Genomic DNA, 144,179 nt, shown 5'->3' with positions numbered 1-144,179 from the left:
GGCAGCTTTTTGGGGGTTACACGCATAACCCTTTGAAATTCTGCCCCATTCTGTGCAAGATTTTCATGGTTGTTAATTTCAAAATTCGATAACTAAAAATTAAAAAAAAATAGCTCTAAACCAAATAAGCTGGAAATAAACTTGTTTAATAATATACAATGCTGGGCTGAGCAGGACAGCAGCTGCTACACTATTTATTCCACTGCCTTAGGCTGATATAATTCAGGCTGTCCCCTTCCAAAAAGTGGATTCTTTTCCTATCAAACCGACAGCACGACAATGGTGAGTTAAATATATTTAAGGATAACACACAAACATTGTAAAGCCGCTTTTTATGACCTGAGTTAGTATGGCATAGGCAGTAGCATTGGCAGATGGAGTCAAGTTATGAAATTCTTCAGAAGCATTGCTCGCATTTTGGCCGCTTTTTACTGTAACCTTCAGCAGTCTGTGAGAGCTGGAAGGAGTTTCTGCATCAGACTCCTTTCCCTCCAATGTCCTAGGGATAATGGTGACTCTTCGACTGCATGACGATTAGGTAGATCTTCAGGGGGACATAAATGAACAGAAGGCAAAGCCCCAGTCCCAGAGCCCACATATTCATCTTCCTAGCCATCAGTGAATTCCTCTGGGCTGCAAACGTTTCTCCGTGCTTATTGCATTCCCGAGTCTATGAAACAAAAAGAGAAACAAGGAAGAGGATCAGAGCAGGTCTTCGTTCATATCTAGTGCCAGGAAAATGTGTTCGATCCACCTCTTATTTTGCTAAAGATACAAACGCCCTATGTTTAACACTTATCCCTCTCAGCTAAGGCACTGCAGTCCATGCTGGGTGCCAACATATAGGATTACTCAAGATAAGAACTGCCATGCTAGGTCAGACCAAGGCCACAGGTATCCAGTAGACCTCGTTCTTCTTACTCCTAGGGAGAGCAATGGCTTTCTTTAGTCTACCTGGTAATGTTGTAAGGACGTTTCCTCCAGGATCTTGTCCAAACCTCTTTTAACCCTATGCTAGTCGCCTTGACCAGGTCCTCTGGCAACAGATTCCACAGCTTGATGGACTGGTAAACTAAGAGTGCTTTCTACTGTTTCTTTAAAAATCTGTTTTGGTATTTGAAAGGGAAAATAAATGGTGAGATTACTTACCTGATAATCTCGTTTTCCTTAGTGTAGGCAGATGGACTCATAATGAATGGGTATAGTGTGCTCGTGCTAGCAGTTGGAGACGGATCTGAAGTCAGCACGTAGTACATATACCCCCGCAGGAAGTGCAGAAGCTCAGTAATCTTCCTTGCAAAAGCATTATGGATATATGTGTGACTGACCGATTGATTAACTGAACATGATTAACCTGACCGATTGACAGTAGCTGGAGACCGCCAGTGTTCTCAACCGGAAGGCTTCGACACCCGGCAGGGTGGATGCCCTATGTAAGGAAGCATGGCTTACCTTGAAACGGTGAATCCCCATATATATTGGCAGCCGGGCGGGATGCTGAGTCCATCTGCCTACACTAAGGAAAACGAGATTATCAGGTAAGTAATCTCACCATTTCCTAGCGTGTAGCAGATGGACTCATAACGAACATATACATGGTTACTGTGACTCCAACATCACTCTAAGCTTCAACAGCAAGAGGAAATATGGAAAAAAGGATTTGCACTCACAAAGAGGGGAGTAGCTGGCTTGTTACGGCAGTTACTACCCCAAACCAAATGTGCCTGATACTTCACTTTCGATGCATATCCAGCATAGCTCCCTGCTTCAGCAGCAGGGGAGAAGAAAAACAACCAATAAGGGCTGTATAACATAATCTGGGTAAAAACAAATAAGCATGGGTGTAGCTTGCTTATTGCGGCGGTTACTACCCCTAACTAATCAAGCTAGATATTTCACTTGGATGCAGCTCCATCACTGCTCTCTACATTAAAGGTGGGGGTGGAAGGGAAATAGAACCAAGAGCTAAGAGAAACAGATAAGTATGAGAGAAAAAATGTGTGAGGCTTGCTGGGCAGACTGGATGGGCTGTTTGGTCTTCTTCTGCCGTCATTTCTATGTTTCTATGTTGGGATGTACAAAAGCTACTCCCGGACTGGGTGGGAGGCTGCCCGAGGTACGTTTAGGATTGCCCTTGCAAATGCTGTGTCCTCCCTGGCCTGGACGTCCAGACGGTAGAATCTGGAGAAGGTATGGATGGAGGACCACGTCGCCGCTCTACATATCTCTGCAGGCGACAGCATCCTAGTTTCTGCCCAGGAGGCCGCCAGCGCTCTGGTAGAGTGAGCCTTGACTCGTAGAGGTGGTGGCTTTCCCGCTTCTACGTAGGCCGCCTTGATAACTTCTTTGATCCAGCGAGCAATAGTCTCCCGTGAGGCCACTTCTCCTTGCCTCTTCCCACTGTGAAGGACGAACAGGTGGTCCTTCTTTCGTACTGTTTCCGACATTTCCAGGTATCTGGACAGCAGCCTGCCGATGTCGAGATGACGCAGTATTCGACTTGCTTCAGATTTCTTCAACCCTTCCATGGTTGGCAAGGATATGGTTTGGTTGAGGTGGAAGTGTGAGACAGGTAAGAAGGAAGGAACCGTGCGAAGATGGATAGCCTCTGGAGTGATTCTGAGAAACAGATCATGGCAGGACAGCGCTTGTAACTCTGAGATGCGGCGTGCTGAGCATACGGCCAGCAAGAACACCACCTTCAAGGTTAACAAACGAAGGGACAGGCCTCGGAGGGGTCTGAAGGTGGGTCCAGCTAGGAATTCAAAAACTAGGTTGAGGTTCCACAGGGGCACCGGCCATTTCAGTGGCGGGCGAATGTGTTTGACTCCTTTCAGGAAACGTGAAACGTCTGGGTGTGTGGCAATGCTGTTACCGTCACACCTGGGGCCGTAGCAGGATAGCACTGCCACCTGAACCTTGATTGAATTGAGGGACAGACCCTTCTGAAGCCCATCTTGCAGGAAATCCAAAATGATGGGGATTTTAGCGGCATGTGGACTGGTGCTGTGAGTGTCGCACCAGGCTTCAAATACTCTCCAGATCCTTATACAAGTTAGTGATGTGGAGAACTTGCGTGCTCGGAGAAGTGTATCTATTACTGACCCCGAGTATCCCCTTTTCTTCAGTCGAGCCCTCTCAATGGCCAGACCGTAAGAGAGAATTGAGCTGGATTTTCGTGGAGAATGGGACCTTGTCACAGCAGGTCCCTGTGAGGGGGCAGGGGTAGAGGATCCCCTGCCAGTAGTCTTCTCATGTCTGCGTACCAGGGTCTTCTTGGCCAGTCCGGGGCCACCAGAAGAACTAGGCCTCTGTGCCGCTGAATCTTGTGTATAATGGCGCCCAGCAGGGGCCATGGCGGAAAGGCATATAGCAGGATCCCCTGAGGCCATGGCTGCACCCGGGCGTCGATCCCATGGGATAGAGGATCTTGCCTGCGACTGAAGTATCTGGGTACTTGAGCGTTGGACCTGTCCGCTAGTAGGTCCATGCCCGGAGTCCCCCACTGATCCACAATCATCTGGAAGGCCGTGGATGACAGCTGCCATTCCCCCGGGTTTAGGCTTTCTCTGCTGAGGAAGTCTGCCGTGGTGTTGTCCTTCCCGGCGATGTGGACGGCGGAGATGTCCTGGAGATTTGCTTCCGCCCAAGCCATCAGAGGGGCTATTTCTAAGGATACCTGTCGGCTTCTGGTTCCGCCCTGTTGGTTGATGTATGCCACCGTGGTGGCATTGTCCGACATCACTCTGACTGCTCTGTTTCGAAGTCTGTGGGCAAATCGCAGGCAGGCTAACCTGACTGCCCGTGCCTCTAGTCGGTTGATGTTCCACCCTGACTCTTCTCTGTTCCACCGCCCTTGGGCAGTTAGTTCTTCGCAGTGTGCTCCCCAGCCGCTCAGGCTGGCATCTGTAGTGAGCAGGGTCCAGGTTGGGGAGGACATTTTTGACCCCCAGCTCGTGTGGCCGGGCTGCAGCCACCACCGTAACTGATTCCGTACTTTGGCCTGTAGAGGTAGATGCACGGTGTAGTTCTGTAATCGTGGGCTCCACCGAGATAGGAGGGCGCATTTTAACGGTCTCATATGAGCCCGTGCCCATGGTACCACTTCCAGAGTGGACGCCATTAGGCCGAGGACCTGTAGGTAATCCCAAGCTGTGGACCGGGTGGTGCTCAGCAGAGTCTGTAAACGATTCCGGAGTTTTGATCTCCTCTTGGAGGTCAGGCTGACTGTCTCCTTGGGTGTCGAATCGGACTCAGAGGTATTCCAGCGACTGCGAAGGCTGTAGGGAACTCATTTGTGTTGACTACCCATCCTAGGCTTTCCAGAAGAGATATAACTCTGTTGGTTGCCCGGTGGCTCTCCTCCAGTGACTTTGCCCTGATCAGCCAATCGTCTAGGTAGGGATGGACGAGAATTCCTTCCTTCCTGAGTGACGCCGCCGCCACCACTACTATTACCTTGGTAAAGGTCCGGGGCGCGGTGGCTAACCCGAAGGGTAAAGCCCGGAACTGAAAGTGATGCTTCAGGACTTTGAAGCGTAAGTAGCGCTGGTGATCCCGATGAATTGGGATATGCAAGTAGGCCTCTGACAGATCCAGGGATGTGAGATACTCCCCTGGCTGTATTGCACTTCGGACCACAGAGTTTCCATGCGAAATCCTGGGACCCTTAAGTGCCGGTTGACTGACTTGAGGTCCAGGACGGGTCTGAAGGTGCCCCCCTTCTTGGGTACGATGAAATAAATGGAGTAATGCCCAGAATTTATCTCCCATGCAGGCACTGGGATTATGGCTTTTAGGGACAGGAGCCTCCACAAGGTAGCTTCCAGTGCCGCCCTCTTGAGGGGTGGACACGGAGATTCCACAAACTTGTCCGGAGGGGGATGAAGGAAGTTCAGGTAATACCCTTCTCGTATAATGGCGAGGATCCACTGGTCCGAAGTAATCTCGACCCATCTGCGGTAGAATAGGGTTAGCCTGCCCCCTATGGCTTCTTCCCCCAGACGGGTTGGCTGATTCTCATTGTGGGGTGCGGCCGGGACCCGAACCCGAGCTGGTTCCCCTCTTGTTGTGCCTGGTCCGAAAGGACTGGTTCCTGGTCTGAGAACGAGGTGCTTGGTAGCTAGTCCTGTAGGGGTTGAAGCGTTGAGAGCTTCTACCTCTGGATGGCCTAGGAAAAGGGCGCTGGTTCCTCCTTGACTTGTCCTCTGGTAGACAGGGCAATGGAGAGGCGCCCCATTTGTTAGCCAGTTTCTCGAGGTCGCTGCCGAACAGGAGGAATCCCTTAAAGGGCATTCTTGTAAGGCACGTCTTGGAGGAGGAGTCGGCCGACCAATTTCGTAGCCAGAGCTGTCTCCTGGCTGCCACTGAGGATGACACTCCCTTGGCTACCGTACGAACTAAGTTGGAGGCAGCGTCAGTGAGGAATGAGAGAGCTGATTCCATTTCTTCTCCCGGGGTGTTGTTCCTGGCTTGTGATAAACAGGAACGTGTCACCACGGTGCAGCAGGTCGCGATTCGTAGGGACAGGGCTGCCACCTCGAAGGCTTGTTTCAGAATGGCGTCCAGGCGCCTGTCATGTGAATCTTTGAAGGCCGCCCCTCCCTCCACTGGAATGGTGGTGCGCTTCACAATTGCGCAAACTATGGCGTCTACCTTGGGGCACGCCAGCAGCTCCTTGGTTGCCGGGTCCAGGGGGTACATGCTAGACAAGGCCCGACCCCCTTTGAATGAGGCCTCCGGCGCATTCCACTCCAGATCGATTAGCTGCTGTGCTGCTTGAAGGAGGGGAAAATGGTGAGCCGTTTGACGAAGGCCCTCTAGCAGGGGGTTCATTCTAGGTTCCCCTGGGGTGCCCTGGCCCGGGATAGCCAGCTCCGACAGGCATTGAGAGACCAGGTCTGGGAGATCCTCCTTAAGAAAGAAGAGTCTCATGGTTCGATACGGCTCTATCCCCGAGGGAAGTTCTCCCTGCTCGGGGAGCTCGCCTTCTTCCTCAGAGCAATCTGAATCATCATAAGTGGGGCTTCCGGGTGGTGGGTGGCCGTGCCTAGGTCTAGAGGGTCCAGGGGCAGGGTCATCCGGTATGTATGGGTCCGTTCGGGGATCAGACTGCATTTTGACAAAGGCGTGAATCCCCTTGAATAATTCCACCCAGGAGAGCGAAGCAGAGTCTAGCCTTAGGGGCACCAGGTCTCTAGGGTTCCCCGGCTGCTCACCTCAGCCTGCTAGGTCCGGGGTGTTCCCTGAGGAACTGGCAATTAATCTGGGCTGGGACCGGCCCTGGCCTGGAACTCCCAGGGCCTCCTCACATTGGGCACATAGGTGTCATAGTGGATAACACATTGAAATCGTCGGTACAGTGTGCTGCGGCAGTCAAAAAAGCAAACAGAATGTTGGGAATTATTAGAAAGGGAATGGTGAATAAAACGGAAAATGTCATAATGCCTCTATCGCTCCATGGTGAGACCGCACCTTGAATACTGTGTACAATTCTGGTCGCTGCATCTCAAAAAAGATATAATTGCGATGGAGAAGGTACAGAGAAGGGCTACCAAAATGATAAGGGGAATGGAACAACTCCCCTATGAGGAAAGACTAAAGAGGTTAGGACTTTTCAGCTTGGAGAAGAGACGACTGAGGGGGGATATGATAGAGGTGTTTAAAATCATGAGAGGTCTAGATGTGGGTAGATGTGAATCGGTTATTTACTTTTTCGGATAGTAGAAAGACTAGGGGGCACATTTAAAACTAATCGGAGAAAGTTGTTTTTTACTCAACGCACAATTAAACTCTGGAATTTGTTGCCAGAGGATGTGGTTAGTGCAGTTGATATAGCTGTGTTTAAAAAAGGATTGGATAAGTTCTTGGAGGAGAAGTCCAGTACCTGCTATTACGTTCACTTAGAGAATAGCCACTGCCATTAGCAATGGTAACATGGAATAGACTTAGTTTTTGGGTACTTGCCAGGTTCTTATGGCCTGGATTGGCCACTGTTGGAAACAGGATGCTGGGCTTGATGGACCCTTGGTCTGACCCAGTATGGCATGTTCTTATGCCCCTTTGAAATCTTTCACTGTTTTGCTTTTCACCATCTCCTCTGGAATGGCATTCCAGGCATCCACCACCCTCTCCGTGAAGAAATATTTTCTGATGTTGGTTCTAAGACGTCCTCCCTGAAGTTTCATTTCTTGACCCCTAGTTCTACTGATTTCATTCCAATGGAAAGGTTTGATGTTTGTACATCATTAAAATCTTTCAGGTATCTGAAGGTCTGTATCAAATCATGCCTGCGCCTCCTCTCTTCCATGGTATACATATTCATATCCTTCAGTCTCTCTGAATAGGTTTTCTGATACTGACCCCACACCATTTTAAGTAGCCCTTCTCTGGACTGCCTCCTTCTGTCTCTATCCCTTTTGAGAAAAGGGCTCCAGAACGGAACGCAGTACTCTAGGGAAGGCCTCATCAAGGACCTATACAAGGGTATCACCACCTCCATTCTCTTACTGGTTATTCCTCTCTCTATGCAGCCCAGCATTCTTCTGGCTTTGCCTATCGCCTTGTCACATTGCTTCGCCATCTTCAGATCGCCAGAGGCTATCACCCCAAGATCCCACTCTTGTTCCACTTACATCAGCCTTTCCCTCCCTCCCTCAATCACATACAACTCTTTTGGATTACCACACCCCAGATGAATGACTGCTCTTTCTGGCATCAAATCCCATCTGCCAAATCTTCACTCTTCAAGCTTTTGTAAATCCCTTTTCATACTTTCTACTCCTTCAGGCGTGTCCACTCTGTTTCAGATCTTAGTATCATCCACAAATAAACTTTACCTTCTATCTGTTGCGTCCGGTCGCAGACGGCTGTGACCGCTCTGCCTTACCTCTTTTTCTCCTCTTTCACTCTCTTTGGGCAAGATGGCTGCCTCTGAGGCAGAGTGTCTCGGCACTTCCAAACTAGCATGGGCGTCCCCATCCGCCATGCTCACTCCCGTGGCCTCCTAGGGCACGAGCGAGCACATCTCCTACGCTCAAATACACGTCATGGCGGGATCCTCAGAGGGCAGCCCCACCGCATGACGTCAGTACTTCCGGGTATATCTAGCCTCCGCTTCCGCTACCACCTTGAGTTAGCAAGGACTTCGGTTTTAGCTACTCTGACCACTCTAAGCTGCACGCTTAAGAAGCTGCTTCATTCCAAGGGCCTCGCTCCTGTAGAAGCTCTAGATACCCACTCCTCGGGGGTCTCTCGCTTCCAACTATCCTTCGGGGTCCTCTCTAACTAAGACAACTGCTCCTCGGGGGTCTTTCTCTCTCTTCTACATTTCAGGATATCGGACCATTGGGTACTCGCTCCTCGAGGGCCTACCAGCACCACGGACCTTTGGTCCTAACTTTCCACCATCAGGAAAACGCCATCATTCCTGTGAGTACTTCTACGATCCGGTGCTCCAGCTCCACTCACCAGCCATGTTACCCGCACTGCGGGCTCCCGCCTATCGTGAACATCTGGGGTGAGACTTCACATCTGAGCCTGTTGAACGTACTGGCACTTCTTGGATCAGTGCCTTACCTTCCTGCTTTCACCATCCATCTACAGCAGTACAATAAAGGCTGTATCCATACTGTGTCTGCTGAGTTCAGCTTATCGCAGTGGTTCCCCATGGGGCCCCTCCCCGTGGGTGGAGTCATCTCCACTGCAACCAAGGGTCCACTATGCCACAAACACAACACTATCCCTTCTGCAATAACACTCACAAAGATATTGAACAGAACCGGTCCCAATACCAATCCATGTGGCATTCCACTTAACATGCCTCTGTCGTCAGAGTAGGTTCCATTTACCATTACACACTGTTTCCTATCAGCCAACTAGCTTGTAATCCACTCTACCACTTTGGAGCTCACTCCGAAGCTTCTCATTTTGTTCACAAGCCTCCTATGTGGGACAGTATTAAAAGCTTTGCTGAAATCCAAGTACATAACATTGAGTGCTCTTCCTTGATCCAATTCTCTAATCACCCAATCATAAAAAATGAATCAGATTTGACTGACAGGACCTTCCTCTTATGAATCTATGCTGCCTCGGGTCCAGCAACTTACTGGATTGTAGATAGTTCAGTATTCTTTCTTTCAGCTGCTTCTCCATTAATTTTCCCACCACCAAGTGAGGCTAACTGGCCTGTAGTTTCCAGCCTCCTCTCTGCTCCCACTCTTGTGAAGCGGGACCACCACTGCTCTTCTCCTATCTTGCGGCACTGCTCCCATCTGCAGGGATCAACTGAATAGGTCATTCAGTGGACCCGCCAGAACATCTCTGAATTCTTGTAGCATCCTGGGACGTACCTAATCTGGCACCTATGGATTTGTTCACATTCAGTTTTCCTAACTCTTCCCACACACACTCTTCTGTAAAGGGAGTTGTGCTGAGCCCATTCCCATCTACGGTCTTGTCAACCAGGGTCTTCTTTCATGAACACCAAACTGAAGTATTTGTTTAATATTTCCGCCAGTTCCTTGTTTGTCTCAACACCTTTCAGTTTCACTATTACCACTTTGGGCTTTCCTTCTCTCTCTTATGTATCTGAAAAATGTTTTGTTACCTCATTTTCACCAGGTATTGTTCCTCTTTTTGGGATCCTTTACACTTCCTGAATGCTGATCTTTTTGCCTTTAGTTTTGCAGCCACCTCCTTTGAGAACCAAATTGGTTTCTTTTTCCTTGAACCTTTGTTTTCTAACTTAGAAATGAGCTGCCTTTGTAATAGCTCCTTTTAATGTAGCCCACTGTTGTTCCACCTTTTCCTTTTTTCTCCCAGTCTGCGAGTTCTTTCTCCAGGTACATCCCCATTTTGTCAAAGTCCGTATATTTGAAATTCAAAATTCGGGTCTTCGTGCGACTTCTTTGTAATATCAAACCATACAGTCTGATGATCACTTGTACTCAGGTGGGAACCTGTCTGGACAGAGACATTATCCCCATTTGTGAGCACTAGGTCAAAGATTACACCCTCCCTTTTGGGATCCGTTACCATTTGTTTGAACGGAGCCCCCTGCAGGGCACCCACTATCTCTCTACTTCTCGTAGATTTCGCAGAAGGGAGCTCCAGTCTACATCTGGCAGATTCAAATCTCCTCTCCCTCTCTCTCATCTTTTCGATGTCTTCGATCAGATCTCTGTCCGGCTCTTCTGTCTGAATTGGAGGCCTATAGACCACACCAATGTAAATGGAAGCACCATCATCTTTTTTTTTTAAGGCTTCCACTCTCTCGGGATAAGGGTGAAAGGGGGTAGACTCGGGAGTAATCTAAGGAAATATTTCTTTACAGAGAGGGCGGTGGCTGCATAAAATAGCTTCCTGTGCAGGTGGTGGAGACAAGGACAGCATCTGAATTCCAGAAAGCATGGGGTAAACAAAGGGGATCTCCGAGGGACTGGTAGGGTTTATAGAGCTGAATAGCTGGTGTGCATGGGCAGATTGCATAGGCCATCAGGTCTTTTTCTGCCATCATGTTTCTCTGTTATTACATCAAGTATTTGAACTCTGCACCTCCCTCCTTCCTCATCACGATCCCCTGCCACTGAATTTGCATTTACGCTGCTTTTGCCAGGAAATGTTGTTAAATTGGCATCGGTTTTAGACTTGTTACAGCTTGATGCTGGCTTTTCATTTGAGTTGGAGATAAAGTCTTGGCCCCTTTCCCCTTGCGATATTCAGTTAAGCAGGAAAAGCCAAACAAAGTCTTCATAATCCCACTTTATTACATTCTTGGAAAAGATTATTCTCAAAGAATGTTAGCACAGTTCTTGCTCAGTGGGCACCAGAGATGCAAGAGATCACAAGCCAAGGAAGCTAAATAAAGCCCTCAGCCATCGTGAGAGAAGGGAGCACCTCTTATGCATGCAGCTCTGCTCCTAAGGAGAAGAGATTCAAAACTGCCAGTCAGCAAACCAAGTGTCTCACAAAATTAGAAGTCCACCAGCTAACACGGACACCAGATTAAGTGTTGCCCTATGCCCCCGAGACCTGGTTTTCAGGACCAACATCCCTGGCTATTGTAGAATGTGGGAAGTATTTGCTTCTTGTACCACTACAGGCACCAAACTGCATCAGGAGGGGGTGTCAAAGCCAGGACTGACCCAAGCTCATTCCCTTTTCGGAAATGGGGTTACTTGGGAGCTGTGCAGATGTGAATACTGGAAACAGACGCATCCCCCACACCAGGGGACCACATGGTGGAGAGTGAGGGCCACGAGCCCAGTGCACAGCAAGGTATCTGTGACAGTCGGCTTCCTCTTACTGCCCCAAACCATCTGCTTCTTACCTTCAGCTCTGTGCTGCCAGGACGGGCTCTCCCCGCTCTGTCAGTGAGCCAGTCCATTTCTCCATAGACCATGTTAAGAGGGGCTCCTGGAAGCCCCCCTCCAGCACTCCTGCATGATCACCTCCCAGCCACATGAAATCACTAATGGCCTTCATCCTCCTCCTCCATGATTTATACTGCCAGCCAGTTGGCACTTGGCCAAGCTTTCATTATACGAGGCAGACACTGGCACAACATTCAGACCTGCACTGTGCCTGGTACTAGTTTTTCTGATTTTGACAGGACCGGAAGACAACATCCTTCCCTCCCTCTGCCAGATTTTCAGGGTAGGTGGGTACTGCCACAGTCCCTGCTCAGGGTCCCACTCTAGCCACTCTGCCCTGGCATGGGTGGGGTGGCAGGATGTGGCGTGGCACCTCGGTGAGGGCTCTCTTTTTTGGCTGGCATGGAGAGGGAATGGTGTGGACTGACACCACAGTGTAGGACCACATTGGGGGGTGGGGGGGGGGGGGCTCTCTTTTTTGGGTGGCAGAGAGAAGGGGCAGTGTGGGATGGCACCATGGTGTGAGATTCTCTCTTTTTTTTTTGGGTGGGTGGGTTGCAGTGAGAAAGCTCTCTCTGACAGGTAGAAGGGATGGTGTGGAGTGGCATCAAAACGGGGGCTTCCTCTGATTTGGATGGCAGGGAGAAGGGACGGTATGGACTGGTGGGGGGTTTTTCACTCTTTATTGGGCAAGTGGGAGGAGAAGGTGGAGGGGCACTCTCTCTATGTTTGTATGGCAGAGAGAGAAAGGGGTGGGGTTCTCTTTTTTAGGTGGGTGGGAGAGGGGAAGGCACCACAGTGAGGGGGCTCTCTCTGGCAGGTAGTGGCATCACAATGGGTACTCTCTGTTTTGGACGGCAGGTAGAAGGGACAGTATGGACTGGCACCGTGGTGGTGGTGGTGGAGGGGGGGAGGGTTCTCTCTCTGTTTTGGACGGCAGGTAGAAGGGACAGTATGGACTGGCACCGTGGTGGTGGTGGTGGAGGGGGGGAGGGTTCTCTCTCTGTTTTGGGTGGCAGGGAGAAGGGACAGTATGGACTGGCACCATGGTGGTGGTGGTGGAGGGGGGGGGAGGGTTCTCTCTCTGTTTTGGGTGGCAGGGAGAAGGGACAGTATGGACTGGCACCGTGGTGGTGGTGGAGGGGGGGGAGGGTTCTCTCTCTGTTTTGGATGGCAGGGAGAGGGGACAGGATGGACTGGCACCGTGGTGGTGGTGGAGGGGGGGGGAGGGTTCTCTCGCTGTTTTGGGTGGCAGGGAGAGGGGAAGGTATGGACTGGCACCGTGGTGGTGGTGGAGGGGGGGGGGGGTTCTCTCTGTTTTGGGTGGCAGGGAGAGGGGACAGGATGGACTGGCACCGTGGTGGTGGTGGAGGGGGGGAGGGTTCTCTCTGTTTTGGGTGGCAGGGAGAGGGGACAGGATGGACTGGCACCGTGGTGGTGGTGGAGGGGGGGAGGGTTCTCTCTGTTTGGGTGGCAGGGAGAGGGGAAGGTATGGACTGGCACCGTGGTGGTGGTGGAGGGGGGGGAGGGTTCTCTCTGTTTTGGGTGGCAGGGAGAGGGGACAGGATGGACTGGCACCGTGGTGGTGGTGGAGGGGGGGAGGGTTCTCTCTGTTTTGGGTGGCAGGGAGAGGGGACAGGATGGACTGGCACCGTGGTGGTGGTGGAGGGGGGGGAGGGTTCTCTCTGTTTTGGGTGGCAGGGAGAGGGGACAGGATGGACTGGCACCGTGGTGGTGGTGGAGGGGGGGAGGGTTCTCTCTGTTTTGGGTGGCAGGGAGAGGGGACAGGATGGACTGGCACCGTGGTGGTGGAGGGGGGGGGGGGGGGTTCTCTCTCTGTTTTGGGTGGCAGGGAGAGGGGAAGGTATGGACTGGCACCGTGGTGGTGGTGGAGGGGGGGGAGGGTTCTCTCTGTTTTGGGTGGCAGGGAGAAGGGACAGGATGGACTGGCACCGTGGTGGTGGTGGAGGGGGGGGGGGTTCTCTCTCTGTTTTGGGTGGCAGGGAGAGGGGACAGGATGGACTGGCACCGTGGTGGTGGTGGAGGGGGGGGGAGGGTTCTCTCTGTTTTGGGTGGCAGGGAGAGGGGACAGGATGGACTGGCACCGTGGTGGTGGTGGAGGGGGGGGGAGGGTTCTCTCTCTGTTTTGGGTGGCAGGGAGAGGGGACAGGATGGACTGGCACCGTGGTGGTGGTGGAGGGGGGGGGGAGGGTTCTCTCTCTGTTTTGGGTGGCAGGGAGAGGGGAAGGTATGGAGTGGCGGAAGTGCATGCACGTGGTCGGTCGGTCTCGGTCCCCCCCCCCTCAGTCCCGTGCCCTACCTTCACGGAGTAGACGAGGGCGGCGATGCCCAGGGGCAGGCAGCAGCAGAGCAGGGTGAAGACGGACAGGCCCAGGTAGTCGGGCTGGGCCGGGGCCGGGTCGCCCTCCTGGCTCTCGTTCTGCAGGGCGGCGTAGCCCTGCACCCGGGGCCCGAGCGGGGGCTGCAGGAAGCTGCCCGGGCTGGGCGTGTAGGGGGGCGGCGGGGGCAGCGGCTGGAAGCCCACGGCCGGGGCGGCCTGGAAGGGGGGCGGCGGCGGCGGCGGATCCGGGCCGCCGGGCTCCTTGGGCGCGGGCAGCTCCTCATTGCCGGGCTCCTCCGGGCAGTAGGCGGGCGGCGGCGCTGACTTCTCCATGGGCGCCGCGTTCTCCTCCTGCCCGGGCTGGGATCCTGCTTCCGGGTGGAGGGGGAGGGGCGGCGGGGAGAGTTGCTCTCCCCCTCCCCCTGAGCTTCCGGTTCCACCTGCCGGCCCCGGCGCCGCCTCTGCCCGAGCCACTTCCCTGCTGATCCCTTCGGTACAGGAGAGGCAGAGTCCCTGCTCTCTGGCGCTCTTTATATTTTATTATACGACTTAGCCCTTAAGCCCCTAACAACGGCTACATTTAAAAAAAATGTTTCCTTCCCACTCCCTCCCCCTCATTCTCCCTCTCCCCTCTATTCTCCCTCCCTCTCACCTTCCCCCCTCTCCTCCCTCCCCCTCCTCGCTCACTCTCTCCTCCCTCCCCCTCATTCTCCCTCTCCCCTCTATTCTCCCTCCCTCTCACCTTCCCCCCCCTCCTCCCTCTCCCCCTCCTCAGCTCACTCTCTCCTCCCTCCCCCTCTATTCTCCCTCTCCCCTCTATTCTCCCCCCTCCCCCTCTCCTTACTCTCTCCTCCCCTCCCCCTCACTCTCTCCTCCCCTCAGCTCCCTCTCCCCTCACGCTCACTCTCTCTCTCCCCCTCCCTTAATCTCTCCTCACCCTCCACCGCACTCTCTCCCATCAGCTCCACTCTCTCCTCCTCCCCCTATCTCTCCTCCCCTCACTACACTCTCCTCCTCCTCCCCTCCCTCATCTCTCCCCCCCCTCTCTCCCCCCTCCCCTTACTCTCTCCTCCCCTCCCCCTCACTCTCTCCCCTCAGCTCACTCTCTCCTCCCTCCCCCTCACTCTCTCCCGCAGCTCACATCGTCTCGCTCTCCAACCTCCCCCTCATCTCTCAGCGCCTCTCCCCTCCTCACGCGCTCCTCCCTCCCCCTCCCCCCTCACTCATCGCCCTCCCCCTCCCCTCACTCTCTCCTCCCCTCAGCTCACTCCTCCCCTCAACGCCCCTCCTCCTCCCTCTCCCCCCCTCACTCTCTCCTCCCCTCCCCCTCCTCACTCTCTCCTCCCCTCAGCTCACTCTCTCCTCCCTCCCCCTCTCTCATTCCCCTCCCCTTTCAGCTCATCCACAACCAATAACGGGGGGGGGGCTGTCCCTCCCTCGCGCACGCCGCCGCTCCTGCTCGTCGTCGCCGCTGCTCCTAGCGACCCAGCGCCATTTTTGTTTTTCGGGCATTCTGGCCGACGTGCTCGCCCGCGCATGTGCGGTAGAGCTGCTCTCTACTGCGCATTTGCAGCACATTGGTCAGGGCTCCCTTATCTAGTAGATATATTGAAAAGCACCGGTCCAAGTACAGATCCCTGAGGCACGCCACTGCCCACTCCCTTCCACTGAGAAAATTGACCATTTAATCCTACCGTTTCTTTCCTGTCTTTTAACCGGTTTGTAATCCACGAAAGGACATCGCCTCCTATCCCAGTTCAGAGAATGCTACCCTAGAGGTTCTAGATTTAAGCTTTTTACCTAAGTGCCTAAATTTGGCTTCCAGAACCTCCCTCCCACATCATGATGCAGCAGGAAATGATCCTGTAGCAAGGACCTGCTCTCTAGGTGATGCATTGTCCTTTCGCACTGAGGATATCTCCCCAAGGCCTACTGCCCAGGAGGGAAGGGTTAGGTCGGCCGTCATAGTTGGTGATTCGATTATTAGGAATGTAGATAACAGTGGCTGGTGGGCGTGAGGATCACCTGGTAACATGCCTACCTGGTGCGAAGGTGGCGGACCTCACGCGTCACCTAGATAGGATTTTAGACAGTGCTGGGGAGGAGCCGGCTGTCGTGGTACATGGGGGTACCAATGACATAGGAAAATGTGGGAGGGATGTTCTGGAAGCCACATGTAGGCTCTTAGGTAGAAAGCTTAAATCCAGAACCTCCAGGGTGGCATTCTCTGAAATGCTCCCTGTTCCACGCGCAGGTCCCCAGAGGCAGGCAGAGCTCCGGAGTCTCAATGCGTGGATGAGACGATGGTGCAAGGAAGAGGGATTCAGTTTTGTAAGGAATTGTGGAACCTTTTGGGAAAGGGGGGGTCTTTTCCGAAGAGATGGGCTCCACCTTAACCAGGATGGAACCAGGCTGCTGGCGCTAACCTTTAAAAAGGAGATAGAGCAGCTTTTAAACTAAATCAACCGGGAAAGCCGCTCAGCAGTTCATAATTAGGAGGGAGATATCTTCAAAGGATACTAATGGAGCATTAGAGTTAGGGCGTCCCAACAGAATATTAGGACTTATTAGGAAGGAAATGGTTAATAAAACGGAAAATGTCATAATGCCTGTGCATCGCTCAATGGTGAGACCGCACCTTGAATACTGTGTACAATTCTGGTTGCCATATCTTAAAAAAGATATAGTTGCGATGGAGAAGGTACAGAAAAGGGCAACCAAAATGATAAAGGGGATGGAACAGCTCCACTATGAGGAAAGGCTGAAGAGGTTAGGACTTTTCAGCCTGGAGAAGAGACGGCTGAGGGGGGATATGATAGAGGTCTTTAAGATCCCTCCCCACTGCGCTACCCTCCCCTCCTTTCCCTCCCCCACCTCTCTCCTTTTACCCCCCCCCCCATCTCATTTCAAATTCTGCCCAATTTTATATTTTATGTTATCTCTTCATAATGTACATAATGTATATATTTGCAAATCTTGTTTATAATATTTAGTGCTATTCTCCCCCTTATATCTCCCCCCCCTCAACTACTCTCATGTTAACATGTTATAATTGTTCGATGTAAAACGCTCCCCAGGCGTCTGTTTGCGTTACACTGTGAACCGATGTGATATCATTCATGAATGTCGGTATATAAAAATTTTAAATAAATAAATAAAATAAATAAATGAGAGGTCTAGAATGGGTAGATGTGAATTGGTTATTTACTCTTTCAGATAATAGAAGAACTAGGGGGCATTCCATGAAGTTAGCAAGTAGCATATTTAAGACTAATCAGAGAAAATTATTTTTCACTCAACGCACAATTAAGCTCTGGAATTTGATGCCAGAGGATGTGATTAGTGCAGTTGGTGTAACGGGGTTTAAAAAAGGTTTGGATAAGATACTAGAGGAAAAATCCTCTAGTATCTTATCCAATTAATAAGCAATAGTAGTTTGTGACTTATCTAATGTTTAGGTACTTGCCAGGTATTTGTGACTTGGATTGGCCACTGTTGGAAACAGGATGCTGGGGTTGATGGACCCTTGGTCTGACCCAGTATGGCATGTTCTTATGTTCTTATGTACCCCTGAAGGAGTAGAGAGAATGAGAAGAGATGTAAGCAAGCTCAAGGTGTGATAGAAGATTTGGCAGCTGGAATTCAGTACCAGGAAGTGCAGTCATGCACCTAGCAAGCAGAAATAGGAGGCACTATAGGCAGGGCTTAATTTATGGGGAAACAACCTGGAATGCAGTTCTGGCACTTCTTGTCAAGTTTATGAGGCCAGAGCAGCAGGGGTGTTCCTCTCCAGCCCCTCCCTTCCAGGCAGCTTGCAGGGAAGAGAATGGGGCTGGAGCGTAAATCTGGAGCAGACAGAGAAGAGAGCAGCCTAATCCAGCCCCACCCTTCTGTTATCCTTTCCTCCACCTCTTCTGTATTGCTGGGAAGAGAAGGGGAAGGGGTGATGCTGAAGAAGACACTACAGAGCAAAGAACAGACACAAAAAATGCTTTGAATTGGCTCCCTTTTGAAACTTGTGAGCAGCAGTAATATCAATTGTCATGCCTTCAACCCCGACCTTGACGAATGCCACTTCTGCTCACAACTTTCAGTCTCTTTTTGTGTCCATTACCAAGGGCTTAATTTCTGGCAGAACAGTCCAGAATGGTGTTCTGCCACCTATATTAGATAGGGACCAACAATGTGAAAAATCTCGTTGTTAGGGGGGCCAGTTAGACCCCCAAAGAGCTGAATCACTGACTGAGCTGTATATATATATTTAGGATTTGTTAAGCCTTTTGGCTGCTGTTTTCTTTTAAACTGTCTTTTCTTTTGAAAACTAAACCACTGATGCTGGTGATGAGTCTCTGACCCTCAGGAAATGTGCATTACTGAGCTACCTGTAGTTCACATTCTGCTGACCTTTTCGAACCAACATCTGGCAGGGCTCCTCTGCCCTAGGGCTGCAATGCATGGGAAAGGGAAGGGACACAGCGTGATTTATGACTGAGTACTGGCAGGAAAAATCAGACAAGGAGCGAGATTTTTAAATTAATTAATTTTATTTTATGTATTTTAATAAAATTTTACATACTGCTTGTAAATCAATTTATTTATTTATTTATTTAAAAACATTTTTATACTGGCATTAGTGGGTACATCATACCGGTTCACATCCGAACCAAAGGTGGCAAATACATAAAACAGGGACAGGGGCAGGGACAGGAGAGAAAAGAGGAGGCCGAAAGAAAGTACACAGAGCAACAAATAATATATAGATAACAGGATAAATATAAAAAATCAACAGTATAAATAACAGGAGAACAGTATCAATGACTATATACATGGGTTCAGGTCAAATGCTGACGCAGCTTCCGGTTAAAGTGATAGGGAACTAATCAGGGTAAGCCTGCTTAAAGAGCCACATCTTTCATTTCTTTTTGAATTTGGTGGTGCAAGGTTCGAGTCGGAGATTTGTCGGTAATGAGTTCCAACGTGTGGGACCAGCAATGGAGATGGCACGATCCCTCGTAGAGGAGAGGTGTGCCTTTTTGCGGGAGGGCACATAGAGGGTTCCTTTATTGTTTGCTCTGGTGGGGCGGTCGGAGCAAGTAAGGCAGAAAGGGTCATCGAGCCAGTTGGAATTGTGCCTGTATATGGATTTATGGATGATGGTAAGGGTTTTATATAGAATACATGAAGGAATGGGGAGCCAATGTAGGTCTTTAAGGATAGGAGTGATGTGGGCTGATTTACGGGCATTTGTAATAGTCCTTGCTACCGCATTCTGGAGCGGTTTTATGGTGGAGTAGGGGAGCCCTAGGAGGAGGGAGTTACAGTAATCCATTTTAGAAGATAGGGTGGCTTGGATGACAGTGCAGAAATCGTAGGTATGGAGTAAGGGTTTTCATTTTTTTACAACATTGAGCTTAAAGAAGCCCTCTTTGAGGATTGTATTGATGCATTTCTTTAAGTTGAACTGCTGATCGATGAAGACCCCGAGGTCTCTTACAAATGGTTGAGCAGAAATGGAGATGAATGCTGGGTCATTTGCCAGGGAGGGTTTAGGAGTTTGGTGTTGGAAGATGAAGAGCAGTTCTGTTTTAGTGGTGTTTAGGGCAAGGTGGAGGTTTGAGAGCAAAGTGTTAATGGAAGAGAGACATGTTTCCCAGAACTTTAGGGAATCAGAGATAGCGTCATGGACAGGTAGGATGATTTGGACATCATCAGCATAAAAGTAGAACTTTAAGCCAAGGTCTGAGAGAAGCTGGCAGAGAGGTGTAAGGTAGATGTTAAATAGGGTGGAGGAGAGGGAGGAACCTTGTGGGACCCTTGTGAGAGGGAGTAAGGGGTAGATTCAGCATTACCTATTTTGACAGAGAATTTTCTATTAGACAAGTAGGATTTGAACCACAGGAGGGCTAAGCCAGAGATGCCAATGTCAGCGAGACGGGAGAGGAGATGGTTGTGGCTTATAGTGTCAAATGCAGAGGAGATGTCAAGGAGGGCTAGGAGGTAGCTGTGGCCTTGGTCCATTCCTCTGATGAGGTGGTCAGAGAGGGTGAGTAGGAGGGTTTCCGTGTTAAAGTGCTTGCGAAAGCTGAATTGTGTAGGGTGAAGAATATTGTTGTTTTCAAGGTAATCCATGAGTTGTGAGTTGACTACCTTTTCCATAATTTTGGAGATAAATGGGAGGTTTGAGATAGGACAGAAGTTAGATGGATCGTTAGGGTCTAACGATGGTTTTTTGAGTAGGGGTTTGACCACTGCCTGCTTGAGTGTGTCTGGGACTATGCCGGAGGAGAGGGAGCAGTTAATGATGTCAGCTAGCGGTTTGGCAATGGAGTTGGGGATAGATAGGAGTGCTTTGGTGGGGATGGTGTCTGTGGGATGGGTGGCAGGTTTAATCTTTTTAAGAATTGATTCAACTTCCTTAGATGAAGTGAGGTCAAGGGTGGCGGTGGCTGGGCCAGTACCGGGTGGGATGGAATATGGAGTGTTGGGGAATCTCAGGAGGATATTCGCTATTTTTCTGTGGAAATAGAGTGCCAGTTCTTCACATTTAGTGGAGGCTTCAGAGTCAGGGATGGTGGGTGGAGCAGATTTGGTGAGATCCGCAACATAGGAAAATAGGGCTTTGTGGTTGTACATATATTCGTGTATTTTTGAGGCGTAAAAGTCGCCTGGATATTATTTTTGACATAAAGTGCTACTCCTCCCCCTTTTTTGTCCTTTCTGTCATTCTTTAGCAAGTAATAGCCCGGTATGGCGGTATCCCAGTCATGAGAATCCATGAACCAGGTCTCCGTGACAGCAACAACGTCCAAGTCCGCCTCCACCATTAGGGCCTGCAGGTCTGGGATTTTATTGCCCAGACTATGAGCATTTGTAGCCCCAGCTTTCCAATTTTTCTCCCTTGCTATGTTGCACTTCCTAGGAACATTTTCTGTTTTTTTGAGCTGAATGATTTTGTTATTTTCACTTCACATGTCCTGAAGTGTTTGTATTGCTTGGGGGTGACACGACAATTTCAAGGGCCATCTCCTGCCACCCCCATACTTTAGTTTAAATGTCTGTTAACGTAAGATCTGAATTTCTCACTTAGCATCCTTCTTCCTGCTGCAGACAAATGTAGGCCATCCTTTCCATATAGCCTTTTATTGCTCCATACACGACCCCAGCCTCCAATGTATGCAAAACCATTTTCTGTACACCAAGGTTTGAGCCAGGTATTGAACTTATTTACATGGCAAAGCCTCCTATTCCATGAACAGGTAATATTTCTGAAAATGCAGTAGCCTTTGCTATGTTTCTTATCTTCATGCCTAGATTATGGAAATCTTTTTGAACTTTATGGGTACCATTTCTTTTGAGGTCAACGGTCCCCAGATGGATGATAACACTGATATCAAAATTCCTACTTTCTTCTTCAATGACTTGGACGATCTGGTTTGCAGTTCTACTGGCTGAGGATGCTGGAAGGCATTTAACTACAGTGTCACCGTCAAAGTGTGCTCTCAGATTGGTTCCTCTGATTATTGAGTCTCCCGGCAGAAGCAGTTTTCTTTTAAATTTGATTCTGTTGCAGGGCTTTAGGGTGCAATAGGTGACTTCCCTTTTAGAAACCACATCAAAATCTATTGCTGAGGTTTCTTTTATCTCCATTGTAGAAAAAGCATTATGTAGGGGTAACATTTTGGAAAGTGGGTGACGGTTCTTCACTGGTCTTATTCTGCCAGAGCCTACTGTTATCCAATTGATTTTGGGTTTTTGAATCCTGGATGTCTGTGGGAATGGGGGTTGAGGTATAGGTTGCTGTAAACATGGGAAGGTGGGTGCCTGCTTGTCACATGTCTAGTTCTACCAGAGCCCACTGTAAACCATTTTGTCCTGGGATCCTGTAACCCCTGTGGGAGATGGGTGACAGATGATGGATGTTTTAAGGAAGGGGAGGTTAATTTAAACCTGGCCAATTGCTCCCTTAGATGGATCAGCTCAATTTTAATTTTAGACAGCTGACAGGCCTCGGGACATAAGCACCACACTTGTTGCATTGAATTAAAGCCATTCTCTCTAATAAATGAAACACCTAAATATAAGGTAAGGTATGGTTGGTCCCTAGCAAAGATTTTTAATAGGTATTTGAAGAAAGAACTAAAAGTATTAGCGTTATCCAGTAAAGATTAATAGGTAGAATATGCAAACTGATTTTTGCAAGCAATGAAAGTATAAGTTATTAATATCTAGGCTGTAAGGAACTACTATGTAATTGGGAATGAAGAAATTGAAGGTAATTATCTAGGAGACCAGGGAAGAGTATATATGAAAGTAAAGCCAGGGGTGGGTGGGGAGAGGGGCAGGGGAAGGAGGGAAATAAACAATGGCTAGAAGGCTGGCTATCCTTTTTTAATTCTTAGCCCCAGAAAGCAGACAAAATAGCTCTTTCAGGAATCAATTTCAAATCTGCCCCTTTCTAACAGAAAAGGCACAATCTTTTGCTAATATAAAGCCCTATAACATTAAGCACAGGTAAATTTAAAAAAGAATCCATTTAGCAGTTTCAGCAAGGCTCCATCTGCAAGACCAATGTTCCCCAAACGATTTATAAGTAAAGACGGATTGGCATCAAAAGCTGAACTCATATCCATAATACAGTGATTGAAGCATCACCTAATTCAGAATGAAGTCTAATATCATTACTTAATGAGAGCAAAGCAGACCCCATACTATGAGTAGATGGAAAACCAGACTGATTGGGATGTAACACATTTCTCTTAACAACAATGATTCATTTCTCAATGATTTTAGACATCATTGGTAAATTGGAAATTGGTCTGTAGTTGGCCAAAATGCTTGGGTCTAGGGAATCTTTTTTTTAGAATCTGTTAAACTCTTGCAACTTTCAACTGATTAGGAAAACAAACTACTAGACAGTGATTTATTAATAATTTGAGAAATCGGCTCAAAGAAAGAGATGCTTCCACCAATAACTTGGAAGGAAAGGGATCTGAATTTGATGTAGTGAGATGAAGAGTCTTCAAAAGGAGACTAGTACCCATGCTATTAATTTTATTAAATGAAGAAAATCTTGAAGCAGCAGAACAACTGGAAACAACTGATAGAGAATTATTACAGAGAGAATTACAGATATTCTCCACTTTTTCGGAGAAAAATAAAGAAAATGAATTTGCTGAAAGATTAGAATTTGCAGAGAGAGCTAAAGATGGTTGATTTGCTAATTTATTTACTACTTTATATAACTGGATGATTTTCAGCAGAATGAATACTATTAGAAAAAATATATTTTTTTTGGGCACAAGAACCTCTGAAAAGTAATGCTACTAGCTTTTGACCATTTCCTTTTGTTGTCTAAAGCCATATTTTTCCACTGTATCTGTTCATAATGGTGTACTTGTCTTTTTAGCATTCTCAGACCTGGATGATACCATGGGTGAGATGGTACATTACAAATAATTTGCTGTGTAAGAGGAGCAGTATTATCATTTGCAGTTAACAGAATGTTGCGTCCGTCGGTCTCAGACGGCTTTGACCCTTGTGCCTCACCTTTTTCTCTGCTCTCCCCGCTGGCCTTGGGAAGATGGCTACCGCCGCGTCTGCAAGCCCCACTCTCTGGCGTCCCTGGAACGGCTATGGCATTGCCTCCCGCCATGTTTCTCCCAAGGGCTACCCACATCTTTATTCCAGCTATGGCGCGAACCTCGGGGGCGTCCCCCTCAAGTGACATCACGCCATCCAGGTATATGGCCTGAACTTGTTTGCTAGCTCATCGAGTTAGCAAGGATTGGATTCCTCCAGTCTGTCTCATCTACAGCATTGCCTTGCTGGGAAACCTACACTGGAATTCCCCTATAATCAATGTGGTGAGGCCCCGAGACCTCTGGATCACCTCACTACTGCCACCTCTGGTGGTACACATCAAGCTGTACAATAAAAGATCTAATTCTGTGTTTGTGCGTCCTGAGCCTATCCCAGTACTGTGGCTCCTCACGGGGCTCCTCCCTGTGGGCGTGGTCATCTGCCACAGTACCCACGAATCCACCCAAACACCGCTAAACCATAACACAGAACACTATTCCAAATATCAACTTGTTCATTAGGAGATAAAGAAATGAAGTTATCAAGAAAAGAATCTCGATTATGAGCTAATAAATCCACATCAAGATTTTTAAGGTCTACATATAGGGGCAGATTTTCAAAGGGGTACGCGCATAAGATATGCGCGTACCCCCCAAAAACCTGCCCCAAGCTCCCTCTGCGCGCACCGAGCCTACGTTGCATAGGCTGCCGGCGCGCGCAAAGCCCCGGGACACGCGTAAATCCCGGGGCTTTCCTGAAGGGGGCATGTGTGGGGAGGGGGGCGTGTTGAGGCCGGCATGTCATCGGAGACATTCCGGGGGCGGGGCCGCAGCTGTGGTTCCGGCCCAGGGACGTTCCGGGGGCGTGGCCACAGCCTCCGGATCAGCCCCCGGACCAGAACATGGTGTGCCGGCCTGGTGCGCAAGTTACACCTGCCTTGGGTAGCTCAGTAATGCACATTTCCTGAGGGTCAGAGACTCGTCACTAGCATCAGGGAGAAAAGGTTAGAGATCACAGAAAGAGGAAGACAGGAAAAATATCTGGAAAAGCTAAGAGAAGCTGGGAAAACATAAATGCAAAGAAGCAAATGGAATTAAAAATGGCAAATACGGTAGAAACAGGGGACAAAACTTTTTTTTTAAAGATATGTTAGTGATAGGAGGATATGCAAAAGTGGCATTGTGAGAGGAGAAGAGGAATATAGAGAGAGACTTAAAGATCTAATCATGTATACCCAGTGCCAGCGCAAGGGTGTCCAGACTCCCTAGGCAGTGATGTCACCGCATCACAGGATATTCTCACTTTCAGCCCGATCCCAACCTTGCACAGCTCGCACCTCCATCTCGCACATGTGATCTGTCCAAGCGCCGCATCTCCGTTGCGCGCGACTCTCCTTCCCTTTCAAAAACTGTCACCCTGATATCAGACAACTCCCCACCCTACCCACTTCCGGCACCCTCGGTGTCCACTTAATGCTTCCCACCGACTCTATGTATCTCCTAGAAGAGGAAAGGCAAGATTGGAAAGGAGGCTCTAGAACGAGGGGTCTTGGGATGAGAGAGAAAGAGGCAGACTCAGGAGTAATTTAAGGAAATATTTCTTTACCGAGGGTATTGGATGCATGGAACAGCCTCCTTGTGGAGATGGTGGAGACAAGGACAGGATCTGAACGCCAGAAAGCATGGGATAAACACAGGGGATCTCTGAGGTAGGGACGGTAAAGATCCAAAGTTGGTGTGGATGGGCCATTTGGCTTTTTCTGCCATCACATTTCTATGAATCCTAATTCAGAGTTACAGCCAATCTTTCCTCTGCCCTGAAGTATCTGAAGGTGGCCTCTCGTGTTATTATTACATTAATAACACATGGGAATCTAACACGGACAGCTGCAGAGTCAATCTTCATTGGTCCCATGTAAAACATGAATATAGCATGGGCAGCGGAAGGGCAGATCTTAAGTATCTTCATCTGGAGATGTCACATTGATACATAAAATCATGAATACAGCAGAGACAGCTGAAGAGTCAAGGCTGGAAATTCTTGTACACAGATGATGTGGCCAGAGTAAAAATCTCATGACTTTTATTCTACTCCCATCCCCCAAAGTGTTAAAATGTGGTTGAGATCCAGCTGTTACGAGGAATCAGATCAGCATTTGAGAACTCTCAAACTGGGTCAGACCAAACTTGCATCCTGTTTGACAGCAGCAGGCAACGGGTGGGGGTGGGAGGTTGCAGGGTTGTGTATAAGAAACAGGATTTGTTTATTGGGTACAGTAAAAATGAGTTGAGTTTGCATTCTAAATCTGGCAGAGATGTATTTTTGGCTCGAACATCCCCTTTGGATTTTCCCATCCACTATAACTTGACTCAAGTTTGACCTGCTATTTTTCTAAGCAATCAGAATCTTGATTTGACCGGAATTTGCTTGGGTTTGTAGGGCATTGTTCTACAGAAGAGCATTTCTTAATAGTTTATTATTTTACATTGTTACCGTACTATGATGGCACACGAGTAATTTGTAATCTGTACCACCCATATTTCTCTTTATCGTGCCCTTCTGTAGACCGTTGTGATGGTATTTAACTTAACGACGGTATAGAAAAATTTTTAAATAAATAAATAAATAGTTCTCTTGCATCTCACCTGTGACTTCTGGGAAGGCCTTCAGCACAACAAGACATTGCATGAGTGTCTGAGTCAGAACTGCCTCCAGATGCTGGCAACATAAATTACAAGTTGATTTGCCATTGCCTTAAATTTCAGAAAGAGCATTTTATCATCATTTATCTCTGTCTCATCAAATCAACCCCTCCCGCCATGTGATCTGGCTCATCTGTCCCTATACAAACTGAGAGCAGCCTCCATCCATTTCTCCTTACTGCAATACTGCAGACTTTACTTGGTCTCTTCTGTGAAGTGGTATGCTATGGTAGAGAGTTGTTATGAAATGGTAAGCGCTAGTGTGGTTCTAGTGTGTTTTGGCTATGGTACTAGTAGGTGTCTCCAGATGGGGGTTAATTTTGCACATACCATGACAGGAAGGAACCTCATACATTATCTGGGGTATGTTGGGAATGATCTTAAACTCCATTTGTGTTATAGGCCTTAGAGGCCTTCGCAATCTGTTATGCGCACACAGGCTTTGGCTGGATGTAGCAAGAGATGCCATGAGCAGTTGCTGCGCGAGAATAGGAGATGTGTGCCTTTGGACCTCGGTGAACCCAGAGAGGAGCTCCGGGGAAACACCGAGGCTGGTGAGATAAATCCGTGTCTGGGTTGAGACCAAGTCCAGGCCCCTGCCGACCTGCATACCTCGGTGAGACCAGCCACCCTTGGATGGTCTCTGAGTGGTCCTCCGACTTCTCCAAGCCCTTTTGGACCTGCCGCTGGAACGTCAGGACAGGAGACGAGGGCAGACGAAGGCTCTGGAATATGAAGACTGAGACAGGAGACTTGGGGCGTGCAGACTCAGACGAGAAGCTTGGGATGTGAAGACTCAGACGAGAAGTTTGAGCACGAAGACTCAGGATCAAGGTTTAGGAACAAGTACTGGTTTGAGGCTGCCACGCAGAGTGCCCTACACAGCCCACCGACACGGGCAGACCCCATGGGCTGGTCACGGACCACGCTTGAGAGCGAAGCAGACTCCAGACGAATACATGGTAATTGAAGCTGGAACATGGCGAGGATTCAGTAGAAGCCTGTACCAAGACGCGCCCTACACAGCCGCCCTTGGCTGGTCACGGACCATGCTGGAATGGCACAGGATCAGTCAGAGTCTTAGGCATGGACAGAGTAGCTACCAGCACATCCGAGGGCCGAGACAATTTCCAGAGTAAGGGACCAAGACAAGACTTGGCTTTAGGCATGAAATATAGGACCAAGACGAGACTTGGCTTCAAGTGAAGATGACCCTCCGGAGACTAGTGCTGCGAAACGAGAAGGCAGGCCCATGCCACGAGGTGACGAGACACGCCGTGACACATCAGAGAAGGTAGCTATGAGGAACCAAGGGTCCAGGAAGCAGAAGCGGAGATGAGGCATCAGGAAGTAACATCAGGAAGACCACAAAACATCAGGAAGAGACCAGGAACATGAAGAACGATGAGGGATCCCACAAAGAACAGGAAATACCAGCAGGAGCGAAGGCGAGAAGTCCTTGAGACGAACCAACTCCTTGCGAAGGCAACAAAGGACTGGAAGCTGGGCCCTTATATAGGGCAGAAGATCAGGAGACGCCCTGGGAAGAGTCCAGGTGGTGCTAGGAGGCTGGTCCTTTAAATCAGATAAGGAGGCACGGCCCGCGCCCTAGGAAACAGGAAGCAGGAAGTTATGCAGAACCATGGCCAGCAGCCATGCTGCAGGAGCAGTGCAGGGAGAAGCCGGGCCTCTGCACAGGCCCCAATGTCAGCAGCAGGCACGGAGGGAGGCTCCAACCGCCAGGAAAGCCCGGGGACTGTGGCCTCCAGGCCGCGAAGTGATGATAACGTCGGCGGCGGCGGCTCCGGCCGCATTGAAGTCCTGAAGTCCACGGCTCCCTGCCACGGTGAAGAGAGGAAACAGCTGACTGCAGCTCCTGCTGCGAAGAACGTCGGCGGCTCCGTGCCGCGTTGGTAAGTGCAGAGTCATAACAATTTGCTGCTAGCACTCACCTCAATACTTTCATTGTATCAGAGAGAACATCCTTCTGGAATGCATAAAGATGCTATATAAATAGGGTTTTATTGTGCACCACCTTGCTGTGTTAAGGGAAGGGCGGTCTCTGAAATTGTACAAATAAATGAATATGTAAGGCAACGTAGCAAGGGGCGCTTGGAAGGTTTTTGTAATCAGGCTGGTGGCATTCAGTACAATTGGGACAATTTCTATATCTTCCTGCCACATGTTCTTGGTCTTTGACTGCATCTCTAAATACTTGAGGGTCTTCTCTCTCTCTATATATATGTGGTCTACGTCCCAATTCTGGTCCATATGCCACAAATATGTTCACACTTTAACCTCCACATAATTTGCACTTAACCTCTACCTGCAGGAGGTAATGGGCTGCACTGTTTTCAGTGATAATGGTGTAGAATGGTAATTGTATCTGCCTGGGTGATGCACAGGCCCCTGCTCTCCTGTGATCCTATGGCTGTGGGAAATCCAGCCCGTCCATTGAATTCCATTACTATTACTACTAAACATTTCTCTAGTGCTTATGACATACGCAGCACTGTACAAACACACAAAAAAGACAGTCCCTGCTCAATAGAGCTTACAATCTAATAAGACAAACATATGGACAACAGACTTGGGCATTTCATAAAGCAAGGCCATGGTTAAAAAACAAAAGAGTTAGTTAATGAGGCTAAAAGCAGATAATCAGGCCTAAGATTTAAAAGCAGCTTAAAAAAATTCCTTCTTTGTGAATTTTCTGCAGAAGACCAGGGTTAGGACACTGTAAGCAACAATTAACAAGCAGCAGCAGTGTCTGCCACATCTTTACTACCTTTACCCCTCCCTACCTAACTCACCTGCATCGACCCCAGTTTTCTTAAAGCTGCCTCTAGCAGCGGCTGTGCAGTGCCTTGGACCTGCTTCCTCTTCCTGTGCAGCCCGGAGCTTCATTCTTTGACCTGTGCTGCCTATGGCAGGCATCACGGTTCAAAGTACAACACTCCAGGAATGCACGAGGATGCGAGTGAGTGAAAGAATTGTGAGGGAGGCAAGAGAGAGAGAGAGGATCAAGGTGTGAATGAGAAGATATAAGGGGTGTACGGAGAGGCAGTGAGTGAGAGGATTGGAGGGGGTATAGGGTGTGAATAAAGGTATTAAAGGGAGAGTGAGTGAGAGGGAAGATTGATATGGGGGGGGGGGGGGGGGGGAGGGGCAGTGGCATGAATGGATCATCCCTTCCTCGCCTCATCCCAGATCTCCCCTTTCTATTCCCCCATTCCTGATCTCTTCTCCTAGCCTTCTCTTCCCTTTGTGCTTCTATTTTCCTACCCCTCCTATCCTTCTTCTATCTCTTCTCCTTCCTCTGTGCCTCTACTGCCTGAGATTCCTTCTTCATTTTCCTCCTCAGATCCTATTCCCAGATCCTCTTCCCTCCTTCCTTCCCAGCACTAATCACTAAGATCCCTTTTTGCTCTAATAAAGTACCAAGTGAATTAGACATAGAAATGTCAGAAAACCGCTTTATTTTTCTAGTCGATTTCTAATATGCAAATATATGTAAAATAATGCAAATTTGCCACAGTTGCTGCAGAATCTGGAAGAATGTTCTGCAGGAAACCAGAGGCTCTAGTCATAGAGTGACATCTACCGGAAGAGAGAAAGAGAGAGAGAGACCTGGAAGGAGTGGGGGGTCTCTCTGGGATTTTGCTCAGCCTGTGTACTATGTTTAATACTCCTTGGTGAAGAAACCCAGGATGGGGGGATACTTTTTCCTTAATGGAGAAAGTAAATTTTATGCTCTGCTCTTAAGCCTAAGGTCTGGCTTCTTTTGGAAGAGCTTGGGCACTGGTGAGCACCAACGAAGATGGCCTCTTGAATATTCAGCTCTTCGGAACTCCATCAACAACTACATGAACTGTTGCTGATTTCTCCTTCTGACCACCTGTAACTCACTTTAGAAGCAACAGAAATATGTCTGGATCTAATCCTGGTAAAATCGAGGCGGCGGGTGCCAAACAATCGAAGCTCTCCCTACGCTGGAGAAGTTCCTGGCGGCTAAACCGCCAATCGTGGACCTGATTCTTAGAACTTCAGCAGTTTCAGAATCATCCATTTGGAATAAATGGATGATTCTGAAACTGCTGTCATTGAAATTTGAGCCGCGTCAGAGAAAATGGCCTCTCTTCAACGTGACTTGGAGGACCTATCTAACCAAAATAGATGCAATAACCTCTGTATTTTGGGCATTCCAGAGGGCAAAGAAGGATCAGACATGCATTCTTCTTTGTGGCAGTTTATACTGGCCTGTCTTGAATTACATTTTGAATTGCCTCTGGAAATAGTATGTGCCCACCAGGTCCTGCCCAGGTCCATACTGCCTGCAAAATATAGAAACATAGAAATGACGGCAGAAGAAGACCAAATGGCCCATCCAGTCTGCCCAGCAAGCTTCACACATTTTTTCTCTCATACTTATCTGTTTCTCTTAGCTCTTTGTTCTATTTCCCTTCCACCCCTACCATTAATGTAGAGAGCAGTGATGGAGCTGCATCCAAGTGAAATATCTAGCTTGATTAGTTTGGGGTAGTAGCCGCCGCAATAAGCAAGCTACACCCATGCTTATTTGTTTTACCCAGCCTATGTTATACAGCCCTTATTGGTTGTTTTTCTTCTCCCATGCTGTTGAAGCAGAGAGCCATGCTGGATATGCATCGAAAGTGAAGTATCAGGCACATTTGGTTTGGGGTAGTAACCGCCGTAACAAGCCAGCTACTCCCCGCTTTGTGAGTGCAAACCCTCTTTTCTTCTCCCCTGCCGTTGAAGCAGAGAACTATGCTGTATATGCATTGAAAGTGAAGATTGAAAGTGAAAGTGAAGTATCAGGCTTATTTGATTTGGGGTAGTAACCGCCATAACAAGCCAGCTACTCCCCTCTTTGTGAGTGTGAGTCCTTTTTTCCACATTTCCTCTTGCTGTTGAAGCTTAGAGCGATGTTGGAGTCACAGTAAGCATGTGTATGTTTATTTAATAAGGATATTGTCTCCAGGCAGTAGCCATCATTCTGGCGAGTCACCCACTCTTCATTGGCGGCCTCTTGACTTTATGGATCCACAGTGTTTATCCCACGCCCCTTTGAAGTCCTTCACAGTTCTGGTCCTCACCACATCCTCCGGAAGGGCATTCCAGGCATCCACCACCCTCTCCGTGAAGAAATACTTCCTGACATTGGTTCTGAATCTTCCTCCCTGGAGCTTCAAATCGTGACCCCTGGTTCTGCTGATTTTTTTCCTACGGAAAAGGTTTGTCGTTGTCTTTGGATCATTAACACCTTTCAAGTATCTGAAAGTCTGTATCATATCACCTCTGCTCCTCCTTTCCTCCAGGGTGTACATATTTAGATTCTTCAATCTCTCCTCGTACGTCATCCGATGAAGATCCTCCACCTTCCTGGTCGCCCTTCTCTGTACCGCCTCCATCTTGTCTTTGTCCTTTTGAAGATACGGTCTCCAGAACTGAACACAGTACTCCAGGTGAGGCCTCACCAAGGACCTGTATAAGGGAATAATCACTTCCCTTTTCTTACTCGATATTCCTCTCTCTATGCAGCCCAGCATTCTTCTGGCTTTAGCTATCGTCTTGTCAAATTGTTTCGCCGACTTCAGATCATTAGACACTATCACCCCAATATCCTCACGCTATAAGCCTTTGTTCGTCCTGGATTTGGCCAAAACAGCTGCCTACTTTAACCCAGCCTGGATGCCTGTTACTCACAACAATGCTACTAACACTTATGATTCTCCCAAAGAGCTTAAAAAATAATTGGTCTGAAAATCTCTTCACCTATGATCACATGAAGTTCTTCTTGGTGTTTCGTGTGCTTCTATAGATCCTATATGGACCTCCACCTTTATCAATGGCTGTGGCAATGAGATTGGCTTTTGTTGTTCCTGTCCTTGTGATGATAACATTTTGCATGATTTATGGATCTTATGTTTTCTTAGCAGCTTAATTTCTTCCTTGTGCTTCACGACTCAACTATTTTTTCCTTCTGCTGATTGTACAGTGATTTGACTATACCAAATGGTTAACTGTTTTATTTTTAATGATAATACTATTAATGTGCTATGATCAGCTGGAGAACTGAGTGGCTTGTTCTTTGCTTCATCAGACCCTACCTATGTTTCTTAACTCTTCAGAATATTGGTGCTGGCTTTTTCATATTACTGCACATTTTTGTTTTATTCTTGTTTTTGGTTCTTTCTTGGTCTCTCTATTCATGGGCTTCAATCTGTTGCGAGCGCGGCCTATGGTTGATGTTGAGAGCATGGAAGCGCGGTCGCTAGCTCATAGGAGAGCGTGAGCCCCTGAACTACGGCACGACTAAGGGAGGAGCCCCATGGCACACCGTGGGAAGTGAGGGCATGCAAGCACGGGCGAAACAGGAACAAGGCAGGACTCGAACTAAGGCAAGGAACTTCAAAACAGGAACAAGGCAGGGTCAGCCCTCCGCTGGACCTACACGCACCAATGAGACCCAGCAATGCAATGCTGGTCTCAGGAGTAGCCCTCCGGCCACTTGGTAGCCCTTCTGGACCCGCTGCTTGGGAACGATGAGTGCATGAAGCCAGATGGAGGCTGAGGGCAGGAACAAGCCAAGACAGGAACTTGGAAGACTCAGACGAAGACTTGGAACTGGAAGACTCAGATGAAGACTCATGGAACTTGAAAGACTCAGATGAAGACTCATGGAACTTGAAAGATTCAGACGAGGACTTGGAACTTGGAAGGTTCAGGTGAGCACTGTCCCTCAGGGCACCCTACACAGCTCCCCATGGGCTGGTCACAGACCACCCTGACCCATTGTGTGCCCTACACAACCTGAGAAGGCTGGTCGCGGACCACGTGGAAGCAGGACAAGCGCCGGAAGGGGATCCAACCAAAACGAGGCTCCAATGACCGGAGACAGGAACCGGATCAATACGGATTTACCCTCAGTGTGGTCATCTGGAGGACTCGAGGAGCTGGGAAGACTCGGAACTTGGAAGACTTCAGGAACATCAGAACTTCAGGAAACGGAGCAATGGGACCTCTGGAACATCAGGACTTCTGAACATCAGGACCAAGGAATATCTGGAACATCAGGACATCTGGAACAAGGAAAAGGCAACGAAGGAGCTCCGACGAGGAACGAGACCAGGAACATCAAAATCATGGAACGAAGAGCCGTCAAGACACTAGAAGACCATGGAGGACCTTGACTGGCAAAGAAGAACATGGATGATCATGGGATCTGATACGAAGGCCCCGAGGAACAGGAACTGAGCTCTTCTATAGGGTTGAAGCAGGAAACAGGATGCTGACGGCTTCCGGTGGGGCCACGGGCTTTTCCTGCTGCTGACCCTTTAAATTAGTTGAAGAGGCGCGGCCGCATGCCTAGAGAAGGACCTGGGGAGTGAGGCAGCACCAAGGTCAACGGCGTCCTTGCTGCGAAGATGGAGCAGGCAGAGGCATCAGAGGTGGCCTTTGGGCCGCAAGATGGCATCAGCAGGCAAGAGCAGCAGCAAGAGCAGAGAGGCATCCTGATTGCGGCACAGGCTGTGAAGAGGATCCCTGGCAGTGGCATCCGGGCCGCAGAAGAGGCACTAGGCCGCGACGAGGAAGACAATGGCGGCTCCTCCCGCCCGAGAAGACAGTAGCGGTAACTAGGCCGCAAAGACTGAAGACGACGGCGGCAGCAGCTTCCCCTGCCATGAAGGAGAGGGCGTCCCGGCCGCGGAGATGAAATGTCCCGGGGTGATGCTAGGGCTGTGAAAATCAAGGCAGAGGTGGCAGCAGCTCCTCTGCTGCGGAGGGCAGCGTCGCGGCGAGGTAAGGTGGAGGGCCTGCTCACGGGATGGGGGTTGCGAGCAGGGACGCAAAACAATCCCATTATTTTCTCATATGCATTACCGTTTGCTATTTGTAAGTTTTTCAAGTTATTGTGTGATGATTTCTTTATTTTTGAGAATTCTATTTCATAACATTCTCAGTATGGCTACCAACATAAAAGTTTTTTCACTGAATGTTAATGGTTTAAACCATTGTATTAAGTGGAAAAAGGTATTGGAACACTTTAAACCTCTACATCCTGATTTAGGTTTTGTTTTTTTTACAGGAAACCCATTCTATCTTATGTGGAATCCCTCAAACTCAAGGAAGAGTGGCTTGGCCAAGTAATATTTGCACCTGCAATTTGTAAAAAAAAAAAAAAAAAAAAAGAAGTGTTGCCATCTTAGTATTTAAGTCTCTACTATTGCATATTATAAATCAGGAAGCGGATCCAGATGGCAGTGCGGTGGTCAAGACAAAATGTGATTCTGCTTAATCTTTGTTCATCTAATTCCGATGTTGCTTCCTTTTTCCAGGATGTTTTGATGATGCTGTTTAAACATGCAGACCTTCTAATACTGATTGGTGGTAATTTCAATCAACCTATAGATCTGGTTATAGACTGGCAATCTTCTAGCCCTGGTAGAACATCTTTCTCTCATAAGACCATCTCTAACCTCATCTCTACTCATGGACTGGAGAACACTGCATACAACAGAGAAGGACTTTACCTTCTACTTCTGTTGCATGTCCCCATCACGGCAGGCCCGCGACCGGGCCTACTCACTTCCGGTGCCTGGCTCCTGGACCTGGCCCGTACTCCCTGGCGGCAGTGGCTCGCTGGTTGTGATCCTGCACCTCCGCCGCCTCCTCGGCCTCTCTCCATCCATCTGCGGGCTCCTCTGGCTCTCCCTGTACTTCCACAGACTCCTCCAGTTCCCGGTGGGTCTCTTCATGTGTGCCGCGGGAAGGTGCCGCCGTCCAGCAGCCTGCTTCCTCTTATGCCCACTCGTGCTTCTTCCTCTTTTAAAGGAGCCACAACGGGAATCCTACCCGCGGCCCCGGATGATGACATAATTGGGCCCTGCTACTTAAGGCAGGGCCCGCACTCGTTCCTTGTCTTGGCAACAGGTCTCCACACTTGTGGTGTGCTCATTGCTCGTCCCAGTTCCTGTCTTCGTTCCTGGTTCCTGTTCCTATCTTCATTCCTGACTTTTTATTATTATTTTAAAGTTTTTTTATACCGACATTCATTTGCATATCACATCGGTTTACATGGAACAATTTTAACAACTCACACATACAGAAGCAACCACCTCTCCACTAATTACTCACACCAAAAGTGACCAACTTTAGAGAGGGAAATAGTAATATACTATTCACTCATGCACAAACTTACAACCAACAAAGAAATTGATTGATCAGTGTTTTAGAATATGTGACATAGTCTACTGTATACATAGCTACATTGTATGTAGGAGAGTCTTACGGTGAAGACATTGGGACGCATTGTGATCTGGGAAGTGTAGTTGGTTGTGTAACATTGGACTACCAAGCTTCCGGTGACGTGGGCGATCACCGGGCTTTAAATTCTTTAATGATAACGGCTAGAATGCTAAAGGCGTTCAGACGCCATGGTGAGGTCTTGAGAGATGTGTGATTCGTCCCGGTAAGTTCATTTATTTGTGAGAACCCGTTTGCGTTGGAAGCTAGATTTACAATTAGTTACCGAGGTACAATATTTTGATTATGGTGATAGTAAGCTTTAATATGATTCTTTCGGGTGTGTGTGTTTTTAATGTTTTTTAGGATCTCTAAACAAGTTGTTCCGGCATTTACAGAATATTGAACTTAAGTGTTTCCCCTGAAGAAGACTTATTGCTAGTCGAAACATGGCCCATGTCGGGTTGGGCATTTGAATGACCTTATGGCTAAGTATATTTCATTCATTAAAGTTCAACATTAAGCTGGTAAGCCGGTAGGGTAGTAAGATACCCTTTAGTAGATGCTAGATAAAAATTAAAAAATAGTTTTTGGAATTTAAATAATATTATATAAAAAAAATATTAAAAAATTCACAATAGAGACATAGAGACAATAAATTATTAAAATACCGATACTCTGAAGGCTGACTACTGCCTGGGGCCCTGTAAGGGCGAGAGACAGCAGATTAAATCTTTCATTGAGTATGTACCTATGATATTGTCTCGAATCTGGTTGTAAGTTTGTGCATGAGTGAATAGTATATTACTATTTCCCTCTCTAAAGTTGGTCACTTTTGGTGTGAACAATTTTAACAACAACATATGAGATTTACATGGAACAGTTTTAACAGCACTCAAAAAACCACAGTCACCTACAAGAAACTAATAGCAGGTGGGCATGCAGGTAGATCTGTGAAAATCTATAAACCAGATACCTAAACGTCCAAAGATCTCATATTTATAGCTGAATGAACCAAAATCAATTTTACCCTCATAATAGGCTTCATCGTTTAGTCATTAATATAACTTTATGACTGCGCCTTATATATAATCATAGGGCTGCCTATATTTTTTAGATTTTTCATTTCCATATAATGGTGCGATTAAACTGTGCTGTGTGCATCAAATTGCTACAAAAATTCACTTATCTTCAAAGTGTGATGCTGCGCTGAGTGGTGAGTGGTGGAGGGAGGGGGTAGAAAGTTTGTGATTTTCCCAGAATTTGCCACGGTCTCACCCGAATGAAGCAGTCAAACTGGGCCTGGGTCCGTCTTCTCCTTATCCCTTGCTTTTTTCACTTCTCCATCCTTTCATTTTCTCTTCTCTTCCCCATCTTTTCTTTTTCCTTCCTCCTTTCTTTCCCTTCCGTTACTCCTCTTCCCTCTTCCCTCTCCCCTCACTCTTCTGATCTTCTCTCCCCCCCCCTACCTTGCTCTTAGCAGGGTGAGAGCAGGGCTTTCAGTGTGTGCGGCCCTCCTTCCAGCCTGCGTGAGTGAACTCTTCACTTCAGCCTGCCGTCTGGCCCATGTCCGTGAACCTTAAGCAGCGCAGCTCGTCACCTCCCTCTTCAGACCATGCCAGCAGTGCTCCTTTCTTCGGCCAGCGCAAGCTGCTACTCCCTACTGCTCCTTCTGATGGGGAACTGAAGTCTTTGATTGCATTAAGACCACAGTTGCTGTGGCTGCAAAATGTTGTGGCCATCAGAAGGATCACGAGATACCTAGGAACTTTGGGTACCCATGTGGGAAAAGGAGGTGGGAGGTTCCCCTATGCACATATGAGAGGTAAGGGTTAGGACCCCCCTCTAAAGGTACAGAAGTGGGGCTTGAATGTCATGTAGCCCTCTCTCCAATGTTGCTGAGTGGCCTCCCAATCAGCTGAGTGGCAGCATCCCTTAAAGGTGACGGGCTGGTGGCATTTGGGGCAATCACAAATAGATTTGGAGCCTGTGCCTTGTTGACATCCCTAGTGGCCACATTTAAGAATTGATGTTCTAGCAGAATCCAATCCATTACCACGGTCAAGCCTGCAGAACATCGGCAGAGTCACAAAATGCCGACAGAAGTGACCACAAGTTAGAAATCAGAAATATGCAGGCACAAACCGATATGAAAAGCCCAGAAAGCCAGAGTCAGCAAGCAGTGGAGCACTGGAGAAATAAAAACAGAAAAACATTTCCTTCTGCATTGTGCAGAATGAAAAGATATAAGCTGAAACTCACAAAAGATTTGCAGTCACATTATTTATTTATTGGTTTTATAAACCGTCATTCAGTATTCTATCACAACGGTTAATGAAATAGAAAACAAAACACAAAACATGATACAGATGAAATAAAATTATAAATATCATGAACATAAAAATCAAAAACAATAATTCAGTACAAAACAGGTTAACAGAATAAGATCATTAATTATAAAATTAAATAAAATAGAGAGTAAAACAAGAATATAAGAACTGGACAGATAAAAACCTCACTAGTATTAATGCTTTCCTCATCAAAGTTTGCTTCCTAGTTGTTGAATCCTCTCAATGGCAATAATTTGAATCTCCTTAGTGCTATTTTATTCTTGCTCCTTATCCTGATAGGCTTTCATAAATAGCCATGTTTTTAATTCTTTCTTAAAGGTTTTTAAATTGTTTTGTAATCATAGTTCAGCTGGTAATGAATGCCATACTTTCAGGCCTGCTATCAATATTGCCCTGGCTCTAACCTCACTTAAATATGCGGTGCGTATTGATGGAATCATTAATAACCCCTTATTTGATGATCTAAGGTTACATTTGTTGTGACGGGGGCGCTACGGAGCGATCCCCGTCGGGGTTTTAGTGTGCCCTTGGGCCTTAGCCCGACCCCAGACGGATCCAGGACCGAACCGAGGGTTGATGGCGTGCTCCAGCATGGCTGACAGTCTGACCCTCCACCAGGCCTGCAAGCTCCCATGGCCAACAACAGAGGATGTTGGAAGTTGAATGGTCCTCCGACCATTCCGAGCCCTTTCGGACCTGCTGCGTGGAACAGCATGGAGCAGCAGGCCTGGCCTGAGGTTGAGGGCAGACGGAGGCCTTGACACGTAGACAGGACTATGATCGATGTGACAGCATCACGGACGGCACTTGGGTTGATGCAACGGCATCAGCGACGAGACTTGGGTTGATGCAACGGCGTCACAGATGAAGACACTTGGGTTAAGGCAACGGCATCACAGACGAAGACACTTGGGTTGATGCAACGGCATCACAGGCAATGACACTTGGGTTAAGGCAACGGCATCACAGACGAAGACACTTGGGTTGATGCAACAGTATCAGAGATGAGATTAGGAACTTGATAACAGCTGGGAGGAAGGGCATTTGCACTGTCTCTCAGGACGTCCTACTCAGCCCACCCGCAGGACTGAGTCTCGGACCACCCTGTCCCACTGCGTGCCCTACACAGCCCTAGGAGGCTGGTCACGGACCACGAGGAGAGCGGGACAAGCGCAGGGAAGATCCAGGCGAGGAGGAACTCAGATGATGGAGCCGATGTCATCCGAAGCTCCACCTATGGCTGGCGGGAACAGAAGCTCTGGAGCACAGGGACAAATCCCTCCTGCAGGCCACTCCATTCTCGGGCACTACATCATCCGAGAACCACAGCTCTACAGGATCAGAAGGTTCAAGAGCACCAGACGAAGACGCAGGGAAGAACATCCGGACAGGCAGGCACATCAGGACGTGGAAGATCATGACGGGACATCAGGACATGGAAGATCATGATAGAACACCAGGACATGGACAGGGACCTCAGGCAAGACATCAAGACACGAAGACGTGGTATGAAGGCAAACGAGATGAGACGAGGAGCTCCACGAAGAACAGGAGACCTTACAAGGCTCTGACAGGCAGGAGCCTCCAGAGAGATGTCACTCTGATGCAAGGCAAAGACGTACTGTGAAGACAGCCCTTAAATAGGGCTAGGCAGGAAATCAGTACATAGGTAGGGTCAGCCACACTTCCTGTGACTGGCCCTTTAAATCCAGCAAAGAGACGCGCGCCGGCACCTAAGAAGCAAGCAGGAAGTTGTGCAGGACCGTGGACAGCGGCCTGCACCGACGTCAGCACAGGAATAGGCAGGGCTGAGCCTGGACGCAGCCTCTGACATCGGCAGTGGCTCCTGCCGCTGCAGGGAGCCCCGAGGGCGGCTCCAGCTGCCAGGAGAGTCCCAGGGCTTGCGGCCTACACCACGGGGAAGGTGGAAGTCGGCGGCGGCTCTCAGCCGCGAAGATGATGAAGTGAAGTCCGTGGCTCCTGCCGTGGCGAAGAAGGACATCCGGGGCAGCCTCCGGGCCATGTGGGCGATCACAGTCTGCGGCTCTGGCCGCGAAGGCGCGTCGGCTGAAGAAAGGCAGCATGGTGAGTGAGCCTGCTCGCGGGGGAAGCCCGCGGGCAGAGGATTCACAACAACATTGAGGCATATGTAAGTGGATTGCTGCATTTAACCATTCTGTTTGGTCTCCATATATCGTTTTATGTAAAAGGCAAAGTACCTAGTAATCGATATATTTTACGAGTAGCCAATGTAATGATATTAATATTGGAGTTAAGTGGTCAAACTTTTTAGCCCCTGTTAATATTCTTGCACCCGCATTCTAAAGTATTTGTAATGGTCGTATAGTGTTATTAGGAAGTCTGAGCAATAAAAAATTACAGTAGTCAATATTTGGAAATATTAAAAGTTGAAGCACTGTACGAGAGTCATCTTGAGTTAAGAGAGGTTTCAGTTGTCTAAGAGTAATTTAAAGTATCCTTCTCTTAATTTTGTATTCCAGCATTCCTCTTTCTCCTAAACTACCATCTCCCTCCTCCTTCACCCTTCTCTACTTCCCTTCCCCTCTCTTCCCCTTCTTTCCAATTTCTCTCTTTTTTCCCCCTCACCCTTTATTACTCCCTCAGTTCTCTGTTCATCACTTCCCTACCTACACTTTTCTCACCTGTTGCCATCAATGCAAATGCAGTCAGTTTCCTCTGCCAATGCAGCTTTGAATTGTGTCTGTGCCACCTCCTGCCTCGCTGAATGGTCTGATAGCCCTCTGTCGAGCCCAGTGAAGAGCTGGGCACCATGTTCACACCTATGTTTTCCCTCTTGTAGATGCGTGTTTCCTGGAGAGACAGACACTTGGTATTATTTTATAGGATAGGAGATGCACCGTTCCCAAAAATGACAGACTTTCCAACAAAGAATGAGCAGGAAAAACTCTGTATAGAAGCACGATGGCAGACAAAGATCGTACGACCTATCTAGTGTGCCCATCCACACCAACTGCTCAGCTCTACGATCCCTGCCACTCCCTCAGAGATCCCCTGTGCTTGCCCCAGGCTTTCCTGAATTCAGATACTGTCATTGTCTCCACCATTCCCACTGGGATAATCCTCGGGTCAACAGGAGAAGCAGCAGCCGCCAAACTAGAAAGGTAATCTAACCAGTGACAATACCGATCAGCACCAGAACCTGGGCGTCGTCTTTTTATTTTCTTCTGCACTTTGTAATTCTTTCCTTTTTGGCAACAGATGTACAAATTATCTTGCCAAGAACATTACTTGCGTCTTGGAAGAAAACGAGGAATAAAATAAACAGAGACACAGACATACAAATAAAGACGGTAAAAGAGAGAGGCAACAGAACATAGGAAAATATGAACGACAGGAAATGCGAGAGAGTGAAACTTTATGAGGCCAGTCATCATTGTCTGGCTAGACAGTGCCAAGAACCAAAGACCATGAAGATCCCCTTCCAGCACATTTAGACAGGAGATTTTACTCTATTACAGTAATAGCTCCTTCATCCAGCACTTTACCATTCTGAATTTTCTGTTAATCTGCATCTCGCTAAGGATGGGATTTCGTTTTGTTTTAATTTGAAACAAATGAATTGTCATTCGTTTTTCATTTCATGCTAGCAGCTGCTACCATAAAGAAAAAATCAGCTGCCATTTTTATGTATGAACTTTTTTTATTGGAATAAATGAAAGCATAGACAAACCACTGTACAAGTGCTGCTTATACATTCTTGTCATGAATACGTGTACAACATAGACATATTCATTTTTCTCTCTCCAAGTCAAACATATGCTATGAAACTGCCGCAAGATAACATCAACCCAACCCCAAGGCACATTTGTTCCTTGTGCTCCCCAGGATCAAGGAGCAAGACCTAAGACCCTCATCCTAGCGTCACCTATCTTACTCCCCTCCTAATACCCCTTCCCCCTCCCAATTGTCAAAGAAATGCATCAGCATGCATCTGGTATGTGCTATGCAAATGATAATAATAATGATTAATAAATAATTTCAAACACGCCCAAAGTGGTAGTTTCATGAGGTCTGACGTTTTTCATTTGCAAGGAAAACCAAAGAATCTATAGGCTGCTCCATGCACTCTTTGAATGGACACAGTTCACAGAAGCTGTGCTGAGCAAGGGGTTTCAAGTTCAGTTTCGCGACCAAGAACAGATGCCTCATCTTACTCCCACTCCAGATAAGGTTCCTCATGGGAAAGGTAAGGATTCTGAAAGAAACGGCTTCTCCCAAACTGCCAGAAGTCGTAGCTGTAACCCCATCACTCTCCAGTGCAAGCTTTGAGAGTTGTTCGCTTTTACTCCCACTTCCAGGCCATAGAGATCAGACACTCTGACCAGAAGAACTGCATAGCCTTCTCAGGAGCTCGGGGCATCCCCAGGAGAACGGCTTCCATGCTGTGGCCATCTTTTCTGGAAGTGCCTGCAGCTCCTCTCTCACACAGTTTCACACACTTGCTGTCAGCTCAGTCTTCTCTTTTCTTCTGCACACAGTCGCTCTGGAGCAGGAGGCTCTCAAGCCACTCCTCGAGACACATCCAGCCACTTGGGTTTGCAGGCTATCTGCAATGAATATGCATGAGATAGATTTGCATACAGTGGAGACAAGGCATGCAAATTATGCCGTGCGTGTTCATCGTGGATATTCTGAAAATCTGACTGGGCTGGTGTCTCCGAAGGACTGGGCTGCAATGCATTAATAATATACCGAACGTACATTCTCGGGAATCAAAATCAGAAAGTCCATGAAGATAAAAAGCCACAAGTCAAATAAACTATAACGCAATAACAAATTTAATTATAATCTAAAATATTAGTTTGAACCAAGGCATGATATAATCACGGAACCAAGGGAGTAGTTCATAGAATGGCTGCAAACCCCATTTTCAAAGGGAAATCAGACTGTAAGCATACAGCGGGCACTTAGTATCCTGGCAAATTTGCTTTGAAGCCCTGTGCCTACTATCCCTTCCCTGACCTAAGCCCACTCCTTTTTTGTTTTTTGCCTGCACCGTCAACATCGTGGGCACGTTTATCCCAAATTGCTCTGAAAATGCATAAATTGATATCAGAACTCCATCAGCCTAATGGCAAACCACAGTGGGTAAGATTTGGATCCCAATGAACTGAAGGGTGGAAGGGAGGTTCCGGTTAGCTTGGTAGACCCTGACTACCTTGTAGGTCTGATCTGGATTGAACTGGAGAAGGCTGAAGACTAGAACAGCAATGATGTGGCCAGAGAATATTACAGAATAAAAAAAGGTCGATTTTCAAAAAAAAAGCCTCATGTGGCTCAGGTATCCAGGCACATCTTCAAACACGTGAGGAAGAGGGGGCGGCGTGGCTTTGCTTGAAGTCATTTTGGATTTGACATGGCCAGAGCAGGAGGGACCTAGTCTCTTTCCTGCCGACTGGCCTCATTGTGGTAACCTTTGGAGGGTTAGGGGTGGATCAGTGGGGGAAGGGGGACAGAGGTGTCACAAAGCCTGGAAGGCAGGGAGTCACAGCCCACTGACCTCTAGGCTTTCTGGAAGGGAGGGAGGGTCTATTCTATGATTGGGGGTGAAGGGAAGCATAGATTTGCAGTTTCTCAAGGAACATGCGTACTGTGTATGTCCATCAGGAAAATCAAATGTATGTGCATAGCTTTCTGTCCCATGCCCCAAGGAACGCCCAGTTTTTGAGTGGAGAAATTGCAATTATATTTAGCTGCTCTTTCCAGAGCAAATTTCGAACCCAGAGACCTAGGTGTGTGCCTTCATCCCTTTGAATTTTGCCCTCAATATGTCAAACAGGTGTTGCCAGAGACCCATTCAAATTCCATAAATGGAGCGAGAGGGGAGGGGCACACGACCCAACGCAGACCAAGGCAGGATCTGAACCAGGTCCAAACAGCTTCATATTTGTTTTGACCCAGCACCTTTCCTCCTGCAACTTTGGGCCTCTAGTTTAACTGAGACCAGATAGTGTTGGGCTCTGGAATCCAGGGCCTCTATTTGCAACATTTTACAGCTCCTGCTCCTTCCCAGTCCTTGGCTAACCTGGCACTCGGTTATGGAAGGAAGTCTTTAGGATCAGGACAGTCTCCAATGGTTTTTCTTTGGACTTCTTCCTATCGTAAGCTCAGAATAGGCCAGGGGAGTCTTGGAGATGGGGTCCTGGCCATGGGCTTCTGAGCAGGTGCCTTGCAATCAGAGGAGTTACTAGGGGTAGTCACGGGAAGGATGGTTTTGGAGAACCACTATCACCACAATAATGCTGATCACCAAGAAACAAACCCCAATGCCCAAAGCCAGGTAGTTCAGAGTCCGGGCCCATTGCGAATTCCTGCGAGCTGCAAAGGCATCCCCTCTCCGATTGGACTCTTGGGTCTGCAGAAGACATAACAAGAAAGAGATCAAACCCTTTTTTTAGTGCTTGCACAAAGTCTTTTAAGCACAATTTTCCTGAGAACGAATTAGAAAGCAAAATGAAAACATTGGTGAGGGTAGGAGAGCGTTCTTAATGATTCTGTTTTGTTTGACTGCCATGGAGCACTGGCCCTGTAAACCATGGCACAGCAATTACACAGGGTTCACTGGAATCTGGAACCAGGGTCAAAAGGGTGGTAAAGGAGAGAGAAGTCAGAGAGAGGGGTCTGAGTGTGCAGTGGGGGCAGCGAGGGGGAGAACAGTAACCACTGTCTCCACCAAAACCCGTATTGCATGATTTAGCATCCTGCTCAGTTAAAAACAATTCAAGAACGCATCCCGAAAGCTGGATGTCATTTCCTAGGGCAGTGCCTTACAGGGAATCTGACACAGATGGTGCAGGAGCACAGACTGATGGGGTAGCAGAATTGTTATAATCATTCATTTGTCAAAAAAGGAGGGGGCCTCCAGGGAGCCCCTTTCACCATTGTAGCAGAGGGCAATAACTAGGGATGTGCATTCGTTTCATTCATTTAATTCGTTTCATACGTTTCCCATTACATGTGAATTAGATGTGCATTCGTTTCATATGTTTTATACGTTTCATATTACATGCTTGTATAGGAAACGTATGAAATGGATGAAACAAATGCATATCCCTAGCAATAACCTCTGTAGCCATGGCATTAGAAACAGAAGACTGAGCGGAGATGGCACCTGTAAATTAGAGAGCAGCCACACACACACACACACACACACACACACACACACTTAATAATCAACATCACACACCACACAAACACATACCAAGCAGCCAACATCACACCACAGAAACACACACCAAGCAGCCAACACCACACTACACAAACACCAAGCAGCCAACCCACACCCCCCACACACACCATGTAACCAACATCACACCACACAAACACCAAGCAACCAACATCACACTACACAAACACCAAGCAGCCAACACCACACGCACACCAAGTAACCAACATCACACACGCCCCACACACACACACCAAGCAACCAACATCACATCACACAAACACACACCATGCAGCCAAAACCACACACACACTCACACACCAAGTAACCATCACACACACACACCACACAAACACATATCAACCAACCAACATCACACCATACAAACATACACCAAGCAGCCACCACACACACACACACACACAAACCAAGCAACCAACATCATACACACACACACACACACACACACACACCAAGCAGCCAACATCACACACACACACCAAGGATCCAAGGTCCTATATTTTGTTAGGTTAAGTCCTGGCTTTCCCCCCATTGCATATACAGACTTGTAATTCTAATTTCCTTATGAAATAAAAACAAGAACCTACAAATCCATTCCTTTCTTTGGGGGTAAAACCAGGACTGGATTAATTGGTTGTGAAGAAAAAAAACAACAAAAACAGCAGGGACACAAACACACAAGTTGAGGGTCTCATTTTTCTGGGGTGCAAGCTGATCCAGTCCTGGCTTTGCTCCCACTGTCTTTATGGACTTGTAGGTCTGGTGTTTCCTTGAAAAGGGCACTACAAGTCCATGCATGCAGCAAGGATAAACCCAGCAATGGCTCAGATTGTCTCTGACGACACGGAGTCATCTGGTGCCCCTAAATCAGGGGTGGGCCAACTCCGGTTCCCAAAAGCCACAAACAGGCCCGGTTTTCAGGATATCTACATTGAATATGCACGAGTTAGAGGCAGCGCTTGCAAATCTATCTCATGGATATTCATTGTGGATATCCTGATAACCAGAGCTTTTTCCAGGGCTTGCATGCCAGCACTGAGTATCGGCACCGTTTTTCTCCTCTGGCTCCAGCTGCCTTGTGGTCCCTGGCACATTATTTCCCCAGAATGATAGCCTCGCTGAAAACCAGTTGGTAGCTCTTAAGGAACAGAGTTGCCCACCCCGCCCTAGATAAAGTCTGAGAGAAGGTTCATACCATGGAGGAGAAGACCAGGGCAGCGATTCCCAGGGGCAGGCAGCAGCACAGCATGGTGAAGATGGAGAAGCCCAGGTAGTCGGGCTCGTGCAGCGGAGCCAGGATGACCGTGGTTTGCCTGCTGGCCCACACATGGGGTCCTCCCATGCCGTCACCTTCGTTGGACAGAGAAGAGTAGCCTTGTTGCCGAGGGTTGTTTGGAGGGTACAGGTATCCTCCCGTGGCAGCGCCGTACCCTGCAGAGCTGGAGCTGTATGGTGGAGGCTCCGGGGTGCCATCTGTTCTTACAGCCCCGTAACCCGGAGGAACGTTTGCTGCGGGTGATACCTGCTGAGGGTTCAGCTTCTCTGTCTCTGACCCAGTATTATCCATTGCACGCCTCTGCTTGTTTTCCCCCCTCCTTCCTGGCTCTCTTTCGTTGATTCTTTAAGGAAAACTTTTCCTCGCTGGCTTTCACAGTCTCTTTGGCTCTGTTTTTTTTTTTTTCTCTCGCGTTTCTCTGCCTATTTCTTGTTCTCTCTTCTTTCCTTATTGCTCTCAGCCCTCCCTTTGAAACTGTCTTTCTTCTCTCTGTATCTTTCTCACTGTTTCTCTTTGCTGCCTCTCTCTCGTGCCACGGCTCTCTGTGTCTCCCTTTGTCACTCTCTCACTTTCTGTTCCTCCTTCTCTTTCTCTCTCGTTCCCTGAGCAGGGCCTTTCCCAGCCTCTTACCTAAAGATCATGTGAACTGAAATTGAGGAAGTAAACTCTGAAATTACAATCTCCTGCCCAACCTATTTGTCCCTCACCTGGAGAAGCTGGGTAAAGAGACACAGAGTTGTCACCGAGGCAGCTGGGAGCCAGCCCCGTTCACAGTCACTCGTCCCCTTTTAGCAGGAACGGGCAACTAAACATTTCTATAGTGCAACCAGGTATACGCAGTGCTGCACAGAGACACTTAAGAGACAGTCCCTACTCAAAGAAGTCAAGACAGACAGACAAGCCAGAAAATTGTTTGGGGATAATCAAGGAAAAGTTTTGGGGGAAATTTTCAAAGACTTGAGGGTAGACTGTGCGTGTAAAATTGGCAGATACACGTGTAAGTAGCTTCTGTGCGCATTTTCAAAAGGGAGGGAGCACGAGCGTACTGTCATTGCTTCATGCCTGCAAAAGACGGATATTTCAAGCGCGTTCCGGGACGGGTTTTTGGAAGTACGCACACGTTTATGTATTTTATATACAATAGCTCCAATATAAATCTAAGTCACCGTTTATTTATTTCAAAGTTGTGGTGCCAAATCATACAGTAGTTCATAAATGTTAAAAAAAAAGTTTGCAGTGTGCAAATGTATCCATCAATATCTGAATTAAATGACAGGTAAATCCAGCACAATTAGGACGTTTTGGTCTCTGACTTTTCCCCAAACCACACAACCATGCCAGACCGGTCTGAGCACAAACCCCGCAGGCACTGCCTTGCGTGTCAACATGCTTTGACACCCTCGTCCTTTACCCATCCGTCTAAGATCAGCTACCCGTCGAAATTTTCCTCTGACTGTGGCTCTTCATGGGTCGTTTATGTCACCGTGTGCCATCGCGTGCTATTTTTATATGTGGGCAAAACAGTGCGAACATTGAGGACACGCATTTATGAACATTGCAGCAATATTCGCAGGTCTAATGCTCCCTTAGTTTCACACAGGCCAACCACACAACATGGAGTTACGGGGTTTTTTTTGCAATTGACTTAGTCAATGTGCATCATTGAGGATGGGGGTGACCTTGGCAGGTTATTGCTGCATCAGGAACAGCACTGGATGTTTACTCTATGATCACTCCATCTGCTTAGCCTGAACCACTAAACTGAGTGGTCAGTGATCAACTTCTTTTCAAATTTTTTCCTGCTCCATTTTTTACAAGCTTCAGCTTTAGTCTTTCTTTAGTATCCTTTATGATTTATTTTGGGGGGGTTTTCTCCTCTCTGTTCAATATGTATAAAGCAGAGTTGCTTACCTGTAACAGGTGTTCTCCGAGGACAGCAGGCTGTTAGTCCTCGGAGAACACCTGTTGCAGAGTCTTAATTTGGCCCCCAAGGTGCAGTCCCGCCTGGGCATAACAGAAGGAGATGCAGTCCACTAGCCAATTTGATAGAAATAGGTTGCCAAATAGATGCTATCAAAAGAAACAAAAAGTTGGATGGACCGTCTATGGGCTTCTGTCTGCTCCAGATAGAAGGCTAAGGCTCTCTTGCAGTCCAAACTGTGCAGGGCTTGTTCATCTTGGTGCAAATGGGGCCTGGGAAAGAATGCTGGCAGGACAATGGACTGGTTAATATGGAAGTCCGTTGTCACCTTAGGAAGAAACTTAACGTTCCTGGGCAGACCTGATACCCTGAATGCTGAGCCCATCTACATGAGCTCCCCAACCCAGAGTGGACATATCCTTGGTTAGGACAATTTGGATAGGAGGGCTTCGAAAGATGATTCCCACGTTCCAGATATGAAATTACCTGTCACAAGGACAGAGTCCCAGAGGGGTGGGGTTACTCCGATGCAATCCTGGAGACTCTGCGTGGCCTGACAACATTGCGACCTCAGGGTCCACTGGGCTTTCCGCATGTACAAGTGTACCAAGGGAGTGACACGAACTGTTGTGGCCATGTGGCCCAACAACCTCAACATGTGCCAAGCTGACACCTGCTGACTCTGTTGAATTTCTGCCACGATGGCCCTCAGGTTGATAGCCCTTTGTCGAGGTAAGAAGGCCTTGGCCTGAGCCATGTCTGGCAAGGCTCCTATGAAGTCCAATTGAAGTGTCAGGCTGAGATGGGACTTTGGGTAGTTGATGACGAACTCTAGTGACTCCAACACCTGGATGGTCAAGTGCATGGTCCTGATGGCCCCTAGCAGAGAGGTGCTTTTGACCATACAATCGTCCTTATAAGGAAAGAAATGCACTCCCATCCTGTGCAGGTGCGCCGCCACCATGGCTAGGCATTTTGTAAAGACACGAGGGGCTGATGCGAGACTAATGGCAACACGCGATACTGGAAGTGCTGTTTTTCCACCAGAAATCTGAGATACTTCCAGTTACTGGGGAAGATCTCAATATGGGTGTATGTGTCCTTCAGATTGAGAGAGCATAGCCAGTCTTCTTTATGTTCAATATATTTTATTGAGGAAGTGATCCGTCATAAAACCATACACTGTAATACAAGAACAAGGTAGCAACCAAAACCACCACAAGGCAAAATACAAACAACAATACAGCACTGGTGCGCCCTTGTCTAGTCCGTGAAGGGAGCACTATCCAATTTTATCCTAATGAGAGAGGCATTATCCAACCCAACATCATGGTATCTGGGAGCCCCACTTCTTCCCCCTCCCCGTCAGCCCCGCCACCGCCACATATCAGTAACATGCCTCCCAGTAAGTCCCCCCCCCTCCTCCAAACCCCCCCCCCCCCCGAGATCCTTAGCCACAAACCCCACTATTCAAGGTCCGTTCAAACATAACAAGTTAATTGTTGAGTACCAGACTCCTAGCCCGGTGAGGCAAACTTTGGATGTAAGCGTCCCAAGTCTGAAGAAATTTCCGGCGCGCCGCCACCGACGATCAAGACGCCAAGTTCTCGAACTGCATCAGACGATGAAAATGTATCCGCCATGTCCAAAAGGAGGGCCCCGTCTGCTCCTTCCAATGGAGAAGAATAATTTTCTTCCCAACAAGGCCAGCTTTTTGCAACAAGGTCCGAGATTCCAGGCTGGGAAGCAAATGTTGTGTTACACAATGAAATAACCACAAGTACGGAGAGAGGGGCAAGCGCACCCCCACCAGCCCTGCAAAATAGGTCCCCAATCGCTGCCAAAACATTTGAGCATTCGGGCATGACCAGAAAACATGTGCTAGCGTGCCCCTCTCTTCCCCACAACGCGGGCAGTGAGCATTAGCCGTTAAGCCCGATTTAAAGGCAATATGGGGAGAGATATACGCTCTATGTAAAAATTTGAGATGCATCTCCCGAAAATACATATTACTAGTCACCGGGAAAACCCTCTTCACACTACCCGCAAAAATGCGAGCTGTCAGTAGAAACCCTCCATCCCGGTTACAACGTGCCACCGAGATGTTAGCGGGCTCCACGAGAGTCTTCCGGGTTAATCCCTTATAGTACATGGAGAGAGAGGGCTCCTTCGGAGCGTCGAAATGAAAGAACCCATCCAGCGCCTTAAAGGTCGCCAAACACTGGGCCGGCGGTCCCAAGGATTGGACATAATGGTGTAATTGTAAATAGCTAAACCAATGTTGAGTAGGGATACCATACAGCTCCCGTATTTGCTCAAAAGACATAAAGCGCCCCTCCCCATCAAACACATGTCCCAAATACTCCACACCCCTGGGCTGCCAATTAAGAAACGGGGCAGTAGTTAAGCCGGGGGAGAAATCAGGGTTACCCCGCAGTGCCGTTAGATATTCACATTGTCTCGGAATCCCCAGCATTTTAGTAAGAAGCGCCCAAGTCCTCCGTATAGGAAGTATCAAGGGATGGAGAGCCAGCCGAGGCGGGAGTTTGTTCCCACAACCCATCAACACATGACTTAAAGCCAGAGGTCTAGCGAAAGTCCGCTCCGCCAGAATATTGACAAAAGGAGATTTCCCAACTATCCACCCCCGGATTAAACGCAGATTCGCTGCCATGCCATAGTGTTGGAGGCGAGGCACCCCCATCCCCCCCCCCGGCCCAAGGCTGCTTCAACCAACCCAAGGAGATCCGGGCCTTACCCCCTCTCCAAATAAAAGAACGGAGCAACTGGTCCACGTGGCGAAGGTCCTTGGATAACAGCAACATAGGGTAGTTTTGTAGGACATACAGCCACTTAGGTAAGATTACCATTTTAAACAGGGCAATTCTCCCACTCAGGGAAAGCGGTAGATGACGCCAGGCGGCCAACCGCTCCTGCGTAAGCTGTAGAAGGGGAAGAATATTAAGCGAATATATTTTATCTAAATTAGGGGTAATATAAACGCCCAAATATTTAATAGAGCCCTGGGCCCACTTCAAAGGAAAGGCGCCCCGCCAACGATCCTTAAGGGACTCCGGGAAAGCCAAGGCCTCCGATTTATTCCAGTTAATACGCATACCGGACATCGCCGAATATTGGCCATATACCTCTAGTGTAGTTTCCAAGGAACGAGCGGGGGAGGTAAGAAATAACAGGATATCGTCCGCATATGCCGCGTATTTAAACAGCTCCCTTTGGTGCCCCTCCAAAAATTGCATCCCTCGGATGCCGGGATGGGCGTGTATGGCCAGGAGAAAGGGCTCCAAGGTAAGTAAAAAAAGAAGAGGGGAAAGCGGGCACCCCTGTCTCGTTCCCCTCCCCACCTGAAAGGATTCTGTTAACCCCCCATTCACCTGGAGACAAGCCACCGGGTTGTTGTAAATAAGTTCCACCGCCTGGTAAAAGAACCCACCAAACCCCATTAATGTTAAAATATGATACATGAAACCCCATTCCACCCGATCGAAGGCCTTCTCGGCATCGAGACTAATTACTAAGTAAGGCTCCTCCACCCGGGTACAAAGCGCCATTGCCGTAACCACCTGCCGAATATTTCGCAAGGAGTACCTCTGTTTGACAAAACCCACCTGTCCCGGCTGTATAAGCGAAGGCAACACATTTGCCAGACGCTCCGCCAGCACCTTAGTCAATATTTTGTGATCTACATTCAGTAGAGAGATGGGCCGATAGGATTCAGGGAGCAAGGGGTCTTTACCCGGCTTAGGGATCAAGGTGACATATGCTTGATTACCCCCATGGGGAAAGGTACCCTGTGCGATGAGAGCATTATAAACCTTAGACAGCAGGCCCGACAGTGGGTCCCCCAAGCAATGATAAAACTCAGCGCTGTATCCATCGGGACCCGGAGATTTCAATTTGTGCAGTGATCTAATGACTTGGGAAACTTCTTCTCCCGAAATAGGGGCATTAAGATAGCGGCTAAACTCTAGAGTCAGCGCAGGAAGTTGAAGCGCATCCCCAAACTCCTCCCATTTAGAGCCGTCCCACCCCTCCGATTTATACAATGTGGAATAGTAGGTGTGAAACACCCGACGGATACTGTCAGTATCCGTCACCACCTGCCGGTTAGCATTCCGGAGGGTAGGGATATGCCGAGAGCCCCTAGCAGATTTTATTAAGTTAGCCAGCATTTTACCTGACTTTTGCCCATATTGAAAAAGCTTATATTGGTAGAAAAGGAGGCTTTTCTTCGCCCGAGTATGTAACAAGGTATTAATAGCCGTTTGCAGCGCCAGGTATTGCTCTCTATGCCCCTTAGAGGGCCCCAAAATAAGCTCCTTCTTCGCTTTTTGCAGTTGGGCCGTCAGCGACAGGAGTTGTTTATCAAGAGCCTTTTTCCTGTGCGCAACATAAGATATAATTTCACCGCGCAACACAGCCTTAGCCGTGTTCCAGAAGAGTATGGGATTATCTTTATGTTGAGCATTAGACACCTCAAAAGCCGCCCAACTATCCCGCACCTGTGTCTGAAATGCTAGATCCTCCGCCAAATAAAAGGGATACTTCCACAAAAAGGTACTGGAAGTCCGGAGGGAGTGGGAGAACTCCACCCACACCGGAGCGTGATCAGAAAGAATCACATCATCTATCCCAGCCTCAACCACCTTAGAGAGGCAGTGCGAACTTATCAGGAAATAATCTAGGCGCGCGTGCGAGCCGTGAGCCCTAGAAATGTGTGTGAATTCCTTATCCATAGGGTGTAAGACTCTCCAAACATCCAGAAGGTGAAGAGAACCCTCCAACAGCCGTATCCCTTTACTAGGCCCCCCCCCGAATTCGTGCTTTCGAGTCCTTATCAAGTGTAGGGTCATGAACAGCATTGAAATCTCCGCCCAGCACTATCATCGCATCTATATAAGGTAACAAATGGCCAAGTACCTCCTGAAAAAAGGAGGCCCTGTAGACATTGGGAGCATAGATATTGCATAATATAATCGGAGCATTATTATATGTTCCCTCCAAAATCAAGTATCGCCCTCCTGGATCCTTAATGACACGTAAGACCTGAATGGGTAAGGACCTGCGCACTAAGATGGCTACCCCTGCGGAGTGTGACGTCCCAGAGGCTGCATACACCTCCCCCACCCATCTCTGCCTCAATTTATCATGTTCTTGGGCCGTGAGGTGTGTCTCCTGCAAGAAGGCCAGAGCCGCCCGTTTCTTATTCAGGACTTGTAATATTTTAGTCCTTTTAATAGGCGAGTTTATGCCCCCCACATTCCAGGAAAACAGCGAAAGATTACTGGTACTCAAGGTGGTTTATAAGCCCAAATCATATGATCAATGACGATCAGCCGTCGAATAGGGAGGGGCCTCCCAGCTGGACCCCCCCCTACACCCCCAAGGGCAGTGTTGAACTGAACCCCACCAATACTCCAACCAACAGAAGTCTGAAACCAGCCAAGGATCTCTCCCCCCCTTCCCCCCACCCCCCCTCCTCCCCCCTCCCACCCTCCCCACCTCCCCCCCTTCCCCGTATCCCTACCTCTACCCACAAAACTTTGACTAACCCCCCCCAATACCCCCACCATCTACGGTGGGTGGAGATCACTCAGACTGTGCCTAGCCCCCACCCCTCCCCCCCCATCCATCCACAATAGTAAATACCTCAACATGAGCCATAAGAATGCAGAATAAAAGGCAATGAATAACAATGAAGAAGCCTGCACACACAGTCAAAAAACAAAAAAAATGAACAGCCAGAAGTCCCATTCAACCCCCGCTGTCCCAGGCAGCACTGCCTCAGTCCCACGCACCAGACCAACTGCGGCCGGTATCATAAAAAATAAGATAGATAGGAACTGAGCCCACAACCTGTACGCTCAGCCATGTTCATGTTCCACCTAGGGACTGGTAGTCCGCAAATCAAGGGGACTTCCTCAGGGCCAGCACAAAAACAACCATGTGCCAGCAAATAAAAGGGTGCACAGCTGCGTTTCAAACAGAACCGGAGTGCAGGCCAAACCAAACAAGGAACGAGGAATCAACCACAGGAACAATCACCATCTGCAAAACTGTAGGTGGCCCGTCCGGCCAGCAATGTAGTAACCACAACTCCACGCGGTCCGCCCCCGCACATGCACTCAGTCACTTCCCGAGGCTAGCGCCGGTAGGGATTACAGGTATTGCTTGATAGCCTCCTCTTCGGTGAACCACTTGACGCCGTGAGCTGTAGAGACCCGCAGTCTTGCAGGGTAAATTAGGGCTGCCCGCAAGCCCCGCTTATACAGCTGAGAACAATAGGGGGCCATTGCCCGCCGCTGCAGGGACACAGCTTGCGAGAAATCCTGAAAAATCATTATAGGTAAGTTCTCATACACCGGCTTCATCCCCTGTTGGACCGCACGGATGACAGCAGCCTTATGAGAAAAATTTAACAGTTTCGTGATGACCACCCTAGGCCTGGTCTGGTCATCACGCTTCTGGCCCAGTCTATGTGCTCGCTCCACGCGAAGAGGGCCAGACAGCCCCGCAAGCTTTAAAGCCGTCGGCAGCCAGCCCTCCAAAAATTGAGGAAGCTGGGCCTCCACGATCCCCTCCGGTAAGCCGACCAACCTGATATTTGCCCTCCGGGACCGGTTCTCCAGGTCATCCACCTTCTGAACCTGTTTCTCCAAAGCTATTTTAAGCGCCTGAATATCCTGTTGTGCCGTGCGGAGGCCATCTTGATTCTCCGATACCCTTGCCTCCACGTCCAAAAAACGCCGATCAATGGCCGCCATCCCCGCCGCAAGCTCCTGCAGCTGCGTCGATATTTTCTTTAATTCGGGGTTGAGCGCTGCTAGGACGGCCGCCGTCAGCTCCGCTGCAGACCCCGAGAGCACCGAGCTCTGCTCATTCGGCCCCGCCGCCATTTCCAAAATCGGGTCCGGCGTTCGGGCCTTCTCGCGATCGCGGTCTTTTTCTTTGATTTTGGACCCCGCCCGGGTGGCCATCAAGAATCGCGAGGCAGCTAGGACGACCAAGAGACCGTGGACCGCACACAGGTCTTCTGACTCAGCAAATCGCCGGTGGATGTGGATGGATGGCTTAGGCCTAGGCACCCAGACGAGAACTCACATCCGTCCTCGCCAAGGCATCACGTGATCTCCTAGCCAGTCTTCTTTTTGCAAACAAGGGATCAAGGTGCTCAGGGAAACAATCTTGAAATTTTCTTTTTGGAGCAATTTATTCAAGGCCCTTGGGTCTAGGATGAGATGAAGTGCTCCTGTTTTTTTTTTGGAATCAAGAAGTACCTGGAGTAAAATCCCCGCCGTCTTTGCCCTGGTGGAATGGGCTCAATCGCTCTTGCCATTAAGAGGGAGGAGAGCTCCATGAGCAGTATTTCCTGATGTGTTACCAGATCCCAAAATGGGCTCAGAGGGCAATTTGGCGGGACATCCAAAACGTTTAATCGGTACCCTTGATGGATGATGGACAGAACCCACTGGTCTGAGGTTACACTGGGCCACAGGTTCGCAAAGAACCGCAGCCTGCCCCCAACTGGTGGAACCATCAGCCCTGGTACAGGTGACTGGGCTATGCTCCCTATGACCCAGTCAAAACCCCGTCCCTGGAATTGACTGAGCCACCAGCTGGGCTTTTGGAGTTCTCTGATGCCTAGGACAGCCGCAAGGGATCTGATGCTGCAGACGGGAGCAAAAGGGCAAAGGACTGTACTTCCTCTGGTGAAAGAAAGACTTCTTCTGCCCAATAGCGCAGACATCCTAGATGAGGAGGATGGGTCCAGAGTGCTAGCTGAGAGTTGCTGGAGGGTCATAAGAACATAAGAATATGCCATACTGGGTCAGATCAAGGGTCCATCAAGCCCAGCATCCTGTTTCCAACAGTGGCCAATCCAGGCCATAAGAACCTGGCAAGTACCCAAAAACTAAGTCTATTCCATGTTACTGTTGCTAGTAATAGCAGTGGCTATTTTCTTAGTCAACTTAATTAATAGCAGGTAATGGACTTCTCCTCCAAGAACTTATCCAATCCTTTTTTAAACACAGCTAAACTAACTGCACTAACCACATCCTCTGGCAACAAATTCCAGAGTTTAATTGTGAGTTGTGAAAAATAACTTTCTCCGATGATGGTCTCTAAGCTGGGCCACTGCATCCTTCATCTTATCTCTGAAGAGATTCTCTCCAGTATATGGCACAACAGCGAGTCTTTCCTGTACTTCCAGTCAGAGATCTGAAATCCACAGCCATGCTATTCTGCGGGCACAGATTCCTGCTGCAGAGTCCTTCGATGCTGCTTCAAAAGCTTTGTGGGTCACTCAGACCTCGTATTTTCCACAGTCCAGCCCTTTATGCACCAGTGACAAGAGGGTGTCTTGCTACTGTTGAGGCAGCTGCTTGGCCACCTCCTGCACCTGCTTCCAGATGTCATGCAAGTACTGGCTCATGTAGAACTGGTAGGAAGCTATGCGGGCAATGAGCATAGCTCCCTGAAAGAACTTCCTCCCAAAAGCGTCCATCGTTTTGTGATCCTTCCCCAGGGGTGCCAAGGAATGGGTCCTAGAATGCTTGGCTCTCTTGACAGCAGATTCAGCTACCACTGATTGGTGGGGCAGTTGACGCTTGTCGAATCCAGCAGCCTTCTGGATGAGATAAACCATGTCTGCCTTCCTGTTTTCAGGAGGCACTGTCAGGAAGATTTCCCAGAACCTCAACAGCAATTCCTTAAGGATGTTGTGCACTGGGACCTCCACGACTTCCTTAGGAGGCTCCACGATCTCAAGAATTTTCTGCCTGGCATCCTCTTCAGTTAACAACTGAAAAGGGATGGCCTCCGCCATCAACCAGACAAATCCTGTGAAGGTAAGGTCCTTAGGTGGGAACCTCCTTCACTCTTCCAGAGGAGATAGGTCTGAAGGGAGATAATCTGAGGTATCATCAGAGACTTCCATTGAGTCACACCACAGAAATCATAAGCTTTCTCATCCCCAATGTCATCGACTGAGGATGGGGCCCTGGGCGTTCAACCTTCATCCAGTGGTACAGGCACCAATGGCACTGGATGGGGGGAGGGGGGGCTGCAGGCCTCCATAGCTCAGCTAGCCTGGTGGAACTTCTTCCTCTGAGGAACTGGCCACAACCACTGTATCGGCAGGGGGTAGGCTATGGTGTCCTGATGGGCATTGGCGCCATCTTGGTAACCTGCATTGGCTGGATTGGTAACATGCTGATGAGCGTGAATACCGAGATTCTAGCAGCGCTCCAAGATGGACAGTGCTGGCGCCGGCACCAAAGCTCTACATTGCCTGCTCAACAGCGAGCTACACATGACTCTCAAGCTCCTCATCGAACATTGCCAATGCCAAAACTGACTGGAAGGGAGGAGACGTGACCCGATCCGCTTCGGAACCGAGAGGAAGATCAGTGGCTGGCATTGGGACCAATGGAGTCCGTGGTGCACCCCCGGCATCAATGGAGGACTGGCTATCCTCACTCTCCTCAGTCAACTCCAGGGTTCGGGGCATCACAGCATGAACTGATGCATCCCTGTGACTGGCATCATGCATCAATGTGAACCAATGCTTCTTCAGCTTCACTTGATGCTCGACACGGTTCTTTCCCAGTGCCAAGGCCAATAATGAGTAACCCAACATCTTCAGCCTGGAGGACCTTGCGATGGTCAGGCTCCATCTTATCAAGTTGAAGCCGATGTCCTTTTGGGGTCATCTGGGCGTATTTGCGGCAATCCTGGATATCATGCAATACCCCCAGGCAGAGGGGTCCGTGATAGACATGGCCCTAGGGCACCAAGGGCATCACTTAAACCTGGACATGGTCATGTCAGGATAAAAGAAAAGGGACGCTAGATCAAACTCGATGGTGATGGCCTTCGATGGTTGATGGGCACTGACCGCACTGCCACCCTGGGGTTAACGACATGATAGGGTTTTCAACGTTTTTGGTAAGTTTCCTAACTAAGATACTAGAGGGAGGACCAACAGGGACCCGGCATCGATCACTGGCACAGCAACCAGCAAAGACAGTGAGAAAACCACGTGGAACAGTTTGCTAAAAAAGCCCAAAATTACGAGGATGTCCAACTGCGATGCTGCAGCTCCACGGAAAAGAAGAGACTGAAGAGGGACCCTGCATGGACATGTTGTATAGGGCATGCTGGGCATGCTCAATGTGATCAAGTCAAAGTTCTAGAAACTTTGACATAGGTTTTCCGTGTCAGGGCTCCATCTGATGATGTCACCCATGTGTGAAAGCTATCATTTTGCTTGTCCTCAGGAAATTTTGGATTTCTTGATTTATGGACTCCCCTGGGTTTTTATTGGCTACCCTGGGTCATGTGATTGATTTGCACTATTTTTTTACAGCTTTTTTATTTGCTCACCAAGACTCTTGCTTCTTGAATGCTATGAAAAACTCTGTTTCTAGCTCTCTGCTCCTTTATGGGTCTCTCCAGGCATGGTGGTTCATAGTGTCTAATCCTTTTTATGTTCGTCGTTTACTAATATAGGTGCTATTCATTATATTGTAACTTTGGATGCTCTAATACACCTGTTTCCCTTACAGCTGTGACCCTTCTGAAGAAGCCACTCAGTGAAACATGGCTGTGATGGGGGGGGAGGGGAAAACTATACTGGATTTATTTGTTACTTAACTTGTATTGTGTTGGACTGAATGGAGACCTAATTGTGCTGGATTTACCTGTCATTTAATTCAGCTATTGATAGATACAATTTGCACACTGATACATTTTTTAACATTTTTAAACTACTGTATGATTTGGCACAACTTTGAAATAAATGAATGGTGGTTTGGACTTATATTGATTTTTCCTCACACTTCCATTTTTTTTAGTGTGAGGTTTTCTTATTATCCATCCTTTGGGTTTCATATTTTATATACACCATCAAACATGTGCGCGGGCTTTTCCGCTCGCTAATCAAGTCGCAGAAATTAAATCTGATTTCTCTTTTGTTTGCAGGTTTTGGGTGGGGGGAGTATGGAGCAAATGGTGGAGAGTGTGGGTGAAGTGGTGAAGGTCTGGGTCAAATACTGGAGGTCTTGGCAAATTGGTGCTTGAACAGACTTGCATAAATAAGTATTTTCATAAGCAAGATATGCACATACATCCGCCAACTTTATAAAATCCCTGCTTTTTGACCATTATGCACCCGTTACAATTATATAACATGTAAAATATATACATGCACTTTTATAAAATAGGTATCCAAACTATGCAGATCTCTGCATAAAAAGAAATGGTCCATGTGTGATATGTGGTGCCTGCTGCACTGTTTGCAATTTTACATGCACCTACTTATGCAGGAATGTGCCGAGTTATGCAAAATTGCACTCTTAAAGTCTGAATGGTGGGCTAATAGGTGCAGTTTAATTAAAAACAGAGACCATTTTATCTAGTTGGGTAAAGCTATGGTTTGACCTTGGCTCTTCAAAACAAGCTACACAAGAAAAACAGGAAATGCGTGGGGGGAAGTGCTGACAGGGAGCAAGCCTCAGGCATCTCTTTCTTTCATTTATTGTCTGTTCTGCTGACGTCAGTGCAAACCTGTCTGCTTTATGGAGGTTTTTATATTTGGCATTTTGTGCAGACCTGTACGCCGTCCTTTGGGCGGTTATCCTTAACCGAAGAAACGGTATTCAGACATTTATAAATCAACCGTAAGCAATGAAGTTCTATGGGGATTTTTTTTCCCTGCCTCTTTTTATCTGCCCACTGCAAAGCACTTTCTGCCGCCTTGAAACAAGGACTGTCTCATCCCAGCGTAGATGAGCCATTGCCCTAAAACCCAGCTGACATGAGGAAATGGTGTCACCAAGCATCAACAGAGTAACAGACAGGCCAATGCAGAAAAGCCTGTTCGCACTCTTCAGCGCTCAGTTTTACACTTGGCTTAGTACTGCTGAGCTCCCTCTCATAAGCCATCCCATGCAAATGAGATGCAGAGAAGTGCGCTTGGCCTAACCCTGCTTTGCTTAATGCTGGAAACTTAACCCCTGGTCAAAGCTAGAGTAAAGTTTCCAGGGCTACAGTGCTGGCACTTAAAACTCAAGTTTAACAAAGTTTAAAAAAGGGGAAACAAGAAGTTATCGACTGACCGGGAGGAGCAAACACTTATCCGGCTCAATGGAAGCCGCAGCCACTGAGCCGGATAACTACCTACGTATCCAGCTATCTGGCACGGTTAGACGATGCTACTTAGCCGGAGAAGTGTTCTCTCCTCCCGGTCAGCAATAATTTCTTTTTTTCTGCCTTTTTAAAACATTTTTATGGGTTTTAAGTGCCAGCAATAATGGGTCTGCAATATTCTCAAGTTAAAATATGCGTTCAGCTTGTACTGGATGCACATTTTACAAGGAATGCGCGTTTTAAACTCCCGATGCATTCGTATGGCATGTTTACTGCATCAGGCAGTTAAAAAAAAAATTGTAATCTCTACGTTAAAACTGAAGGCTGAAATCGAGCACACAGGTCGTTAACGCACAGAGTACTGCATCTGCCTGGGAGTAATTTAAAGAACGGAGTCATAGAAATCCCCTCAGCTTCACAGGTAACAGGCTTCAGGTGCACCCCGCATAGCAAGCAAGCTCGAGGAATGGTCTAGGGGTCTGGCAGCTAAGATTTAATGCTAATAAATGCAGAGTTATGTATTTAGGTTGCAAAAACCAAGAGAGAGGTAAAGTATAGGGGTGAAATTATTGGAAGAGCGAGATCTGAAGGTGATTATATGTGATGTGGTCAAACGGGTGGATAAGGTGATGGTAAAAGCCAGAAAGATGCTCGGCTGCTGTTGAGCTCATGGTGGACCCTTGGCCCGAGGTGGGGTTGAACGCTACCCGTAGGGCAACCCCACGGGTCCCCCACCATCAGGAGGTGGAGCAGACCAGGAGACGGAGGCCGACTGGAGCTTCGCCAATACCAGCCTTTGTTCCCCACAGGTTGAGCCCTTGGGTGCCGGGGCCGGGTGGTCTTAGGCGGGCCTCTGTCCGATGACTCCCAGTGGATGTTGTAGCACGTAGCCAGGGACCAGCAAAGGTATCGAAAGGATAGAGGCAGGCCCAGACGAGACAGAGATCCAGAGGCCTGGGTGGCAAGGACGGGCCAGAAGCAAGAGTAGATGACACCCGGGCAGTAGAAAGTTGAAGCCTGACAAGGCCAAGTCCTAGGGGATACAAGAGGTGAGGTGAGGAACAGGCTGGAGTCGGGGCAGGCGGTTGAGCTAGATGAGGTACAACGGAGCAAGGGTCAAGGCCGGTAGTTGGTCCAGAACGTAGTCTAACAAAGCGAGGGTCAAAGCCAGTAATCAGTCCTGAGTGTAGTTCCAACGAAGCGAGGGTCAAAGCCAGTAATCAGTCCTGAGCATGGTCCAACGAAGCAAAGGTCAAAGCCAGTAGTCAGTCCAAGGCAAGGCAGGTAGGAACCAGGAACAGGAACCAGGAACGAAGTCAGGAACAAGGATGAGCAATGAGCACACGACTAGCATGGAGACATGTTGCCAAGGCAAGGAATGAGTGGCGGGCCCTGCCTTAAGTAGCAAGGCCCAATAATGTCATCATCCGGGGCTGCGGGTGAGATTCCCGCCGTGGCCCCTTTAAAAGCAAATGAGGGAGGATGCTGGACGGCACCGCCGCCAGAGAGGACGGGCCAGGTCTGGGAGCTGGGTGCCGGGAGTGAGTAGGCCCGGTTGTAGGCCTGCCGCTGCCGGGACACGCAACAGTACCCCCCCTTTTATGCCCCCCCTTTTGGAGGCCTGGGTTTTCCCGGATGGGCACGATGAAACTGGAGGAGAAGTCCTTTATCTAAGATGTTACTTGCCGGCTCCCAGGAGTTCTCCTTGGGACCGTAGCCTTCCCAGGAGAGAAGGTATTCCCAACGGCTTCCTCTTCTCCGGACATCCAGCACCTCATGGACTTGATAGACCATATTGGTCTCGGAAGCAACCAGGGAAGGTTCAGGGATTTTGCGAGACAGCCAAGAGAGTACCAATGGTTTAAGCTGAGAGACATGGAATGCGTTATGTATTCCCAAGGTCAGTGGTTGACGGAGCTGGTACGTGACTGGTCAAATGCGTCGGGTGACCAGAAAGGGTCCAATGAACCTAGGAGCGAACCTTTGCGAAGGGAGCTTGAGCTGGGTACTTAACCAAACCTTCTGGAGCTCTGGGGCTGGTCTGCGACGAGTATCAGTGGATTTCTTAGCTTGTGCAGCGGCCTGGCGCAGACGGAGATTGGTCCGAGTCCATAGAGCCTGGAGGGCGTCTGCCATGGCCTGGGCCATGGATGAGGGTACCGAGAGAGGAATCAGCAAAGGAAGCCAGGGCTGTCTGCCATACTCAAACGAAAATGGAGAGACTCCAGTGGCTGCTACAATGTGGGAGTTGTGGGAGAATTCGGCCCGAGGAAGCAATTTCACCCAGTTATCTTGTTGGTCATTAGAATAGGTGCGGAGGAAACATTTGAGGGAGAGGTTCATCTGCTCAGCTTGACCATTGGCCTGAGGGTGATACGCGGTAGTCAAGCTAATGGTGATCCCAAACCTCTTACATAGGGAGCGCCAGTAGCAGACAACGAACTGAGGACCTCTATCAGAGGTAATGTCCAAGGTACAGGCCGTGCAGGCTAAACACATGCAGAAAGAAGAGGCGTGCTAGCTCCAGGGCTGATGATAAGGCAGGCAAAGGAACAAAATGAGCCATTTTGGAGAATCAGTCCACGATGACCCATATGACCGTATTTCATTTTGATGCTGGAAGGTCCACCACAAAATCTGTGGACAAGGGGGTCCATGGCTTTTTGGGTGCTGGCAGAGGTTGGAGAGGTCGCCAAGGGTGACCTACAAGTGACTTCTGTTCGGCGCATGTTGGACAGGAGTCCATGTAGGCAAGGGTATCAGAGGACATGGTGGGCCACTAGTAGTAACATTGGAGGAGTGATAAGGTCCAGGCACATCCCGGATGGCTAGCTAACTTGGAGTCGTGCGCCCAGCACAAAACCTTTTCTCGGAGCTGGCGAGGTACCACAGTCTTCCCAGCTGGAACTGTCATGGTAGCAGACAGACAGATACGAACAGGATCAATGATGTGACATGGCTTGCTTTGGGTGTCTTCAGGCTCAAAGGAGCGGATAAGGCATCCGCTCCGAGGTTCTTTTCTGCAGGAAGGTAGCGGAGTTCGAAGTTGAATCGGGAAAGGAATAATGCCCAGCGGGCCTGGTGAGCATTGAGACCCTGGGCATGTCGGAGATTTTTATGATCAGTGAAGATCGTAAATTTGAACTGGGCGCCCTCCAACAAGGGACGCCACTCTTCGAGGGTGAGCTTGATAGCGAGCAGTTCTTGATCCCTATGCTATAATTTTGCTCGGCAGGGGAGAACTGTGAGTAAAATAAGCATGGATGGAGGACTCCTTTGGTTGAGTGTTGACTCAGAACTGCCCCAGCCCCTATAGCTGAGGTGTCCACTTCTAGGATGAAGGGGCAGCTCAGATTGGGGTGGCGCAGGCAAGGACCTGAGAGGAAGACGTCCTTCAGGTTCTGGAAGGCAGTGAGGGCTTCAGAAGACTAGTTTTTGGTGTTGCTACCCTTGCGGGTCATGGCTGTGAGGGGCACCACCAACAGGGAATAATTCGCTATGAAGTGGCGATAGTGGTTGGTGAATCCTAGGAACCTTTGGAGTGCTCGAAGACCCACAGACCGGGGCCATTCTTGGATGCCTTTTAACTTGCTGGGATCCATTGTGAAGCCATGTTGGGAGATGATGTAGCCTAGGAAAGGCAAGCTTGGCTTTTCGAAAATCACATATCGAGCTTGGCGAACAAGTGGTTCTCTGGTAGGCACTGAAGCACCGTGCTGACATCGGCACGGTGAGTGGTCAGATCTGTAGAAAAGATAAGGATGTTGTCTAAGTAGGCGATGACCTTGGTATACAAAAGGTTGAGGAAGATTTCATTTATCATGCGTTGGAATACCTCAGGGGCATTACAAAGTCCGAATGGCATTACGAGATATTTGTAGTGTCCATCCCTGGTACTGAATGCTGTTTTCCAGACATCTTCAGGACGTATGCGGACCAAGTTATGCCTTGTAGATCTAGCTTGGTGAAGATGGTGGCGCCCTGAAGACGGTCAAATAGCTCTGTGATTAAAGGTAGAGGATACCTGCCCTTGCGGGTAATCGCATTTACGCTGCGGTAATCGATGCATGGTCTTAGAGACCCATCCTTCTTTGTGACGAAGAAAAAACCCGCGCCTGCGGGCAATGTGGAGTGACAGATGAAATCTTTAGTCAGGTTTTCTTGGATATATTCTGACATTGCTCGGGTTTCTGGTACAGACAGAGGGTAAGTCCTGCCCCTAGGAGGCATGGTGCCGGGCAGCAACTCAATGGGGCAATCAAACTTGTGAAGGGGCGGAAGTATATCTGCCTTCTGCTTGGAAAATACATCCTCGAATTCAGCATATGGAAAGGGGAGGATGGAAGCAGCCACAACAATGGGACAGGCTGGACTCCATTTGGCGAGTTGCAAGGTCTCCCAGTCAAACTGGGGAGAGTGGCGCTGGAGCCACGGTAACCCTAAGAGCACTGGATGGATGGATTTCTCTAGTACGAAGAACTCGACCTCCTCTTCGTGCAGTGCTCCGGTGAGGAGATGGATGGGTTCCGTCACTTGGGAGATCCTTCTGGGTAGCAGGTCTCCATGGATGGAGGCGATGAGTAGTGGTTTCTCAATAGCGCGAGTGGAGATGCCTAGGAGGTGGATCAGGTCCCTGATGATTAAATTCCCACCTGTTCCCGAGTCAATCAGAGCCAAGGCAGGGAAAGAACGAGAGTCCCAGGTTAGGGTGACTGGTAGTGTCAACTGAGGGGCCAAAGTGGTAGCACCAAAGTTCAGGACCCCTACTGAACTTAGGCCAGGGAGTTTCCCGGACGGACGGGAAACTCCCGCAGTCCTTCCTGCAGCCCTGAGGTACAGGCACAGACCCGAATGCCTCCATCTGAGGTGTTCCTCTGGGACAGACACCCTCAGCCCAGCTGCATGGGTTCTTACGCTTTAGTGGACAGTGGAATTTCACCGGGGGCGGACCCCACCGCAGGTGGAGAGCAGGAATGTTCCGCTGTGGGACGTCGGGGTGTCCAAACTTCTCGGTGACACTCCTGGAGGCGGTGGTCGATGCAGCCTGCAAGTTTAATGAGATCCTCGAGAGAGGACGTAGCTCGCGGGCTGCAAGCTCATCCTTGAGTTAAGACGACAAACTGTTCAGATAAATGGCTCAGAGGCAATCCTCCTGCCAAGCCAATTCTGTGGCAAGAGTTCAGAACTCAATTGTATACTTGTTGAGTGCTTGCTGACTTTGCCGTAAACGTAGGAGACTAGAACTAGTTACAGCCTGCCTCCCTGGGTCATTGAAGGACCGACGAAAGGCAGCCACAAAACGTGGCAGTTTTAGGAGGAGAGAGTCCGAACTCTTCCACAAAGGAGATGCCCATGCCAGTGCCTTCCGTCTAGATGCGAAAGAATAAGGTAACCTTTGTAAGTTCATCCTGGAAGATGGAGGGCTGCAGAGCGAACTGCATATAGCACTGGTTGATAAACCCTCTGCAAAGCCTGAGATCCCCATTGAGGGTGAAGGTTGAGGGCTAGGCGGTGTGGACGTCGGTACTGCACACCCAGCGTGGGTATCCAGACGAGCATGGAGGCGCTCGACGGAGAAAGCCAGCGCCTCTAATCGCTGCTGTTTCTGAATCTTCAGAGCCAGGCCCGGAATGGCCTGGAGGGCGGATGGCTCCGGCAAGTCCATGGCCTTAGCAACCTGTTGCGCTGGTGGTGGACCCTTGGCCCAAGGTGGGGTTGACGTTACCCGTAGGGCAAGCCTCATGGGTCCCCCACCATCAGGAGGCGGCGCAGACCAGGAGACGGAGGCACACTGGAGCTTCGCCACTACCAGCCCTTGTTCCCCACAGGTTGAGCCCGGGGCCGGCTGGTCTTAGGTGGGACTCCATCCGATGAATCCCAGTGGATGTTGTAGCAGGTAGCCAGGGACCAGCAGAGGTATCGAAGGGATCGAGGCAGGTCCGGACGAGGCAGGGATCCAAAGGCCCAGGCGGTAAGGATAGGCCAAAAGCAAGAATAGGTGATGCCCAGGCAACAGAAGGCCGAAGCCTGACAAGGCCAAATCCTAGGGTATACCAGAGGTGAGGTCAGGGACAGGCTGGAGTCGGGGCAGGCAGCTGAGCTAGATGAAGTACAGCGGAGCAAGGGTCAAGGCCGGTAGTCAGTCCAGAGCGTAGTCCAATGAAGCGAGGGTCAAAGCCAGTAAGTAGTCCTGAGCGTAGTGCAAGAAAGCAAGGGTCAAAGCCAGTAATCAGTCCTGAGCGTAGTTCCAAAAAAGCGAGGGTCAAAGCCAGTAGTCAGTCCAAGGCAAGACTAGGTAGGAACCAGGAATGGAGTCAGGAACAGGAACCAGGATCGGAGTCAGGAACAAGGACGAGCAACGAGCACACGACTAACGTGGAGACCTGTTGCCAAGGCAAGGAATGAGTAGCGGGCCCTGCCTTAAGTAGCAGGGTCTGATGATGTCATCATCCGGGGCCGCAGGTGAGATTCCCACCGCGGCCCCTTTAAAAGCAGAAGAGGCGCTCATGTACACACCTAGGAAGAGGCAGGACACTGGTGGCATCTCCCCACGGCACATGTGGGGAGACCCAGTGGGAGCTGGAGGAGCCCGCAGAGGAACAGGGAGAGCTCAAGGAGGCAAGGGGGTGCAGGAGCGCAGGCGGCTAGCCACAGCCGCCAGAGAGAATGGGCCAGGTCCGGGAGCCGGGCGCCAGAGGTCAGTAGACCCAGTCGCGGGCCTGCCATGGCCAGGACATGCAACAGCTGCATAGGGAGAGGAATGATCAGCAGACAAAAGGAGGTGATGTTGCCCCTTTGTAGGTCCCTGGTGAGATCTCACTTGGAATACTGAGTACAATTCTGGACACCGTACCTAGAGGATACTTTAAAGGAACTTGAATTATACTTAAATGCTATCAGGCAACTTCTACTACATATGAAATTAATCTTAAACAACCAAAAAACAGAACTAATATTGTTAAGTAGAAAATCCATTTTTAATAAAACCTTCCATTTTAATAACAATTTTATGCAGATTGAATCCTCAAGCCAAGTAAGGGATCTTGGTTTTTTAATTGATTCTGATTTGAAATTGAAGGCTGACATAAAGAAAAAAACTAGAGTCGTTTTTTTTAAGTTGCAAATTATAAAGCGGCTCAAATCTCTGTTAGAGTTTAATGATTTTAGAACGGTTTTACAATCTTTGCTTTTTTCAACAGTTGGCTATTGTAATGCATTATTTTTAAGAACTCCTGGGTCTTATCTTAGACCATTACAATTGCTCCAAAATGCAGCTGCTAGGGTTTGATGTGGGGAAAAGAATTTTGATCATATCATCCCAACCCTTATCAAATTAAGGGGTGGATTTATCAAAATGCGGTAAGTACTGCATGCGATAGCAAAAGGGGTGTGTTTTATGCTGTTGCATTTCCTGCATTCAACCACTGGGGGACCATTTTTAATGATATATGAGAGAGAGAGAGAGAGAGAGAGAGAGAGAGAGAGAGAGAGAGAGAGAGAGAGAGAGAGAGAGAGCAAGCCTGGCCAAAATATCATGGCCCATAGGCAGGTATTTGTATCCCTATGGTAGGCCCACCTAGTAACTCGAGGTGGGGATTAGGTAAGAGTGTAGGGGGTTAGGGGCCACTTTGACATTCTACGTGACACCTACGAACAGAACAGTGGTCTCTTGTGAAGATTTGCTGGCCTTCGGAGTGAGGAAACTCACTCCAAGATGAGATTTGGGCAAGGTTCTCTCAACCTAGCTTGATGTTACCCAGGTAGAGAGTCCATCAAGCTAGGTTGAGAGAACCTTGCCCCCTACACTTTTTTTTTTAATTTTTTAATTTTTTAATTTATTTATTTATTTATTTATTTATTTAATTCTTTATTTATGGAATTTTCCTTTACATTAAACAGAACATTTATATCATTAGATTTAAAAGGCACATATCTTTCAAAAAACATCAATTTCTATATAAACATCATTTCTGTAAATCATTTTTTATAAAGAAATATAGGCTCTCAGGAGACATTTAGGAGCATGATCAATTAAGAAAAATATTTCTATCAAACAATAATATTATCTAAGAATGACTTTAACTGCACAGGATCATAAAAGATATACTTTTTATCCTTAAAAGTGAACATACATTTACATGGATATCTAATAGCAAGTTGTATCCCCCCTACACTCTTACCTAATCCCCACCTCGAGTTACTAGGTGGGCCTACCATAGGGATACAAATACCTGCCTATGGGCCATGATATTATGGCCAGGCTCTCTCTCTGTCTCTCTCTCTGTCTCTCTCTCTCAATTCAGCTGAAATCAGACTTACAGGAGACATTGCAAATGGCAATGAAACCTTACCACACAGTCACAGCAGCTTTCATACAGCCTAACACATTTGAAAGAGGTTATGGCTATGCAATAGCTCTTCACAGACAGGCTAACCCAGCCCACACTCCTCCTATTTTCGGAATTTGCATCGCACCATACGATATGGTGCGATCGCATGCGGTAAACACATTTTCGCATGCGATAAGCCCTTAACGCATGCGAAAACGCCTTATCGCATTTTGAAAAATGACCCCCTAAATTGGTTACCAATCCAGCAAAGAATTGAGTATAAATCTTTATGTATCTTATTTAAAATCTATAAATAATAAACAAACTGAATGGTTGAACACTTTACTACACCTGCATACACCACAAAGAAACCTTTGTTCTTCAAATAAATGTTTATTATCTGTACCATCAATTAAAACTGCGCATCTAGCAGAAGTGAGAGAGCGAGCCATCTCGGTAGCAGGGCCAAAATTGTGGAACTTATTACCTGAGGAACTTAGACTGCAAAAAGATTTAAATATTATGGCTATGCAATAGCTCTTCACAGACAGGCTAACCCAGCCCACACTCCTCCTATTTTCAGAATTTGCATCGCACCATACGATATGGTGCGATTGCATGCGGTAAACACATTTTCGCATGCGATAAGCCCTTAACGCATGCGAAAACACCTTATCGCATTTTGAAAAATGACCCCCTAAATTGGTTACCAATCCAGCAAAGAATTGAGTATAAATCTTTATGTATCTTATTTAAAATCTATAAATAATAAACAAACTGAATGGTTGAACACTTTACTAAGCCTGCATACACCACAAAGAAATTCTTCAGCAAGAGCCTATCATCTATGCCAAGCTATGAGTACTGCTACACTTCTAGTCTTCTGGAAACCTTCCTTGAATCGCAGCCTGACCCGCTCTGCGGGATCTCCATCACGCCCTCGCTACTTCTGGGTGAAGGCGCTGCTCCGCTGCTACCAAGATATTCAAGAACTAGAAGTACATCTTGAACACCAGCTCTGTCTGCCTCCGGACAGTGCCACTTCCAGTACAGCAGTATAATAAAGTATTCTTGCCCTGTGTCTGTCTCTAGAGTCTAGCCAATCGTATTGGTTCCCCACGGGGCTCCTCCCCGTGGGAGGAGTCATCTCCAGTACAACCAAGGGTCCACTAATGCCACAAATACAACAGCTCTGCCCTAGGGAAAAGGTGTGATAGGGGAGATATGATAGAAACATTTAAATATCTCAAACGTTTCCATGCACAGGAGGAGAGCCTCTTTCAATGGAAAGGAAACTCTAGATCGAGGGGTCATGGGATGAGGGTGAAAAGGGGATAGACAGGAGTAATCTTAAGAAATATTTTTTTTACAGAGTTGTAGATGAGACAAGAACAGTATCTGAATTCAAGAAAGCATGGGATAAACGCAGAGGATCTCTGAGGGAGTGATAAGCATTATATAGTTGAATTAGTTGGGATGGGCAGATTAGATACGCCATGTGGATTTTTTCTGCTGTCATATTTCTATGTTTCTACATTTCTAAGTTCTATGGACTTTTTTGCTCTATCTGCCACTTTTTATCTGTAACTACGACCAATGATGGCAAGCCATATCCAGTCCATGGGAGATTTTAATCTGTTTCTCAGCAATGAGAGCAGGAAGCAAGTGGCCAGTAGTTAAAAGTGTGGAGTAAAACCTGTAGGAACATAAGGAAGAGATGGAGAAGAACTGTGGGGGGAGGGAATATGGAGATGAAAAGGAACCTAATGGAGGGATGGAGATGAATTTATGGGGTTGGGAAATAACGAGGTACCCGAGGGAGAGAAGCAGACAGAGAGAAATAGGAAGCAATAGGTAGAGATGAACCAGTGGGGGGGGAGGAAGGGGGAGAAAAGGAGTGAGAGAGCAGAAGGGAAGGTGAGAGTGAGAGGTTGCAGGAGGAGAAGCAGGGGGATGATGATGCATCATACTAGCTGCTTCCCCTTTCAACAGGAAGAAAGACTGTATGTGTGTTTCCTGAATAATTTTTGTGTTTGTGTGATGAATGGCATGGGAGTGAGCCCTTGGTGCTGTGGGATAGTTGATGCAGCCTCACAGGCAAACCTACGAGGCCAACGTTGACAACGGGCAACCGCGCCCCGAAGCGGAACAGACTGGAGCTTCACCTATACCAGCTGCCTCCCCCCACAGGTTGAGCCCTAAGGTTCTGGGGACTGGCAGGACTTAGATGGTTCCCTAGGGTGGTAATGTGAAGAAGAATCAGGGGCAGCAAAATGGAGACACCGGTACAGGCCTTAAATAGGGAGAGCCTGCTGATGTCATCAAAGGGCGCCGTGGGGACTTTCCCGCCATGGGACATATGAGTAGGGAGGCCTCAGGGAGGAGCCAGAACATGGCAGCCCCCAAGTGTCATGTACTGTTTTCGGCAGTATTCATCTATTTGCAGCGTCCCCACCATGGGAAGAGGCTGGCAATGTCTGACTGCGTGCGGCAGCTCACAGGGCCATCCTGTGAGCTGCCAAACATAAGAGTTTGGTGTCCTAAGCCTTTCAGGACAGGTCAGGAAGGACATACAGATTCTGACGGTTATGTTCTCTTTTCAATGTGCAAGGCTGAAGCGTGGACACACGGATGCACACATTCTGGTAAGCAGCCTTCACTAGGGCTGGATAGGAGTTCTTGTACGAAATTCAATTTAATTTCTTTATCTGTGTTCAGCCAGTTTGAGAAATGGGTCAACGATGTGTTCCTTTCTTGCTCTGGCAGGACATATGAAAATGTCTTATAAAGCAGGACACCTGCTTACCCTAGACACAGCATTTCTGGAAGAGATAATGCCAGAAACGGCCACATACAGGCCGTATTCAGCAGTGCAGGAAATGGGAGATTAGCCAGGCAAGTTTACTCGGCTATCTTTAGGCAAGAAATTCAGCAGGACGTACCCAGGTAACTTTAGGGCAACTTTTTTTCTGACCAGACTCACCGGCACTGCCCAATTAAACGTAACCCCTCGGAAGGACCCCCACCCTCCCTCTTTTTAGCTGGTGAGAGGTGGGAAATGTTCAATTACAGGATATTCTGCAGGGAACCTAAAGGTTACCCAGACAAACCTCACGGATGTTAATGCACTGACCTACAGAAAAGGTGCATCAATACCTACACATTCATTTCTGGCACTGATGTGACACTACATTTTCTTTCACTCCTCGATTTTTCTTCCCACCACTACTTCCACTTTGCCATCCCTCCTTGTCCTCCTCTGCAGCTTCTCTTACCTGCTTTGCACAGAGCTTTATAAAATGGGGATCCCGTGTTCTGCAATATCGCCAGTGAGGAGGAGAGAGAAGATTCTGGAAACCACAAGTCAAACCATAAGAACATACGAAGTGTCATATTAGTCAGACCAATGGTCCATCGAGCCCAGTATTATGTCTCTGATAGTGGTCAATCTGGGTCATTCGGACAAAAGTACATATAAGAGGGACCCAGATTTTGCCCCTTTGCTAGTGTAATTGCCCTTCTGTTAATCAGGCTGGTGCCTCATATGGTATTTTTACAAGCAATGCATCTACAAGATTCTGTACACATTAAGCCGAAAAGTGAAGGATCATGAAATTATGCCTTATATTTTAGGAGAAAGAGGGACGTTGCAATTATATTCCACAGATCATTGCCATCTATTTTGGAAGAGGTAATTAAAGATCCCTGGGGCCATATTTCTAGCAGGTAAATGGTGAGTGTTCTGCAATATGTACGCACCAAACATTTATGATCTGCGTTTTCTTCTCTACGATTATTGCTGCGCTGGCTGTATTGACACATCACCATATGGTGGTGTGAGGAGACTTCAACATCATGGCAGATCCAGTCTATGACAGTTCCTCACTTAGCAGAGCTAGGAAACAGTATAAAAAACTGGGTGTAAATTTTATTATTAATGTGACAGGGCTTTGTTTCCCGCTCTAGTAATTTTCCTTGCTGTTGGGGACGTTCCCCATCCTTTTTATCCATCCCTTTTTTGGGTTGGGCTTATTGAGCATACATATTCTCTCCTGAGCATGCTCAAGGGGAGACCCTTTGAGGTCAAAGAGAGAGAGGAGGAGGTTTTTGGGAGAGGAGGTTTTTGGTAGGCCCTACGGCCCACCAGTGGCTTATCAACTGGTGACTGGAGGTTATTCTGTTTTTTTGACTAATATCTGACCCCAGGGCCAGGTGGAAGGGCTGGAGGTGGATGGTGTTTGCTGAAGCTGCTCTTTGAAAGAAGCTTTGTACCACCTGGTGACAGAGGGAGCTTTTAGATTTTTGTTTCACTGATAATACATGCTAAAGGATGAAGAACATTTTCCCACCCTGTTCGGCGAAGGTGTTTATCTGGAAATTGATTCAGAGGAAGGTAGAGCTATAAGACTATGCAGCATGATTAAAGAGACTGTGGCTTTTGGGGTGATGATTTTTGTGTTGTTCCTCATGATTACTTCAAAACTAGCCTGGAATTTGTTTTTCAAGCTTAAGGAAATTTCTTTTTGCGTTGAACACCACAGCAGACTCCTTGTCGTGTTTTGGTGCATACTTCCTTGCCGCTGGTGAATCCCAGCATCTCAAGAGCTAACAAGTGGAATGGCATAGAGATGAAAATGTCTGGGAAGTTACTGAGCAGCTCTGGGAACTGTGTGGCCCCTAAACCAGTCTATCCAATGGTGAGGGGGTTACATTAATGAATTAGAGCTCCTAGATCTAAGGATAATATGGAACCCCGAATAAAGGGACTTAACCTTCTTTTCAAATCTATACAATAGCTACTGTGTACTACATTACATTTTGATTTTGCAAAGGCTCTTTGTCATGTGTCCTCAGTAAAGACAGGAGTGCCTTCCATTTCTCAGCATGTGCCGGTGTGGCTGGATGTTTATAACAAAGTACGAAGGTTATGCAGCTAGCAGCTGAAGCGATATTTGTACAATGTTAAGGCACTGTATATCTATTTGCATAAAAGGTGGCTGATGTTTGAGGAGAAGAATCCAAGGAAAGACAGAGAAACTACGTTGATTTGGGAAATTGCCATGGCAATTAAAAAATATAGAAACATAGACATGATGGACCGATGGTCCATCCAGTCTGCCCAGCAAGCTTCCCATGGTAGTATCTGCCACACTGTGCAGGTTACTCCCATGTAGCAGTCAGTTTTGCCTGACTGCTACATGGACTTTGCTATGGACTTGGCCGTAGAAGTAGTCTTGTGCCTTTTCATTAACGTCTGAGCATCAGTACCCCAGACTGTAAAAAAGTATTGGCTTGTGTTGGTTATCTCTGAATCGAAATTTCTCTTTCCTTTCAGCCACCACCCGCCTCCTTTGAAGAAGAGAGCGATGTTGCGTTTGTATCAAAATCAAGACATTAGTTAAAGGTAGAAATCCCATGCCTTCTGTTAAGGGCAGTAACTGCTGCTCTGTGCTGGTTTCCCCCATGCTTATCAGTTCCCACACTGTAAAATTTGGGGTCCTCATTGGTTGCTGTCTGAATCGAATTCTCCTTTCCCCCTATTGTTGAAGCAGAGAGCAATGTTGAAGTTGCATCAAAAGCATCAAGGCTTATTGGTTAAGGGTAGTAGCTGCCACACTGGCAAGTTACCTCCATGCACGCTTTCTTCGTTTCCTTTCAGACTTGTCCACAGAAGCAGTCCGGTGTCTTTTCTCTTATGTCCGCATAACAGTATCCCAGACCATGGAAGTCGGGGCACTCGGTCAAGGGAACACAAAAACCTTCATAATATATAAAAAATATAAAGAAAAAACTGTGGAGAACCACTAACAAAAAGAAAGTGTATTAAATACCTGATTGGCGCACACAAGTTCTCTGTACACAGAGAACTTGTGTGCGCCAAAACTACAAACAAACCCCCTCATTTATCAAAATGTGCTAAGCACCATTTGGGGGGGGGGGTGAGAGAGAGAGAAAACCTAGCTGTAATGTCCTCTCCCTAGATAGGTATTTATATCCCTATGGGAGGCCCACCTAGTTACTCGAGGTAAGGTTAGGTATTAGTGTAGGGGGTTAGGGGCCACTTGGACATTCAAAATGAGACGTACGAACAGAACAGTGGTCTCTTGTGAAGATTTGATGACCTTCGGAGTGAGGAAACTCATTCAAAGATGAGATTTGTGCAATGTTCTCTCAACCTAGCTTGATGTTACTGGACTCTCTACCTGGGTAACATCAAGCTAGGTGGAGAGAACATTGCACAAATCTCACCTTTGGGTGAGTTTCCTCACTCCGAAGGACGTCAAATCTTCACAAGCGTGTACTGTTCTGTTTGTATGTCTTACTTTGAATGTTAAAGTGGCCCCTAACCCCTACACTACTACTTAAACCTCACCTCGAGTAACTAGGTGGACCTAACTACTATAAGAACTTTATAGCTAGTCTCTCTCTCTCTCTCTCTCTCTCTCATATGACAGGCAATCTTGACTTAATTTGGTTTTGCAAAACTCAGCTGCAAGAATTTTAACTGGCAAAAGTAAAAGAGATCACATCACTGAAACACTGGCTGAATTACACTGGCTTCCCATTGAACAAAGAATACAATACAAAACACTGTGCACCATACATAAGTTAATACATAACGAACATGCAGACTGGTTAAATACAGCCCTCCGTGTACACGTCCCTAACAGAAACCTAAGGTCAGCAAACAAAGCACTCCTAACTATTCCATCAGTCAAAACTGCAAGACTAACACAAGTACGAGAGAGAGCACTATCACTGGCAGGACCCATACTATGGAACTCCATGCCCCTAGATTTAAGATTACAAAGACACAGCAAAACCTTTAGAAAAGGTTTAAAAACCTGGCTCTTTAAACAAGCTTTTCAGAAAGAGAAGGGTGAATAGAAACCAGGGACGAGCAAAGCACGAACAATAAAACACCCACTCACACTGCTGTATTCACTAAATGTGTAAGTTTTTAAAAGACAGTCACAATTTTAAAGTTAATTCTGTAATCAAAACCGAGATAGAGAGACCTGGACAAGATTCACTACATTTAACATTTAATATTGATCACTAACTATGTTACCAAACCTTATGGCACTTTTGTAATTGGACAAATTGCAGCATTATTACTTTTATGTGGTGATCGTGGGTGACTTTAATATGCCAGATGTAGACTGGAAAATCCCATCTGCAGAATCTAAAAATAGCAGAGCGATAGTGGATGCCATGCAAGTATTTTTGTTCAAACAAATGGTGTTGGAACCCACGAGAGAAGGAGCTATTCTAGACTTAGTGCTCACTAATGCAGATAATGTCTCCGATGTCCAGGTGGGCACCCACCTCAGCACCAGTGATCATCAAACGATATGGTTTAATATCACTAAAAGAATAGGGAAAAGAACCACAAAGACCCGAGTTTTACAGTTCAAAAACACAGACTTTGAGGAAATGGGGAAGTACCTGGAGGAAGAACTAAAAGGATGGGAGAATGAAAGAGATGTGGATCAGCAGTGGACCAATCTAAAAGGAGCAATCACCAAGGCAACTGCTCTATATGTTAGAAATGTAAAGAAAAGCAAAAGAAAATTGAAACCTATCTGGTTCTCAAAGGAGGTGGCTGACAAAATTAAAGCTAAAAGAACAGCATACAAGAAATATAAAAGTTCCCAAAGGAAGGAACACAAAGAAGAATATTTGTATCAACTGAGGGAGACAAAGAAATTAATCAAGTTGGCAAAAAGTCAAGCGGAAGAGAGGATTGCCAAGGAGATAAAAAATGGTGACAAAACATTTTCAGATACATCAGCGAAAAGAGAAAGGTCCAAAGTGGTATAGTGAAATTGAAAGGTGGTAATGATCAATGTATGGAGAGAGATGAAGAAATGGCAGAAATATTAAACGAATACTTCAGCTCTGTGTTCACTAAAGAAGACCCTGGAGAAGGACCATCTTTACACAACAAGAAACTGGAGGGAAGAGGAATAGATGAAAATCCTTTTACAGAAGAGAATGTATGGGAACAGCTAAAGAACCTGAAAGTGGACAAAGCCATGGGGCCTGATGGGATTCATCCAAGGATACTGAGGGAGCTCAGAGATGTTCTGGCGGGTCCGCTGTGTGACCTGTTCAATAGATCCCTAGAAACAGGAGTGGTACCAAGAGATTGGAGAAGAGCGGTGGTGGTCCCGCTTCACAAGAGTGGGAACAGGGAGGAGGCTGGCAACTACAGACCGGTCAGCCTCACTTCGGTGGTGGGAAAAGTAATGGAGTCACTGTTGAAAGAGAGAATAGTGAACTATCTACAGTCAGGAGAATTAATGGACCAGAGGCAACATGGATTCACCAGGGAAGATCCTGTCAGACAAATCTGATTGACTTTTTTGACTGGGTAACCAAGGAATTGGATCAAGGAAGAGCGCTCGATGTCATCTACTTGGATTTCAGCAAAGCTTTTGATACGGTTCCGCACAGGAGACTGGTGAATAAAACGAGAAGCTTGGGAGTGAGTGCCGAGGTGGTGACCTGGATTGCAAATTGGTTGACGGACAGAAGACAATGTGTGATGGTAAATGGAACTCTCTCTGAAGAGAGAGCGGTTTTAAGCGGTGTACCACAAGGATCGGTTTTGGGACCGGTCCTGTTCAATATCTTTGTGAGCGACATTGCGGACGGGATAGAAGGTAAGGTTTGTCTTTTTGCGGATGACACTAAGATCTGCAACAGAGTGGACACGCCGGAAGGAGTGGAGAGAATGAGACGGGATCTAAGGAAACTGGAAGAGTGGTCAAAGATATGGCAGCTGAGATTCAATGCCAAGAAGTGCAAAGTCATGCATATGGGGAGTGGAAATCCGAATGAACTGTATTCGATGGGGGGGGAAAGGCTGATGTGCACTTAGCAGGAGAGGGACCTTGGGGTGATGGTGTCTAATGATCTGAAGTCGGCGAAACAATGCGACAAGGCGATAGCTAAAGCCAGAAGAATGCTGGGCTGCATAGAGAGAGGAATATCGAGTAAGAAAAGGGAAGTGATTATTCCCTTGTACAGGTCCTTGGTGAGGCCTCACCTGGAGTACTGTGTTCAGTTCTGGAGACCGTACCTTCAAAAAGACAAAGACAAGATGGAGGCGGTACAGAGAAGGGCGACCAGGAAGGTGGAGGATCTTCATCGGATGACGTATGAGGAGAGATTGAAGAATCTAAATATGTACACCCTGGAGGAAAGGAGGAGCAGAGGTGATATGATACAGACTTTCAGATACTTGAAAGGTGTTAATGATCAAAAGACAACGACAAACCTTTTCCGAAGGAAAAAAATCAGCAGAACCAGGGGTCACGATTTGAAGCTCCAGGGAGGAAGATTCAGAACCAATGTCAGGAAGTATTTCTTCACGGAGAGGGTGGTGGATGCCTGGAATGCCCTTCCGGAGGATGTGGTGAAGACCAGAACTGTGAAGGACTTCAAAGGGGCGTGGGATAAACACTGTGGATCCATAAAGTCAAGAGGCTGCCAATGAAGAGTGGGTGACTCGCCAGAATGACGGCTACTGCCTGGAGTCAATACCCTTATTAAATAAACATACACAGGCTTACTGTGACTCCAAAATCGCTCTAAGCTTCAACAGCAAGAGGAAATGTGGAAAAAAGGATTCACACTCACAAAGAGGGGAGTAGCTGGCTTGTTACGGCGGTTACTACCCCAAATCAAATAAGCCTGATACTTCACTTTCAATGCATATACAGCATAGTTCTCTGATTCAACGGCAGGGGAGAAGAAAAACTGATACTTCACACATCCAGAAAAGAGGGTTCGCACTCGCAAAGCAGGGAGTAGCTGGCTTGTTACGGCGGTTACTACCCCAAACCAAATGTGCCTGATACTTCACTTTCGATGCATATCCAGCATAGCTCTCTGCTTCAACGGCATGGGAGAAGAAAATCAACCAATAAGGGCTGTATAACAGTCTGGGTAAAACAAATAAACATGGGTGCAGATTGCTTATTGCGGCGGCTTCTACCCCTAACTAATCAAGCTAGATATTTCACTTGGATGCAGCTCCATCACTGCTCTCTACATTAAAGGTGGGGGTGGAAGGGAAATAGAACCAAGAGCTAAGAGAAACAGATAAGTATGAGAGAGAAAATTTGCGGGGCAGACTAGATGGGCCATTTGGTCTCCTTCTGCCGTCATTTCTATGTTTCTATGTTTCTATGTTTCTATAATGTAAACCGTTGTGACGGTCCCCACCAAACGGCGGTATAGAAAAGATTTAAAATAAATAAATAAATCTGACCCTTTCAGCAATGTAACCTTGTCTGATAGTAAGCCCCTCCAATAACATTGTGTTATGTAGTTTTCTGGGCATCCTCTAGTTAAAAATCTTTCAGGTCTACTTCCTTAATTGTACATAATCTTCTAAATCTTAAAAATTGGCTTACAGGTAAATACTCTTTCAACCGCCTACAGTTGTTGCGCTGGAGTGGACCCTTGGCCTGGCACAGGGTTAGTACGGCCCCCTAGGGATCCTAGAGGGCGCCTGCCACCAGGAGGCGGAGCACACAAGGAGACAGAGGCAAGCTGGAGCTTCACCAATAATGGCCCGGGGGCTCTGCGGGTTGATCCCTTGGGCTGCCTGGGCCTCTGGGGGTCTCGTGGAGAGGTGTGTCCACAAGGAGTAGAGGTGCGTGGCTGACGGTGAACAGATGAGCTAGACCGTAACAGAGAGTACTGGAGACCACGGGTACAAGGCAGGAACTGAAGGTCCTCCGGGCAGGGTAGGCAGTGCCTAGTCGTCTAGCTCGAGGAAGGCCACAGACAGGTGGGCCTGGTGATCACAGGAGAAACGAAGAGAGTGTCTGAATGGAGCGCAAGGGTCAAGCCAGGGTATCCGTCCGAGGATGGTCAGCCAAAGCAAGAGTCAGTTCCCGGTATCAGTCCAAACGTGGTCAAAGGCAAGCAGAGGTCAGTTCTAGGTATCAGTCCGAGCATGGTCAAAGGCAAGCAGAGGTCAGTTCCAGGTATCAGTCCGAGAAGGGTACAACCTGGGAGGCGGAACGCAGAACAACTCAGGACGATGGAAAACAGGAACAGGCGCTGGAACTCAGGAAGACTACCGGAACAATGAAGGAACTCAGGAATACTGGAACAAGCACGGGAACGCAGGAACAAGCACAGGAACGCAGGAACAAGCACAAGGTGTCCCATTGGTTGTGGGGGCTGACAAGCTTCCCACACTTGTAAATGACCATGGTCTCTTCTTCCCACATGTGCAGCAACTGCACACCACTTCCTCTTCTGGGCCATAGGAGTGGGAATAAGAGAGCATGCTGCTAGTGCCGCTGACTCCAACTATCCTGCCATGTTCTGCCCAGGCCATCAGCATTTCAAATCCAGGCAGAAGAAGAATTTGCATTTGGCTGGAGTAAAAGGGAGCAGCTGGACCAATGGGGGGACTGAGAAGTGTGGTGACACACCTGAGTGTGCTTGGCGACACACTGGCATGTCGCGACACACCGGTTGACAACTGCTGGCCTAGATACATGTGTAAATGCCACAGCGCGCACATCTTGGAAGTTTTCAAAAAGGGGCGGGGCATTGTCTGGGCAGGGAATGGGCATTTCGGGAAGCTGAGATGTGCACGTAAATACTTATGCGATCTGGCACGCGCCAATGCCCCCTGCCACTTAACTTTACTTCTGCTATGGATGCCGTGTAAGTTATAAAATGAGGATAAATAGGCAGATCAGTGGGGTTTTAAGTGTTGGGGATAACTGAAGGAAGTGAAGGCTATTAAACCAGGGGGGTTTGGAAGACCTATCTTTTAACTGGTCAAACTGGGGATGAACTGGTAAAACTAGAAATGGCATCAGCAGGCACTCCTTTTAATATCCCCTGACTTACCTGGCAGGAGTAGCATTTGCGTGCACATGTGCGTGCCACTTAACATTTGTCACATATATATATCACATGTCACATCAGAGAAGCTTATAAAGGAACCCCCGTCTAAAAACCACCAAAGAACATTCCTTCTCCACAGCAGGCCCTGTCCTAAGACTGGAACCTTGCCTTCATACCTTTCGAAGAAAACTGAAGACGTGGCTTTTCCTCCAAGCCTTCCCCTAGTCAAAATGCCACTTCGGACTCAGCCCAAGGAGTGAGATAATTACTAATCTCATAACCCGTCTTATATTATTATTTATATGTTGCCAATTCCGTTCTACCTTTCTTCATGGCTCCTTTAGCCCCCAAGTTCAATGCCCTTGTTTTATGTAACTTTGCTTGTTTCAGCCTTCTTGTTTGGTTACTCTTGTTAATCCCCTAAGTTCCATGTAAACCGGCCTGATGCGAATTCCATTCGTGAAGTCCGGTATAGAAATATATATTAAATAAATAAAATAAATATATGCGCATGCTATAAAATAGCCACGTCCCTAGGCAGGGGCCAATAAACACGTGCACATGTGCGCCCACTCGCCAGTTTGAAAGTTACCGTCCCTATCTATTGATAGAAAGTGCCCTGAAATTGAAAATAATTCTTTGTGAGGGCTATTTCGGCCAATGTACATTTAAATTCACTGGGGATTCTTAGATTGTCTTGACTCCTATGAAGTGTTTTTATAATAATCTCTATAGCTTCTTCCTGTGAGATGTTAGTATATAACGATTCAATGTCTAAAGTGACCAAAATTAAATCAGAACCATCACATTGAATCTCATTCAAAATTCTTAAAGGTGAATTTTAAAAGCATTAATTAGGGGAGGTGCAAATACGTCAGGCTTGGGCGTGCCGAGTGGATTTTAAAAGCTGCCAAGATACGCGCATATCTCCCGGTGCGCACACATCTTGGAAGTTTTCATAAAGGGGCGGGGCATGGACATAGTCTGGGCAGGGAATGGGCATTTTGGGGGGCTGAACCTGAGATGTGCACAAAAATATTTACATCCGGCCGTAGTATTAAGCTGATCCTGCTGCTGTTGGAGCTGGTGTGCTAAGCTGGCGATAGCTGAGGCCCGAGGTTAGTCCACCGAGCTCATGGCCTCAACAGACTATGAACAGTGTATGAGCTCTTTGTGCTGCCTCGTAGTTGATGCAGCCTCGAGGGTGAACTCCTGATTCCTACGCCAGCAGTTGGCGAATGAGCCCTGTAGCGGGACAGTCTGGAGCTTCACCTTTACCAGCCACCTCTTCTGCAATTTGAGCCCTGGGGGTCTGGCAGCCGGCAGGACTTAGGCAGGTCCCCAGGGCAGTGAAGATAACTCGTCCAAAGGTATACCAGGGGCATCAGCAGGCAGCAGATTAATGGAGTCAGAGACAGGCCAAGATCAGGGCAGGCAGCTAGCAAGAGTGGTCAGGTCTAGGCGGCAGGCAATCATGGTCAGGTCCAAGTGGGTCAAGACACACTGAAGTCACTGGACAAGACGGATAGGGCAAGGCAAGGCTGGACAAGGAAGGCTGGAGAAAGCAAGGCTGGACGAGAATCAGGAATTCAGGAACCAGGAACGCTAGGTAACACGTGTTGCAAGGCAGGAGACCCATTGCTGAGGCAAGTTAATGCTGTGAGTCCCTTTCTTAAATAGGCCGGTCAGCCTGAGGTCATTGGAGGGCACCGCTCAGCATTTTCCATTGTGGGGCCCATATAATGTGTGCATATGCGTAAAGAGATCCCGGGACAGGAGCAGCATGGCGGCATGTGGGGCTATGCTTGGCAGGGTTGAGGAGACGGTGGCACCCCAGCTGTGGGAGCGGTTTGATGGTATCCAGAGCTGTTCTCCTTATAAAAGTGTGGAAGATTATCGCTTTATCTTCTTCATTTTCTTTTCTCTCTCTTTTGTAAGAGTGTCTCAGCCTCTTTCTCTGGATTTCTTTTTCTGTCTAATTAGTCCTATAGTGTTGGTGATAGCTGCTTTTCACTTAGCTGTCCCAAATTGCTGGCAATATTTCGTTGTACACTGAAGAATCTTCTCCGAGCTCAGGTTTCCTTGAGTGCACTGTCTGGAGTTATCCTCTCACTGGTCTCTCACTGCTGGCCTAACTAGCTTTAATTAACAGAAAACATGTAACCCTGAATTATTCTATTGCGTCCCCTCTTCCGAAGTCGTGCTAGAAATCTTTCTATCATGTGGTGTCTTTGCCAGCTAGGTGAACTGTTGGATATCAGGGATGGGTAATGTTTAAACTGCCGCGCAGGCGCACATGTGCGCACATTCGTCAGCCTGGCTCAGGGATGCAGCCATTTTATAACACATGCATGTATATGCGCGCATGTTATAAAATAGCCAGAACGTGTACACATGTGTGCATATGCCACTTCTACTGTGTATGTATGGGGGATTTTAAAAGACACGCATGCTGATTCCATTGCCAGTTTTCCCAGTTCGTTCCCAGTTCGGTGAGGTAAGGGATAGGCCTTCCAAACCCCACTAATTTAATACTCTTCCTTTCCCATTAGACCTGACTCTTAAAACCCCGCTGATCTGAGTAGATTTTTTTTTTTGTTTTATAAGTTACATGTCATCCCTAGCAGAAGTAAAGTTACATGGCAGGGGTTCCTAGGCGTGTAAGCATTTATGTGCAAATTTTAAATTTAAATTCAGAGCCACCCATGCCCCATCCAGACCACACCCTGGCGCACTTCTTTTTATGAACTTTTCATTTGTGTATGCAGTGGCAAGTACATACGTATCCGGGGGGGGGGGGGGGGGGGGGGGCTTTTAAATCTGTCCAGGGCATCCCGGCCCAGCATATTCGTGCATCCCCTAATTTCAGTGTGCATTGGACTTTTAAAATTCACCTTTTATTGAAGAAAACAAAAACTAAGCACTTTACCCTGTTCTGTCTAACTGAGGGACTACATAAGATTTCTTTCCCCTCAAAGAATATTTCCCTCACAGTCACAATTGTGAGGGGGGGGGGGGGTTTGTGCTTAACAGTTTGGGCTCCTGAACTTTCTAAGCTGACTGAAAACACCAGGCCAAGCCGTTGCCTAGGCAACCAGCAGGTCTCATGCTGCTCAAACCTGTGAAAGGGCTGGCGTAACAGCACTATCATATGTACAGTGCTTTGGCTCCTGCCGAGCCATGGAAAATGTTGTTCTCAACTATCAGTGTTTCAAAAATTATCATTTCTAATCCTCTTCGTTACACAACAAGTTTGGGAACGTTTGGTCAGGATCTAATACTGTGTTGAAGCTACCATAGGAACTATTTCCTGCCGTGATGTAAGCAAAAGCAGGGATCTCACTGTACAGCTAACACCCAGCGTCGGTGCAGAACTGGAAGAGAACTGCAGAAGGCTCTGAGAAAGGAGGTAATGCTGTGAGCCTCTCCTGTCACAGGGCCTGCCAAAAGCCTCTGAAAAGTTAAAACACCAAAAAGGGAGACTTGTAATAGCCCAAACAGAGTGAATGGGGGTTTCCTGTAGTAATTGTCAAAACGTTTCCTGAAAAAAAGGTAAGGGATAGAGAGACAAAGCCAGATAGCAGAAATCTATGCTAAAGACAAGGGCAAAACATTCAGAAAGTCAGAAAAGGAAGCTGTTGAGAGAGAGAAATTAACACAGAAGCAAACTTATAAGAGAATAAGAGAACTCTTGTTCTGAGAGAGAATTCAGATTCACCAAGGGAAAATTATTTTCAGTCCCATTTCCCCTGACAGAAGGAGTGTTTTAAGGGTTTCTTAAGAGCATTTTTTTTTTCACTTGAATATTATGGAAAAACCCATTCCCAGCGCAAAAACTATTAAAAGCGTGTACTCATAAACCCTTTGGAGAGGGGAGGTATTAACAAGGAATGTGCCTTGGGGCAGAGACTGAAAATAAGTGGCCCACTCGAATAATCCATGCTAAAGACCTTGATGGTGATTTTAAAATGAGGGCGCATGCGCCCATACACACACGTGTCAGCATGTGGCGAAGATAACACTGCCATTTTTAATAGTGTATGCACTCGCGCATGTATGTTGCAAAATGCACCAACCCTGCGTGAATACGCACCTAAGCTTTAGAGGTTACTCAAGCACAGCTATAGCATGCGTATGTGGCTGTGGATTTTAAAACCATATCTCCTCCAGACCCATTAGAGAAGCTTACAGAGATTCATTACATGTACCCAAAGCCAAAACTTCTCATCATATATAACATTTAGAGACTGGGCTTTCTCCACAGCAGGGCCTGCTCTATGGAGCTCCATCCCACCAGATCTGCGTCAAGAACCATAAGAACATAAGAACAGGCCATACTGGGTCAGACCAAGGGTCCATCAAGCCCAGCATCCTGTTTCCAACATGCCTCCTAACTTTCAGAAAAAGGCTCAAAACATGGTTGCTTAAACAAGCCTTTCCAGACACCAACTAAACCGCAAGTCAATGACATCCACAATCAGACATTCCTAGAACTTTGTAAATAATTGCTCTCTATGTTAATTTTCCTTTTGACTTTCCTCCTCCCAGTTTCGAATCTCCCCTGTTGTATTGTAACTGCAGAGTTTTTTCTTTTCACTAGCTACAATTTGTTAATATATTCTCTTGTTTATTTTTTCACCCCCCTGTTAAAATGTAAACCGGCATGATGAGATTTTATCTTGAATGCCGGTATAGAAAAGCACTAAATAAATAAATAAATAAAACATGCTCGCACAGGCACATACCCAGGTTTGTAAGTACCCAGTGAATACTAAGGTCTTTCAGACCCTTCTGGGTTTTCATCCTGCACACTGCCCACTTGGCCCAGACCCCCTCCCTCTTCTATAAACCCTAAACTCGATATCTACAGACTTGCCCCTCATTAGGAGCAGCAGTACAATTATGCGGCTATGGAGAGTACGCTTGCTGCGGTTTTTGGTTTTAAAATACAAGAGGCATGCGAATAAGTTTTGACCCCGCCCCAGAATGCCCATGCCCCGCCCCCTTATTGCTCATACACGCCAGGTACATACCTGCTTCAATTTGCAGCTTTTTAAAATCTCGTACGCGACTCACATAAATACATATGTGGGCATTTTTTGGGCAAGCAATGCTTTTAAAATCGACCTGCATGAACGCTAAAGCTGTTACCTAGAGGCAGTGTGGTTTTTTTGTTTTTACAAGTGAGCAGATATAAAGCAAGGGGACATAAAAAGAAAAGAAATAAAACATCCTCTGAGAAACACTGTTTACTCCCTAGTTGAGGAGAGTGCAAGTGGGCCAATTTACAAGGGGGTAATGGCTCTTACATAGAAACAGAAATGACAGCAGAAAATGATCAAACGATCCATCCAGTCTGCCTAGCAAGCTTATCTAGTATCTGCCGCATCAGCAAGTTACCCCCATGCTTATTTGTTCCACAAACCATATAAGTCGGGGGCCCTTGTCGGTTGCTGACGGAATCTAATTCCCCCTTTTCCACTGTTTTGAAACAGAAAGCAATGATGGAGTTGCATCAACAGTATCAAGGCTTCTATGTGTGGCAGGTCCCTGACCCCAGGAGCTTCATAGAATAACCGGCTGGTACCCAGTAAAACAGAAGCAAGGAAGGACAGTTTCCCAGGGAAAGAATCCAGAGAGAGAGAGAGAGTGAGTGCAGTCTGAAGACAGAGAAGCTTGCTGGTTTACAGAGAACTGGAGAGCTAAGGAAAAAAGAAAACCAGGCAAACAGAGCTGGAGAGGAAGAATCAGAGAAGGAACAGCATTTGCATAGCCCTGTCAGCAGTTTCAGGCTACTGGGAGGATTCCCCCGCCCCCATCCTCCTCCTTCTAGCACCCAGTTGCCAAGGTCTCTGGATGCAGGAGCTGTGTGTCTGAGTCATCCTGCAAAGGACAGAGCCAGATAAGTGCCCATAAAATATTAACTTTCTCAGGAGCAGTACTACCCATAGTGGGTCTCTCTGTCTGTGAGCCTGCATTGTAATACCCACAAAGCCACAGTAACTGTTAGCCTGGCTCATCAGCTAGGTTTCCAGAGAGACACTGCTGATTGTCCCGGACTGAGAATAACCAATTCAGGTGGACAAGGACCCACTACAGGGCTGGTGGGCTCCCAGCCTATCTAAGCAAGCTGAGAATTTAGGGAACTGAAGTTTATTCCATGAGGGAATTCAACCTATACCAAAATACAGCAGCACATCTTGCACCAAACTACACAGGCCCAAACTTTCATATCTAAATCTCTCTCTCTCTATATATGTATGTATATTCTTTTCTGGTGTGCACACTTACTGCACTGAAAACGGTGACCGGGAACAATATAATACCGTTGTGGGCAAGTATGTAAAGTTGCTCTAAGGGTTTTGGGGTATAAATCAAAATCTGTCACAAGGTATAGCCCAAGCAGGCATTTCCTTTATTGTTCTTAAAGATCTATATTGTATATTGCCATTGCTAACCTAGCATCTCCCAAGTATCCCCCATTACTGGTTAAATTATACCTAACATTTTGCTCCTCTGTTAGAATAAGTTTTACCTCTATTCCTGCCTTACCAGTACTGTATCTGTTGGGTTATTCCAAGTTGATAGTAAAAGCATGAAGTGTTTACAGTGGAGTGGCGCTTTTCTTTGCTGTACCCCATTCCCAGGTCTGGGGTGCAGATCACAGGGACCCAGAGAAAAGAGTACTGGAGCACTAGGATTATCTACCCCAGAGTTGCTATGGTAGCCCACAACCCCCCACTCTGTCCCGTTATACCGTGGGGGTTTCTCTTCTAGTGCAGCTCTCTCCTTTGACACTAAGTAAACATACATTGAGAGGGGTATTATATTTGTTAAAGGTTGTAACTGCCACACCGGCAAGTTACCCCCATGTACTCTTTGCTTTATTTCCATCCACAGTGTTTATCCCATGCCCCTTTGAATTCTTTCACTGTTTTCGTCTTCACCACCTCCTCCAGAAGGGCATTTCAGGCATTCACCACCCTCTCCGTGAAGAAATACTTCCTGACGTTGGTTCTGAGTTGACCTCCCTGGAATTTCATTTCATGACCCCTAGTTATATTGCTTTCTTTCCAACAGAAAGGTTTGACGGTCGTGCATCATTAAAACCTTTCAGGTATCCTAAGGTCTGCATCATATTTTCCCTGCACCTGCTCTCTTCCAGGGTTTACAAATTCAGATCCTTCAGCCTTTCCACATAAGTCTTCCCATGCTGACCTCTTTGGCCTGCCTCCATCCTGCCTCTATCCTTTTTGAGATTCGGGCACTAGTACTGAATGCAGTACTCCAGGTGAGGCCTCACCAAGGACCTGTACAAGGGGATTATCACCTCCTTTTTCTTACTGGTCATTCCTCTCCTATACAGTCCAGCATTCTTCTAGCTTTAGCTAGCGCCTGTCATATTGTTCCACCACCTTCAGATCACCAGACACTATCACAGTCTTTGCACATTAGTCTTTCACCACTCATTACATGCAGCATTTTTGGATTAAAGAGCTCGAGCCCGAAGCGACTAATTCAGCTCAGAACAGAGGAAGGGAATTTAACAGCAGTCGCCCTTATACATTACCTGTCGCTAAAGAGTTTCTGAGCGACTGAGACAGCATATGGTGTGTGTGTGTGTGAAACATTTATACCTACATACAAGTCTGCCTGGTGTTATTAGTTGGGGCTAATCAATTTCCTTTTGCTTTTCCAAATCTAGTTAGCAATAAGTACAATAAGATGACCAGCCCGCTACACTCAGGGATACACTCTAGCTTGCTTGCAGAAGATTTATGAGATAGAGCAGTCAGATTTCTCTCCTGTTATTGTGTGAAACTCCTAGTGTAGCAGGTCTGCAGTGCCAGTAGCCTGAGATAAGAAAAGAACATAAGAAAATGCCATACTGGGTCAGACCAAGGGTCCATCAAGCCTTGAAAACCCAGAAGCCTGAGGATCCAGTTGTTACCCCTTTTTTGGAGGATTGTTTCTCCTAATGGCACATAACTTATTTATTTCTTCAGGGGCTGTTCTGGCTAACAGGTTGCCAGTGTGTGTGTAGTCATGTGGTGCTTCCAATGATGTGAGAGGCTATAATAACTCAGACAGGACCAGGTCTGGGTGTTAAAATACAGTTTACTGATTACTAAAAGTACATTATCCAGAAGTGTGACTTTACACCTGACTGATGGTATAGGTATTATACTGGGTAGGTAGGTAGGGGTCCTGTTACGAGACCTCTGAGTATGTACGAAGTCTCCCAGCAGCTGTGGATGAATCCTAGTGGAGGTATCCACAGCTTTACTGCAAAACTCCTACCTTTAGACATCTTCTTCTCAGACACCCAGCCCCCTCCTGTTCCTTTGATCACAAAGATCTGCATGGGATCTCCTGCTCTTAACTTAATGATTCTTTCATCTTTTTTTTCTCTGATCTTTCTGGGGAAAAGTCAGTGGGATCAGGCAAGTTCTCTGCTCTGAAATCCCAGTGGGGAAGGGGGAATCCAAAAACGTCCCCCTCTTCTCGAGACCCAAAAATACTTTAAATGTTAAACTGGCTACGTCTGCCTTCACTGTCTCGTGCAGACGGAGCCAACACTGGTGCTTGCTCACCTAATGTTTAGAGTAGGCTCACAGCTCTTTGGGTCCCTGGGGAGAGCCCTTTTGCCTCTAAAGTGTATCGGGCTTAAAAATCTCTCTCTCTGTAAATTATAAGCAGGACCCTTAGGCAGGGAGTGCACTGGGAGTATTACTTCTAGAATAAACTCATTTGGGTGAAGCTGGGAGGCTGTAATACGATGGGATAAAAAAATGCTCTCAGGACAAACACTGTGTTGAATTTTGAAAAGTGAAGAACAGTATCAGCAGGGCATACGCAAGTGGTTGTGGGGGAGAGTAGCTTGTCTGTGCCTGGGACCTGACGCAACAGGAGGGGGATGCCTGGCCAGCAGCCCTAGGGAAAGGTTCCCAGACCCAGGTGCTGGCTCATCTACGCACACCCACTTGTTTACTTAACCGTATAAGAGATCGGGGGCCCTCCAGCAAGCAACGGAGCCTCACCTGTGCACTGACGAGTGGCGCAGGATCTTTCCCGTTGAAGCTGTGTGCTCCTGTTTTTCGGTCGCACTGGGGTTCCCCGACCCGATGAGTGGCAGGATGCTGATTTGCTGCTTGCTCCTGTTTTTCGGTGGCACTGGGGTTCCCCGACCTGATGCTGTTTTTCGGTTGCACTGGGGGTTCCCTGAACTGATGAGTGGCATGATGCTGATTTGGGATGTATTATAGTCACGGGAAATGAAGTTTGCGTGCTGTAAATAAAGCATTATTTTCATTACTGTATATCTCGTATCTCGTATCATAGTGCGCGTGTGTGAGTGCGTGTGTTGGGCGCCCTGTGTGTGGTCTGTATATCTCTCATTCGGGCATCTTGTAACATTGGCCCCGCCAGAGTGTGGAAAAAATACATCTTTACTTCTTGGCTACTTCCTCAAACTGAACCCCCCCCCAGCAAATTAAAATGGCTGGGCTACATAGTCTTCAGGCATCCAATCCAGATTCTCCAGGTGGGAGGGACTGAGGGGTGTGGATGACTCCTTACAAAGTGTGGTCTAAGACGGGGACAGTGACATCTAGTGGCCAGACCGGGTGGGTTTGCCACACAGAGACAAGACTCCAGCCATTCAAGCCCTGCTCCCAAGCAGCAGCCCTCCCTAACTGCGATAGAGTTTTGAACCGGCGCCCTTAATGAACGTTGAACTCCAGCTGCCGGAAATTAAAACAGCTAAGTGTACACAAGACTTATGTAAATAGAGTCAAAAGGACAGAAAAAGACACAGCATCAGCAAAGAGAGAAATAATTAAAGGGCAGAGAGAAAGTACAAACAGGAGGCAAGCAGAGGCGATCACAAAGACCCATTACACTTTCCTGGACAATTACCAAAGAGAGGAGCAAGAACACCTGTAAGACAAACGTTTCCAGAAAGAAACATTCTTGTTGAGATATAAGGACTCATAACATTTAAGAGAAAATACAGTTTGCAAACAAAACTTCAAATACTTATCTGACAAAGTGCTTCTTGTTGATAAGCAGAACCAGTTCTGGGGTACAATTACCTGTACATGTAAAAGAAATTGTGATTATTTACTTTTGGGCAGAATTGCTCGTTTAATACGTATATTTGCTGCCAGTTTACATTCATAAAATTTGAAAAAAATCTTTGAAATAATTGATTTTTTGGATATTCTTTAAAACGGTTAATTGTAAAATCTGTTATTAATATATTCATGCTGTTTAATTTTGTATAAACTGTTTTATGTAAAGCCTGTTGCTAAAATTAATGTTGTCTGTAAACCGAGGTGATGTATCTTTATACATACCGCGGTATATAAGAATCTTGAAATAAATAAATAAATAAATAAATTTATTTTAAACCCGTGCTTTCTGGACTGCTTGAGTAGGTTCCAGATCCCTTTTGTCCTAATTAGGTAACCTGAAAGAGAAGGAGGGTAGACTTCTAGCCAGCCCTTTTTGTGCAAAACATTTCATGAACCCTACTCAGAACATCCTGAAACTTTTAAATTGCTGTACTTAGCCACCAAAAGCAGGAGGTGGGTAGAGAGGTATAGAAAGGACTCATTTCAGAAGAAGGCAAGAAGTCCATGTTAGTGATATGCATGAATATTTTAAAATTAAATGTATGCATGTAGTTTTCTATCCGCTTCTAACTGTCCCTGGAGTGCCTTTTTTTAACATGGCTAAAAATGCTCTTTTTGTGACAGTGCTAGCAGATTTTCAGGCAGGCTGAAAAAAAAAATTCAGCCAGTCTTCTAGTGCAGCTCCTTTGGCAAAGCCTATGAGTAGTTTTTAGCCATGGGGTTTCCCTAAATAATCAAAATTATGCAGGTCGTCATGCTTTATGTTGCGCCGGAGGTGGACCCTTGAACCGAGGTGGGATTGATGCAACCCGTAGGAGGGATCCTACAGGTAGCAGCAGGTGGAGTGGGCTGATGGACGGAGGCCGGCTGGCGCTTCACCAATACCAGCCCTCATTCCCCACGGGTTGAGCCTTTGGGTACCGGGGCCAGCTGGGCTTAGGTGGGCCTCCCTATGTCGTGATTGATAGAAAGGTGGAGAGGTCAGCCAAGAGGCAGCAACAGGAAAGCTGGAAAGTCTGTACTGGACGAGGTGGAGTCCCGGAGACCCGGGCGCGAATAGAACCAAAGACAGATAGGGGGCGCCCAAGCAAGAACAGGCCAAAGCCTGAATAGGCCATGTTGCGTCCATCGGTGCTAGATGGCTTCGCCCCGTTTGCCTCATCTTGTTCACGGCTCCTCCCGCTCCCTTAGGAAAGATGACTACCGCTGCGTCTTCAAACCGACCACTCCGGCGTCCCCGGAACAGCTATGGTGCTGCCTCCCGCCATGCTCCTCCCAAAGGTCTTACTAGGATGCACACACGCATGCCACCCACGTCTTTATTGCAGCAATGGCGCGACCTTCGGGGGGGCGTTCCCCTCCGATGATGTCACGCCATCCATATATTTAAGCCTGCACTTTTGCTATCTCAAATCGAGTTAGCAACTCGACCGGTTAAGGCAATTGGTTAAGGCCAGTCTGAGTTACTCTGCCACTTCCGTGCTGCCGCTGGAAGCTCTCTCTCTGCCCTTCGGGGTATTACTAACCTGGGTACCCGCTCTTCGGGGGCCCTCTGCTTTATTTCGGGTGCCTTACAGGAATCAGGTACTCGCTCCTCGAGGGCCTGCTCTTCCTGCCTCGGTGCTGACTACCAACTTCTTCAACCTGGTGGAATCGCATACCAACAGCTACCAGCTAGTGAGTAAGTCTATCTCCTTCACAGTATCTTCGTGCTGGGAAACCTACAACGGACGTCTCCTATACCAATGGGGTGAGAAGAGCTCCCTCTGCCGAGGGTCCTGAGACTGCTACTTCCAGACTGTCACCTCTGGTGGTACCTCTCAAGCTGTGTTTGTGCATCTGCGTTTAGCCTGGCGCTGTGGCGCCTCATGAGGCTCCTACCCGTGGGCATGCCACAGAGCCTAAGAATCCACCCAAACACTGCTAAGCCATAACCATCCAGGACGTAGACTGAAGAAGCGTTGTAGAGCAAACTGAAGTCAGGGCTGGTGGCAATCAAGGAGCGGTGGCAAGGCAAGGCTGAAGTCTGAGCGAGGAGACGATCAATAACGTGGTCGGGCAAAGTGAAGGTCAGGGCTTGGAGAGGATCAGAAGTGTAGTCAGTCAATCCGAAGAAGGCTAGGGATCAGGAACGCAGGAACAAAGGAGAACATGAACTGGAACTTGCAGGGATCAGGAATGCAGGAGAATCACCAGGAGGCAATGAAGTACACGACCAGCGTGGAGACCTGTTGCAAAGGTGACTTCCAGGAGCCGAGCCCGGCCTTAAGTACCGGAGCTTCAGCGATGTCATCATCCGGGGCCACGGCCAAGTTCCCGCCGCTGGCCCTAAATAAGTGACAGTGATGCGCGTGTGCCTAGGGAGGAGCGTGGCGCTGAATGGCGGCGTCTCTCTGCGGGCCACGCAGAGAGGCCCGTCGCGGAGCACAGAGGCCTGTAGCAGAAGCTGGAGCACTGGGGGTGGCCCGAGGACCTAGCCGGCGGCCCACCGCTGCCAGAAATGTGGAACTAGATGCTGGATTTTGCAATGAGAGGTGAGAGGGCCGGGCCGCGGGTCTACCGTGGCCGGCACACGCAACGCTTTAATTATTGCCTATAAAAAAAATCCACAGAACATTCATCTGCTTTTTGTGAAGAGAGTTTTTAAGAGAAACTTAGATGTGCACTTCTAATTTTCAGCTGCACTCCAAATAAATGACCTATCCCTTTCTCTCTGAGCCAGCACTGACCCGATGTCCCAGGTTGGTATTATCTGACACTGTTCCCTCTTAGCACATACTAATCCAATTCTCCAGGATGTTAGTAGGGGACACTCTTCCCTCTGAACTAGCACTGACCCAATTTCCCAGCACAGTGTTTGGTACTGAGTAGAGGAAAGAGTATTTCCTATCTACGGTAATTCTTCAGCACAGTGTTATGAGACATTCCTGCTTCTCAGCCAGTACTGACCCAATCTCCAACATGGTGTTTTGAGGCATTCTCTCCTCTGAGCCAGCACTAATTCTATGTCCCAGCAAAGAATTAGGGGATAGTCTTCCCTCTGAGCCAGTATGATCTAATGTCCCAGCACAGTATTGGCAGACACTCTTCCTTCTAAGCCAGCACTGATCCAGTGTCTCAGAAAGGTGTTTGGGAACACATTTCCCTGTGAGCCAGGACTGATCCAATGTCCAAACATGGTGTAAGGGGGACAATTTGCCTTTAAGACCTTAAGGGGTTTGCATATTCAACTTCAGCTCTCTTTTTTTTTATATGCCAATTCAGCCAAAATGATGCACACTAGGAAAGTACACACTAACTTCAGATGGTAAAAAAATCTATGGAGACTGCGTAAATATATTTTTACTCACATAGAAGGCATAAAAGCATTCAGAGTGAAGGAATAGCCTAGTGGTTAAAGCAACATGTTGAGAACCAGAAAAACAGGTTTCAGAACCCAATGAAACTTTCATTTTGTCATAAAAAGTAAGATCAAACTCACAGTGCTTCATTAAATTACGGTACTTCTGCCTTCAGATCCAAATGCCTGCATAAACACCACAGCTTTTACTGTCTTCCTAAATGTTCTTGTACAAATCTCTGACCTTAAGATGTCTGGAAGAGGATTCCAGAGACTGCAAATGTCCTTGCTCACATTTCCCAAAAATTGTTAATAAACATTGCTAGAAGTCCAGCAAATTGCTTCCAGCTGATCCTAGCAAACAAGAAGTGAAATTCTTACATAAAATAAGAGCGGGATCTTAAGGTGACCAAACAAGTGGATAAAGTCACAACAAAAGCCAGCAAGATGTTTGGCTGCATAGGGAGAGGAATAGTCAGCAGAAAAAGGGAGGTGATAATGCCCCTGTATAGATCCTTGGTGAGACCTCACTTGGAATACTGAGTACAATTCTGGAAACAGCACATAAAAAAAAGGATATAAACAGGATGGAGTCGGTTCAGAGGGTGGCTACTAAAATGATTAGTGGTCTTCATTCTAAAACATATGGGGACAGACTTAAAGAAGAAAGGTGAGATAGAGGATATACGATATAGACATTAAAATATCTCAAATTTTTCCATGCACAGGAGGCAGGCCTCTTTCAGTGGAAAAGAGGCTCTAGAATGAGGAATCATGGGATGAGGGTGAGACTTGAGAGTAATCTTAGGGAATATTTCTTTACAGAGAATGTAGTAGATGCATGGAACGGCCTCCCAGTGGAGATATCTGAATTCAAGAAAATATAGAAACAGAAATGACGACAGAAGAAGATCAAACGGCCCATCCAGTCTGCCCAGCAAGCTTTCACAGTTATTTTTCTCATACTTATCTGTTACTCTGATCGCTGAGATCAGGGCCCTTATTGGTAATGTTTTGGTTCTAATTTTCCTTCCACCCCTGCCATTCATGTAGAGAGCAGTGCTGGAGCTGCATAAAAGTGAAGTATCGAGCCTAATTGGTTAGGGGTAGTAACCGCTGCAATAAGCAAGCTACTTGTCGTGGTTATGTATGTTTGGTGGGTCCTTGGGTGCTGTGGGGATGACCACGCCCACAGGGAGGAGCCCCGTGAGGAACCACAGCACTGGGCTAGACTCGGAGTACACACACACAAACAAGTTCTTTTATTAGTCAGCTTTGTAGAAAGCCACCAGCGGTGGCAGTAGTGAGGCAGTTGGTAGTTGCATTTACAGGTGTAGCCTCGGGTACCTTGTTCGAGAACTCACTAAGAATGAGTGGTTTCAATAGTGAGATGTGGAATGCATTGTGGATCTTTAAATTTGATGGTAGCTTCAGACTATAAGTGAGATTGCCCAGTCGTTGGAGAATGGGAAATGGTCCAACGAATCGAGGAGCGAAGCAAGCCGAAGGAAGTTTGAGTCTTAGGTGCTTGGTGGAAAGCCAGACTTTATCACCAGGCTTGAAGTCTGGAGCCTTGCGGTGATCAGCATTATATCCTCTCTTAGCTCAAAGTCCTGCTTTAGTAAGCATCTCTTTTGTCTGAGTCCAAAGATGATGGTCATGGTTCTTCTGGTACTGGCAAGGGTTGGAGTAGACCCCATGGATGACCCGGCGGTGTCTTCTGTTTAGCGCAGTTTGTGCAAGAAGCGACATAGGCGAATGTGTCTTCATGGCCTGATGTCCTTGATGGCTAGAGGTCCCTATGTTCCTGATCTTCCTGATGTCTGTTCCTGCAACGTTCCAGCTCCCCGAGACCTCCAGGTGACCACCCTGAGAGTAAATCCATTCCGTCCGGTTCCTGTTTCCGGTCACTGGAGCCTCTGCCAGCTGGACTCCTTCCCTGCGCTTGTCCCACTCTCCGCATGGTCCGTGACTAGACTCTTTAGGCTGTGTAGGGCGCGCAGTGGGACAGAGTGGTCCGCGACCAACCCATTGGGTCCACCCATAAAGGTGGGCTGTGTAGGGCGCCCTGAGAGACAGTGCCAATGTCTACCTTCCCAGCCCTCGTCTGTGATGTCTTGGCATCAACCCTCTTCTGTGAAACCCTCGTCTCAGCCTTCAAGCTTCAGCCCTTGTCCGCCCTCGTCTCTTGTCCGGCCTGCCGCCTGTGCTGCTCCCTGCAGCAGGTCCAAAAGGGCTGGGAGTAGTCGGAGGACCACTCAGAGACCAACCTTGCGTGGTTGGCCTCATCCAGGCATGCAGGTCGGCAGGGGCCTGGTCAGCTTCGACCCTAGACGAGGTCTGTCTTACTGCAAGGGGCACACATCTCACCCCTAGCACTCCTAGCCAGCGGAGCGCAACAGATTGCGAAGGCCTCTGAGCTGTCCACGCTCAAGGCCGCCCCTTCTGTAACATAACCTCTTTAGTCTTTCCTCATAGAGGAGCTGTTCCATTCCCTTTATCATTTTGGTCGCTCTTCTCTGTACCTTCTCCATCGCAATTATATCTTTTTTGAGATGTGGCGACCAGAACTGTACACAGTATTCAAGGTGTGGTCTCACCATGGAGCGATACAGAGGCATTATGACATTTTCTGTTTTATTCACCATTCCCTTTCTAATAATTCCCAACATTCTGTTTGCTTTTTTGACTGCCACAGCACACTGAACCGACGATTTCAATGTGTTATCCACTTTCTTGGGTAGTAGCACCTAATATGGAACCTAATATTGTGTAACTATAGCATGGGTTATTTTTCCCTATATGCATCACCTTGCACTTGTCCACATTAAATTTCATCTGCTTGTGATTTAACTACTCTGAACAATTTTGTATCATCATAAGAACATAAGAAATTGCCATGCTGGGTCAGACCAAGGGTCCATCAAGCCCAGCATCCTGTTTCCAACAGAGGCCAAACCAGGCCACAAGAACCTGGCAATTACCCAAACACCTAGAAGATCCCATGCTACTGATGCACTGATGCAATTAAAAGCAGTGGCTATTCCCTAAGTAAACTTGATTAATAGCAGTTAATGGACTTCTCTTCCAAGAACTTATCCAAACCTTTTTTGAACCCAGCTACACTAACTGCACTAACCACATCCTCTGGCAACAAATTCCAGAGATTTATTGTGCGTTGAGTAAAAAAGAATTTTCTCCGATTAGTCTTAAATGTGCTACTTGCTAACTTCATGGAATGCCCCCTAGTCTTTCTATTATTCGAAAGTGTAAATAACCGAGTCACATCTACTCGTTCAAGACCTCTCATGATCTTAAAGACCTCTATGATATCCCCCCTCAGCCGTCTCTTCTCCAAGCTGAAAAGCCCTAACCTCTTCAGCCTTTCCTCATAGGGGAGCTGTTCCATCCCCTTTATCATTTTGGTTGCCCTTCTCTGTACCTTCTCCATTGCAACTATATCTTTTTTGAGATACGGCGACCAGAATTGTACACAGTATTCAAGGTGTGGTCTCACCATGGAGCGATATAGAGACATTATGACATTTTCCATTTTATTAACCATTCCCTTCCTAATAATTCCTAACATTTTATTTGCTTTTTTGACTGCTGCAGCACACTGAGCCGACGATTTCAATGTATTATCTACTATGACGCCTAGATCTCTTTCTTGGGTGGTAGCTCCTAATATGGAACCTAACATCGTGTAACTACAGCAAGGGTTATTTTTCCCTATATGCAACACCTTGCACTTGTCTACATTAAATTTCATCTGCCATTTGGATGCCCAATCTTCCAGTCTTGCAAGGTCCTCCTGTAATGTATCACAGTCTGCTTGTGATTTAACTACTCTGAATAATTTTGTATCATCCGCAAATTTGATAACGTCACTCATCGTATTCCTTTCCAGATCATTGATATATATATTGAAAAGCACCAGTCCAAGTACAGATCCCTGAGGCACTCCACTTTTTACCCTTTTCCACTGAGAAAATTGACCATTTAGTCCTACTCTCTGTTTCCTGTCTTTTAACCAGTTTGTAATCCACGAAAGGACATCGCCTCCTATCCCATGACTTTTTAGTTTTCGTAGAAGCCTCTCATGAGGGACTTTGTCAAACGCCTTCTGAAAATCTAAATACACTACATCTACCGGTTCACCTTTATCCACATGTTTATTAACCCTTGGTAAATCCATGTTGACTGTGTCCCATTAAATCATGTCTTTCTATATGCTCTACAATTTTGATCTTGAGGATAGTTTCCACTATTTTTCCCGGCACTGAAGTTAGGCTCACTGGTCTATAGTTACCCGGATCGCCCCTGGAGCCTTTTTTAAATATTGGGGTTACATTGGCCACCCTCCAGTCTTCAGGTACAATGGATGATTTCAATGATAGGTTACAAATTTTAACTAATAGGTCAGAAATTTCATTTTTGAGTTCCTTTAGTACCCTAGGATGCATACCATCCGGTCCAGGTGACTTGCTACTCTTTAGTTTGTCAATCTGGCCTACTACATCTTCCAGGTTGACAGTGATTTCGTTCAGTTCGTCTGACTCATCACCCCTGAAAACCAACTCCGGAACTGGTATCTCCCCAACATCCTCACTAGTAAACACGGAAGCAAAGAATTTATTTAGTCTTTCTGCAATGGCCTTATCTTCCCTAAGAGCCCCTTTAACCCCTCGGTCATCTAATGGTCCAACCGACTCCCTAACAGGTTTCTTGCTTTGGATATATTTTAAAAAGTTTTTATTATGAGTTTTTGCCTCTATGGCCAACTTGATTTCAAATTCTCTCTTCGCTTGTTTTATCAATGTTTTACACTTAACTTGACAGTGCTTATGTTTTATCCTATTTTCTTCAGATGGATCTTTCTTCCAATTTTTGAAGGATGATTTTTTGGCTAAAATAGCCTCTTTCACCTCACCTTTTAACCATGACGGTAATCGTTTTGCCTTCCTTCCACCTTTCTTAATGCGTGGAATACATATGGACTGCGCCTCTAGGATTGTATTTTTAAACAATGTCCAAGCCTGTTGAACACTTTTAACCTTTGCAGCTGCACCTTTCAGTTTTTAAGAACATAAGAAAATGCCATACTGGGTCAGACCAAGGGTCCATCAAGCCCAGCATCCTGTTTCCAACAGTGGCCAATCCAGGCCATAAGAACCTGGCAAGTACCCAAAAACTAAGTCTATTCCATGTAACCATTGCTAATGGCAGTGGCTATTCTCTAAGGGGTAGATTTTCAGACGAGCGCGAACAGCCTACTTTTGTTTGCGCTCCAGGCGCAAACAAAAGTACGCTGGATTTTAGTAGATACGTGCGTAGTCGCGCGTATCGGCTAAAATCCTGGATCGGCGCGCGCAAGGCTATCGATTTTGTATAGCCTGCGCGCGCCGAGCCGCGCAGCCTACCCCCGTTCCCTCCTAGGCCGCTCCGAAATCGGAGCGGCCTAGAAGGGAACTTTCCTTTGCCCTCCCCTCACCTTCCCCTCCCTTCCCCTACCTAACCCACCCGCCCGGCCCTGTCTAAACCCCCATCCTACCTTTCTCGGGGGATTTACACCTCCCGGAGGGAGGCGTAAATCCCCGCGCGCCAGTGGGCCTCCTGCGCGCCGGGCCGCGACCTGGGGGCGGGTACGGAGGGCGCGGCCACGCCCCCGGGCCGTAGCCACGCCCCCATACCCGCCCCCAAAACGCTGCCGACACGCCCCCGCAACGCCGCGCGCTCCAGCCCCGCCCCCCGACACGCCTCCCGACACGCCCACTCCGAAAACCCCGGGACTTACGCGAGTCCCGGGGTTCTGCGCGCGCCGGTGAGCCTATGTAAAATAGGCTCACCGGCGCGCAGGGCCCTGCTCGCGTAAATCCGCCCGGTTTTGGGCGGATTTACGCGAGCAGGGCTCTGAAAATCCGCCCCTTAGTGAACTTAATAGCAGGTAATGGACTTCTCCTCCAAGAACTTATCCAATCCTTTTTTAAACACAGCTATACTAACTGCACGAACCACATTCTCTGGCAACAAATTCCAGAGTTTAATTGTGCGTTGAGTAAAAAAGAACTTTCTCCGATTAGTTTTAAATGTGCCCCATGCTAACTTCATGGAGTGTCCCCTAGTCTTTCTACTATCCGAAAGAGTAAATAACCGATTCACATCTACCCGTTCTAGACCTCTCATGATTTTAAACACCTCTATCATATCCCCCCTCAGTCGTCTCTTCTCCAAGCTGAAAAGTCCTAACCTCTTTAGTCTTTCCTCATAGGGGAGTTGTTCCAGTCCCCTTATCATTTTGGTAGCCCTTCTCTGTACCTTCTCCATCGCAATTATATCTTTTTTGAGATGCGGCGACCAGAATTGTACACAGTATTCAAGGTGCGGTCTCACCATGGAGCGATACAGAGGCATTATGACATTTTCTGTTTTATTCATCATTCCTTTTCTAATAATTCCCAACATTCTGTTTGCTTTTTTGACTGCCGCAGCACACTGAACCGACGATTTCAATGTGTTATCCACTATGACACCTAGATCTCTTTCTTGGGTTGTAGCACCTAATATGGAACCCAACATCGTGTAATTATAGCATGGGTTATTTTTCCCTATATGCATCACCTTGCACTTATCCACATTAAATTTCATCTGCCATTTGGATGCCCAATTTTCCAGTCTCACAAGGTCTTCCTGCAATTTATCACAATCTGCTTGTGATTTAACTACTCTGAACAATTTTGTGTCATCTGCAAATTTGATTATCTCACTCGTCGTATTTTTTTCCAGATCATTTATAAATATATTGAACAGTAAGGGTCCCAATACAGATCCCTGAGGCACTCCACTGTCCACTCCCTTCCACTGAGAAAATTGCCCATTTAATCCTACTCTCTGTTTCCTGTCTTTTAGCCAGTTTGCAATCCACGAAAGGACATCGCCACCTATCCCATGACTTTTCACTTTTCCTAGAAGCCTCTCATGAGGAACTTTGTCAAACACCTTCTGAAAATCCAAGTATACTATATCTACCGGTTCACCTTTATCCACATGTTTATTAACTCCTTCAAAAAAGTGAAGCAGATTTGTGAGGCAAGACTTGCCCTGGGTAAAGCCATGCTGACTTTGTTCCATTAAACCATGTCTTTCTATATGTTCTGTGATTTTGATGTTTAGAACACTTTCCACTATTTTTTTTCTGACTATTTTCCTCATTTTATCAAAGTTTCCCTTTTGAAAGTTTAGTGTTAGAGCTGCAGATTTACTTATTGTCCCCCTACCAGTTATTAGTTTAAATTTGATCATGTTATGATCACTGTTGCCAAGTGGCCCCACCACCGTTACCTCTCTCACCAAATCCTGTGTTCCACTAAGAATTAAATCTAAAATAGCTCCCTCTCTTGTTGGTTCCTGAACCAATTGCTCCATGAAACAATCATTTATTACATCCAGGAACTTTATATCTCTAGCAAGTCCTGATGTTACATTTACCCAGTCAATATTGGGGTAATTGAAATCTCCCATTATTATTGCACTGCCAAATTGGTTTGCTTCCCTGATTTCTCTTAGCATTTCATCATCTGTCAGACCATTTTGTCCTGGTGGACGGTAGTATACTCCTATCACTATACTCTTACCCAACACACATGGGATTTCTAGCCATATAGATTCTACTGAGCATTTAGTCTCTTGTATGATCTTTAGCCTATTGGACTCTATACCCTCCCGGACATAAAGTGCCACACCCCCGCCAAGTTGATCCTCCCTATCATTGCGATATAATTTGTACCCTGATATAGCACTGTCCCATTGGTTATCCTCCTTCCACCAAGTTTCTGTGATGCCAATTATGTCAATCTCATCATCTGCAAATTTGATTACCTCACTCATCGTATTTCTTTCCAGATCATTTATAAATATTGAAAAGTAAGGGTCCCAATACAGATCTCTGAGGCACTCCACTGCCCATTCCCTTTCACTGAGAAAATTGTCCATTTAATCCTACTCTGTTTCCTGTCTTTTAGCCAGTTTGTAATCCACGAAAGGACAACGCCACCTGTCTTTCACTCATCACCAGCTCGAATGTGGAGTAAGTTGTAGGCTCCCTTCAGATCCAGTTTGGTAAAGATTTGAGCTCCTTGTAAGCTGTCAAATAGTTCTGCAATCAAAGGCAGTGGGTACCGATCCTTTTTTGTTATTTTGTTGAGGCCCCTGTAATCTATGCATGGGCGTAAGGTACCGTCCTTTTTCCCACAAAGAAAAAGCCTGCGCCAGCAGGGGACTTGGATGATTGTATGAAGCCCTTTTTGAGATTTTCCTGAATATACTCAGACATGGCCTTGTTTTTCTCCATTCCTCCCTGCCGTTGAAGCAGAGAGCTGCCCTGAATATGTATTCAAAGTGAAGTATCAGGCTTAATCGGTTCGGGGTAGTAACTGCCGCAACAAGCAAGCTACTCCCATGCTTATTTGTGAATGCAAATCCTTTGTCCCACATTTCCTCTTGCCGTTGAAGCATAGAGCAATGTTGGAGTTGCATTAACCGTGTGTATGTTTATTGAATAAGGATATTAATCACCAGGTAGTAGCCGTCATTCCTGCATTCCCCCATGCCTCTTCTCTTCATTCACATCCTCAAGACCTTATGGATCCAAAGTGTTTATCCCATGCCCCTTTGAAATCCTTCACAGTTTTAGTCTTCACCACTTCCTCCGGAAGGGCATTCCAGGCATCCACCATCCTCTCCGTGAAGAAATACTTCCTGACATTGGTTCTCAGTCTTCCTCCCTGGAGTTTTAAATTGTGACCTCTGGTTCTGCTGATTTTTTTGTAATGGAAAAGGTTTGTCGTTGGCTTTGGATCATTAAAGCCTTTCAAGTATCTCCTCATAAGGCATTCGATGAAGACCATACACCTTTTTGGTCGCCCTTCTCTGGACCGCCTCCATCCTGTCTCTGTCCCTTCGGAGATACGGTCTCTAGAACTGAGCACAGTACTCCACGTGAGGCCTCACCAAGGACCTGTACAAGGAGATAATCACTCGATATTCCTCTCTCTATTCAGCCCAGCATTCTTCTGGCTTTAGCTATCTCCTTGTCACATTGTTTCACCGACTTCAGATCGTTAGACACTATCACCCCAAGATCTCTCTCCTGCTCCATGCACATCAGCCCTTCACCCCCCATTGAATACATTTCTTTCGGATTTCCACACCCCATATGCATGACTCTGCACTTCTTGGCATTGAATATCAGGTGCCATATCTTCGACCAGTCTTCCAGCTTCCTTAAATCCCATCTCATTCTCTCCATTCCTTCCAGCGTGTCCACTCTATTGCAGATCTTAGTATCATCCACAAATAGACAAGCCTTACCTTCTATCCCGTCCGCGACGTCGCTCACGAAGATATTGAACAGGACCAGTCCTAACACTGATCCTTGCGGCACTCCGCTCATCACCGCTCTCTCTTCCATGTAAGTTCCATTTACCATCACACATTGTCTTCTGTCCTTCAACCAGTTTGCTATCCAGGCCACCATCTTGGCACTCACTCCCAAGCTTCTTGTTTTATTCACTAGCCTCCTGTGCGGGACCGTATCAAAAGCTTTGCTAAAATCCAATAGATGACATCGAGCGCTCTTCCTTGATCCAATTCCTTAGTCACCCAATCAAAAATGTCTATCAGATTTGTCTCACAGGACCTTCCCTTGGTGAAACCATGCTACCTCTGGTCCAGCAATTCTGCTGCTTGTAGATAGTTCACTATTCTTTCCTTCAGCAGTATAAACCGCCGCCCCTGCAGGGTCGAAGATTGCTGTCGTGACCGAGGTTGATGGTATCAGCAATGTAGTCGTGAAATATGTACAAGGTAGCAAGCTCTCAGGTGTTGCCCTACAGGGGTGCTGTTTAAGGCCTTCCTCCCTACTGGGTCTCTTTTCAGAAGGGGGTTCAGTAGGGATTCTAATTGCTACTATCCACCCAGTGCAGTCTCTTGCCGGTTAAGAGGGGAGGCAAGGATAAATAAGATATTGTATTTTTTTTTTTTTTTAAGAATTTTATTTAAAAATACTCTTTTAATGAAATCATACTATTTCTTAATACTATTGTGAATATTCAAATAACAATTCTCTTAACAAACCTTAAAATATATTTCTTTTTCTTTTCCCTATCACAGATTAATAACTGTAAACAAGCAATCATAAAATAATATATTCCAGCTACTTCCAACGCATCTATTTATCAGATATTTCAGTCCTTATTCTTTCTTAACTATTAACTTTAATGTTTCTTATTTCATTTCTTTTAAATAAAAGAAAATTGATTCTTTGTATTCTCTTTTCTTTTCTTTCTCTTATTTAAGTCCAGTATCTCTTTTCCTTGTTGTATTCAGGTTAATAAACTTTATTTTTGTTATAGTCTTTTACTTTCCTTTTGTATTTAGTGTCTTTTCTTACTTATAGTTTGTAATTGTTCTCAAGTGCACATGTAAAACAATCTGCTCAGGCCTGGCAATAGAAGTTGTAAGTTCTATTATTAAACTTATCTGTTTTTTTCTTCTTCTTTTCGTTGCTGGCCAGATGATAATCTTGTCTTTCTCTCGTCCCTTAGTCTTCTTTTCTCTTCTTTTTCTCTGTATGCTGTTTCTTCTTTCTTGTACCTACTAACTTATACTTTAAATAAACTAATAACAAATACTAACTCCCTGAAACTGCTCCTGGATCTTCTGTAACTAAAATATATATGTGTGTGTTCACCTGTGTATTCTGTCTTTGACAGAACTACTTGTTACTGTTTAACTAGCTAAAATTAATTCAAAAGATAATTGGTTTGCCCTATCTTTTCTTCTTCTTTTTTTCTCTTATAATTAAAAGAACACTTCACTATAAATACATTCATACAACTCTCTTTCCTTTTGATATTCTTCCACACCTATGAGTTCCTTCTTAAATTATTCATTGGATATAGATACAACTTCTTTGGATACAATTTTACTTCGTCATACAATATTTCCATATGTAATTTGTATCCTATGTTTAATAGCATGTATGGAATTGAGCTATTATAGTGATAGCTTCTCCACAGTGACTGCCATTGCAGCTCTTCTCACTAAAATGTAATACACTTTATAATGCTCAATTTTATTGCCATTCCATCTCTTAAAAAAAAATAAAAAAAATTCTATTCACTCAAACAGTATATTTAGTCTATTAAATGCTGTTTTAGAACGCGATACAGCAATTTTTAATTACTTAATAGTTTATTGTGCCTACCTTATCTTAACAGGAACCCTCATACAAACACATACATACTTTCATTCATTCTATTTATAGTGCAAGTTCTTTCATTATTTCACAATGTTTTATACTGCAAACTAGGCCTAAAGTACAGAGAATCATGACAGCACCTCTGTACTATTACACTTCTACCTCTCATCTCACTGTTTCTCTAACTGTCTCTTTCTTTTCTTAGATCCTAAGATTCATTCTCCTGCTGATGTCATTGCTCTAAATCAGAGCTTTCCAAAGTGTGTGTCGGGACACATTAGTGTGTCGCCTGTAGTGTGGAGGTGTGTCGCCCGGTCCACAGAGCCGGCGGAAGCAGGGAACTATAGCAGGAAGATCAGCGGGCAGTGGTGGAGCTTACATCACCACGGCCCGAAGAAAAGGGTCACGTTCACTCCTCCTCCTTCCTGCCTGTGCAGCCCTGGAAGAAAAACGTTGCCGGAGCCGCGTGGGCAGGAAGGAGGAGGAGCATCTGCAGCGTACAGAAGAAGAGCAGCATTAATGGGCCGTTGCGGATCCCACGTCACGACGGCCCGAGAAGAGGAGGAAACCCGATAGCAGGGCCGCTGCGGATCCCACGTCGCAGCAGCCCGAGAAGAGGAGGAAACCCGATAGCAGGGCCGCTGCAGATCCCATGTCACGGCCAGGGAAGATCAGGGACTCTGAAGAGCCCATCCTTCGGCAACCCGTGCAGAGGGACAGCATGTGCCAGTGAGAGCCTGTGCTTGAGCAAGAGAGCATGTAGGAGTGAGAGAGCCTGTGTGTGTGAGAGTGAGACAGCATGTGCACGAGAGAGACAGTATGTATGAGAGAGAGGCATGTGAGTGAGAGCTGTGGATGTGTGAGATTGCATGTGAGTGAGAGCCTGTGTGTGTGTGAGAATGTGTGAGATAGCGTGTGAGAATGAGAACCTGATTGTGTGTTTGAGGGAAGACAGATGGAGAGAAAAGAAATAGAAAAAAAGACCCTGTAAAAGGAATTGGCAAAAAAACAAGAAAGGAAAGGTGGAAAAAAAAGCCTGTGACCAACCGATTAGAAAACTAAGATCAGACAGCAAAAGTGAAAAAAAAAATTACTTTTTAGTGATTGGCACATGTAATCTTTGGGAATGTGCAAGAGTAGCACTTTCTCTATGCCGATCTCACAATGTACGAGATCAGCATGGAGGAAGTGGAAGCCTGCAAATATTTATTATGAGATAGGTTGTGTTGTGAAACATTTTATTTATGTATATATTTAAGGAAACATACATAAATTGTTGAAATACATTTTGTTCGTTTAACCTTTAACTTCTGGTTTGCTGGTAGATTGAATTACTGTGTCACGAAATTATGTTTGTCTAAAAAGTGTGTCACCAACATGAAACGTTTGGAAAGCTCTGCTCTAAATAGTGCACAGCACTGCTCACTATATATGTTCTGTCTTTCCCCTCATGTTCATTTCTACTTGGGTTTATTAATTTCAATTTCAGAAACATTTTAATAGATTGTTTATTAATAAAATCCCTTCTTATTTGCTACTTTAATTCAGTGCTAAGGCTCAAACTAGTGCACTTGTGCACACCTTGTTACAAGCTACTGACATCACTACTTAGTTACCCCCTTATTTTTCAAAGTTGTTTTAGATTATACTATCCTACATGGGGGTGTTCAGACTATTCCAATTAGACTATTAATTTATTTATTTTACTTTATCAGACTATTATAACTTTCCTAACTGTAATAAAAATATTTTACATATTTTCTCTTTACCTCCCTAGTATTTTAATTCCTTCTTACACTTTCCTTTAAGTTTTAAAAGCTACTTTAGTTTTTAACACATCAGGATGTTCATTGAGTCTATTTAGAAAATTAAAAATGTTTCTGTTATCCTGGACTTAGCTCCTTCAAGTGGCTTAAACCTCTATTTCAGGCTACCAGTATCATTTATTTTAATACATTCTTACTTTTCTTTCTTTTACTTAAAATTAATATGCTCCCCCCACTTAAGATCGGGTCCCTGATGACATCACGTACACTGTCTTTTCTTCGGCCTGTATCAGAACCTCAGCCCACCTAAGCTGGACAGAATTCCTCCCTTCATAAAAACAAAAACTCACCCAAAAGCTCCCTGATCCTCCTGACTCCAGCAGCTGTTCTCTCCTGTCAGCTCTGAGGCTGCTCACACAGAAGGGGAAGGCCATTGGCAGAGACAGTGACCCTGCTCAGCCGATCCCTCCTGTGCCGGTCTCTGTCAACTCTCCTGCGCTCCTGAGCCATCCTGAAGGCTGTCAGCAGCAGCAGCCCCCCCCCCCCCTGAACTGCCCACAATCTCTCTCTCTTCACTCCTCCCATGTCCTGTCCTGGCAGCCTGCTCTGGGCTTGACTATGCTCCCTGCCCCCCCCCCCCCCCCCCACTCTCATCAGGCCTGAGGCAGTGACAAACGTAAACAAACCAAAAAAGAAAATCTCTGTTGTCTGCACTAATGCAGACGCCACCCTGCTGATAAAAAAAAAATCAAAGAATCCAAACATGTCTCAGTTTAAACTGAGACCAGCACTGCTCTCCTGTTTTGTTTCGTTTTTTTTAATTATTATTAACAAGTGCCACTGTAAGCAAGACACAGCTCCACTCTTTTCCCCAAAAGAAAACCCAACACCTCTGAAGCTCTGCTCCATATTCAGACACAGGTAAACTTTTGTATTTAATTTATTTATATATACTATTTTAGATCTTATCTACAAGCAGCAACTCCAAAACTTTTCCCACCACCGAGGTGAGGCTAACCGGCCTGTAGTTTCCAGCCTCCTCTCTGCTCCCACTCTTGTGCAGAAGGACCACTGCCGCTCTTCTCCAATCACTCGGCACCACTCCCGTTTCTAGTGATCTTTTGAGCAGGTCACTCAATGGAGCCGCCAGCACATCTCTGAGCTCTTTCAGTATCCTGGGATGAACCTCATCAGGCCCCCATGGCTTTGTCCACTTTCAGTTTTCCTAGCTCTTCCCATACATTCTCTTCCGTAAATGGAATTTCATCCATTCCATTCCCCTCCAGTTTCTTGTTAACTAGCATCGCTCCTTCTCCGGGGTCTTCTTTAGTGAACACCGAACTGAAGTATTTGTTTAATATTTCTGCTATTTCTTCATCTGTATCCACCCATTGATCCTTTTCACCTTTCAATTTCACTATACCACTTTGGACTTTTCTCCTTTCATTGATGTATCTGAAAAATGTTTTGTCACTTCGCTTTAACTCTTTGGCAATCCTTTCTTCCGCTTGACTTTTCACTTTCTTGATTACTTTCATCGTCTCCCTCAGTTTTACCATATATTCTTCCTTGTGATCCTCATAAGAACATAAGAAGATGCCATACTGGGTCAGGCCAAGGGTCCATCAAGCCCAGCATCCTGTTTCCAACAGTGGCCAATCCAGGCCACAAGAACCTGGCAAGTACCCAAAAACTAAGTCTATTCCATGTTACCATTGCTAATGGCAGTGGCTATTCTCTAAGTGAACTTAATAGCAGGTAATGGACTTCTCCTCCAAGAACTTATCCAATCCTTTTTTAAACACAACTATACTAACTGCACTAACCACATCTTCTGGCAACAAATTCCAGAGTTTAATTGTGCGTTGAGTAAAAAAGAACTTTCTCCGATTAGTTTTAAATGTGCCCCATGCTAACTTCATGGAGTGTCCCCTAGTCTTTCTACTATCCGAAAGAGTAAATAACCGATTCACATCTACCCGTTCTAGACCTCTCATGATTTTAAACACCTCTATCATATCCCCCCTCAGTCGTCTCTTCTCCAAGCTGAAAAGTCCTAAACTCTTTAGTCTTTCCTCATAGGGGAGCTGTTCCATTCCCCTTATCATTTTGGTAGCCCTTCTCTGTACCTTCTCCATCGCAATTATATCTTTTTTGAGATGCGGCAACCAGAATTGTACACAGTATTCAAGGTGCGGTCTCACCATGGAGCGATACAGAGGCATTATGACAGTTTCCGTTTTATTCACCATTCCCTTTCTAATAATTCCCAATATTCTGTTTGCTTTTTTGACTGCCGCAGCACACTGTACCGACGATTTCAATGTGTTATCCACTATGACACCTAGATCTCTTTCTTGGGTTGTAGCACCTAATATGGAACCCAACATTGTTTAATTATAGCATGGGTCATTTTTCCCTATATGCATCACCTTGCACTTATCCACATTAAATTTCATCTGCCATTTGGATGCCCAATTTTCCAATCTAACAAGGTCTTCCTGCAATTTATCAATATCTGCTTGTGATTTAACTACTCTGAACAATTTTGTGTCATCTGCAAATTTGATTATCTCACTCGTCGTATTTCTTTCCAGATCATTTATAAATATATTGAAAAGTAAGGGTCCCAATACAGATCCCTGAGACACTCCACTGTCCACTCCCTTCCACTGAGAAAATTGCCCATTTAATCCTACTCTCTGTTTCCTGTCTTTTAGCCAGTTTGCAATCCACGAAAGGACATCGCCACCTATCCCATGACTTTTTACTTTTCCTAGAAGCCTCTCATGAGGAACTTTGTCAAACGCCTTCTGAAAATCCAAGTATACTATATCTACCGGTTCACCTTTATCCACATGTTTTTTAACTTCTTCAAAAAAGTGAAGCATATTTGTGAGGCAAGACTTGCCCTGGGTAAAGCCATACTGACTTTGTTTCATTAAACCATGTCTTTCTATATGTTCTGTGATTTTGATGTTTAGAACACTTTCCACTATTTTTCCTGGCACTGAAGTCAGGCTAACCGGTCTGTAGTTTCCCGGATCACCCCTGGAGCCCTTCTTAAATATTGGGGTTACATTTGCTATCCTCCAGTCTTCAGGTACAATGGATGATTTTAATGATAAGTTACAAATTTTTACTAATAGGTCTGAAATTTCATTTTTTAGTTCCTTCAGAACTCTGGGGTGTATACCATCCAGTCCAGGTGATTTACTACACTTCAGTTTGTCAATCAGGCCTACCACATCTTCTAGGTTCACCGTGATTTGATTCAGTCCATCTGAATCATTACCCATGAAAACCTTCTCCATTATGGGTACCTCCCCAACATCCTCTTCAGTAAACACCGAAGCAAAGAAATCATTTAATCTTTCCGCGATGGCCTTACCTTCTCTAAGTGCCCCTTTAACCCCTCGATCATCTAACGGTCCAACTGACTCCTTCACAGGCTTTCTGCTTCGGATATATTTTTAAAAGTTTTTACTGTGAGTTTTTGCATCTACAGCCAACTTCTTTTCAAATTCTCTCTTAGCCTGTCTTATCAATGTCTTACATTTAACTTGCCAATGTTTATGCTTTATCCTATTATCTTCTGTTGGATCCTTCTTCCAATTTTTGAATGAAGATCTTTTGGCTAAAATAGCTTCTTTCACCTCCCCTTTTAACCATGCCGATAATCGTTTTCCCTTCTTTCCACCTTTCTTAATGTGTGGAATACATCTGGACTGTGCTTCTAGAATGGTAGTTTTTAACAATGACCAAGCCTCTTGGACATTTTTTACTTTTGTAGCTGCTCCTTTCAGTTTTTTTCTAACAATGTTTCTCATTTTATCAAAGTTTCCTTTTTGAAAGTTTAGCACGAGAGCCTTGGATTTGCACACTGTTCCTTTTCCAGTCATTAAATCAAATTTGATCATATTATGATCACTATTGCCAAGCGGCCCCACCACCGTTACCTCTCTCACCAAGTCCTGTGCTCCACTGAGAATTAGATCTAAAATTGCTCCCTCTCTCGTCGATTCCTGAACCAATTGCTCCATAAAGCTATCATTTATTCCATCCAGGAATGTTATCTCTCTAGCGTGACCCGACGATACATTTACCCAGTCAATATTGGGGTAATTGAAGTCTAATAAGAGAGAGAGTCAATAACTGTCCACCATAACCAAATTCTGTCAAATATCAAGATGGGACTCTTAATTTGTTTAAGCAAAATTAATTAAATTAATTAAGAGTCCACCTTTGGAGGACTATTTTTAAGAAAAAGAAAAAACTCAACAAAAAATATTTTTCAAAATTAAAATGTAAGAAGGTGAATGATTGAGAAGACCGGTTGGTGCCTGGTTAAAGTCACACAACGTCAGGTTTGCTGACACCTTCTATAGCTATCACTAAGAAATTTGATTTGGTCCCACCTTGATATTTGACGGTAATTGAAGTCTCCCATTATTACTGCACTACCAATTTGGTTAGCTTCCCTAATTTCTCTTAGCATTTCACTGTCCGTCTCACCATCTTGACCAGGTGGAGGGTAGTATACCCCTATCACTATAGTCTTCCCCGACACACAAAGGATTTCTACCCATAAAGATTCAATTTTGTATTTAGTCTCATGCAGGATGTTTATCCTGTTGGACTCTATGCCATCCTGGACATAAAGTGCCACACCTCCTCCCGAGTGCTCCTGTCTGTCATTGCGATATAATTTGTACCCCGGTATAGCACTGTCCCATTGGTTAACCATTTTCCACCATGTCTCTGAGATGCCAATTAAGTCTATGTCATCATTTACTGCTATACATTCTAATTCTCCCATCTTACTTCTTAGACTTCTGGCATTAGCATACAAACATTTCAAAGTTTGTTTTTTGTTTGTATTTTCATTCTGCTTTTTAATTGATAGGGATAAGTTAGAATTTTTTAGCTCAGGTGAGTTTTATTTACAGGCACTTGGACTACTTTTCTAATTATTGGAACCTCACTGTCGGGTTGCCCTAATTCTAATGCATCAATAGTATCCTTTAAAGATACATCTCTCCGAACCATGCGCTGCTGAGCGACTGTCGGCTTTCCCCTTTGTTCTAGTTTAAAAGCTGCTCTATCTCCTTTTTAAAGGTTAGCGCCAGCAGTCTGGTTCCACCCTGGTTAAGGTGGAGCCCATCCCTTCGGAAGAGACTCCCCCTTCCCCAAAAGGTTCCCCAGTTCCTAACAAAACTGAATCCCTCTTCCTTGCACCATCGTCTCATCCACGCATTGAGACTCCGGAGCTCTGCCTGCCTCTGGTGACCAGCGCATGGAACAGGGAGCATTTCAGAGAATGCTACCCTGGAGGTTCTGGATTTAAGCTTTCTACCTAAGAGCTAAATTTGGCTTCCAGAACCTCCCTCCCACATTTTCCTATGTCGTGGTGCCCACATGTACCACGACAGCCAGCTCCTCCCCAGCACTGTCTAAAATCCTATCTAGGTGACGCGTGAGGTCCGCCACCTTCGCACCAGGTAGGCATGTTACCAGGTGATCCTCACGCCCACCAGCCACCCAGCTATCTACATTCCTAATAATCGAATCACCAACTATGACGGCCGACCTAACCCTTCCCTCCTGGGCAGTAGGCCTTGGGGAGATATCCTCAGTGCGAAAGGACAATGCATCACCTGGAGAGCAGGTCCTTGCTACAGGATCCTTTCCTGCTGCACCTGGTTGGTGCTCTCCCACCATGAGACCTTCTTCCTCCAAAGCAGCACCAGGGCTGCCAGTCTGAAGTTGGGACTTGACTACTATGTCCCTGAAGGTCTCATCTATATACCTCTCTGTCTGCCTCAGCTCCTCCAGGTCTGCCACTCTAGCCTCCAGAGATCGGACTCGTTCTCTGAGAGCCAGGAGTTCTTTGCATCGCATGCACATGTACAACTTCTCGCCGGTGGGTAAAAAATCATACATGTGACACTCGATGCAAAAGACTGGGAAGCCCCCCTCTTGCTGCAGGACTGCTGCCTTCATCTCGATCAGTTCCTAGTTAAGTTTTAGGTTGCTATGGGAGTAGGAATGTGTCTAACTTCCTTTAAATGTATTAATGAATTCACTATGTGTCTGGTAGTGGCCTACCGGGGTCTGATCGAATTCTCAAAGTTTTTGTTGATGGTTTGTTTTTTTTTTTATGAAAGTGGCACCTGCCTTTGGGATCTTTTATATTTCTTAAACGCTGTTCTTTTAACTTTTATTTTATCAGCCACCTCCTTTGTGAACCAGATAGGTTTCATTCTCTTCTTGCTTTTCTTTACTTTTCTAACATATATATTAGTCGCTTCAGTAATTGCTCCTTTTAGTTTGGCCCACTGTTGTTCCACATCTCTCGTTTTCTCCCATCCTTCTAGTTCTTCCTCCAGGTACTTCCCCCATTTCAACAAAGTCCGTGTTTTTTGAAACACAAAACCCTGGTCTTCGTGCGACTTCTCCGTATCGTATTGGTGATATGAAACCATACCGTTTGATGATCACTGATGTTGAGGTGGGCGCCCACCTGGACATCAGAGACATTATCTCCATTAGTGAGCACTAAGTCGAGTATTGCTCCCTCCCTCGTAGGCTCCATTACCATTTGTTTGAACAAAGCCACTTGCATGGGCAGTTAACCCTTGGTCAAGGTTATTCTCAGGACTCTGTATCTGCAATTGAGTTTGATAAGACTCTCCCCCTGATTGGCTTACTAAGTTAAACCTTTACTTTGCTGGACACAAGAAGCTTTAGTGCTTCCTGTCTCCTGGTTAAGCACAGCGCAAAGTATCAGATTGACCCTTGGGACAAAAAAGCTCACTTTCAGGTTTCAATATCAAATCTGCTCCTTACAAACAGAACAAGGCACAAACTTTGGCAAATAGACAGCTCTGTTACATTAAAGCCCAGGTAAATAAAATAAAATTGCACTTAGCTTCAGCAGAGGTTCTGGTTCCTTAGAATCCCAGCTCCAAAGAGTTTTAGTTTGCCAGCACCAGGTACTATGGCTGGGCAAATCCAATTAGCCCCATCCCAACTGGCTAGAACTCTGTTCAGTTTTTTTTACTTCTAAGCCCTAGAAAGCAGACAAAGAAGCTCACTTTCAGGTTTCAGTATCAAATCTGCCCCTTACAAACAGAACAAGGCACAAACTTTGGCAATTACTCTGATGGAGTGCCCATTTCAAGAACAAGAAAACACAGAGCTGATGGTCCAAACATCAATCCCACTGGTACATAAACCAACTGGCGTTATTAGCTGTTTACTATGGCCTAAAGGTGGTCCATAAACCAACTGCCGTTATTAGCTGGCCAGCTCTCCTCTTTTGCTTAAAGAGAACACAACCTTTTAGGAAGTCTTTCAACTGTTCGTGTCTTATTGTGAGCACAATTGAGGAGAGAATTTCTAAACAAACAATTGCAAGTTGGTTAAGACAATGCATAAACCTATGTTACACATTAGAAAAGCGTGATCCCCTGGAGGATTTCAAACCTCACCAAACGAGAGCTATCAAAATCACAACGGCCTTCCATAGTCACAGACCCTTATCAAAAATCTTAAATTCCTTCATCAAGCATTATTACCTGGATTGCTAACTTACGCCAAGCACAGGGTGGAAAAATCAATCCTGCGAACCATTCTTCATCCTAAATGGATTCACTAAATCTGCTTTCCGTACACTTTCATGGTTGAGAAGATAGAAGAATACCTCCACATTTGCAGCTTGGGAGTCCCACTTGTGTGGCTGTATTGCATGCTTGTCGACAGAGAAAACAAAGTTTCTTACCTTAACAGATGCTCTCTGTGGACAGCAAAGCAAACAACCACATCATCCCGCCTACCTCCCCGGGAAAGCAGAACTACGAAAAAAAGAAGAATCTAGCCAACAAAATTCTCCTCTCAAGCTCTTTGACTAAACTGAGGACTCGGAGAGAGGTGATAGTTGGCGGGACCGCCTACGCATGTTCAGAGAAGACTTTGAGAACCTTTTGAGCCATATATGGAGAGCGTGCTCGAATTTGTTGCAGATGGCTGACGTCACCACTTGCGTGGCTGTACTGTCTGCTTGTCCATGGAGAAAGAAGGTCCAAGGCACTGGGGCCCAGCAGAAACTGGCTCAGAGTGAGTTGAAAGCCCTGATGGGCCCAAAATACAAATTTAAAATCCAGCACTGACTGGTAGTGGCTTAATGGACTATGAGTGGAACAAAGATAATAATATGCTTACTTCATCTTCAGACCTTTGACTTTTATTTCTGTAAATGCCAGCTGTTTAATAATAAAAAAAATCATTTTAAATCTGCAAAAATAATTTAAAAACAATTTCAAGAAAGATGTATTTACCCAAACCAGGAATGTAATTGATTGCAGCCCCCATCATCTCAGCTGTATGATTCCTGTACCCACACTCATTATTTCAGTCACGTTATTAAATCCTGTACAACCTGCCCCCACTATCCCAGCCATGTTATATTATATCCTATACCACACCCTCACTCTCCCAGCCACGTTATTAAATCCTGTACCCCAGGCTCACTCTCCCAGCCACATTATTAAATCCTGTACTCCACCCTCAATCTCCCAGCCATTTTATTAAATCCAGTACCCCACCCTCACTCTCCCAGCCACATTATTAAATCCTGTACCCTCTGACCCCACTATCCCAGCCACATTATTAAATCCTGTACCCTCTGACCCCACTATCCCAGCCACGTTATTAAATCCTGTACCTCACCCTCACTATTCACTTTTTTGAAGGAGTTAATAAACATATGGATAAGGGTGAACCGGTAGATATAGTATACTTGGATTTTCAGAAGGTGTTTGACAAAGTTCCTCATGAGAGGCTTCTAGGAAAAGTAAAAAGTCATGGGATAGGAGGCGATGTCCTTTCGTGGATTGCAAACTGGCGAAAAGACAGGAAACAGAGAGTAGGATTAAATGGGCAATTTTCTCAGTGGAAGGGAGTGGACAGTGGAGTGCCTCAGGGATCTGTATTGCGACCCTTACTGTTCAATATATTTATAAATGATTTGGAAAGAAATACGACGAGTGAGATAATCAAATTTGCAGATGACACAAAATTGTTCAGAGTAGTTAAATCACAAACAGATTGTGATAAATTGCAGGAAGACCTTGTGAGACTGGAAAATTGGGCATCCAAATGGCAGATGAAATTTAATGTGGATAAGTGCAAGGTGATGCATATAGGGAAAAATAACCCGTGCTATAATTACACAATGTTGGGTTCCATATTGGGTGCTACAACCCAGGAAAGAGATCTAGGTGTCATAGTGGATAACACACTGAAATCGTCGGTGCAGTGTGCTGCGGCAGTCAAAAAAGCAAACAGAATGTTGGGAATTATTAGAAAGGGAATGGTGAATAAAACGGAAAATGTCATAATGCCTCTGTATCGCTCCATGGTGAGATCGCACCTTGAAATCTGTGTACAATTCTGGTCGCCGCATCTCAAAAAAGATATAATTGTGATGGAGAAGGTACAGAGAAGGGCTACCAAAATGATAAGGGGAATGGAACAACTCCCCTATGAGGAAAGACTAAAGAGGTTAGGACTTTTCAGCTTGGAGAAGAGACGACTGAGGGGGGATATGATAGAGGTGTTTAAAATCATAAGAGGTCTAGAACGGGTAGATGTGAATCGGTTATTTACTCTTTCGGATAGTAGAAAGACTAGGGGGCACTCCATGAAGTTAGCATGGGGCACATTTAAAACTAATCGGAGAAAGTTCTTTTTTACTCAACGCACAATTAAACTCTGGAATTTGTTGCCAGCGAATGTGGTTAGTGCAGTTAGTATAGCTGTGTTTAAAAAAGGATTGGATAAGTTCTTGGAGGAGAAGTCCATTACCTGCTATTAAGTTCACTTAGAGAATAGCCACTGCCATTAGCAATGGTTACATGGAATAGACTTAGTTTTTGGGTACTTGCCAGATTCTTATGGCCTGGATTGGCCACTGTTGGAAACAGGATGCTGGGCTCGATGGACCTTGGTCTGACCCAGTATGGCATTTTCTTATGTTCTTATGTTCCAGCCACATTATTAAATCCTGTACTCCACCCTCAATCTCCCAGCCATTTTATTACATCCTGTACCCCCTGACCCCACTATCCCAGCCATGTGTTTAAATCCTGTACCTCACCCTCAATCTCCAAGCCATGTTATTAAGTCCTGTACCCCACCCTCAATCTCCCAGCCACGTTATTAAATCCTGTACCCTTTGACCCCACTATCCCAGCCATGTTATTAAATCCTGTACCTCACCCTCAATTTCCCAGCCACGTTATTAAATCCTGTACCCTCTGACCCCACTATCCCAGCCATGTGTTTAAATCCTGTACTTCACCCTCAATCTCCAAGCCATGTTATTAAATCCTGTACCCAACCCTCTCCCAGCCACGTTTTTAAATCCTGTACTCTCTGACCCCATTATCCCAGCCACGCTATTAAATCCTGTACCCTCTGACCCCACTATCCCAGCCATGTGTTTAAATCCTGTACCTCACCCTCAATCTCCCAGCCACGTTATTAAATCCTGTACCCTCTGATCCCACTATCCCAGCTACATTATTAAATCCTGTACCTTCTGACCCCACTATCCCTGCCACATTACTAAATCCTGTACCCCACCCTCACTCTCCCAGCCATGTTATTAAATCCTGTACCCTCTGACCCCATTATCCCAGCCACGTTATTAAATCCTGTACCTCACCCTCACTCTCCCAGCCACATTATTAAATCCAGTACCCTCTGACCCCACTATCCCAGCCATGTTATTAAATTCTCTATCCCCTGCCCCCACTATCCCAGCCATGTTATTAAATTCTATACCCCACCCTCACTCTCCCAGCCATGTTATTAAATCCTGTACCCTCTGACCCCATTATCACAGCCACGTGATTAAAAACTGTACTTCACCCTCACTCTCCCAGCCACGTTATAAAATCCTGTACCCCACCCTCACTCTCCCAGCCACGTTATTAAATCCAGTACCCTCTGACCCCACTATCCCAGCCACGTTATTAAATCCTGTACCCTCTGACCCCACTATTCCAGCCACGTTATTAAATCCTGTACCTCACCCTCACTCTCCCAGCCATGTTATTAAATCCAGTACCCTCTGACCCCACTATCCCAGCCATGTTATTAAATCCTGTACCCCACGCTCACTCTCCCAGCCATGTTATTAAATCCAGTACCCTCTGACCCCACTATCCCAGCCATGTTATTAAATCCTGTACCCTCTGACCCCACTATCCCAGCCACGTTATTAAATCCTGTACCTCACCCTCACTATTCCAGCCACATTATTTATTTATTTTTATTTTATTTAGCATATTTTATATACCGAGGTATAGCAGAGTTGCCTTCACTCCGGTTTACAATTACAACAACCTGATACATTTAAAGTGAATTTAACAGCAGAAACTGTAAACTGGTATAGAACATTAGCATAAACATATCAAGATATACCATAAAATAGGTAAAAAAGAAAAAAATCTGAGTTAAAATCAAGTAGGGGACATTTGCTATAGGACAAAATGGGAAGGATTCTGGGAGACAGAGAGAAAGTTAGTCGAAGGTGGGAGATTGTATGTCAGATGGGGACACACAGAGGGAGAGCTCTCTGGATTTATTCTTTATAATCTTTGAGAGTGCTGTCTGTGAGAGTTTGGCTGAGTAACCAGGCTTTAAGATCTTTTTAAAAAGATTTTATGTTTTCTTGAACGGTCAGGTGAAGAGGTAACGAATTCCATAGCTTCGGGCCAATGATGGAAATGGCTCTGTTTCTTGTGGAGGACAGTTTGGCATGTGGAAGAGAAGGAATCACTAGTTGGAGTTTACTTGTTGTTCTTGTCGTGCGAGGTGATCTGTGAATATGTATAATGTTATCCAGGGCTGTGTAGTCTGCTTTATAAATTGCTTTATGAAGAATTGTGAGAACTTTGAATTCTATTCTTTTCTCTATCGGTAGCCACTGTAAATGGATGAGGACGGGGGTTATGTGGTCAGATTTTCTTTTACCCGTCAGGACTCTGGCAGCAGCTTTCTGCAGTAACTGCAAAGGTTTTAAGGATGTTTTAGGTAAACCAAATCAGGAGTGAGTTGCAATAGTCCAAACTGGTAAAGATGAGGGCTTGTAGGACGGTTTTGAAATCATGGGGGTGAAGCAGCGGTTTGAGGTGTTTGATTACTTGTAGTTTATAAAAGCCCTCTAACACAGGTACTCTGGACTAGTCGTCCGGGCAGGCACTCAACTTTGCTCCCCTTCCTTGCACAAATTAGACACGACAACTGTATGGCATAACAAATAAGGCCGCAGTTTATTGAACCTAACCCGAGCCACTTTTAACATTATTCCAAAATTAACTCCATCCACCTCCACCACCTCTGCCGCATGCCATTCTTCACTTACCATCGCGGCCCAATGGTAAGCAGCTTGGAGCCCCCCCCCCCCTTTCACCTACCCCGCCGCGTCGTCAGCGAGGGTAAGCTTGCGGCCTGAGCATCAGGCCCCCCCTTGCTCTTTAGGCCTTCTCGTGCAGCAGCCCCAAACTGCACGAGCATTACCCCCCCTCCAACGTGCCCTTCCCCCTTTCAAATAATACACAACCAAATATGGCTCGGGTTTCCGCCACCAACAAGGCAAATTAAATGCCCTTGTTCCCCCACTGCGGCCAGACTTGCAACTGCAACCTAAGACCTTCTTCCAAGGCATTATTGAACAAATCCATTCCGATGTCGGAAAGGTGGACCCCATCGCCCAGGAAGTATCCCTCCAAAATCTCCCACGACCACTCGTGACGGATCCAAAACCCGCCTTCCCTCACCAACCATTTACCGATCTGCCGATTTAATTTCTTGACGCCGTGGCGCCACATGGGCTCCGCCTGGTGCCGAAGACAAATGATGATGTCCGACCACCCCAATTTGGTATGGGGCAAGCGATTCATAAGGAACGCGAGGTCTTTCCGTATAATTTTAATGAACTCCCGACACGTGAGTGTACCAATGTCGTTACCGCCCAAATGAATGACAATCAATCTGGGGAGTCCAAATGACTCCACCTTGCCTTGCAAGAAGGTACATAAGTCACCCCAGCGCATTCCCCCTCTGCCCAGCCAGCGCACGGCGCCCTCTTGTGCAGCCAAGTTCAGATGCTCCCCATACGGCCGCTTCCGTGCGCGGTGCTGCGCCCGATGAACAAAAGAGTGGCCCACGATCCAAGCACAGTCTCTCGGAGTCACGCCCCCGAACAAATCTGAAAGACAAAACACAGGCATTACCTACCACGCCCACCAACCCCAAGTCCACCTGCAAGGGGCCCGTGAGGGTGTCCACGGGTTGTAGAGCGAGCGAGGCCCCAGGGAGCCACCCCCAGCCGCCCCTACTACCGCACGTATCCCCAGTAGACGTTCGACTTCCACCTACCCAATGCCTGAATTCTATCAGCCGCCCACCCCAATTCGGCCGCCGCAGTGGCGGCGCCGATCCGAAAGGAATGGGACGTATAGTGCCCCACGTCCCACCCTAAGGAGGCCACTACTTGTCGCAACACAGCCGCAAATTGAAACCGTGTTAACGGGGCCCCGTCCGCATGCACGAGGAAATGCCGCCCCGAGGGAGGCCGCAAGGCCGCGTAGGACAATGCCGTCCGAACCGGACACGCCAGGACATGAGGGACACGCAAGAGCGCAACCCATGCTCCCGCGCCCTGCTGATCCGTCTTAGATTTCCAAATACAAATCGTCATGCGATGCTCGTATAAACACACGTCGCTCACCAAAAGACCTTCAGCACCCACGTCGCCCTTGGACCGCGCCACAAGTTCCCCGAGACGAAACACACCAAAGAAAGCCCAGACGAAAGCCATGCGGAACAACGCCGACTCGTACGCGGAAAGGCAGACCCGCGGCAAACCCTCGGAGAGCCGAAGAAGGTCGGGGAAACGGATGGGCCGGCGCTTATCCCGCCGGCGGCCCGCGCCCCTGCCCCAGCCCCCCAGAAGCTTCCGCACCAAAAAACTACGGAACGGGCTACCGAAGCCGTCCAATTTGTGGAAGAAGGCAAAACCGGCCAACTGGCTGCGGACGGAGGCCACCGAAAACCCCGCACGGCGAGCCCACAGGATGAACCGAGCGACCTCGCCCTCCCGAACCTCCCCCCCCCGCCCATCCCAAGGAGAACAAAAAACGAGCCACGTATCGTCTGCCGGAGAGATAAGCCTTCCAGGTGGCTGGAGCTACGGAGTGCTGAATCAGGTCCCACTTCATGGCGTGCCAAGCTTCCAGAGGGAGACGGGCACTCAGTCGCCCAGCCGGTGTGCACCCGGAGCCGCTGCTCGGAAGGCATCCCACTTAAAACGAGAGAGAGCGTCGGCAATAAGGTTCATGGACCCGGGAACATGGCGTGCCCTGACTGTAACATTCCATTTGAGGCATAACAGCACTAATGCCCACACTAAAACCGATACCTTTGGGCACTTAGCCGCCAGCTTGTTGACCACCTGAACGACCCTCAGATTGTCTCACCACCACACCACGCGTTGGTTTGCTAATTCCGCACCCCACAGAGACAGCGCCTCAAGAATAGGGAAGAGTTCCAAGAAGGTAATATTCTTCACCGTACCTGCCGCGACCCAGCTCGCCGGCCAACGCTCGGCACACCATTTGCCCCGAAAATACAGACCCAGGCCCGTCGCCCCTGCCGCGTCCGAATACAATTCGAGGTCCAAATTGGACACCTCTGCAGCTTGCATAAGGCAAACCACATTAAAGGATACCAGAAATTCATCCCAAATCGCCAACTCAGCCCGCACCGCTTTCGTAACTCTAATAAAATGATGGGACGCCCGGACTCCCGCCGTCCTGGCGGACAGCCTGCGAATAAACGCCCAACCGATCGGTATGACCCGGCACGCAAAATTAAGGGAACCAATTAAGGCTTGCATCTGGCGCAATGTAACCTTTACCGACCCAAGCACGACCGCAATCAACCCCTGAAGCTGCACGATCTTTTCCGCCGGCAAGACATGGTCACTGAATCCAACTCAATGCCGAGGAAGGTCAAAGTGGTGGCCGGACCTTCCGTTTTGTCGTGCGCTATTGGGACACCGAGGCGCTCGGCCGTCCGAAGGAAACCGTCTAACTGACTACGACACGTGCCGTCCGCACTAGGCCCCACAAACAGAAAGTCATCTAAATAATGCACGGAAGCCTCGCAAGCAGTATGCTGCTTTGTCGCCCAATGAACAAACGTACTAAAAGCCTCAAACAAGGCACAAGACACCGCGCAACCCATCAGCAGGCATCGATCTATAAAGTAGCGACCGTCAAAATAAAAGCCGAGCAGCGGAAAGGAGTCAGGGTGAATTGGGAGCAAGCGAAAGGCGGATTCGATGTCCACTTTAGCCATCAGAGCCCCCGGTCCTGCCTCACGCACCAGGGCAACCGCATCATCAAAGGAGGCGTACGTAACGGCACAGGCCTCCGGAGGGATAAAGTCATTCACAGAAGAACCTTCTGGAGAAGACAGATTAAGGATTAGGCGGAATTTACCCGGAACCTTTTTAGGGATAACGGCCAGCGGCGACAGATGCAGCGCCGTAAAGGGCGGACGCAAAAATGGGCCGGCTATCCTCCCCAACACAAGTTTGTCCTCCAACTTGGCCCTGGCAACGTGAGCCAACCTGAAGACCGATCGAGAATTCCGCGCTCTCCCCCCGTAACCGGGACCGGTATAAGGAATACGAAAACCATAACGAAAGCCGTCAGACAACAGCCGGGCCGCCCGTCGATCAGGATAATGCCGTAAAGTCTCAACCAGCTCCTCAAGGATCACCGATGAGTCGGCTTTACAGAGGACCGACCGATCATTTGGCTCCCTTAGCTGCCCCAGCACTCGGTCCCTGGGGGCATCGAAGGGAGGAATGAGAGCCTCCACACGTGGAGCACTCATGCCTGAATTTGCATTCGGGAAACAGGCAAGTAAGTTTGTTGAACCGCCAACAAACGTCGGTCCCGCCCCCCGCGCTTTTGACCCCAGGGTCACTTTTACGCCCAGCACCGGCCCGAAAGGACTGCGCCGGGGGTACCCCAACGGAATCCGTGTGAGAGAGGGCCCCCACGCCTCCCGTTCGGAGACCACCCCGGAGAGACACCGCCCCTTTATTAGTCATTTGCGTGAGCCACAGGTGAATGTCCTGGGACCCCCAGGACATGAACCGATTCCCAGCCATCTTATCGCGAAACTTCTCATCATAGTTGAGCCAAGCCCAACCGTCGTAGTCCCTGAACGCACCGAGTATACTGTCCGCATAGGATAATAAGGAGGCATACTGGGTAGGGTCAAAATGGCTAACTATGCTAGCCAGCCACAGGAAACCGCGCACCCAGTTCACAATGTTCTTGGCGATCCGGGGCCCGGTACCGCGCCGTTTATTACGTTTCTTAGCTTTCTTGGAGCTCTTCTTGCCCCCCCTACTGCCCTCCAGTAACTTGAAAATATTGACAAATTTCCGTTTCCTTATGTGTCTAACCAAACGCCGAGGCACCTCTTCCCACAGTTCGGTCAAGGATGTCAAGGCAGGATGACCCGCATCGCATTTCGGACCCTCGTCTAAGACTAACTGCGGACGCGCCGAGCCGTCGCTGGAGTTGGAAGACGAAGTGGAGGACGGGGAACTAGACTCAGCCCGGGATCTCTTACCCCTCACCTTACCCGCAGAACACCCCGTAACTTTCCTGGCCTTACCTGCTGCCGCCTCGTCCCGAACGACGTGACCTTCCAGGGAGCCGGGAGCCGTTCCGCTCGCACCGGCAAATGGATCGCCACCGGTCCGCTGCCGACCACTCTCATCGGGCGCCAAGAAGCCTGCTGCCGCATGTTCTCTCCAAGACTCCCGGCTGGACGGGCCTGGGTGGTCCTCCACTGTGACCGCTGGAAATGAGTCCCCCGGCGCACGGGGGCCGGACCCGACGACGGAGCGACCACGGGCAGCCGGGCCCGCCTCGCTGAAGGTCGGGCCCCCCCCGGCCTCAGGGGCACCACAGGCAAGCGCACCGGAAGGAAAGACCTGCCCGCCCGAGGGGTGGGGGGGGGGCTGGCCCGGCCTGCCATGCCCCAAAACCCAGGGTATCACCAACCTGGGCCCCGGCAGCCACAGGGAAGAAACCATATCCTGCCCTAGCCATGCGCTCGAGGAAGGCCGAGACCACAGCCGCCTCGTGGGGCGAACCCAGGGTGGCAGGGGGGTGGGGGGTGTGCCGTGGGCCGTGCACCAGACCGCCGGGAGCCTGGGGAATGTCCAGGCCTCCTCGGGCCCTTCGTGGCCGTGCTCTACCGGACGCTGACCCTCCCTGCTTCCTCCCCGCGATGCCCTTATTGGGAGGCGCCGAACGGACTGGGGGAGGCGCCGAAGGACTGGGGGAGCGACAATCGCGGGGTGCATGGGGGCTGGAGGTGCGGCGGGGGATGGGGGGTAGAGGGGGGGGTTGATGCGGGCAATGCAGGGGGAGCGGGCGTCCCCACGGTAGACGGGGGCAGGCGGCGCTAGCAGGGAGTGGGGGCGCACGGCGTCTGGGCTGGGGGGCTCGTGCAACGGATGGCCCAGGAAAGTGAAAGTAGAAACAGTCCCTCCGGACCCAGTGGGAGGGGGTGGGCGTGAGCTCACGGGAGGCCGGATAAGAGGGCCAGGGAGAGGCTCCGCGTCGGCCTCGGGGCCGCTCTCTCCCGAATCGGAGAGATACGGTATCAGGGAGGCAATGGAGGCTGTAGGAGCCGGAGGGGGATTAGGCGCGGGGCCGCAAACACCCGTACTTACTGGGATCGGCGCTGGCTCCTCATGCGTGGCCGGCAAACGGCCCACCCGAGACTTCGCCGAAGGGCGAGTACACGAAACAGCCGGCGGTCTGCCCTCAACTTTAGATTTGGAGCGCCGCATCTCGCGTTCTAACCGGCCGCACCTAGCCCCGGGACCTGCAGCGGGGGATTCGGCAATGAGCAAGCAAAATCTCCTTCGCCTGCTTCGCTGCCGGATCCCTCACTGACTGCTCCTAGCCAGCCCTACTCTCCTTGTTTTCCTTTTGCCCAATGGCAGCGCAGCTTTTCAAACTGCTGCGCTGCCATAGGCCCCCCAGTCCCTCGCTCTCTCTCCCCCCCCCCCCAACGTCCGCCGGCCCTACCTCCCGCCCGATCCCGCGTTACCCTCGGCGATCCCGGGACCAGCCCGGTTCGCCTCCATTTTTGTTCTTGTAGTTTTTTGAAGTTTAGTTCATTGTCTAACCATATGCCTAGGTCTTTTACGTTGTCTTTACGTTGAATGTGGATGTTGTCAATTTGGAAGGGTGGTGTGGTTTTTGATCCAGAGTTTTTTCTTACGATTAGAATACATTCAGTTTTGCTCATATTTAAACATAATTTTAGGTTGATTAGCATGTTTCGGATTGCATCAAGGTGTGAGGCTGCTCTTGACATTGCATCTTCTATGGAGGAAATTATTGGAATGAGGATTTGTATGTCATCAGCGTACATGTAGTACGTGATGCCTAGGCTTGATAGGAGATGGCATAAAGGTATAAGGTAGATAATAGATATTGAATAGTATGGGTGATAGAGCTGATCCTTGAGGCACTCCTGTTTCGAGAGGGATAGCGTTGGATGATTTGTTGTTGTAGGAAACTTTGAAATACCTGTTTTTAAGGAAAGATGTAAACCAACTAAGTGTTTTGCCCGCAAGCCCAATGGATTCAAGGCTAGAAATAAGCTTTTTGTGGTCGACTGTGTCAAAGGCTGCAGACAGGTCCAGGAGGATCAGTAGGTACCCTTTTTTGTTGTCGAAACCTCTTAGTATGGTGTTAGAAAGGTTGAGTAGGAGGGTTTCTGTACTGTGGTTTTTCCTAAATCCATATTGGGTGGGATAAAGTATTTTGTTGTCGTCAAGATGCTCGTTAAGTTGTTTCAGGACCGCCTTCTCCGTCAGTTTAGCAAAAAGGGGGTAGATTAGAGATTGGGCGGTAATTGTTTAGGTCTTCTGGGTTGAGGTTTTTTTCTTTAGTAAAGGTGTGATTGTAGCGATTTTTAGCTTGGTAGGAAGCTCGCCTTCCTCGAGTGACTTGTTAATGATTGCTGCGATTGTCGGGGCTAATGGATGAGCAATTTCCTTTAGAACACGGGTGGGTATGGTGTCCAAGTCATGACACGCTGGGTTGATTTTTCTCATCACTTTTTCTGTTTCCATATTGGAAATAGGTCTGAATTCAAGCCATGGAGAAATGCTGTTTGTTGATATTTGAATTTGAATGCTTGATGTGGTGTTGAGGGTATCAGTTATTTTGGAGATTTTGTCCTTAAACAAGAAAGCTAAATCTTGACTTAAATTTTTGGTTAAGGTTGCGTTGGAGTTGTAGTTGTCGGCAATGAGGTTGTTTACTATGTTGAATAAGGATTTGGATTTGTTAGTGGAGTTTATTATTATTTTGCTGTAGTAGTCACGTTTTGTTATCCTGTACCCCACCCTCACTCTCCCAGCCATGTTATTAAATCCAGTACCCTCTGATCCCACTATCCCAACCATGTTATTAAATCCTGTACCCTCTGACCCCACTATCCCAGCCACGTTATTAAATCCTGTACCCTCTGACCCCACTATCCCAGCCACGTTATTAAATCCTGTACCCTCTGACCCCACTATCCCAGCCATGTGTTTAAATCCTGTACTTCACCCTCACTCTCCCAGCCACGTTATTAAATTCTATATCCCACCGTCACTATTCCAGCCACATTATAAAATCCTGTACCCCACCCTCAGTCTCCCAGCCATGTTATTAAATCCAGTACCCCCTGCCCCCACTATCCCAGGCATGTTATTAAATCCTGTACCCCACCCTCAGTCTCCCAGCCATGTTATTAAATCCAGTACCCTCTGATCCCACTATCCCAGGCATGTTATTAAATCCAGTACCCTCTGACCCCACTATCCCAGGCATGTTATTAAATCCTGTACCTTGCCTTTCACTGTTGGGAATGCATCACTGCATCTGTTTGTTAATCTGCCTAGTGGGACTTACTTTTCTCTGCAGGATTATTTTCTGATCTTGAAGAATCTGAAAAAAACAAAACAAAACCTGTTTTTCAGATGAGATAAGAATGAAATGTAAAAGCCACATAACAGAACCAAATGTATTAAACTACTGCTTTTGGTAGGGATATGCAGGTGAAAGGTTTATTTATTTATTTATTTATTTATTTATTTATTTAGAATTCTTATATACCGACATTCCTGTAAAATATACAGATCACACCGGTTTACAGTAAAACAGAATTATTGCGGGCTGGCGTTACATTAAACATTAAACCTAAGAGCATAAGAACATACGAAACGTTCGAAGAAAACGTTTGGAGAGAAACATTAAACATCAGAGCATTAAACATTACATTAGCTGAAGTATTAGCTTAAGGGCATAAGAGCCTTAAAAACGTTTGGGGAAACCAAAAGGAACAATTGCAAACCAAAAGAAGCAAAGCGGAATAGCTAAGAATTACAGTACAGAATAACTAAAGCGGAATAACTAAAGACTTCAGTACAGAATTATGGAATATAAAACATTAGATGTGAGGTTTGGAGTCAGGGGAGTGGGGGAGGGAATAAGTGGGAATGAAGAGAGGGAGGAAGGGCTGGGGGGGGGCAGGAGGTGAGGAGGGAAAGAGCGAGCGGAAGTAACTGAAGCAGAAGACATCCCGTTGAGGCCGGGAGGGCAGGGTAGAGCGGGCGGCGTGCTCAATTTATCCTCAAGCCTTAGATTCTGTCCTTTGAGAGGTGTCAGAGTGAGCTTGGGTTTCCGGGAAAGCTTGACTGAAGAGCCACGTTTTTAGATGTTTCTTAATGGTTTGATGGCAAAGTTCTTGACGTAGATCCGGTGGCAGAGTGTTCCATAGAGTAGGCCCTGCTGTTGATAATGCTCTCTTTCTTAGAGTGGATTTGGCCGGGGGGGGGGAGGGGGGCATACAAGGAGCCTCTGTATGCTCTTCTAACTGGGCTGTCTGAGGTGTGTGGACGGAATTGAATACTAAGTTTGAGTGGGGCGATGTTATGTATGTCCTTATGGATCATCATGAGAACTTTAAAAGAGATCCTAAATTTGACAGGTAGCCAGTGAAGAGACTGAAGGATGGGAGTAATATGGTCTCTTATTTGAGTTAGTAAGTATTCTGGCCGTTGCATTCTGGACCATCTGTAGTGGTTTGATAGTTATTGCAGGGAGACCTAGCAGAAGTGAATTGCAGTAGTCTAATTTAGAGAGGATAATAGACTGAAGTACTAAATGGAAGTCTCGAAAATGCAGGAGAGGTTTCAATTTTTTAAGTACTTGTAATTTAAAGAAGCATTCTTTGGTGGTGTTGTGGACAAATGATTTTAAGTTGAATTGGTTGTTGAGCCAAACCCTTAAGTCTCTGACAGAAGGGGCATGGTTGATGGCTGTTTTGGCAAACTGAGAAGCACTTGGGGAGTTGAGGAGAACGTGGTTTTCATCTGGAGAGATGATGAGGATCTCGGTCTTATTTGGGTTGAGGATAAGGTTTAGGCTAGAGAGAAGACTATTGATCGAAAGTAGACAACTGTTCCAGTAAGACCATGTTTTTTGAAGAGAGTCTGTGATTGGGAGAAGAATCTGGACATCATCAGCGTATAGATAATACGTTAATTTTAGGTTGGAAAGTAATTGGCAAAGTGGAAGCAGGTAAATATTGAAAAGGGTAGGAGAGAGGGATGATCCTTGTGGGACTCCCAGGTTTGATCTGATGGGGTGTGATTCCTTATTATTGATCCTGACCTTGTAAAATCTATTATCTAGGAACGATTTGAACCAACTGAATGCCACTCCTTGGATATCAATGTCTGATAGACGCTCCAGAAGGATGGAATGATTAACAGTATCAAATGCCGCAGATTTATTTATTTATTTATTTATTTAGAATTTTTATATACCAATATTCCTATAAAGAATATAGATCACACTGGTTTACAATGGAACAGAACTTTCGCTGGGAGGCGATACATTAAACAATGAACATTAGCAATTGCAACATTCAGAAAAACATTTGGAAACAAGGAACCATAACAAACCGAGAGCAAAAAAATAAAATTGTGGATAAATACTCATAAAATAATAAAATAAAATAAAATAAATAAAATACTTTATTTAAAACTAGGATGGGTCCTGGGGGGCTGTGAAGAGATAGTTCAGTAAGTCCAATAACTGTTAGCCATAGGCCTTGGAGTCATGTTCTAGGACCTGCATCAAAGAGAACTTGGGTTTTCAGGGAAAGTTTGATTGAACAGCCAAGTTTTTAAGTCTTTCTTGAAGGTTAGGAAACAATGTTCTTGACGGAGGTCAGGAGGGAGAGTGTTCCAAAGAGTCGGCCCAGATGTAGATAACGCTCTTTTGCTTAGAGAAGATTTAGTAGGGGGGGCATGCAGAGAGCCTTTGTAAGCTCTTCTGATTGGTCTTTCAGAGGTGTGAGCACGGAATTGATGGTTCAGTTTGAGAGGGGCGATGTTATGAATGTCTTTATGTATCATCATGAGTACTTTGAACGAAATCCTGGCTTTGACGTAAGGTTGTTTTCTTTTCAGGTTTAGGAGGATGGTGTCCGATAGCGAGTAAGAAGGACTTCGGTGTTTTGAGTTTTACGGAATCCAAACTGGAATGGGGAAAGAATGTTGTTTTCCTCCAGGTATTCTGATAGTTGTTTGTTTACAATTCTTTCCATAATTTTGGAAATCAGAGGTAGGTTAGCTATAGGTCGGAAGTTTGCAGGGTCGGTAGTCAGAAGGTTGGGTTTTTTAAGAAGGGGTTTAAGAACGGCTAGTTTTAGTTGGTCTGGTACCCTTCCTTGTGTCAAGGAGCAGTTAATGATATCTGCTAAAGATTTTGAAATAATGTTTGGGATGGAGAGAAGATTGGAGGGTATTGCGTCCAATGGGTGTGATGAAGGTTTTAGTTTCTTGAGTATGTTTTCGATTTCCAGCGAAGACGAGGTCTCGAAAGAATTTAGAATGGAGCTTCGATTAGTCATTGTGATGCTAGAGGGGTGGGTTATCAGTTGGGAGGTGGAGAGAGGCTTTATAAGGTTAGCTATCTTTTCATGTTTTCAGTTTGGTTGCTTTTTTTCATTTTATGCGGTTTTTTTTTTTCAGGATTCTGTTGGTTTAGTTGTTTGGTTCATTTGCCACATCAAACTAAACATTTTGGGGCCAATTTTCAAAGAATTTAAGAGTATATGTTTTGGAGATAGGCACCTAAATTGGTCCTTTAAATTTACTAGGGCTGAGTCCCTAAACTTAGGCTCCTAGTGTCATTGGGAGCCTACATTTAGGATCCTAAAAAGTGGCTGACTACAGGGGTATAGTTATGGAGGAGAAACAAAGTTAGGAGCTTAGCACTGATTTTCAGAACTAGGCACCTAATTTAGGATCCCCAGTTGCTCCTGCCCCACCAGCTTTGGTTAAAACATGGCTTTGATCTCAGCAATACAGCCATAAAACAAGTTGAAGCTGGCTCTCCCTGAGACCAGGAACATTTTAAAATCAGAACTGGGGATTGCTCCTGCCCGATTAATCCTCAGAGAGCCACAGGAGGGCTAAGGTGGCAGCAGAGAACTATGGGAGGGAGTGGTATGTTTTGTTGATATTGGGATTTTTTTAAATATGGCTTCTGCTTGGCCATTAAAATATAATACAGTGTGATCTATGTGTTAAACTGGAGACCCTTCCAGCACAGGAGGGCTCATTAATGGTTCAGAGTTAAGAACATAAGAACATAAGAAATTGCCATGCTGGGTCAGACCAAGGGTCCATCAAGCCCAGCATCCTGTTTCCAACAGAGGCCAAACCAGGCCACAAGAACCTGGCAATTATCCAAACACTAAGAAGATCCCATGCTACTGATGCAATTAATAGCAGTGGCTATTCCCTAAGTAAACTTGATTAATAGCAGTTAATGGACTTCTCTTCCAAGAACTTATCCAAACCTTTTTTGAACCCAGCTACACTAACTGCACTAACCACATCCTCTGGCAACAAATTCCAGAGCTTTATTGTGCGTTGAGTGAAAAAGAATTTTCTCTGATTAGTCTTAAATGTGCTACTTGCTAACTTCATGGAATGCCCCCTAGTCCTTCTATTATTCGAAAGTGTAAATAACCAAGTCACATCTACTCGTTCAAGACCTCTCATGATCTTAAAGACCTCTATCATATCCCCCCTCAGCCGTCTCTTCTCCAAGCTGAACAGCCCTAACCTCTTCAGTCTTCCCTCATAGGGGAGCTGTTCCATCCCCTTTATCATTTTGGTTGCCCTTCTCTGTACCTTCTCCATCGCAACTATAGAGATGCGGTGACCAGAGTTGTACACAGTATTCAAGGTGTGGTCTCACCATGGAGCGATATAGAGGCATTATGACATTTTCCATTTTATAAACCATTCCCTTCCTAATAATTTATTTATTTATTTATTTATTTAACATTTTTATATACCGACCTTCATGAAAGAAATTCATATCAGATCGGTTTACAAATAACATGGGGGAATAACAAAGTCAAAACCATATAACAAGAGATGAAAGTTACATATAACAAGGGGTATTAACCTGGAGGGCTAGGATAGCCGGAGCGATAGTAAGGCATAACTGAATAAAATTAGATAATACAATAATATGAAGAGGAGAGGCATAAGTGTATTGACTACACTTGTAGGAGTGTTTAGTAAGGAAACAGTGTCTGAACTAGTGAGGAATTGCTGGTTCTGTAGGCTAGGGGAAGGCTTGGATGAAAAGCCATGTCTTAAGTTTTTTACGGAAGGTAAGCGGGCATGGTTCTAATCTGAGTTCTGTGGGCATCTTGTTCCAGATGGCTGGGCCGGCTGTAGAGAAAGATCTTTCTTTGGTAGATGATAGGCGAGTAGATTTCGTTGTAGGGGGTTGCAGGGTGCCTTTATATGCTTCTCTGATTGGTCTGTCTGATGAGTATAATTTGAGAGGAATCTGGAGGTCTAGTTGTTGCTGATTATGAATGATTTTGTGAATTATAGTGAGGGCCTTGTGTAATATTCTATATTTTATTGGCAGCCAGTGAAGGTTTCGTAGTATGGGAGTGATGTGAGTTCCTCTGTTGGTATTGGTCAGGATTCTAGCCGCAGCGTTTTGGAGCATCTGTAATGGTTTGATAGATGAAATGGGGAGCCCGAGGAGAAGAGAGTTACAGTAATCTGTTTTGGAAAAGAGCGTGACTTGCAGCACAGTCCTGAAATCTTGGAAGTGGAGGAGGGGTTTGAGCCTTTTCATGACTTGTAATTTATAAAAGCAGTCCTTGGTAGTGTTATTGATGGCTTTCTTAAGATTCAGACGGTTATCAATGATTACTCCAAGGTCCCTTACTTGCGTAATCTGGGTGTTGCCTGCTGGTGGTTTGATTAAGGCTGAGTGGTCCGAGGAGATGATTAGGAGTTCTGTCTTGTTTGCATTAAGAACTAGATTCAAGTTGGTGAGCAGACTGTTAATAGATTGGAGGCAGATTTCCCAAAAGGCGAGAGATTTAAGGAGAGATTCTGTAATGGGAATCAGTATCTGTACGTCGTCTGCATAGAGATAGTATTTTATTTTTAGGTTGGTAAGCAATTGACAAAGGGGCAGGAGGTATATATTGAACAGTGTGGGTGACAAGGAAGAGCCTTGTGGTACTCCTAATGTTGATTTGACATCTGGGGATTCATTGTTATTGATTTTTACTTTGAAGCTTCTGTTACTTAGGAAGGAGTTAAACCAGCTGTGTGCAGATCCTGTTAATCCGATTTCTGCTAGTCGATTTAGTAGGATAGAGTGGTTCACGGTGTCAAAGGCGGATGAAATGTCAAGAAGGACTAGGATAAAAGATTGTCCTTTGTCTAGGCCCATGAGGATGTGGTCGGTAAGGGAGATAAGTAGGGTTTCTGTACTAGCTGCTTTTCGAAAGCCATATTGGGATGGGTGAAGGATATTGTGTTCTTCCAGGTATACGGAGAGTTGTGTATTTACCACTTTCTCCATGATTTTTGCTAAAAATCGGAGGTTGGATATGGGGCGGAAGTTGGAGGGTTCACTTGTGTCGAGGTTAGGTTTCTTCAGGAGAGGTTTGAGGGATGCTGTTTTCAGCCTGTCCGGGTAGATTCCTTGGGCGAGTGAGCAATTTATAATGTTGGCCAAAGCTCTGGAGATGGTATTCGGGATGAGAAGCAGTAGTTTAGTTGGAATGTGATCTATTGGGTGGTTTGATGGTTTTAGTTTCTTAAGTATAGATTCGATTTCCAGTGGTGTTGTAGGTTCGAAGGAGTCGAGGATGGCCCCAGTATGAGTAATGGAATTGAAGAGTATGGAGGGTGGAGTTGCATTAGTGGGTAGGCGTGCTAATGTGTCTGCAGTTTTTTTCTGAAAGTAGAGTGCTAATTCATCTGCTTTGGATTGTGCTTGGTCGTCTGGTATGGTGGGGGTTGGGGATTTTGTGAGTTGGGAGACATAAGAGAAAAGGGTCCTGGCATCAAATTGAAGGTCGTGTATTCTGTTGGCATAGAAGTCTCTTTTTGTCTTTAAGATGGAGATCCTGTAGTTGTGGAGGGTGCGTTTGTAGTCAGACAAATTAGTGGAATTGGGGAGCTTACGCCATTCGCATTCTTTGTGTCTAAGGTTTTGTTTCATCTGCTTGAGTTCTGGGGAGAACCAGGGTTGTTTCTTCTTATTTATTTATTTTATTTATTTATTTAGAATTTTTATATACCGGCAATCATGAAAACATATCTTGCTGGTTTACATAAAACAGGGGTGCATTATATACATAAAAACTAGAACTGTGGTGACCGAAGGTACAGTTACATTTAACAAGGGTAGCCGAACTTGGAGAGGAAGAAATAGGAGAGAATAGAAATAGTTAAACAATATACAATTTAAGTATAGTATACAAAATAAATGTTATATACAAGAGGCATGGTGTTTTAGGAGTCATTGGATTGTGTCAATGGGTTGTGTCCGGAAAAGCTTGCTTGAATAACCAAGTCTTAAGTTTTTTCCTAAAAGTTGGGAGGCAGGGCTCCTGTCTGAGGTCTGTAGGAAAGGAATTCCACAGAAGAGGGCCAGCTGTGGAGGTGGCGCGATCTCTTATGGTAACGTGTCTGGTCGTTTTTGCTGGGGGAACTTGGAGGGAGCCTCTGTGAGCATCTCTGGTAGGTCTGGTAGAGTTATGTGCTTGGAGAGGGAATTGGAGATCGAGGGTGGTGAGTTGATGTATAGTTTTGTAGGTGATAGTTATGGCTTTATACATGATGCGGAAGTATACGGGTAACCAGTGAAGCTCTTTCAGGACGGGGGATATGTGGTCTCTTTTCCTTGCGCCTGTCAAGATTCGGGCTGCTGAATTTTGAACCATCTGTAGAGGTTTGGAGTAGGATGAAGGTAGACCTAGCAATAGGGAATTGCAATAGTCTAGTTTCGAAAAAATGACTGCTTGGATGATCGTTCTGAAGTCTTGAGCGTGGAAAAGAGGTCTTATCCTTTTCAGGACCTGGAGTTTATAGAAGCAATCTTTGGTTGTTTTGTTGATGTGTGCCTTGAAGTTTAGCCGGTTGTCTATTATTACTCCTAGGTCTCTAGCTTGTGTGGTTGGCAGATTGGTAGGAAGAGTACTGTTGGAGGTGTTGTTCTCAGGAGAGATGAGTAGAATTTCAGTCTTGGAGGAATTTAAGATGAGGTGTAGGCTGTTGAGTAGTTGTTTGATTTTTTGGTGGCATGATTCCCAGTAGTCAAGAGTATTAGAGTATGTGTCTTTGATGGGGATGATGATTTGAATATCATCTGCGTAAAGGAAAAACTTTAGATTGAGGTCGGTGAGAAGTTGGCAGAGAGGAAGAAGGTAAATATTGAAATATTCTGTGTTGAGTTGATTATTTTCACCGTTTTAGGACATAATTTATTCGCTATTGCCTCAGTGATATTGTGCCAAGTGAGGAAGGCTGCATCTGGGCTGGAGGTGTCCAGATTGGGGAGTTCTTTGGTGAGATGATCGCTGAGTGTGTCAGAAGTGCAGGTTTTCCTAAATTGGATAATTCCTAACATTCTGTTTGCTTTTTTGACTGCTGCAGCACACTGAGCCGACGATTTTAAAGTATTATCCACTATGATGCCTAGATCTTTTTCCTGGGTGGTAGCTCCTAATATGGAACCTAACATCGTGTAACTAGCAAGGGTTATTTTTCCCTATATGCAACACCTTGCACTTGTCCACATTAAATTTCATCTGCCATTTGGATACCCAATCTTCCAGTCTTGCAAGGTCCTCCTGTAATGTATCACAGTCTGCTTGTGCTTTAACTATGCTGAATAATTTTGTATCATCCGCAAATTTGATAACCTCACTCATCGTATTCCTTTCCAGATCATTTATATATATATTATATATTGAAAAGCACCGGTCCAAGTACAGTTTCTTGAGGCACTCCACTGTTTACCCTTTTCCACTGAGAAAATTGACCATTTAATCCTACTCTCTGTTTCCTGTCTTTTAACCAGTTTGTAATCCACGAAAGGACATCGCCACCTATCCCATGACTTTTTAGTTTTCTTACAAGCCTCTCATGAGGGACTTTGTCAAACGCCTTCTGAAAATCCAAATACACTACATCTACCGGTTCACCTTTATCCACATGTTTATTAACCCCTTCAAAAAAATGAAGCAGATTTGTTAGGCAAGACTTCCCTTGGGTAAATCTGTGTTGACTTTGTTCCATTAAATCATGTCTTTCTAAATGCTCTACGATTTTGATCTTGAGAATAGTTCCCACTATTTTTCCTGGCACTGAAGTTAGGCTCACTGGTCTATAGTTACCCGGATCGCCCCTGGAGCCTTTTTTAAATATTGGGGTTACATTGGCCACCCTCCAGTCTTCAGGTACAATGGATGATTTTAATGATAGGTTACAAATTTTAATTAATAGATCAGAAATTTCATTTTTTAGTTCATTTGTACCCTAGGATGCATACCATCCAGTCCAGGTGATTTGCTACTCTTTAGTTTGTCAATCTGGCCTACTACATCTTCCAGGTTCACAGTGATTTCGTTCAGTTCGTCTGACTCATTACCACTGAAAACCATCTCCGGAACTGGTATCTCCCCAACATTAGTAAACATGGAAGCAAAGAATTAATTTAGTCTTTCTGCAATGGCCTTATCTTCCCTAAGAGCCCCCTTAACCCCTCGGTCATCTAATGGTCCAACCGACTCCCTCACAGGTTTCTTGCTTTGGATATATTATAACAAGTTTTTATGAGTTTTTGCCTCTATGGCCATTTCAAATTCTCTCTTCGCCTGTCTTATCAATGTTTTATACTTAACTTGACAATGCTTATGTTTTATCCTATTTTCTTCAGATGGATCCTTCTTCCAATTTTTGAAGGATGTTTTTTTGGCTAAAATAGCCTCTTTCACCTCACCTTTTAACCATGACGGTAATCGTTTTGCCTTCCTTCCACCTTTCTTAATGCATGGAATACATATGGACTGCGCCTCTAGGATTGTATTTTTAAACAATGTCCAAGCCTGTTGAACACTTTAAACCTTTGCAGCTGCACCTTTCAGTTTTTTTTCTAACTATTTTCCTCATTTTATCAAAGTTTCCCTTTTGAAAGTTTAGTGTTAGAGCTGCAGATTTTTTTATTGTCCCCCTTCCTGTTATTAGTTTAAAGTTAATCATGTTATGATCACTGTTGCCAAGTGGCCCCACCACCGTTACCTCTTTCACCAAATCCTGTGTTCCATTAAGAATTAAATCTAAAATAGCTCCCTCTCTTGTTGGTTCCTGAACCAATTACTCCATGAAGCAATTATTTATTACATCCAGAAACTTTATGTCTCTATCAAGTCCTGATGTTACATTTACCCAGTCAATATTGGGGTAATTGAAATCTCCCATTATTATTGCACTGCCAAATTGGTTTGCTTCCCTGATTTCTCTTAGCATTTCTTCATCTGTCTGACCATTTTGTCCTTGTGGACGGTAGTATACTCCTATCACTATACTCTTACCCAACACACATGGGATTTCTACCCATATAGATTCTACTGAGCATTTAGTCTCTTGTATGATCTTTATCCTGTTGGACTCTATACCCTCCCGGACATAAAGTGCCACACCCCCGCCAAGTTGATCCTCCCTATCATTGCGATATAATTTGTACCCTGATATAGCACTGTCCCATTGGTTATCCTCCTTCCACCAAGTTTCTGTGATGTCAATTATGTCAATCTCATCATTTGCTGCTATACACTCTAACTCTCCCATCTTACTTCTTAGACTTCTGGCATTGGCATACAGACATTTCAAAGTGTGTTTTTTGTTTGTATTAACTACCAGCTTTTCAGTTGATAGGGATAATTTGGAATCATTTAGCTCAGGTGATTCTTTACTTATAGGCACATGAACTACTTTTGCTTTTATTAGAACCTTTCTGTTGGGATGCCCTAACTCTCCTGTTTCATTAGTATCCTTCAAAGATACATTCCTCTGAACCATGCACGGCTGAGTGACAGTCGGCTTACCCCCTTGTTCTAGTTCAGAATCTGCTCTATCTCCTTTTTAAAAGTTAGTGCCAGCAGCCTGATTCCACTCTCATTAAGGTGGAGCCCATCCTTTCAGAAAAGTCTTTCCCTTCCCCAAAATATTGTCTTGTTCCTTACAAAGTTGAATCCCTTTTTCCTGCACCATCATCTCATCCATGCATTGAGACTCCAGAGCTCTGCCTGCCTCTGGGGACCTGCACGTGGAACAGGGAGCAGTTCAGAGAATGCTACCCTGGAGGCTCTGGATTTCAGCTTTCTACCTAGGAGCCTAAATTTGCCTTCAAGAACCTCCTTCCCCTATTTTCCTATGTCGGTAGTGCCCACATGTACCATGACAGGTGGCTCCTCCCCAGAAACTTCTAAAATCCTATCTAGGTGACACATGAGGTCTTCCACCTTTGCACCAGTCAGGAAAGTTACCAGATTGTCCTCACATCCACCAGCTACCCAACTATCTACATTTCTAATAATTGAATCACTTGCTATGACGGCCGACTTAACCTTTCCCTCCTGGGCAGTAGCCCTGGGAGACTCGTAGTCTGTGCGAGAGGACAATGCATCACTAGGAGAGCAGGTCCTTGCTACAGGATCACTTCCTGCTACACCAGGGTGATGCTGTCCAACCAGGAGACCTTTCTGATCCAAAGGGGTTGCCATTCAGGATTTGGGACTTGGCTACAATGTCCCTGAAGGTCTCATCAATGTACACCTCTGTCTGCCTCAGCTCCTACAGATCTGCAACTCTAGCCTACAGAGCTCTTTGCATCGGGTGCATTCATACAACCTTTCACCAACAGGTAAAAAATTATACATGTGACAGTCAATGCAAAAGACTGGAAAGCCCCCCTCTTGCTGCTGGGCTGCTGCCTTCATCTTAATTCTATTGAGTTCCTAGTTAAGTTTAGATTGCTATGGGAAACTGAATGTGTACAATTAGAGCCCTTTAAATTTATAGGTTTATTCACTAATTAATCTGGTAGTGACCTTCAAGGGGATGATTAAATCCTCAGTAAGGGCTGGTGCAATATTATGATTTAGATAATAGCCTGATTGATTTTTTAATGAGACAGTGTCTCTTGCCTATAACCAAGGGATGAGCTAGAGTTGGGTGGGTGGGAAAGACAGACACTAGAATTAACTCCCGCTGGCTTGCTTATTATCTCAGACACAGACAAACTGTAAAAAAAATATACCCCACTATTTCACCTCTCTCCAAACTAAGTCCTAAGATTTCCCAAAGCTATACTTACTGATCCTCTTCAACCACCAGCAAGTTCATCTGCTCTCAATGGATTGAGAGGTTTGAGTTTCTGGCACATGCTTCCGGTCCTCTTCTACTGCAAATGGTGCGGAGCCTTTCGAAGCTGGGGCTGTAGAGTTTGAAGCCTGGATCACTCGCTGTGACCTCTGGGGTCCTCTCATGGGAGATGCTGGGAACAGTATGTAGATGAGCCTTCCTATCCTCTTCTACTGCAAAGGGTGTGGGGCCTTTGGAAGCTGGGGCCTTGGCATTCGAAACCTGGATAACTTGCTGTGACCTCTGGAGTCCGCTCCCAGGGGATGCTGGGAACGGTATGCAGATGATGGAATTTGTTGCCAGAGGATGTGGTTAGTGCAGTTAGTGTAGCTGGGTTAATGGAGAAGTCCATTAATGGCTATTAATCAAATTTACTTAGGGAATAGCCACTGCTATTAATTGCATCAGTGGCATGGGATCTTCTTAGTGTTTGGGTACTTGCCAGATTCTTATGGCCTGAATTAGCCACTGTTGGAAACAGGATGCTGGGCTTGATGGACCCTTGGTCTGACCCAGCATGGCAATTTCTTATGTTCTTATGATTCTGCAAATGGGATGCACAGGCAGTGGAAGGAGGTAATATGTTCTGTAGATCATATGAGAAAGAGAAGGAGATCAGACAGCAAGTAGATTTGCCTGCCTGGGCGGTGGGGGTGGGGATTACTGGCTCTATTTGTTCCCGTCAATAGGCCCGCTGCCATGGCGGGAATGGCAGCTGTTTTGGAACCACAGTAAGGAGGAGAATTAGATCTGGGTCCTTGCTCTCCATTTCATGCAGCTCAGTATCCTGCGGATATGTCCTCTGGGGCCATGTTTGCAGCTGCACTTAAAGGAACAGCTCCCTCTTCTTCTCTTTTAGAGACCATTCCTCCATCTATCTGGGCTTCAATCTCCATGGAGTTTTTAAACTGTCAGCATGGGGCTTTTGCATGAGGCAGAATTCAATTGCTGGGTGCCTCTTCTGTGGTGCCTTCTCCCTAGGTTTTAAATGCAAGGAGGTGAGGACAGAAAGGGTGAGGAGGGTGGAGAGGAAAGGACATTTCTCCCTGAGGAGGAAGGTGGTTCTGCAATGGTTTGTTTGTTTCACAAGGAGGAGCTTTATTCTTTAATCTCTGTCTTTGCAAGTATTAAATATTGCTGAAGAAAAAGAGAAAGTTTTACTGAGGATCCTATTTTTCAAAGAAGACAAATGATCTTTTCCACTACATAGATCAGTTAAGGCCCTGATCTCCTTGAGAGGGACTGTCCTGAAGCCAGTTTTAAAGGGGCAGTCTCTGGAGAAGCTATTGTGCACTGCTGCCACTAGATGGCACCTGCATAACAGCAATGTCTGGTGCCGATTGTTTACTAATGGGTTGCATGTTTAACACTGAGAATTCTCTAGCATCTTTCAGGTCAGAGGCAGTGCAAAAGGTTTATAAAAGGGCGGTTATCGTCTATCATTGAGAAGTTTCTGGAGAAGGAAGAAAACAATAAGGGCAGGGAGGTGTGAGGGCTATTAAGGTGAATGACAGTGTGGCCCAGCCTAGTAAGGGGAATGGATTTAGAAGGGGTAGAAAATATACTCCCCGCATGGAGTTTGCAGGGCTGGAGATGGGGAAGAACTGAAAGAGACGCTGTAGCAGGTTCCTCTCCGTATGGGGCCCGAGGTTTCTGCGAACCCCCTTCAGGAGTGGAGAAGTGGAAGTTTTTGAAGGAGCAGCAGAGTTGAGAAAGAAGAGGAGCGGAGACGCAGGCCTGGATACTGGGTTGGAGGCTACAGGTGCCTGCTGGAGCTTCAGCATAGGATGTAGGGACCACATCTGCCAAGGGCTAGGGTGTTTTGTCTGAATCCAATCCTGGGGGGCTCAGAGTAGCAGAAACTTTGTTTATAAGAAACTTGGAGTTAAATCCTGGAGTTGCAGAGGATCTAGGGGAGTGGAGACAGAGCACTGGGAGTTTGTGACCTGTGAGTTTAACACTGAACTGACTTCTGGGGTGTCCCTTTGGAGAACTATGAATTTTGGGAGTCTGAAATGTTGGAGCCTTTTCCTCACTAAACTAAACTAAACTAAAATGGGAAGGGACAGTGAAATTCTGTCCTTGATGTAAAGGAGAATCTGTGTGTTACTCTGCTATCCTGATGAAGTTGTGAACTGTTTTTTGCTAATTGTTTTCATTGAGCTAAAAACATTGAACATAAGAATAAGAACATGCCATACTGGGTCAGACCAAGGGTCCATCAAGCCCAGCATCCTGTTTCCAACAGTGGCCAATCCAAGCCATAAGAACCTGGCAAATACCCAAAAACTAAGTCTATTCCATGTAACCATTGCTAATGGCAGTGGCTATTCTCTGAACAATTTTGTGTCATCTGCAAATCTGATTATCTCACTCGTCGTATTTCTTTCCAGATCATTTATAAATATATTGAAAAGTAAGGGTCCCAATACCGATCCCTGAGGCACTCCACTGCCCACTCCCTTCCACTGAGAAAATTGTCCATTTAATCCTACTCTCTGTTTCCTGTCTTTTAGCCAGTTTGTAATCCACGAAAGGACATTGCCACCTATCCCATGACTTTTTATTTTTCCTAGAAGTCTCTCATGAGGAACTTTGTCAAACGCCTTCTGAAAATCCAAGTACACTACATTTACTGGTTCACCTTTCTCCATATGTTTATTAACTCCTTTAAAAAAGTGAAGCAGATTTGTGAGGCAAGACTTGCCTTGGGTAAAGCCCTTTATTCAAATTTTCTTTAATGTACTCAGACATTACTTAGGTTTCCGGAAGCGAGAGAGGATAGGTTCTGCCCTTGGGGGGCATGGTTCTGGGTAGGAGTTCAATGGGACAATTGAATTCTCGGAGAGGAGGCAGGATGTCAGCATTTTTTTGGAGAACACATCTTTGAAGTCAGAATATGGAGCAGGTAACCCGGAAAGGGATGTAGAGTTCAGAACGGTCACCGCTGGGGACACTTGTCGCAGACAGCAGTCTTGGCATTGAGGGCCCCACTGAGTTAGCTGCAAGGATTGCCAGTCGAAGTGGGGTGCGTGTAGCTGGAGCCAAGGGAGTCCTAGGATTACAGGATGTGTGGAATGTTTCACAACTAAAAGAGATTTCCTCATCATGGAGGGTTCCCACGGTGAGGCGGAAGGCCACGGTGTGATGAGTAATGTGTCCAGGATCGAGGCAATATGGAGAGGTACTTCCAGTGGTCAAAGTGGAATCTGGAGTAGTGTGACGATATCGTCCAGAATAAAATTACCACTCGCCCCAGTGTCCATGAGGACGGTAGTGACAAAGGAGCGTGACTCCCTAAGGAGGGATACGGGGAGTTGTAATTGAGGGCCAGGAACAGTAGCGCCCAAGCTCGGGACCCCCGCTGGGCTCAGGCTCTGTAGTTTCCCAGACGTATGGGGCAAGACTGTAGGAGGTGTCCGGAAGCACCACAAAATAGGCAAAGGCCTTACTTCTTGCGCCAGAGGCACTCCTTTGGAGATAAGCGCCCACGATTAATTTGCATAGGCTCATCAGGTGATGGAAGAGGTACCGGTAAGGCCTTCAACTGAGGGCTTGTTGCACGAGATGGGCGTAAGGCAGGAGGCCGGAGGACCTTTACCTCCTGGTGTCTCTGTCGTAGACAATGGTCAGTCTTGCCAACCAGGGAAATCAAGTCTTCTAGAGATGTGGGGATCTCACGAGCAGCTAGCTCGTCCTTAAGGGCAGGAGACAGTCCCTCTAGGTAGAGTGCCCGTAAGCAGTCCTCTTGCCACCCCAGTTCTGTGGCCAGTGTTCTGAATTCTACTGTGAATTCGGCGAGTAAATGCAAGCCTTGATGGAGGTGGAGTAGATGGTGGCCCGCAGCTGCCTGTTGGCTGGGATCCTCGAAGGTCCGTCGAAAAATGGAAATGAACTGGGGGAGTTGGCGGAGGATGGCATCAGAATGCTTCCAAAGTGGGAAAGCCCATGCCAGGGCTTTCTCTTCAAGGCGTGAGAGGATCAAGGTGATCTTGGTGGTTTCATTCGGAAACAGCGAGGGTTGCAGTGTGAACTGCATAAAGCATTGATTGATGAAGCCTCGGCAGAGGTGCGGATTCCCATTGAAATGGGGTGGAGCTGGGAGGGCCAATGGTGCCCACAGGGGCAGGGTTGAGCCAGAACCCCTGAATTGGCCATAACATAATCCTCTAGCTGAGAACGTAGTTTCTCCACGGATGAAGCTAATGCTTCCAGAACTTGTTGTTCTCGGACATGAGCAGCTAGGCCAGGAATGGCCTGCAAGGCGGGAGACTCCGCCGAGTCCATGGCCTTGGCAACCTGTGGCGCTGGAGGTGGACCCTTGGCCTGGGGCAGGATTGGTACAGCCCTCTGGTCGGAACCAGAGAGCGCCTGCCACCAGGAGGTGGAGCACAGGAGGAGACAGAGGCTAGCTGGAGCTTTGCCAATAGCAACCCGGGGTTTCTGCAGGTTGAGCCCTTGGGTATCCGGGCCGCCTGGTCTTAGGTGGGCCTCGCAGGGTCTCCTAGAGAGGAACTGCAGGGGAGTGCCCCCCACAACAAGGGTGTGCAGTCAATATCCAAACAAGAAGGTCCTAAGGTCACAGGAGGCCAGAATAGAGTGTCCAAGTGGATAGCGAGGATCAAGGCCAGATCAGTCCAGAATGGTCAGCCAAAGCAAGGGTCAGTACCAGTAGTCAGTCCAGGCATAGTCAGATCAGGCAAAGGTCAAGTTCCAGGCAGCAGTCAGACGTGGTCAGTAGATAGGCAGAGGTCGGTTCCAGGCAGTGGTCTGACGTGGACAGGCAGAGGTTGGTTCCAGGTGGTGGTCAGACGTGGTCAAAAAGAAGCAGAGGTCAGTACCGTGAGATCAGTCCGAAGGGTACTACCATGGAATGGAGAGACGCTGGAACAGGAGACACTGGAGCAGGCAAACTAACGACACTGAAGTGTAGACCCGATTGCCAAGGCAACGAGCTAGGGCCTGAGCCCTGCTATATATACATGGCTTCATGTGATGTCAGAATTGGGCACCGCCCGTGAGTTTCCCGCGCTTGGCCCTTTAAAGCTGTGAGAGCTCCGCTCATGCATGCTAGGGGGCGGGGCAAATGCCGTGGAGGATGCCGAGACCCGGTGCGAGGAGTGCTGCGAGATAGAAGGCCCCGACGGGCCTGGGAATGCTCCTGGATGCCGCAGATGAGCAGTGCTGTGGGTTGAGTGAGGAGCTGGTAGATGGGCGCGCCAGGTGAGCAGGCCCGGTCGCAGCACCAACGCGGCCCCATCACCATTACTTCTCTCACCAAATCCTGTACTCCACTGAGAATTAG

The 144,179-nt window shown here is 46.8% G+C and overlaps 2 protein-coding genes across 4 annotated transcripts; both read right to left on the bottom strand.

Annotated features, from left to right (window-relative positions):
* Positions 1-125: 125 nt before the first annotated feature.
* On the bottom strand, positions 126-14,208 carry LOC115076079 (sulfated surface glycoprotein 185-like). The gene is made up of 2 exons (XM_029577196.1): positions 13,693-14,208; positions 126-670 (listed from the first exon to the last, which is right to left on the bottom strand). The coding sequence occupies exons 1-2, from the start codon at positions 14,044-14,046 to the stop codon at positions 500-502; spliced, it is 525 nt and encodes a 174-aa protein (XP_029433056.1). The 5' UTR covers positions 14,047-14,208; the 3' UTR covers positions 126-499.
* A 26,038-nt stretch (positions 14,209-40,246) lies between these two features.
* On the bottom strand, positions 40,247-107,434 carry LOC115075979 (transmembrane protein 91-like). 3 transcript variants are annotated; one of them, XR_003852662.1, is made up of 6 exons: positions 107,274-107,434; positions 89,463-89,710; positions 74,164-74,294; positions 72,295-72,430; positions 71,811-71,885; positions 40,247-44,009 (listed from the first exon to the last, which is right to left on the bottom strand). XR_003852662.1 is itself a non-coding variant. In XM_029576991.1 (5 exons), exons 1-5 carry the CDS (start codon positions 107,355-107,357, stop codon positions 43,852-43,854), a joined length of 696 nt encoding a protein of 231 aa, XP_029432851.1. In that variant the 5' UTR covers positions 107,358-107,434; the 3' UTR covers positions 40,248-43,851. The 3 variants fall into 3 exon arrangements, 2 of the variants coding, with proteins under 2 accessions (XP_029432851.1, XP_029432853.1); XM_029576991.1 differs by lacking the exon at positions 72,295-72,430 and having other exon boundaries at positions 40,248-44,009; XM_029576993.1 differs by lacking the exons at positions 71,811-71,885; positions 72,295-72,430; positions 74,164-74,294; positions 89,463-89,710; positions 107,274-107,434 and adding an exon at positions 46,036-46,788 and having other exon boundaries at positions 40,248-44,009.
* Positions 107,435-144,179: the final 36,745 nt, after the last annotated feature.

The sequence above is a fragment of the Rhinatrema bivittatum genome, chromosome 14 (genome assembly GCF_901001135.1).
Source record: "Rhinatrema bivittatum chromosome 14, aRhiBiv1.1, whole genome shotgun sequence".
Classification (NCBI taxonomy): domain Eukaryota; kingdom Metazoa; phylum Chordata; class Amphibia; order Gymnophiona; family Rhinatrematidae; genus Rhinatrema; species Rhinatrema bivittatum.
Note: the sequence above shows the minus strand (reverse complement) of the source record. Positions and strands in the feature narration are given on the sequence as shown.

Excerpts from the sequence above, each read along its gene's own strand:
- LOC115076079 (XM_029577196.1), bottom strand. The coding sequence starts at position 14,046 with ATGGAGAAGTCAGCGCCGCCGCCCGCCTACTGCCCGGAGGAGCCCGGC. Across the intron at positions 671-13,692 it reads CCCTCGTCTACTCCGTGAAG|ACTCGGGAATGCAATAAGCA; the intron begins GTAGGGCACGGG and ends TTTGTTTCATAG.
- LOC115075979 (XM_029576991.1), bottom strand. The coding sequence starts at position 107,357 with ATGGCCTTCCCCTTCTGTGTGAGCAGCCTCAGAGCTGACAGGAGAGAA. Across the intron at positions 89,711-107,273 it reads GAGGATCAGGGAGCTTTTGG|CACGCAAACTTCATTTCCCG; the intron begins GTGAGTTTTTGT and ends CTTTATTTACAG. Across the intron at positions 44,010-71,810 it reads TAAAGCTCTGTGCAAAGCAG|ACCCAAGAGTCCAATCGGAG; the intron begins GTAAGAGAAGCT and ends TGTCTTCTGCAG.